This window comes from Myotis nattereri (genome assembly GCF_964212035.1).
Source record: "Myotis nattereri genome assembly, chromosome: 5".
In the NCBI taxonomy this organism is placed as follows: domain Eukaryota; kingdom Metazoa; phylum Chordata; class Mammalia; order Chiroptera; family Vespertilionidae; genus Myotis; species Myotis nattereri.
Genome location: NC_138080.1, coordinates 65,632,225 through 65,776,403, shown reverse-complemented (window position 1 = coordinate 65,776,403; position 144,179 = coordinate 65,632,225). Strand labels below are relative to the sequence as shown.

The window sequence follows — 144,179 nt, the reverse complement described above, 5'->3', positions numbered from 1 at the left end:
AACTTTTGCAAACTTTTAAATTAGTTTTTAAATCTATGAAGTCTTGAAAATATTTTTCTCATTTTTATTCAAAAATTATTTGTTATCAAGTTCCAAAAAGTATCATCTAGCAAAAACATCTACTTCCTAATTATTGCTTTGAAATAAGTAACATCTCCACCATCTCTGAAAAAAAAATCAACACTGAGATTTTATTGAAGGCATTTTTTACCATATGAGAAATGTCACATAATATCTTTGAAGCTATTTTTAAATTTTTGTGTGTGAACTCATTACTTCAAATAAAATCATTCTCTATTCTTTATAGGATCCAGAGAGACCTGGATTTATGCTTTGTTAAAAAGGAAAATACAGGTATTCACATCATGTTAATATCACAAGTAAGAAATACAGACTCAGAGAAGAAAGATGCAATGTCTTTGAGTTTTCAACCTACCCCTCCAGCAGCCATGCCAAATTGATTTGCTACCAACTACAATGTGAGCGTGTGTCTGTGTGTGCATATGATAGTGTGTGTGTGTGTGTGTGTGTTATGTATATATGCAAAGCCGAGACCTAGAAACTGTTCTAGTGCTATTAAAACAATGATTGCAATTATTTAAACATTTTAAAAATCAATTTACATGACTAAAGTGGTTTTGCCCAATGATTAGTAAAAGGGCCTGTGTTAAAACAGGAACACAGGAATTTTAGATGAGCTCATTTAAATCACTTTATTCCAAAATGTTAATGCCAGAACAATGTCTAAAATTATTTCTCCCACTTTTTCAGCTAAAAAACAGTATTTTGAGCTTAGTTATGAACATTTGGACAGGCCTTCAAAAGTTTACATCAACTATTTTTTTAAAATATTTCTTAATATAGGTGATAATTACTCAAATTTCTGCTTAAGTTCTATGCTAAATCGTTAATAATGTAAATTGTTAATAATGTGGCTATGCCAATATGTTTCTGAGTGATATGTAATTGTTTTCCAAATGTATTTGCGAGGTATTTAACTTCATTATAATGTCTCACAAGTATTAAAATAAAAACAAACTTTAAACAAAAGAGTGAAAGGTACATCCATGTCTAGGTTTAGATGAGAAGTGTTTGCATCACTTTTGAAAGCATAACGAAACACTTATTATTGGTAAGTGTCTTGCCCTGATCTTTACACACCACGGTTAATTACAAATGTATTGATCTGGCTAAGTGTGTTCAATTGGTTGGCATATGGTGATAAAAGAGAGTCATCTTTTTAACTCCATAAGCATATTATTTTGTTCTTCATTATTCTTTATACATATGATGAAAACAACAACAAAATAACACTAAATATTACTTGTATGAATAATAATGCTGTGATTAATAAATAATAATATAAGCATAAACTCTTTTGCATATTTATGACAATAAATTTATTTTGTCCAACTCTGTAAGTGTGCAAAAAATGAAGTAAGACAATCTCCTAATCTTGTGATCATGAGCAATTTTTCAAACTTACTTGGACAGTCAGTATAATTATAACACTTGAAGAGGTCTTTCTAATAGCATCACAGTACAATCAAAAGTATGTTCCAGTGAAGGTCATTAGAAATGTATTTTCCCAAGATGGAGATCTAAAATATTATACTTAACACTAGTACAGTTGCTTTACACACCACTAATTGTTTCCATTAAGCCTCTGGCCTTTTTAGAATCATTGATTAAACACCCATGGTGCGTTAAACAATTATGAGATATACAACTCTGATAAGGATATATTTTGTTGCCTTTGACAAGTCTTCGTTAAACATAAGTATACATTTTAAAATACAACACCAGCAAAATAAATGAATATATTCTAGAACCAGAATTAATAGAGAATAATTGATACTGAAAATTCAACAGAAACAGGAAAAGAAAGTCGCACATCTTTCTGGAATCTTTGTCACTGCCTGTCAAAAACAAAAGTGTGAAAGCTTTGATGGGGTCCAGTTAGTCCAATGGATGGATCAAAGTGTCAGACGGATAGGATTAAAGGCTAGGAAATGAAGTGGTCCTGTTGTGCAACAGATTTGAAACCGCAGCACTGATGAGAGGTTCCGCAGGATGGAACGGGGAAGCTTTGATTAGGGCACCTTGTTTGTACTGTGCAGGCATCAAAGTGGCAAATGCTCGTGGATCAAATGGGGCAGAATGCAATGGGTAATGGAGCACTCGGAGCTCACGAGGATTTCAGCAGAGAGGTTGGTGAGGTGCGGGAGGCCACTGTGCACATCCCCTCTGGCCGCTGGGCAGAGAGAAGCAAAGCAAGAAGAGAAACAGGAATACTTGTGATCATTTGAAAGCTAGCTGATTATGGCACAACCGAAGGATCAGATACCATTTTCAATCATTTCGTGGGATTTGAAAACTAAATAATTTTAAAAACAGCAATATTGCTAATTGTGTGCTGCAAGTTTTGCTTTGTGTTTTCCTATTCATCCTTAATTCATCCTATCATGGTTTTTCTTAATATATATTTTTATTTATTTCAGAGAGGAAGGGAGAAAGCGAGAAAGATAGAAACATCAACAATGAGAGCGGCTGCCTCCAGCATGCTCCATACTGGGGACTGACCCGGGCATGTGCCCTTGACCGGAATCTAACCCGGGACCCTTCAGTCCTCAGGCCAACGCTCTTTCCACCGAGCAAAACTGGCTAGAGCCTATCATGGTTTTTAATACAAGTATATTACATTGGAACTTACATGCCAACCTGTATTTGCTAGGGATGTTTTTGTGTTGTGTTATCTGTTTTTTGGAGGACATTACATGAATAAGATTCATTTTGACTTAAATTTCACTTACTGTTTCCAGGGATTTCACACTCCCTGGAAACCAATTGCACTTGAAAGTTAAGTCTGAAGGCATCTGTCTAACTCACTCGACTCAATTCTCTGTTTTTCCCTATTCAGGAGCTACTGTGCTTGTATATAACAAATAAGGATATTACTATATTATCAAATCATTTCAGTAACACAGTCCCTAATAGAGCATAGTGATAATGTTTCAGATAAAAACAGAAAGTTGTTTAACTGTATTACATTACAATTACATTGACTATCCTGTTTATCATTATTGTGACTCATGTTAGTAGAACTAGAACACAATTCCTATTTCCAAGGACCTATGTTAGTTGCTTTATATTTATTCTCTTGCATCCTTTTTACAGTTTTGTGAGTATTACCAAGATGGGGGAAGATTTTCCGGTGATTTGGGTGAAAATAAATGGATTTTGCCAATAGAAGGGAAGTTAAGAATTGTCAACAAGAGGGAAGCTTTGTATCTCTTGCTGACAATTCCTCCTTTGTTCACCTTCGCTCTGGCCACCTGTCTGTCAGACACATAAACTCCCTTGCTCCTCTGAGTGGGCACATGGCCCTGTGATTTGTTCAGCCAATGGAGTATGAACAGACATGACCAAAGTAGAGATGCAGAGTGTGCTCATGTTGTTTGGCTTTCATGTTAACCTTTTTGCCCATCACTTTGAAAAGAACATGCTTCAAAGAGCTACTGCTCCAAGAGACTCAGCAGAGAGGTAGATCAGAGAGAAATCAAACGCAAAGCTCTCGGTCAAGTCCAGCAGAGCTGTAAACTGAGCCCCACAGAGCCATGACCTACCCACTAAGTAATGAGCAACACAAATTTGGTATAGATTACTATGCACAATTATTTGGTCAGCAGCTTTCCAAACCAGTATTACACTTATCTGTAGGTAGACATAGAGAGGCCAATGATCAAATATTCACAATTTTTTGAGTGAATACATTCCTCCTTTTAAGCAGAGATGATAGTGATTGCCCAACTACTATTACTTCCTGTGTTATTTTTCTGCTCTCCTATTTTTTCCCCCAAAAGGGCTTTGCATGGGTTACTAACTTGTCAAATCTCTGTGGAATGCATTTATAGATTTGTTCTCACAAGAGCAACAGGGGGTGAAGAAACCTACTGCCTGTATCTCTGGAGTATTGATACTCACAGAGTGATGCTGATTGAACATCTGTTCTCTCAGGTCTTTGGGAAATCTGTGTCTTTTTAAAAATCTGATATTTGTTTGGGGGTTTTTTGACACTATTATTTTAGACCACTCTTGAAGGCAAGTTTGCATTTTATTATGTTTTAAATATATATATATATATATATATATATATATATTATCTCAGAGAGAAAGGGAGAGGGAGAGGAAGAAACATCAATGATGAGAGAGAATCATTCATTGGTTGCCTCCTGCATGCCCCTTACTAGAGATCGAGCCTAGAACCTGGGCATGTGCCCTTGATCAGAATTGAACCTAGGATCCTTCAGTCCACAGGCCAACACTCTATCCACTGACCCAAACTGACTAGGGCATCAGGCAAGTTTGTATTTTAGAACAAAGTGAAATAATTGAGTCTCAGAAACTATTTTTTCACGACATTTTTCATCATTGACGGTGTAGAGCTCAAACATGGACAGATAAATTAAGAGGCAGATTTATGTTTTAAATATGATATTGGTTTGCTTCTGGAAGTGAGAGAAATCTCTGGTTAAGGTGAAGTTACCAGATTATAAAACCTTACCCAAAGACGAGTTAAACCCATTGCAACAAAACTCTTCATTCAGTAATTAAAATGGGTATTTTGGGAATATGGAGGGAATTAGAAAAAACAAACAACAACTCTAAGTTCTTTTTTTTTTCCAACAATGGGCTGATTAGAAAATTTTATAAAAATTAGAAATCTTAGGCATATAAACATTATAGCATAAAACCAAATCACAGTAAATATTGAGGTCAAGAAAGAACAAATTATATTCATTTGTCCGGATATTGTTTTAACTTAATTTATTATGACCATAAATTATATTCATTCATTCGGACATTGTTTTAAACTTTATTATGACCATAAATTATAAGATAACTAAATTGATTTTTTAAATTATGAAATTCAAATGCCTCTGGTAAAATTTGCACTATATTTGAATTTATTGTTAATGAAGATGAGGAGATATATTTTAACAAAAAGTGACACCAGAAGCACAAATAACAATTTTCTTGCTGTATTTTGAATACAAATTAATAATCTTCTACAAAGAGGTTTTCTGATATTCTGACTCACACACACAACAATGCCAGAAGGTGCTCATAAGACATAACCACACAATGAATTTCAACAGTTAGCTAAGATTCTTTCAAGTAAAGAAATTTATAGCCCATAATATTAGATTATAACATTGATTAATTTAGTCTCTAAATTTGGTACTAATTGTCCTGAAAATCATCAGGCCTTTTGCTAATAAAAAGACAGCTCATTTTACAAAAATTTAGACATAGCATTATATTTTATTTATATATATATATATATATATATATATATATATATATGTATATATATACTGATTTCAGAGAGGAAGGAAGAGGGAGGGAGAGAGAGAGAGAAACATCAATGATGAGAGGGAATCATTGATCAGCTGCCTCCTGCACACTCCACACTGGGAATGGACCCTGTAACACAGGTATGTGCCCTGACCAGGAGTCCAACCCTGACTTCCTGGTTCATAGGTTGATGCTTAGCCACTGAGCCATGCCGGTCAGGCAGACATAGCATTATATTTTAGGCCTAGAAATTACATTTTTCATATCAAATATATGCAACTCACCTTCAACATTAGAAGGCTAAGTCATGATTAAAATTGATAAAAATTATCAGAAAAATTAAATAACAAATTATCAGATTCTAATACATTATATTTATCCTCAAATATAAAATAAACTTTTAGATTGTATTTTTTAAGTTTTATTTTTTTCTTGCCTGTACCAGGGTATTTAAACAAGTGTCTTAATTCACATATTTCATGACATGAAATGACACAAATTTTACACACTTTAGCTTTGGTGCTTTAAATATAACTTCAAATGAAAATATTTCCAATCAAATATACTTTATGTCTTTGTTAGAAAAGATTAATAAGAAGTTAAGGCATTAATACAGTAAAAATACTTTTATTTTCTTATTTATATCATTATTCCTTATAAACAGGGAATGTTAAAACTACTATATTTAACTTGAGAAGGCTGATATGCTATCTAAAATTATTAGAATAAAGTTGTTTTCTAAAAATGTTACAGTTGGTTTAGTTAAAACTACTGAAATGAATGTTATAACTTATAAAGTTGATATATATTATTTGATACAAATTATTTTAACAGCAGTCTAAGATATTTTTTAAACTTCAAGAAATATGTAAAAATTAATTAATATACACCCTAGTGAATTTCTACACCCATTCCTTCATTAATTTACTCATTTCCGTCTCATTAGTTTCTTACTGAGTGCCTATAATGAGAAGGACTGTTGTGAAATGAAGAGCATCTATACAAAGCAGATTCTTTCTACTTGCCCCCAGTTTGATCATCTGTAAACACGGGAAAGATGAGAGCTGACCCTTCCCATTAAAGATGAAATGCGATATATCAAAGGATTGAGCATTGTGCAAGGCATGTGGTAGGCATCTGAGGAAAGTTAGTAACTACTAACGATTATCATTTGTCTGTGCAAAGCCCCATTATTTGTTCTGGCCTAGTGGGCTTGCTTTTCCAGGCCTACAATGTGTAGAAAATGGCTTAAAGTTGGGAGCCTAAATTACTGTGGGAATAGAGTTAAAAAGTGATAGGCATTGGGCTTGATTCAACTCACTATATGAACCCAAATCAAAGCAACTACTAATCAGTTCAGAAAAGCCTATGTTTGCCACAGAATCTATTAAAACCCTTAGATATTCTAAGGCAGCTTGTTCAAACTATTCAGATTAATGTGGGGATTTGTGATTTTCTGCTCAGAGACTGAGCATCCACATCTACATCACTGCCAATGCCTTCAACTAACACGATGTCATATGCCAATTCTGTCTCCATAAAACCTGGCAGGGGAGAAAAGTAAAAAGTAAAAATCTTTTTAAAGAAGAAGGAAAAAAGCAACCCTTTTAACTTCGGATGTGATATGGGATAATAAAACTTGCACCATACATTCAGCTGGCTGTCTTGATGGTGCTTCAATTCAAATGATATTTACACAGCAAGAAATTATACATTGCTGGTGGGAATGCAGACTGGTGCAGCCACTGTGGAGAACAGTATGGAGTTTCCTCAAAAAACTAAAAATGGAACTCCTGACCCAGTGATCCCACTTCTAGGAATAGATCCCAATAAACTAGAAACACCAGTTAGAAAGGATATATGCATCCCTATGTTCATAGCAGCACAATTCACCGTAGCTAAGATTTGGAAACAGCCTAAGTGCCCATCAGTAGATGAGTGGATTAAAAAACGGTGGTACATCTACACAATGGAAGACTACATTTCAGTAAAAAAGAAGGACTTCTTGCCATTTGCAACAGCATGGATGGACCTGGAGAGCATTATGCTAAGCGAAATAAGTCAGTCAGAGAAAGATAAATATCACATTATCTCACTCATTTATGGAATATAATGAGCAATATAAACTGATAAACAAAAACAGATCCAGAGACAGAGAAGCTTCGATCAGACCATCAAACCTCAGAGGGAAGGTAGGGGAGGGTGGGGTAAAGGGGAGAGATCAACCAAAGGACTTATATGCAAGCATATAGGCCTAACCAATGAACACAGACAACAGGGGGGTGAGGGCATGAGTGTGTGGGGGGAAGTAATGTGGGGATAAAGACACATATGTAAAAACTTAATCAATAAAGAAATTTAATAAATAAATAAATAAATAATACTTTTGTCTGTTATCTACTACTTGAATCATAGTACTTAGAAGTTTGAAATTAGCTTATTTTACATTTGTGTGTGACTATGAATATAAACCAGGCAGGCCTGGACAGTGTTGCTCAGTGATTGAGCATTGACCTAGGAACCAAGAGGTCACTGGTGGGATTTCTGGTCAGGGCACATGCCTGGGTTGTGGGCTAGATCCCCAGTGGAGGGCTTGCAGGAGGCACCTGATCGATGATATTGCTCTCTCATTGATGTTTCTATCTCTCTATCCCTCTCCCTTCTTTTCTCTCTAAAATCAATAAAAACATATTTAAAAGTAGTTCTATATAATAAAAGGCTAATATGCAAATTGTTCCCTTGGGAGTTTGATTGCTCACTATGACCAGCACTTACCACCAGAGGGCAGCACGGAACATTGCTGGAGACCAGCGGCAGTGGCTGACTGGGCTCTAAGGGAGCGAGGGAAGGAGGAGGCGGGGAGGTCAGGAGGCAGGGAACCTGAACGGCCCTGATGGCTGGCCAGGTCTAGGGACCCTACCTGTGCACAAATTTTGTGCACCAGGCCTCTAGTAAAGAAACATAAACCAGGCAGCCATGACACTAAAATCAAATCTTGTCTTCATCTGCTTTGAAATTTATTAATCCTTCAAATGAGCAGTATCTATGTCCATTAAATAATTTTCATTGTATATCTTTAAAATATCACACCTGCACGTTATAATTTTGAGTGTTCAATCACCTGGCCAAAGCAATCCTTCTGTTTTATGTCCACTGCAGCTTCTCAGTGTGGAAAGGTTCTGGTATTTGTGGAAGAAGCCATTTATTGGAATGATATCAAACTGTTGTTTTTACAGGATCAATCTTCTTTATAATTGCTAGTGGCATTAATAGTCATCTCTGAAACTGCACCTAGAAAACTGGCTGATGGATTGATATGCAGAATAATCAAAAGAGTTACTGGAGATAATGACATTTCTGTAGAGGAAACTGTGTGGAGGATTTTCCCTTTCAGCGAGATGACTACCACATATGGTTAGAAAGTTTCGAAAGGGTCTTCCTTTCCTTTTTCAGCCTAAGGCAAAATTATGAGCTCAAATACGCTTTGTCCCTTGCACGATGTTTGCTTTCTTCAGCAATTCTTAGTTTAATGGGCATAACAAGAACTGGATCCTATTGTGTGAAACAGCAGGTCAGCATTTACTCATGTTCTGATTACTCTTGAAAAAAAATCAGACTTCCTTGCACACAACAGTTAAAGAATTTTCTTTTACTAAGTATGTTAGTTGGTGTTTTACAACGCTGATGAAAAGTAGCAGGATTAGAATTTTTTTTTGCATGTACCATCCTCAATTCATTTTCACACATCAGTGTGAGTGTAATATGGCAGTAAAATTAAATCCACGTTCTTACTACTATACGGTGTGAACTTAAATGACTCCTGGCTTTATCTTTTTCTTACACTGTTGGCATTGGTTTTGTAGGCATTTTATTTATTTTTTAGGTCTAATTTGATGAAGAAATATTTCAAGAAAATATTTGAATTAGTCAAATGGCAAACACCCGTATTCATTAGCATTTCTTCTTACCGCTTACAAATAGAAGATTGTTCCCTTAATTTCTTCTTTCTTATACCTTTCAGTGACCTGTTACCTGAGTTATCTCCAATGTCCATGCTATTTTATCCCTCTATTTACCTTCCCACAGTAGAATCAGTGTTTAGAATGGTAAAACTGATGTTGATTAGAGGGAAAAGATAATAATCTAATGCTGTAACCTAATGCTTTTGTCATTTTTCCCAAAATTCCTGTTGTTTCTTTTCTACACACACACACACACACACACCACACACACACACACACACACGAGAGAGAGAGAGAGAGAGAGAGAGAGAGAGAGAGAGAGAGAGAGACACACACACAAGACTCCAGCTAGCCTTCTAGATGGTGCTGCCCAATAGACGTATAAAACAAGCCACATATCTCACTTTAACATTGCTAGCAATCACATTAAAAACAGTAAAGCCCTAGCTGGTTTTGCTCAGTGGATAGAGCATCGGCCTATGGACTGAAGGGTCCCGGGTTTGATTCTGGCCAAGGGCACATGCCCAGGTTGTGGGCTCCATCCCCAGTGTGGGGCATGCAGTAGGCAGCTGGTTGATGATTCTCTCTCATCATTGATGTTTCTATCTTTCTTTCCCTCTCCCTTCCTCTCTGAAATAAATAGAAATACATTTTTTTTAAAAAAACTGCCCTAGCTGGTTTTGCTCAGTGGATAGAGCATCAGCCTGCGGACTTAAGGGTCCTGGGTCAAGGGCACATGCCCGGGTTGCGGGCTCAATCCTCAGTAGGGGGTGTGCAAGAGGCAGCCAATCAATGATTCTCTCTCATCATTGATGTTTCTATTTTTCTTTCCCTCTCCCTTCCTCCCTGAAATCAATAAAAACATATTTTAAAAAATAAAAAAGGTAAAATTAATTTTAAATATATATTATTTAAAGGAATAAATTCAAAATATTGTCATTTCAACATGTAATCGAGACAAACTATTAGTGTGATATTTTGACATTCTTTTTTTTCTGTTCCGAGTCCCCAAATCCCAGATGTATTTTATACTTGAGGTATTACAGAGCACGTGTGAGGGAAAGGTGGGCAGCACTGACTTTGCTGGGATGTCTGGAGGCGAGCGATCCTGTGCTCTGCCCATTTTCAGAGTTCAATTGTCCAGCACACTTATAAATTCTATGAACTAACCTGCTACCTAGTCAATAAATTTTTTTTGTTTTATTTACTGTTATTTTGCAACTAGGAATGCTGATTGATAGGAAATTGTGTATCTTTCAACTCCTTTTCTTCTGCATACATTTAAAGCATCCTTAATAAACAAAACTATTATTAGTTTGTTCTAAATAAATTGCAGTCAGCCACGCTTATCAAATTAGCCCAATTAGCTAGATACACGGCTATATGTATAATATACAATTAAGTTGAAATGCAATGGTAAGACTCTATCTTTAACCTTACTCTTGATTTCCCTCCTTAGCAGATTTCTTGACACTACATAAATTTTGCTCTTTTCCTGGCTCTTCTCTCTTTTATACTTACTTCAACTTAATTTTCATGTGCATAATGGCAAACAGGCACTCTTAATCTCCCTTTCCTAAGACATTCTTTAAGCAATGTTGGGGACTTGTCTTCAAAATAAAAAGCTGTTTATGGATATACCTGTCTAGAATTCTTTCAAAGCCAATATCCCCCTAGAATTTAAAAAGTTTAGGGTAGCATCAAACTCCTCAGATCAAGTTCTAAGACTTTTCAACATTGGACCTCTTATCTTCATATTCAGAATGGTGTCTAGGTGCCCCTCATTTCAAAAATGACAATCATATGATTTTTTAGTGACACATTCTTGTCACAGAGCAAGAAAAGTCTCACACTTTTACAGCTGAGGTAAGCACTTCATTTAAAAACTTCCACAATACCATTACCACAGCATTTCAGCATTTTTAAAATTATATAGCACTATAATTCTTTTATTCATTTGTATGTCTTTTCTTATAGATGCTAAAATTTCTGGAAAATAAACTCAGTTAAATATTTTTTGAATAAATTGAAAGATAAGTAGGCAAATCAGCAAGACAACAGGTTTATAAAGATATACATATTTGTTTTAAACTTTATTATAATTAATAATTGCTCCACTCCATGGTATTTGTTGGAGAAAAAACACTTGCACTTTGAAATTGGACCTGAATCAGAATAATTGCTCTACCACTTAGGAGTCCTGTGACTTATTGGAAGTTACACGACCTATCGAAGGCCAAATGCCTCCAACTCCGTAACGGAGATATAACACAATAAGTGGATAGAATGCTCAATGTAGTGCTTAACTTTTAGTCAACTTCGCTTTTTAATTTATTTTAATATTTGTTGACAATATTTATACTCTTTTGGTTATTTAGTAAATCTTTCTATGTGAAATATGCACAAAAATATTGTTAACACTTATCTATAAGTACTAGCATCACCCTTAAAATTTTCAGAAATACAAATTTTAAAAATCACAAGAAGTTAGATATCCCTTACTGATAAGTGCCTTGACTTGTGAATGTGGTGTGTGTGTGTGTGTGTGTGTGTGTGTGTAGCTGGAAAGCAAAAACTAGCTCTATTTTCCAAATTTAATGAAGTTATATAAACATGATTCTAAATAACAATAACCTTTTGTTCATCATCTCAAGTTTTTCTAAACAAAGTGCCAACCCCTAGATTTGTATTTCTTTATATCCTCTTTGACTAGAAATAACAGGACAGGTTTTCTCACTTGTACTAAATTTGGCATTTTGGCCATGTCAGTAACTCTTTTCACTTGCACATACTATCCTTGTTCAATTATTTTCTGTTCAATTTTTGTCTGATGTAAATGAATTCACATATTCTTTTCTCTACTGAGTGCTGCTACCTTTCATTTACTCAAGTGGATAAGTGTTGAGAATGCACTCTAGAAGCACTTATTTGAATAAGGGATAAAATGCATTGACCTTTGGTCTTAATGACATGTTCTGGAACAATGAGAATCAGACACTATCTCCTAGAGTTAAATGGATTTTTAAAACTTTGTAAGAACATATATGTTCATTTAGATGCTAATTGGTGATGAGCAAGAGAGCCTAATCACTTATTTCCATTCTTAATTTCCATATTTTTTGATAAATCTCTCTAAATTCTTTTCTTTAAAGCAAACAGATAAGATGCTGTTTGATATTCGAAGAAGATGCTTTTCTGGTGGTTCAAAAAGGTATTGTCCTGGTTGAATTCCCTTAATTTGCTAAGATTTTAGTCATTTTAAGTATATGTTTTCTATTACTCATGCATGAATTAATTTGAAATATTTTTTCAATTATGAATTTAGTATTAAGATCATACTGAATTATTATTATTCATTATCTTAGCTTTCCCATGACAATTGCTTTAGCAAGTAGACATAAGTATAACCATGATCCTACATTCAATTTATTAAAAGCTATTATGAAACACATAGCATCAAAAAGGATAATTTTTGGTTATTCTTTCTCTTATGTTTGTTGTATAAAATCATATATTTGAGGGGATTAAACATGTTTGATTTTTAAAATACAGAACATGTTGGCAATTGAATAATAAACTATGCCTGATTATAAAGAGTAAATGGTGTCAAAATACCCATTCCTTATAGTTGCTATGTTTATTTCAACATTATCATGTATTACAGCTTTAATTCTTATTAAATTTTATAAAATATGTTGACTTTAATGTAATTTCAAGAACTAGTTTCTATGAGGTGACATTGATGGGAAGTAATGTCATAGAACTGACCAAATGCAGTTCCAAGTATTGACATTGGACTAGAAGTGGCACCTTTTATGACAATACTAATGGAACTCACAAAAAAAGAGGTACCTGACTTAATTTAGCAGTGTAATATTCTGTAGTGCAATGGAAGAGCAAAATAAATCCCATTACATTCATTGACTTCTGAACGTGTTATGACATAAGATAATTGCATTTCTTGAAACAGTCATTTCAGTTTTATCCATTACCTATAAAACCGAAGTCTATTGCTTCTTAGCATTTTGTCATATAGTTAACTTATAGAGGTGACCTTGAAATTGTAGAAATATAAGAACTATAGGTATAAAAACTCAGTTTTTCAGCATTTTTTTTAAAAAAAATTGAAGACTCATTTTGATAATATTGTTCTGAATATTACTATTGTACATTTTTTTAAAAAGTCCATGAGTAGCACCACATGATTTAGAATCATATTTTCATTCAAAAATATGCAAAAAAATATTATTTGGGTTAGTTTTAAAAAACAAACATTGATCTATTATCTCCCAGAATAAGACACAAAGGCCTAAATCACACCTTTCTGAGGCAATATTTCTTTCTCCTGTGTTTTCAAATTAGACACTGCTAAAGCCCAATCCTTTCTTTTCTTCCAGTAATTATTACTCCTAGTGCTGAAACTCATATTAAATAAGTGATCACTAAAATAATAACATGTTCACAAATAGAATTCATACTAGGATATAAATAAAGTGTTTGAAATGTGTAAAGCAGAGGAGCGTGACCCAAGCTTACCCTGAGACATCACCCCTCTGCTGAAATATAAAAAACATGTACACATATTAACTAAGTGAATGAGGTGAGGAAGAAAACATAACAAACACGGAAAACATCTGTCTTTACACAGGCCAGTTGAGTGGCAAACCACAGATGAAGTTAAGAATGATGGGAGATATAGCTGGAAAGAAAGCCAGCGACTAGAGCCAGCCGTGGGCAAACTACGGCCCGCAGGCCGGATCCGGCCGGTTTGAAATGAATAAAACTAAAAAAAAAAAAAAAAAAGACCGTACCCTTTTATGTAATGATGCTTACTTTGAATTTATATTAGTTCACACAAACACTCCATCCATGCTTTTGTTCCGGCCCTCCAGTCCAGTTTAAGAACCCATTGTGGCCCTCGAGTCAAAAAGTTTGCCCACCCCTGGGACCCTGCCATGGTGTGTCAACCATGTTTAAGACTATATATTTTATCCAAAGAGAAATGGGAGCTAATGAAAGTTTTGACTTTTCTTTTTAAAGCAATGGGGGTTTCACGGGGTATATTTGAATTTTTAATATATTTTTATTGATTTCAGAGAGGAAGGGAGAGATAGAAACATCCATGATGAGAGAGAATCAATGATCAGCTGCCTCCTGCACACCCCGTACTGGGGATCAAGCCTGCAACCTGGGCATGTGCCCTGACCAGGAATCTAACAGTGACCTCCTGGTTCATAGGTCAATGCTCAACCACTGAGCCACACTGGCTGGGCTGAATTTTGAAAACATCACTTTGGCAGCAGAATAAGGAAGAATGGGAGAGGAGCTTAAGAGGAAACTCACCATTTTCCTATCTTTCACAGATTTATCTACTTGTCATCTGTAGATACATTCCTATTTCCTAGACCATCTTCATTCTAAAGACTCCAGGAATAAAATGTAGCATTGATATAATATTTATTTTTGTATGATCTTTTTGATGCTAGACATGGGGAGAGCACATATGAATCTGACTAATATCTTATTTACAGTATGTATAAGGTGAATATATTCATCTGGGTACATTTTCTGGAGTTCATAGGTGGATGTTATTGATCCCAAGTTGCCAAAGCCTAAAGAAACCATTTAAAGTTACCAGATGCCCAAAGTATACAATTATTTCAGAGCTGAGAGTTAAGGTCACATCTTAACTCTCTTGTCTAAAATATGAACTTACTTCAATATGGCTTGTCATAAGAGATGGATTATTACGTTGAGAAATTGCAAGCATTGAACTTTTTATTTTATTTTATTTATTTTTTGTTTGTTTATTTATTTATTTGGTTTCTGAGAGAGGAATAGAGAGGGAAGAGAGAAATAGAAACATCAATGATGAGAAAGAATCATCAGTCAGCTGCCTCCTGAAGGTCCCCTACTGGGGATTGAGTCTGTAACCCAAGCATGTGTCCTGGTGTCCTGACTGGGAATGGAACAGTGACTTCCTGGTTCATAGGTCAATGCCCAACCACTGAGCAACACAGCCAAGCAGTATTGACCTTTTTAAATGTTTATTAAAATATATTCATCAAACTATGCTTGTGTCACTACATTGCCTGTCACCTTGCTCCAATACCCAAGTTTCCAGTCAAACCAGATTGTCTTTGCCAGATTTCATTGGTGTTGACCATTATAGAGTACACTGACACAATCCTAGATGGCATAATCTACTACACACCTAGGGTATATGGCAGTGATGGCGAGCCTTTTGAGCTCGGCGTGTCAGCATTTTGAAAAACCCTAACTTAACTCTGGTGCCGTGTCACATATAGAAATTTTTTGATATTTGCAACCATAGTAAAACAAAGACCTATATTTTTGATATTTATTTTATATATTTAAGTGCCATTTAACAAAGAAAAATCAACCAAAAAAATGAGTTCACGTGTCACTTCTGACACGCGTGTCATAGGTTCGCCATCACTGGTATATGGTGTAGCCTATAGCTCCTAGGCTACAAACTTGTACAGCACGTTACTGTACTGAATGCTGTAGACTATTGTAACCCAATGGCAAGTATTTGTGTGTCTAAACATAGCAAAGGTCCAGTGAAAGTGCAGTATAAAAAATCAAAGCAGTGAATCTGTATAGGACCCTTACTATGAATGGAGCTTGCAGGAATGGGAGTTGCTCTAGGTGAGTCAGAGAGTGAATGGTGAGCGAATGTGAAGGCCTGGGATACTACTGTACACTACTGTAGACTTTAAAAATACTGTTCACTTAGGCTACAATAAATTCACAAAACAATATGAAGTTAATTCAATCACAAGAGAAAATTATGCAATCAAGAGACACGTTAAACACAAGATACTTGAGGCCGCAGCTGGCATAACACGGCATACTATTTTACAGCAAATATTTTTTTTATATAAGTAGAACAAGTGTACTCTAAAATAAGGAAAAAAGTACAGTATAGTAAATACATATACCAGTAATATAGTCATTTATTGTCATTACTAAGTTTTATGTCCTGTACATAATTGCATGTTCTATACTTTTATATGGCTGTTATTGCAGTAGGCCTGTTTACACCAGCATCACCACAAACATGTGAGTAATGTGTTGCATTGCGCCCTTAGGATGGCTATGATATCACTAGGCTTCAGGAACTGTTCAGCTCCATAATGATCTTATGGGACCACAGTTGTATATGCAGTCTATTGTTGACCAAAACATTATGTATGACTGTAGTTAAAATGATTGTGAAATGAGATTTGGCTAAGAGGAGGTTTGGAAGGAGAAACAATTTCATAAAACCTTTTGAAAGTTTTGTCTTTCTTATTATGTAATCAGGTTCTAAGATAGGAATGAATTAAATGGAAATCTCTTGAATGAGGAAATAGGTAGGGGACTGCACCAGGGAAGAAGGAGGAAGGGTACAGGAAAAGGCCTTATAACTGAGGTCGAGCTATTGGACCTCAAATTTAGAAGTTCTTGCTAGAGAGTGCCAGGGCCAGTGGTTAAGAAGAAAGACCCGTTAGGAACACAATTTCAAGTGACCAGCCTACAACTCACCAACAGAACTAGGCACAGCCGCCCTTATACAACTTACTACAGCAATTTCTCTATGGAGGAAAAAACACACACAAAAACTCATACTAATAAAAAATAACACAGCTTTGCCTCCAGACTTTGCAACCAAATTTCCAGTTAATTTGTGTTATGATTAACATACTGGATTTTCATGTCCTAACATTCCATATCACTTGATCACCTTTTGAGGAAACATTCCCTTCTACACCCAAGTTACTCATGAGCATTAACATAGGATGAGGAAACGCTCTTATAGCTCGAATTTGAGGCTAAATTAAAGCACATTAGAACAACCAAATTAGGGAGAGTAGGGAGTAACAATTCTATTAAGATAATATTAGCTACTGCTTATTTAATGTGTATTTGACTTACACACTGTGATAAACCTTGTACATACCCGAATTTTATTCTCACAGTAGCCGTATTTAAATACCACTACTATATCTCAAAAGTTAGAGGTTATAGAATTTGATCAAGATCATTTAGCTACATTATGTGCATTTCTGAAATTCATATCTTTCTTAATACCTGTCAACAGGATTGAGCACATAACCTCTGAAAGGATGTCATGGAATTTGACATGTGGGTGCCTTGTAAGCCCAGTATTCATACAGTGGTGGGAGAGGAAGTCAGGTGCCCAGGGAGAACTGAAAGAAAGGTGAGAAAGTAAAAAGTAAACACTTGTTTTATTCATAAGAAAGTTCATTGCAAGGAAAATGGTGGAGATTGAGGTCAAGCAAGGGAGATTATTTTATCCTGAAGAGATTGGATAATGCATTTGAAGGTAAAGAAGTAATGATAAGAAGTAGATTGAAGAATCCAAAGATAGAAGATATAAGTAATGTCAGAATTTTTTAGAGGTGACAGGCAGCGATGTGATTGATAATGTGCTGGTGAATGAGTTGCTCTTCTTTGGATGCAGAGGGAGTACAGTCAGACCAGCTGAAACCAAACATACCAATAAACATCTGCCAAAGCTATTGTTTTCCTTCATAACAATCGAAACATTCCTTATTCTGGAACCCAAGCTCTCCATTAATTGGTGCTACATTGCACTTCCCTCTCATCATGCCACAAAATAATCCTTTACACAGGCTAAATCACTATGTCCACTGTCACTGAGATCTGAATACACCTCCTGTTTTCTCGTTTCAATGTTTCTTTCTTGCATAAAAAATTTGAACAGCATCAGCATTAATTATAAAATTATTCTTAATGAAATTTGTAAGTTTCTGTATCAATCAATTGAATGTGAAATCAAAGCACAAAAATATCTGAACAAGTTTGTGAAGTGTATCTTTTGGAAAGCAGAATTGGGCTTTTAGAGAAAAAAACTCATGCGTAGATAGGTGATTGTTTTAATAATCAATAGAAATGTAGCTTTGTTCAACTATGTCCAATTAAGCAAACATTTGAATACAAAACATGTGTGAAGCACTGAGCATATAGAATAAATAAGGTGCAGGAAATTTTTCTTCAGGAACTGTCTTGATTGGTATTGAATACTTAGGTTAACACATTCATTTTTGTTCTCTTTACTATATTAAAAATATAAACTCATTTTATAGATGAATAAGTGGCAGGAGAACATATGACAATAGTCATCAGGATAACAACACTTGGAAATATGTAATGTGCCAGGGACTGTGAACACTGAAATCAATTATCTCAATTCTCACAACCACACTACAAGGCTTTATATACTTTGAATACCCATCCTTTAATTATCAGCAAAGGGAAAATTAGAAATATAAATTATTTGTACAGCGCCACATAACTAGAAAGTAAATTGCAATCCAACTTGTCCTAATATAAGAGACCAAAAGCATGTCTTAAAAATCTTCCCAAGTACTCGCTTCAGCAGCACATACACCTGGTACTAAAATTGGAACGATATAGAGAAGATTAGCATGGTCCCTGCACAAGGATGACACGCAAATTCATGAAGCATTCTATATTTTTTTTTATCTATGTATCAAGTGACTGATTGTCAGTTTACTGTACCAAAAGTTGGCATTTGAGAAGTAGTGACAAGTCCTTACTGAACAACTACTATGTGCTAGATCCTAGCCGAACCCTGCCCTGCTAATCCTTGTCTGCTCTTTTCTCTGTGTTTGGTCTGCAGTAAATACAATATTAACATATGTGATAAATAAAACTCTGCATGTCTCACCAAAACAAAACAACAACAAAAATCCTCCCCCCCAAAAGCCCATATAAATAAACAGTATCTCTATATAAGTCCTGACCTGGACCTGGAATTATTAAAAGTTTGTGGATACAAAAGAAATGGTGTTTAAAAAATAGTAAGAAACCTACCTGGCCGGCCTGGCTCAATGGTTGAACATCATCCTATGAACCAGGAGGTCACGGTTCGATTCCCGGTCAGGACACATGCCCGGGTTGCAAGGCTTGACCCCCAGTGTGGAACGTGAAGGAGGCAGCTATTCAATGACTGTCTCTCATCATCGATGTTTCTATCTCTCTCTCCCTCTCCCTTCCTCTCTGAAATCAACAAAAACATATATAAATAAATAAATAGTAAAAAAAAAAACCCCACCTTATTTCCACTACATTTAAAAGAAATAGTTGAACCTCAATACTAGATAAGACTTTATGTGTTACTGTATATAAATTTAAGAATGAAAATATATAATGATATAAACTGGGATGGGATTTGAAAGAATTTTTGACATGGAATTCAAGTTCTTCTTTAAGAAACTGATTCTGAAATGTCTTTGAAGTAGAAATGTCTCTGAATTTCCCTATCATCCTACATTGCCCGTGTTGTACAAACTTTGTTTTCCATGATGTTCTTTATTCACAACACATGAACTGAGTTTGACCCCATCCTCTCCTCATTTTCCTTTTATTTTTTGCACAAAGTGTTTTAGTCTTGCTTATACCTGAAATGCTGAAATTTCAATCTTAATCATTCTTCCTCTGCAAAGCTGTTATCATCAAACACATAAAGGTACTACTTGACTGTTTTAGGTGTTTCCCACAGTAATTTCCTTCTAATTGCTTTGCCCTGAATTATTGTTTTCTTTGTACATCTATCAACATCTGCTGCTCTGTTAGATACTCAACAGTCAGACTGAGTTCAGGATATCAGGAGAGGGAGAGACCATGACCTCTCTCTCTCTCTCTCTCTCTCTCTCTCTCTCTCTCTCTCTCTCCCCACACACACACACACACACACAATCATATACATAAACATTTTCTAAGTAAATTATAAGTAAGGTGCCCATAGCATCTCTAAATACAGACAGCATTTTAACATTTTACTGTTTGACTGTCATTTCTGATGATATTATGTGTAATAGCCTATATTTTCAGACTTATGCACACAGACATTCACACCCATACACACAAATACACCTTGGGATAAATCAGAACCTTCCTAAACTTACTGATGATTGATTTTATTTTTAATTATATAGGAAAATGACGTTTCATCACTTGTAGTGTAAAAGAAATCATTCTGTTCCATACTAAACATGAAAGCAATTCCACTTTGGTCAATACCATGAGAGCCATGCTATGTGCTACATGACTTCTCTAGACATATGTTCCATTTAAACATTGCACACCCAGTAAAATGGAAAAAGCGGGAGCACGGGGAGCCCAGGGAAGGATGGGCCTTCTAGAAAAAAAAAAGGGCTGTAGAAGTGCTATTTATATGTTAAGAGATAACATATAAATTGGATTGTGAAAGATGAGGAAGACAGGAAAACCCTAGAACAGGAACATTTTAGGTAGAATTAATATTGTAAGAAAAGTACCCTGATGTCAAAATCTAAGGAAAGAGCCCATTTCGCAGCCTCTCCTTTCCTTGGACAGTATCTATAAACTATTTTCACAAAGCTGACTCCTCCTTGTCACTCAGCGCTCAGCTTTAATGTCACCCCGCTTCCCAACCAAGCTGTATCTCCTCACAGACTGCGTGAATCTTTATCTCAGCACCCGGTTTTACTATTTCTTCTTACATAAATCACTCCCTGATGAGAGAGGGTGGCTAGAAAATCCCTCCAAAGAAGTGTCATTTGAGCAGAGACCTAAGTGAGGAGAAGTGAAAAACCACATAAAGCAATGGAGAGAAAGGTTCCCTCAGAGGAAACAAAGGAACATAAAAGCTTGATATGCTCCTGAACCACAAAAAAAGATAATTTGGCTCAAGTGGCCGCATAAATGAGGCAGAAAGTGGTAGGACATGTGGACAGAGCTTGTATAATGAAGGGTTTATAAATCATGGAAAGTAGTTAGGATTATAATCTGAATATAATAAAAGGCCATAGAGAGAATGTTAATACAAGGAATAACATATCAATTATGTACATTTTTTAAAATGTGATTTATGGAAAACTGGCCTTAAGGTTGGTAAGATAGTTTTAGCTAAGCATACAAAAGAATTCCATCTATTATACAATCACAAGTTGTTGGGCATGGTAAGGAGACTATTCATGAATTTATTTCCAAAGATGTCCCAGTCATTCCTGTTTACCCATCTAATAGATTGGTGTCCGGGATGCTTCAGGATGCAAGATGCCCAGAGCGTAGGGTATCAGTAATCTAAGTGAGCAATAATGAAACTGCTGTCATGTTGGCTCAGGGTGAGAGAAGGAACTCTCCGTGGTGCTAAGGAAGACATTACTGGAAGCTTTTCCAGGGAAATAAATATATTGTACTTTCAACTGTATTTTTAGTTCAAAAGCCCTAGTCTCCTAATTTGCTGATATGGATTGGGTGAATCTTCAGAGTCTTGCTACATTAGAATAAACCAGATCAAAACAAAGTGATAGTTGCTTGAATCTCTGTTTATCTAACACTGGGTGTGTATATATGGCTTCACCTTAGAATTCTATGAGAACTTCCATCTTATTGAACCAATAAGAGAGCATCAGAAAAATCCCTATATTAGGCCAAAGGTACCTTCCCACTCACAGATAGCATATATTGAAAATTCCACTAATGTTTCCTTAGAAGCAGTTGGAATTAGCAGATTATAAAGGGGAGAAATGGTGATGGAAAAAATAAAGTAGAAATGAAAACCATACCAATACTTTAAAAATGGTTCTAGATGCAACGTCAGTATATAGAATATAATTCTACTATTTTATTGCTAAATAACTCCATTGGTTTATAAATTTGTGTGGCTGATTTTCTGTTATCATGAAAGAGGACTGAGAATTGTATCTTGGTGTCCCAATAAATGAGATGTAACCAGATGTGATCAAGAACCCACGGTTTATTCCACATAATATAAATGAAATGTTCTCTAGCAAGACAGGTGTCCAATCACTCCTATTCAGATTTACTTAACGGAAACTTTTCCATGCCCAACCCTCACCGCCAAGTGAGCCACATCAACATGAACTCATTGAAAAGTACCAATTTTACCAGAGCTCATGACGTACATGGATTTCACAGTCTCTGTATACTGCTTAGTACTGAGAAAATTAAGGACTAAAAGGACAGCATACATCTTTGGTATCTAAAGTCTTTTGGTATCCTGAGACTTCACATCATTATAAGAAATCAAAGTAAGGACTGGAAGGCAGAACTTTTGGAATGGTTGGAGTGCAAAGCTCTGAAATTTCAGTCCTCCATACAAGCAACCGTACACTGGCAAAACTGTCAAAATTACTATTGCATTCAGGTGACTGAACGGCATAACCCAAAATACAGCAAACACTAAAGAACTAAAAGAAGAAATAGGTCATCCCATACAAATAGTTCATCAGTTTAAGACACCTGTGCTAGTAACTGACAGAACAAGTGGACAAAAGAATCAGCAGAGTAAACTATTTGAATGACATGTGCAACAAGGTTGACCTAATGGACACATAGATAGAACAAGTGCCCAACAAACGATGAAACTCATTCTTTCCAAGCACACATGAAACATTTAGCAAACGGACCATATACTGGACCAATCGAGCAATCTCGAGTAGTTTCAAATGATGAAATAGTAGAGAGCATAATTTGTGATCACAGAAGAACGAGCAGAAAAATCAATCACCTAAAGATAACCAGTGTATTCTAAAAACAAAAACAAAACAAAGCAACAAGGAACTAAAAGAGAAACCACAATTAAAATCGGGTTTGAGCTAAATGGTTATGCAAATACAACATATCAAAACGTATAAGATGCAGCTAAAATTGTGCTTAGGGAAAAAAGATGTCACAACTTCAGATCCTGCGTAATTTAAAGAGAGTTTAAATCAGTGTCCTCCAAAATTACATTGAAATCCTCACCCTCAGTAACTGTGAATTTGCTTTTATTTGGGAATAAGGTCTTTGCAAATGTAATTATTTAAGATGAGGTCATACTTGATTAAGGTGAGCCCTCATCTGATATAACTGGTGGCCTTCTAAGAAAAAAGAAATTTAAAAACACAGAGGAGAGACACAGGAAAGAAAGCCATGAGACCGTGGAAACAGAGCTGGCAGCTATGAACCAAGGAACTCTAAGGATTGACAGAAACTACCAGAAGGTAGAAAGAAGCCAGGAAGTAGGCCCTGCTGACACTTTTTTTTTTAGACTTCTAGTCTTCAGAACAGTGAGAGTATACATTTCTGTTGTTTTAAGCCAAAAATTCTCAAAATTAAATGTTTTTCAGGCATCTGGAATTTAACCAAAGATTTGCAACCATCTAATGAGCATTTGTTCATAAAAATGTCTGAAACTTGGTAAGATCAGTGAACCTGGTGGCATTTTAATTTGCCCTATCGCCATCCCCAACTTCTCAGCTCTGTGGTATCCTCAGAAATCAGCTACCTTACATCACAGTAACTTAGTGATAGCCAAGGAAGAGGGCAGAATGGAGTGAAATCGCTCCAAAGAGCCCTATCATCAGTGAACTTCCACTCTTTGACATATCTGTCAGCTCCATGGAAACACTCCCTGCGCCAAACTTATCATTGCCTGACCTGCCTCCGATCTCATTCAGTTGGAAAAGCTTTATTTAACCACAGGGCCTTTGTCAAAAACAATGAGAAGCAATTGTTCAAGTCACATCTGCCTGAAGTGGCACAACTATTTGTAACAAAAAAGGTTGCCTAAAACCATCAATGAAAATCTGGTGAATTAGGTGTCCCTAATGGGATTTTACAAGTTCCAACATATTCCTGGGGGAACTAGGAGGCCACATGTACAAGCCGGCAGTGAGCATGGAAGATCTGAATCTCTCCATTCTGGCTGACGCTGAGGTCAGTGTAAGAACTAAAGGCTAAGACACAGTTGTAAACTACAGAGGATGACAGCCCCACAGTAAAAGAAAATGGTAGAAGACTATTGGATCAGAGCTGAGCAGTGATTTGAGTGGCCATAGATGAAGGGAATGCACTTGAGAGAATTAATTCAGGAAGGTCACTAGTCAGACTAATATAGATGATTACTGTGTAACTTATTTTGTTTAATCCTTTCCAAAGGAATGATTATAATTTTTTTTTAATTAGTAGATTTAAAAAGAGACAGAGAGTCCAGCTGGTGTGGTTCAGTGGTTGAGCGTTTACCTATTAACCAGGAGGTCACAGTTCGATTCCTGGTCAAGTCATATGCCTGGGTTGCAGGCTTGATCCCGGTGTGTGGGAGGGGTGAGGTGGGGAGGGGCGAGTGCAGGAGGCAGCCAATCAATGATTCTTTCTCAGCATTGATGTTTCTATCTCTCTTTCCCCCTTCCTCTCTGAAATCAATAAAAATATATTTAAAAAGAGAGGGGGGGGGAGGGGGAAACATAGAAGCTAGGTAGATGAGAGAAAAATCAGAAAAGAGGCAGTCAGGGAGGTAAGAGTAAATCTCCATGTGAACTATTTTGGATGCCAATACAAGAAAGAACAAGGAGAAAGGAGTTATCAAATAGGGCAAATACAGCTGACAAGTCGAAAAGGGAGATGAGGTTGGAAAAGGAAAAATGGATGGCCTGGAAATCTTGAGCTTCTTAAAATGACTAGAGTCATAAAAGGAACATATCATTAATGTCAAGACTTCCTTGGGAAGTCTTTAAATAAATTAACATTGCCGACTTCTTAATAAATAGTGTACATAATTAATTTTACTTTAATCTTGAAAATAGATTGTTTTCTAGAGTTTCATGCATCATAAAAAATATTTAATGCTAATTCTAATATAGAATATAAAACAAATTGAATTTTGAAGAGGACTTTTAAAAAGTTGTATAGAAGCATGTGCATCAGTTCTACATATCACGACAAGTCAGGACAAAAAAAATCACATAAGGAATTTCAACAGGGACAAATTAATAGGGGGAATTAGTTACATAAATGTTGGAGAGCTTAGACAACAGATATATAAACGGAATCATCAATACAGATAACAGCTGGAGGAAACTTGCCCAGAGGACTGTAGGAGCACAGGGGTTAGGCTCAGATAATCGGCCCTCGGAGGAGGCCTACGGAGTTGGTGCTGAGGACACAGAGAGGAGCTTTGACAAGCTAGTCCAGAAACACGGCGTGACTCAGCTGGTTCTGGTGAGGATGAAAGAAGCTATGGGCTTCTGTGGAAATAAAGGGTGGTTGCAAAACTAAATTGACAAAAACCATAAATAAAATAGGATGGAGGAAATCCTTTTTCCCATTTTTTCTGAAAAATAATAGTTTAATAACCTGGATAATGTGCAGCTAATGATTTATATTTAATATTTATACATGTTTATGTATAAATATTAATTTATAAATAACAAAACAAATAATTTTCATTAGGCAAGGGGAAATAAACAACGAAAGTTACATTTATGATAATTATTATAAAAATTAGTATCGAAATTTTAGTAAGTATCCATTTATCCAAAAAAATCAGAAAATTGGGTCTGCTGTTTGTTTAATTGAACATGCTTGTTAATTGACATTTGTCAAACATACATGGATTAACAGCATTCAAAGAACTGGAATAAAATCACATGCAGTCGACATCAGAATCATAACTCTAAGGCTCTTCCTAGGTGTATATTTCTGACTCTCTTCAGAATATAGAGTATTCAGACATTACTTAAAGTATGTCATTGATACAAATTAATCAACAACTAATTACAGTTGTATAACATTTAGGTATATTATGTGAAGCTAATAAAATGGAATTGTTATTGACTCTTGGACACAGCATGGAGTTTGATTATATATTTCTGAAGTAAAATTAAACTGAGCTACAAAATGTTATGGGATGAAAAAATAATTCAATATTTTTAGCGGTTGGTTTTCTGGGTTAATGGATGCATACACTATCATATTTTAATATAATGATAGGGCTCTCAGCAAGATGCATTTGTGAATACAATTATTACTTTTCTCTACATCTACATGCTGCAGCATTCTATTTTTATTTCTCTTTTGAATTTATCTGCTAGTAATCCTGTAGAATGCAATGAAAGTAAACAAGTAAGGGTTTCATATCTGTGCCATGAGAACTACCTTACAGTAAACTGATTAAAGAGAGAACATGTCATTCTTTGTTTTCTGTCAATTATCACTCACTACCAACTAGTTCGGAGGACTTACACCAATGAAGCAGCTAATTAACGTTTGTTTTGGGCGTTTAACCAAGACACTCCTGTTCCAGAGCTTTCACTAGGTGCCAGCTGCTGTGTGCGCACAATCTCATTTAATAATTGGCAAACCTAAACATTAGTATTTTTACAAATGAGGAAACTGAGCTCCTTTGTCAACAGTTAATAAGTTGTAAGCTGGTATCTCTAACCAATTTTATCCAGATAAAAAATTATATCTTTCTGCCCTGGCAGGTTGCTCAGTGGTTCCACCAAAGGGTCACAGGTCCAATTCCTGGTCAAGGACATATACTTCAATTGCAGATTCGAGCTCTCTCTCTCTCTCCCTCCTGCCTCCCTCCCTTCCATTCTCTCTAGAAATCAATGGGAAACATATCCTCAGGTGAGGATTAAAAATTAAAAAATTATATCTTTCTGGTGGATTCCACCTCTACCACCAAAATATGTGAGCACATTGGTTCAGAGTGATTCTATGTATGCCATGGAGAAGGATAGGTCTCATTTCAAGGACAGTTAATGAAAATCCTCCTTCTTAAAAACAAGACCAATACTCCTCATTTTTCACTCAGTAGAGTAGGAATATCTATTTGTGTAGAAACTTGGAATAAGTATGGGTTGACTTTTCTCTGCCCAGTTTGGTTGTAACAGATTCTCACAATATTAGGGTTTTAACCAAAATGGTTTAACTGCTGTCCCACAAAGATATTTGAAGGAAGGAAATTCACATCTGTAATGGAGGCTTTGCTCTGTGAAGTCCTCAGGGACTCAGGCTACTTCCACTGTGTTGCTCAGCCCTGTGCACACTCCATTCTTGGGTGAACCTCCTAGTCCCAGACGGCTGATCCAGCTCCAGCCACATTCTCTGCATTCCATACGGCGGGAAGGAGGAAGATATAAATAAGAAGAGACGGGTGCCTTTCATCTTTAGAGAAGGTTTCTGGGAGTGACCACAGGACATTATCTAATTACAATCCATTGGCCACACGTAGGTATGAGAAGGGATAAGAAGTGTGAGCTATTTTGGGGGGTAGCCATGGGTACACTCATTTATTCTATTACCAGGAAGGACGTTAAAACTGAAAAACTCAGTAGTTTGTTCAAATTGTTCCAAAATTATACAAACTAAAATTATATTACTAAGGCTGTTTGGTGAAATGAAAGTGTTATAATAATCATTAATTAGTCAAGCAAATTTTGAAATGATACATAATTATTTTATCATATACACAGAAAACAAAGAGGAGAATTTAACAGTTTACATGATAGTAAAATAAATTATTTAAAAGCAATATAATTCTTGAAATAAAAGGAACATTAAAAACTCTGGTTTCTGAGGCAAATTTTCTATCTTTGGAATCTGACTCTAATACTCACTGGCTGTATACCTCTGTACAGCTTATTTAACTTCTTTGTGCCTCAGTCCTCTCATGTGTAAAAAGGACATAGAAATATTATTTATCTAATAGGTTGTTATGAGGATTAAATAAGTTAATATATGTACACATTTTAAAATTATACATGGCATATAATAATCCAATCTTGGTTATCTTTATATATAAGTAGTTTTATTAATTATTATTTTTACTAACCAGAATTTTTTTTTAATTTATTTATTTTAGAGACAGAGAGGAAATGAGAAAGAGAGAGATCAATTTGTCATTCCACTTATTTATGCATTCATTGCTTGATTCTTTTTTAAATCATATTTTTATTGATCTTGGAGAGGAAGGGAGAAGGAGAGAGAGATAGAAACATCAATGATGAAAGAGAATCATTGATCAGCTGCCTCCTGCATGCCCCACACTGGGGATCGAGCCTCAAGCCGGCATGTACCCTGCGAGGAATTGAACCGTGACATCCTGGTTCATAGGTCAATGCAGCCACTGAGTCAAGCCGGCTGGGCCACTGCTTGTTTTTTATATTTTCTCTGACCGGGGATGGACCTAACCAACATTGTAAATATGTTATATTTAATGTTTTATTTTTAATAAAACTTATGTATAAATTATGTATATATAACATATATTTTGAAGTACAGAGAGCATTTTGAGAAATAAAGCAAGAAATCTTCACTTCAATATTCTTCCAGAATAGAAAGTACTAATAATCTTCTAAGGCTAATATTTAGAGTGGAAATTTATTGCCATTTCTAGAACTTCCCTGGTGTTAAAGAACATGGGCACATGTGCTTGCTCAAATCAGGATACAAGGGTGCAAATATAATCTTATTCACTTATGTTGCATTTGCCATGTAGAATTGGTCTATAAGTCCAAGATTTAGCAAATAGTGTTGTAATTTACCTCATATACATTTACCTCTATTATAGTCACTGAGTAATTTACTTCAGTGACTATAATAGAAATCCAGAATTTGACGTAGTATTTAGGAGGAAGTAAAATTAAGAAACAATGCCACAAATTATGAGGAGTAAAAGGATTAAAAACTCCAGGACAAATACAGGTTTATGATCCTATAATTTCACATCACTTCAGTTTACATTTTTCCACAAGACAGAAAAAAAATATATACATAATAGTAACCCATGATCCACCTGCATTTTATAACAATCATTTAATATTTTTTATAAATTCAAATAATGATATCAATTTTATCTCTGTTAAAGTTATAATTTCATGTAGAGGATTTCTTCTCCCTCCCTGCTTGGCTAATTTAAAACAAAATTATACTTTCACAACCAAGATTTAACATAAAGCATTTTAACTGGCAAAATGAATGGGGACATCTGTAATAGTGTCAACAATAAAAATAAAGTTAAAAAAAAAGCTATTCATTTGAATCCTCTCATCTCATGGATGAGAAAAATCAACTCAGAGAAGTTTAAAGACTTACCAAAGGTACACAACTGGTCAGGAGAACAGCTGGGAGAAGAATTGGGTCTCCCAGTCTTTCTTTTTATTAGACTGGGAGACTGATTATTATTTATTTTATTTATTATTATTATTTTTATTATTAATATTATTATTATTATTTTTAATCCTCACTGGAGGGTTTTTTCCCCCCATTGCTTTTTAGAGACAGGAGAAGGGAAAGGGAAGAGAGACAGAAGAGAGAGAGAGAGAGAAACATCAATGTGAGGGAGACAAATTGATTGGTTCCCTCCCGCACGTATAGCAATTGGGGCCAGGGATTAAACCTGTAACCCAGGTGTGTGCCCTTGACTGGGAATTAAATCCGAGACGCTCTGGTGCATGGGCCAACAGTCTAACCACTGAGCAATGCCGGCCAGGGAAGGGTCTTCTAGTCTTGAAGGCTCTTTCCACTATCCCGTATTGTTGGCCATCCTTTCCCCTTCATTTTGCTGTTATCCAAGTGTGGGGTTTCAGTTGAGTACCTACATGATGTGAAAAGCAGTTAGGAATAGTTTCAGCACCCCCCTAAACATAAAACCCTGTTATATGAAATGTCAAAAAAACAGTAATCTATGCAGACAGAAAAATTAGAATGGGGATTGATTGCAGATTGGCACAAGAAATCTTTTTGAGGCGACTGGAGTGTTCTAAAATTAGGTGATTGCACAACCCCATAAATTTACTAAAACTGTACACTTAAATGGGTGAATTTTGTGATGTCTGAATTAAATTATCTATACTAATAAAGGGGTAATATGCTAATTAGACTGGATGTCTTCCAGATGTCTGTCCTGACAAAGCTGGGGGCTTGGCTGGCCTGCAACCTGTCCCCAAATCCTCGTCCAGGCCGGTCCCGCCTCCAGCAGGGTCCCCCACCCTGGTCGGGGGTGAGGCCGGCCTGCAAACACCAGGTGGCCCCTCGCCCAGGCCAGCCCCATCCCCCTGCAGGATCCCCCTTTCCCAACCCAGGACCCTCTTCAGGGCAGGCCAGCCGGCCCCCACCAGTGCACCTGGTCTCTATCCTATATAATAAAAGGGTAATATGCAAATTGACCCTGACAGCAGAATGATCAGAATGACCACTGGACCAGTCACTATGAGGTGCACTGACCACCTCTCAGTCCCTTCCCCTGGCCATCAAGCACCGATCACCTGATGGTGAACGGGGAACCGGGGGTGGGTGGTAGCAGGGGGCGGGGCAGGCTGCAGGCAGCTGGGGAAGATGGCCCTGATCACAGGCCAGGCCTAAGGAGCATACCCATGCATGAATTTCATTCGCTGGGCCTCTAGTATCTCAGTAAGATTGTTTTAAAAGATTTAAAAAAATTAACTGTATAGATTTGTAAACAGGTGTGCTATTGACTGTAGGGGTGTAAATGAAGGATAAATTAAGGCAAAGAAATATCAGCTCTCCTCAGTGATCAGAGAAATTTAACCTGAAATAATTTTTTGTCCTGAACTATTCAGAGAACTTCAGCTCTCTAAAGCGGTACAGATGTGCTTGCAAAATAATTCCTTCAATACACAACACTTTCAGTATGGCTGATGTGGCTCAGTTGATGAGTGTTGACCTGTGAACCAGGAGATCATGGTTTGATTCCCAGTCAGGGCACATACCTGGGTGCAGGCTAGATCCCCAGTGTGGGGTGTACAGGAGTCAGCCAATCAATGACTCTCTGATCATAGATGTTTCTCTCTCTCTCTCTCTCTCTCTCTCTCTCTCTCTCTCTCTCTCTCTCTTTCTCTCTGAAATCAATAAAAATATATTTATTAAAAAACACAATTTGAGAATTACCCCCACACAAATAGAGTTCTGCAACTTTCATTAATTCAGAATGTGAAGTCAACCAATTTAAATAATCTCTCTCTCTCTCTCTCTCTCTCTCTCTCTCTCTCTCTCTCTCTCTCTCTCATTTTTTGTTGAGTGGATATTTTCTTCTTATCTCCTAAATGAGCTGAAATCTATAATGTCTAGTCATTTAATATAGTCTTTTAAGGAGTAAGTTGACTCAAGCTGGTAGGGCATGGATGTTGAAGAGTTGACATGTTGATACTGCCTTCTCAGTTACTCACCAGTGCTATATTTTGAGAAAGTAATTGGATAACACTTTTCTTTCCTCCAAAAAGTCTCAGGATTTTACAGTGACGTTCCCTGTGTCAGCAGTGGCTTTATCAACAGTTACGTAAAATGTGAAGATGCCACCAGGAAGTACTTCACACTTCAGAAAACTAATGTTGGTGGGTGTGTAGGCGTGGAAAACTAAGTTGTGTACTGTAGCAAAATTTGTAAAGAAATGTTTTTTCTAAGGAAAGCAAAAAATAGGATTCCCAGAATATCATCTGTAGGCAGTGAACAATCTAGTGATTCTGTGAAAATAATGAACACTTCTGAGAAAGGTTCGTTTTTGCATGTTTCAGGCAAAAATTTATTCTGTTACTAATGTGTAATATTTACAATGGAGAATACGCATCATTTTGCACATGGTAGATGACGTCATGTCAATTCCAGTCTTCCTATGCCTCACAGGTAGAGCTTTCAGTGGGGCCATATAAAGCTAAAAGTACTATCTGTGTATAAAACACTATACCAGGATTCTTTGAGTAATCATTTAAAGCCAGAGGCAAAGTAAATGGCCTAAAGTTCACTAAAGTGTTAGACGTAAAACACTGTATATAAAATTTTCCAAGCACTTTGGACAAATGAGCAAAGAAAACATGAGTATCCTTAACTTAAAATTTTTTTTATTAAAAATAATGAGCATGACAATACTATATTTGTATTATAAGCAAACACAACAGTGATATTTGATGTAGACTGTCAAGTAAGACACAGTCTTACTATTGTTTTACTGACTGAAACATAACTTTTCCACTGACTGGGGAAAACCAATATACATATTAAAATTATGTAAAGTTCTAAAATCACAGGATTTGAGAGAAATACAGAGGTGGCAAAGTAGATTTACTGTTGTGGGTACACAAAACAGTTAATTATTGTATTATTAATTATTGTATTATTTATTTTTTATTAAAACTGTAAACCTACTTTTGCCCACCCACGTATAGTCTAACATCCCTGTGGCTTGTATTATCTTAGAATGACTCAATTATCTCTAAACCCCCATTTCCTCATCTCTCCAAAAGAGGGCGCTGGCTAAAAACTTTTCTAGTTCTGTCACTACCAGTCCAGAATACTAGTATTAAGATGAAATTAGTTATGACAAAGACTAACATTCCACATTTTAAACATTGTTGGTGTGGTGACTCTAACAGAATGTATCTTTTGTTTTGACGTAAATTCCTTTCTCTTCTAAAGTTAATTTTTTTAGTAAAATATAAAATATGATGGACACCTCTTTCTAGCCATACCTAATTCTTTGTACTTCTCACGCATCAGATGACTTCTGATTTCATACCTTTACATTGGCAGCAAACATCTAAGTTGACCTTTCAAGATAAGAAATTATTAATCAAAATTCCATTTTAATTTGTACTTTAATCTGCTACACCCTAGAAAGCTTAACACTCTATTAGATTTGGTCACACTCCAAATATAAGGCCCTATCACTTGTTTCTTGTGTCTGCTATAACAAATTACCACAAATTTGGTGACTTAAAACAATACACATGTATTCTCTTGCACTTCTATAGGTCCGAAGTCTGAAACAGGTTTTATTGGGCTGAAATCAAAGTGTTGGCAGGGTTGCACTGTCTCTTGAAGCTCTAGGTTGAACGTGGATTCTTGCCTTTTCTAGCTTCTAGAGCCAGCAGAGTAGTCTCATACTGCAGTGATCACAACGTCTTATCTGTCCTCTATTGTCATATCTCCGTCTGCCTCCTTCAACAAAAACTAGCAGGATATGTTCATAATCCCTGTGTCAGTGGGATTTTCTTAGGACAAAATTGAACATATCTAAAAGCAAAAACAATTAATTAGACATTATTAACATCAAAAATACCCAGCTCAAAAAGATAATCCATTAAGAAAATGGAAGAGTACCCCGGCCGGCAAGGCTCAGTGGTTGAACATCAACATTTGAACCAGGAGGTCTTGGTTCAACTCCCGATCAGGACACATGCCCAAGTTGCAGGCTTGATCCCCAGTGTGGGGAATGCAGAGGGCATCCAATCAATGATTTTCTCTCATCATTGATGTTTCTATCTCTCTCTCCCTCTCCCTTTCTCTTTGAAATCAGTAAAAATATATATTTTTTAAAAAAAGAAAATGAAAGAGTAATCCAATAACTACAAAAGACATATTCCCAAACAAAACACTTTTATAGAAAAATATAAAGAACTCTTAGTAATAAATGTTAAAGGGCAAACTTTGCAATTTTAAAATGAGCAAACAATTTTAAAATGAGCAAACACCTGACAGAGACTTTAAATAAAATGTGTGACTCTCCCATAAAGAAATGAATAGGTGTTCAAAGCATTTTCTCATCAAGAAAGTGCAAATTAAAACCACAATGAAGCACTATGTCGCATTCACTTTGATAGCTAAAAAAAGCCATCAATAATAGGATGTGTAGCAACTGGAACTCTAATATACTACTAGTGGCTGTGCAAAATGATTCAAGCACTTTGAAATACTACGTATTACAAAATAAAAATATACCTAACTGTGATCCAGCAATTCCCCTTTTATGAACTACCCCAAAATGTAAAAATGTTTATCTACAAAAACATGTATACAGCTACTGTTAATTTTATCCTTATTCATCTAACAAAAAGAGACTGGGGGGCGGGGGGGGTGGAAACAGTGCCCATAAACTATTAAGTGAATATATGGATTGTGATAAATCCATTTACTGAAAAATAGTCAACAATAAAAGGAATTATTTACCTGTTCATAAGACAAATTAATCAGCATCAAAAACATCATTTTGAATTAAAAGAAGCCTAACACAAAAGAGTACATACTGTATGTTTTAATTTGTTGATATTATAGATGTATTAACATAGTCTATGAAAATAAAAATCAGAAGAATGCTTGTCTCTGTGTGGTGAGGGGAGTTAGACTGGAAAACATGAAAAACCTTTCTGAGAAGATCAAAATATTTTAAATCTTGATTTGGCTATTAGTTATACGAAGATACAGATTTTTAGGACTTATTGAACTCCATGCAATATGCAATGTGTACTGTTTTATGTAGAATTTAGCCTAATTTTAAAAAGTTTAGAGGTAAAAAGGAACTGGCAAATAATGAATTGAATATTTATCATATGACTCAGAAATCCCATTTTTAGTAATTCCCATGTGAATTGGGAACTTATGTTGACACAAAATCTGTACACAATAATTTATACCAGTTTTATTTAAGATCACTAAAACCTGGAGACAACCCAAATATACTTCAACAGATGAATGGATAAACACACTGGATAACATCCACTTAATTGAATGCTACTCAGCAGTAAAAAAGAATAAACTATTGATTCATGCAACAAAATGAATAAATCTTAAATACATTTTGTTAAGTAAAAGAAGCTAGCTCCCCATGGCTGCATATTGTACTTTTTTTATTTATATGACATTCTGAAATAAGCAAAAAAAATAGGGATAGAAAATAGATCAATGGTTTTGAAGGGGAAGGAGTGGAGGGAAAGATTGTCTACAAAGGGTCAGCAGGTAGAAACATTTGGGAATGATAGAATTATTTGGTATAATAATGTGTGGTGAATAATTGACTACGCATTTGTCAAAATCCATAGCACTGAATCCACAGAGCGAATTTTCCAACATTCACATTTAAAAACAAAAACGTGATATCAGGAGGTCCAAAATAGAATGCAGACTATATAATAGTTTAATTATATTACAAATAAATGATATCACCACCTTGAAGGGAGAGTAAAGGAGCTGACATAAATACATTAGAAAACAGTCTCTTGACTGAATATTGCAAATGTAACAGTGGGGAATTGTAACCCACCCCACCATTCTTTTGACATTGTTTCTGTAAATGCTGACTCTGACTAATATGTAGCTTGTACACAAACCATATGTTTGTATAAGAATTCTAGTACCTAACTTCAGAAGATACAGTCTCCAACCTCCAGCTATCCCAGCTCTAGGAGAATTGCTTACCTTCAATCATAGAACCAGAATGAGGCACACCAAAGCAATACTTGACCAGTGTTGTGGTCCTTATTGGAATTGTGCTGGTCTTCAGGTGGAGAACTTTTCAACCCCCTCTCCTTGATCTCTTTCCCTTCCCTCCTTATAAAAACTTCTGCCTGCATTGAAATGTTGAGATGGGCTAGGCCAGTGGTCGGCAAACTCATTAGTCAACAGAGCCAAATATCAACAGTACAACGATTGAAATTTCTTTTGAGAGCCAAATTTTTTAAACTTAAACTATATAGGTAGGTACATTGTTATTAACTTAATTAGGGTACTCCTAAGCTGGCCTTTGCTAAAAATGTCCTCAATCTAATTGAGGTATGTTCGCTGAGGTCGACCCCTTCCAACTCTCCCATCCACACTCTTCTTGTATACTTGTTTCGTCTATCTCCTTTCGTACATCCTCTCTATATGTCCAATCCTCTCAACATACCTTTCTCAATCCTCGACACTACATCTTCTTTCACTCCACAACATTCCCTAAAATTAACTTAATAAACTTAAAGTTTTAAGTCTACTTCGCACTGTACGTGGGCGCCCACACGTGGTATTTTGTGGAAGAGCCACACTCAAGGCGCCAAAAAGCCGCATGTGGCTCGCGAGCCGCGGTTTGCTGACCACCGAGCTAGGCGACAAGAGTCCCCCATCTTCTCAGGTGGCCGATGCTTGAATAAACCTTTCATTTTCACTAGCACCTGTCTCCGGAGTTTGGCTTTCATGGCAAAAAGCAGCTGAACCTTGGCTTTTGTTACACAAATATAAGAACAAAGAATTGTACACTAGTTAGTAAATTTCATCCACTTAGAGATATGGGTAAACAATTCTGAAACTATGTGTGTACTAACTGTGGTTGAACAAGTAAGTAAATACATTGTAGATAATAAGAGCAAATGTTTATACTGTTGGGGAAAGAAATTTCAAAGAGGCACAGAGGAATGATAGAATGCTGATGGTAGTCCGATATATCAGTATGAATTCACATTTGGTTTCATTCTGGGTGTGTAAATGTGCATATGTATTTATTACATACTAGGGGCCCAGGGCATGAAATTTGTGCATGGAGCGGTGTGTGTCCCTCAGCTCAGCTCCCAACCATTCACCTGCCTGCCTGCCTGATTGCCCCTAACCACTTCTGCCTGCCAGCCTGATCACCCCCTAACCACTCCCCTGCCAGCCTGATTGATACCTAACTGCTCCCCCGCCGGCCCAATTGCCCCTAACTGCCCTCCCCTGCTGGCCTGGTCACTCTAATTGCCCTCCCCTGCAGGCCTAGTTGCCCCCAACTGCCCTCTCCTGCAGGCCTGGTTGACCCTAACTGCCCTTCCCTGCAGGCTGGTCCCCTGCAACTGCCCTCTCCTGCTGGCCATCTTTGACCACATGGGGGTGGCCATCTTGTTTGTTGTAGGCCTGCAGTGGAGTAATATGGTCAATTTGCATATTACTCTTTATTATATAGGATTTTTCATATGTATGGTTCTGACTGTCTGGACCCTAGATTTTTGAAGTTTTGGCTTATAGTTCCCTCATTCAAAATGCCTTCCTTAATTAGCCTTACACCACATCCTGAAATCCATACATCCTACTTTCACTTAACTTACTATGTTACATTATGAGTATGTATTTATGGCAATTCTCCCCAGATTAGAGGGTTATATTAATGGTGGAAAGAATTTTGTTTCATCATTGTATCCATAAGCTTTAATACAGATTAGATGGTAAAATATACATATTGGTCAAATTACATAATTCTATGTTTTTGTACCCTTTACAGAGACACATACTAAAATTCTAAGTGTAAATATTTTATTTTATTTTAGGCAGTATTATTGGGAAAATAAAACTATCATGCTTGTTATGATTCAAAAGGTCTATGAAATAATATGATTGTCATTTTAATTAAAAGCTAATGGTGTGTGTATTTAATTATTTAGGCTAATCAAAAATAACATTCTTAAAAATGTGAGTTCCAAAACTTTCATCATTTAATTAAAGTACTGACTTCCAAATATAGTTGGTATGGAGTTTTTTGTTGTTGTTCACAGTATTGCTTTATAGAATAATTATGTGTTTTCTATCAGTGATTTAACACTTTATATATGAAATCATGTCAGAACAGATATTATATTTTGGTACATCTCATTATAATTATCATAAATGGAAAATTATAGCTATTAAAGCTACTATTTAGTAACATATATCCTAGGCACTCTGCGAAGTACTTTATATATAGTATTTCAACTATTTTTTACCAGAAACCTATAAATTAGGCTTTTTTAGTAACACTGATTATTAGTATCCTGAGACTCAGAAAAGACAGTTGAGAGGAGTAGAAATGGCTAAATGCTTAAAATGTCTTTTAAACTATGGAATATGTTAAGTCATTTGAACTTCTACCCTCTTTACCACGTAAACATCTCTGTTTATTGTGACATTTATCAGGCACAGGGGTTCACACCATTTGAGTTATATCATAGACTAAAATAGCTCTCAAACAATAGCTTACCTTTTTGGTAGCCATTTACAATTTCCATTACGCTTTGACAAACATTGCCACCTCACAACCTTGAGGGAATTGAGGCACATTTGTGCCTCCGCTGACTTGAAATGACTAGTCAAGGCCATGAGACTTGCAGTAGCTGGTAGGCAGGGGGCGTTCTCCCTCGGCCTCCCTGTTTGTTTAGAAAATAATAACCTTGTCCTGTCTTCATGGTACTGACACTTGGTTTCTCTGTGAGGCATGATTCTGTATGTTTTCATGGCACACTCCCCTTCCTCTTGGCAATCAGGTCTTCGTGAATCAACCCCGTTCCAGTATACGGCATATTCTCATATTTATCACCCCCCGTAATCTCACTCTTCACAGAAGTTTTCTTCATAGAAGTTGTGTGGGAGAAACAAAATTTCTTTTACCCCCAGCATTCTTCTGGCTGATCTAATAATCACATATGCATGAAATAGATTACCAGGAGAAAATAACCAAATTTAGTCTATATATATATATATATATATATATATGAACCTCACATACATGAGAGAGTCAGAGACTGCACATGCAGAAGAGAGGGTGGTTCAGAGACAGAAAGTGAACATGATTATATAAGACATCCTGACCTAAGGATGAGATAAGATGTCTTGAGGGCTTCAAAAGGTCATTGCAGGATTTTAAGAAGAGCAGAACTTTAGTACACAGAAGTTTTCCCTGCCCTATAGATCAGTCAAAAGAAGTTATCTCTGATAATCTTTTATGGACAAGTCCTCTAATTCAAACTCTCCCATGTAGTTGTAGTAGGGGGTGGGAGGGGAAGAAGTTTATCTTGAACTCTGGGTAAAGTTGCGCTTAACTCAAAACAATCTGCATACTATAAGGCTACATCTTAGAGTGACTCAATCTGGACATCCACAGTTTTCACCTCTGAATTATAATTCATAATAGAATATGAATTCTAGAGCCCAGAACTGTACCTAGCAAAATTTATCAGTTCATGAAAATTTGGTAATTATAACAAATAAATTATATTCCTTCTAATTTGTTGACCATTATTTGCAGATTTTTTTTTAGTTGGAGGAACAATTTAAGAATATCCTGAATGTTTTCTGTATTTTACATTATTGTGGTAATTTGATTAGCCATATCAAGCCTTTGTAATTACAAATATATTACAGTAAACTAATAATTAATAAGTTCATAATTTCAATATAATGGCAAAGTATTGGCTGCTTATTTACTTTTACCTATTAATAACATCTATTAATATTTAAATTCCATGAAGTTCTCTAAGTGTGTAATTTTTTAAATGTTAGAAAATTAATTTATCAACCTTTAAAAGTTAGATCATAATACTAACATCAACATCAGCATAATGTATAATTTCATTATTTTTCTATATATTAATTAGTTGATGGACTTTGACCTATACATTGTTTATAGAGTGCCTAAGTGACAATTAAATATTAGATACTTCTCTCCAGTATTATGTGCCTCAATAATATTTACTAATTTGGATAAACCATTTCTTTAGGTATTTTATATTGTATCATTTTTAAATTAAAAACTTCATTAGGGTGTCTTTCTGTTATTTTGACCAGAAGAAAATTATATACAGCTTACTGAAAAATAACTATATTGCTTTTTTATGTCAATTGAATGTGACAAATTAATACCACCATTAAATTTTATAATGCAAAAGGAATTTGGGTTGAACTGAAAATATTTAAGAGTATTATATGGTACTAGAAGCCCAGTGCATGAAATTCATGCACTGGTAGGGTCCCTGGCAGCTGGCAGCTGCCAGCCAGGGCCTCCTTCCCTTCCCCTGGCTGGCCCCACCCCCTGATCAAACTCCCAGACAACCTCCTGGTTGAGGGGACAATTTGCATACTACACTTTTATTATATAGGCTACATTTTAATAATTCTTAATTTTTGTTACATTTTATAGTTTCAAAAAACCCAATATAATAATCTATAGTAGTATTTCTAATTAGAAGTAAAATATTTTTAATTATGAAAAACTGTAGCTTGTAGTATTTCTGATAACACAATAGATGTACAAATTATTTTTATAGTTTTCATGATTATTTGTATTTTTATACTTTTATACTAAATGGCAAAGCTTAAATATGGAAATTAATTCACAGTTTACTAGTTTTATACAAAAATGATTGCTTTAGAAGAAAGCAGAGGTAATTAAAATTTAGTTAGTTGGAAATCAAGAGAAAATAAGTTCTAATTTTATTTCGTTGACTTCCTTTAACCTGCATTTAAACAACGTCAGCATCTATTGTATTGTTTACACATGGAGGGGGATTCTAGGTTCGGGCTTGCACAGGATATTGACACTTTATGATTGCGGCCTTAGTGTGTTTCTCATGCTCCCACTCACTTTCAAAATTGTCCCAGTGATGATAACAGATTTCACAGTCAGCCTATACTGAGAGAAATATGCTATTGCATAAAATGTTAGTTGATGGAGTTTTGAAAAATCAAAAAGATAATGTACAAGTCATACATAACATATTTTGATTGAAAAGTTGTTATAGTGCTTATTTGAAAAGACCTTTGCCAGAAACTATACTTGCTTGGAGGTTGCAGCCCAGGTTCTATATCATAGAAAATACAAGGAACACATAGTAATGCAAGCTAGTGTGTTGAGAATTACAAAAGTCAGTAGACTACAAAGAATAGAATTTCTTCAGACAAAAGAATGGGTATCTCCTGGACCTAAAGTAATTCCAGCATATAGTTGGTATTCACATGTGTTTTAAACAATAAAAGGACAAATCTTTTAAAAAATAGCCTGGTAATTATTTTGTTTGTTCTTTCGTCTTAGAAAAAAATAAAATAGCAAAGGAAAAAATCATAAAGTCCATTTCAATACATTCCTAGTAACCATTTCCTGGACTACTTTATATTTGTCTGTATCTTCACAGATTAAGTAATATATATATCTAAATTACATTGAGATAATCAAGTGCCTTTTAAAATTCTTTATTAGTCAGTGAAATTTACTAGTAAACTTAACTTTATTTATGAATTTTGAATTCTATGCCAGCTGACTTCCTCATTGTGAGTTATGTGATATCTCACTTATACTAATAAGACACCGTCAATGATTTATTATAGACAGTATCTTCCAAGAAAATAAAAAGAACAATAGAATAGATTGGTTATACTGTGCCACCATCAACACCATCACTCACAAATGCATGTGTTCTGGGCTTATTTGCACATGCTCTCTTCGAGGGCACCTCCTCAAACACCTTAGTCAGCGAGTAAATCATCAGCTAGATGACAGAGTCTTCCTGAAAACAATCAACTTTTAAACAAATATTGAAATATACGGTGATACCAGAAAAATGCTTGCCTTAAAAATTGAGGATATTATGGGAAGTCATTATAGATATTCAAGATTGAGTTCAACATAAAAGCATGCACTATATTTTGAGAGTGATACTTATCAGAGAGCTCTTACTCTTCTAAAATGCTTTTGCATTTACTTGAAACAAATTAGAGCAGAGTGGTAACATTGTTCAAAGTATTTCATTCTTTGAACTCATTTATACAGAGCCATATATTTGGCAAGAGTTCAACACAAATCTTTCAAGTTACATGCACATTTTTGATGCTCTAGGGTTTACTTACAATGTTTTTCTCAAACCAGTTCCTTTTTTTTTTTTTTTTTTTTTTTTGCTATCTTAATGTAGCAAATAGCGAGACCTAAAAGAGAATAGAGATATCATGGATTTGTCCTGGCTCTAAATACCAGCCCTAATTCCATTTTCCATAATCTTGGCGTGGGGGCGGGGGGGGGGGAGAATCATCTGAGTGGACAATACTTTTTCCCCTTCTTAAAGTACAATATTCTTATCTAGTTAGCCATAAATCAGTGCCAGAGTTAAACATTGTTTCTAAAAATTGCACAAAACTAAATATTATAGAATTGAAAAGCAAGTCATATCAACTGTTTACTACTGATGACATTCTTACTCCACAAATTCAAAATTATGGCACACATTTTGTAAGCAGGCATCAAACTGACGTTTTGTTATCAAGGTAATCAAATGTAACACAACTATTCAACATCAAGCTGACTTATTTTTTTGCTGTGGTTTTAAATGGTTCACTAGCTACACAAGTTTGAAAGCTGATGTTCCTGCATCTCTAGTTTCCAGGATTGCCAGCATGCACGCAGTGCAAAATGAGTGGCTCTCATGCTCCCTTATTTCTGTAAGGACTCAGAGAGATGGCCTTGTGGTGATGGAGGGTGACAGCCACTGTTTGTCCTTATCCGGCAAACACTTTTCCCCCTCTTTCTTCATCATCAGGAAATTCCTCCTCAGTGTCTGTTCCAGCTGGATGTGTATAAAGAGGAATAGAACAGAAAGGGGAATGATTTTCTTTCTGATAAAAAAAAAAGGAGAGATGTGAGAAGACCTCCCTCGCTGTTTTGAGTGCTCATTCAGTGAAGACAAGCAATAATTGAAGGCTGTACCATCTTGTGACCACTTGAGATGTGAAGCCATCTAACAAATGAAATAAATGCCCTAGCCGGTTTGGCTCAGTGGATAGAGCCTCGACTTGCGGACTTAAGCGTCCTGGGTTTGATTCCGGTCAAGGGCACATGCTGGCTTGCAGGCTCCATCCCCAGGTGGGAGCATGCAGGAGGCAGCCAACCAATGAGTCTCTCTCATCATCGATGTTTCTATGCCTCTCTCTCTCTCCCTCCTTTCCTCTCTGAAATAAATAAAAATCTATTTAAAAAAAAAGAATGAAAGAAATGAAATAAATCAATAAATAATATATACATATCATTTATGACCTAATACAGACTGATAAGCTAATGGATTTTCAAATAAAATACAAAGATAAGTAAGGTAAATGCTAAATTGTGTCTTAACTCCCTGGTGTTAGTTGTGTGTGAACTTTGTGTAAATTATTATTTCTACAACTTCAAGTAAGAGAGAAGTGTGTGATCCAAGTTACGACATTAGTCCATTTCCCTCAATATTATGTAGAAATAAATGTAAAATCATGCTTCCCACAACCTAAGCAATAATTTACTTTATAATTTCATGGATGTGGTTTTCCTTTTGTGTCATGATGTAAACATAGCTATATAACTTAGAATAAAACAATTCGTCCAAAAGAATGGGCCAGCATTAATTACTTTTGACAAAAGAACAATATAGCATCTCATGATAAGAAATGAATTAAGGGTCAGCTCAAAATAAACTGTGAGATTAATTTCATTAATTTCATATTGCTGAACATTTATTTCAGGTCACATTATGAAACATTCTCTTGCTTTCTATGTGTTTCTGGTGATATTTTAATAAATAGATAGCTTCAAATTAATCAATTAACATAATAGATTGCATTCTGCCCAAATCCTTAAATTGAAATGAGATAATACAAGTATTAATACTTACATTAAACTATTATTTCCAAATATTCTTGATTATTGAAGAACATTTTGAAAGGAAGAAACTTATGATCAAGCTTATTGTTATTATTATTTTAGAAAATAATTTCAGTGTAAAGAACAATTAAATTGTTTGTTTCCTTTCCCCATTTTTCTTAAGCCTATTTTCAAATGGCATAAAAATTGCCATTGTGACTGGGGTGAACCGGTTGAAATACACCAAAAGGTATCACATGGCTTTGAAAAGGAAAGTCAATCTGCAGTGTTGAGAGATCAGGCTGATGTTCTCACTAAGACATTTGGACAGATGATTATAGCTGTTCAGTCAATGCATGAGTCGCATCACTGCCAAGACTTCCTCCCTCCAGTCACGGATTAGTGACCTCTGGGCAGCTGCCTATGCAAGAAGGAGAAGATGCGTGTGTCTCTGTCTGAAACCCTCTGTAGTGATCCTAATTGACTGCAGTGATATCTACTGGTGACAGCGGAGGAAGCTGACAGCTGCAGGCCCTGTTGTTGCAGCCAAAAAGCCACTCTTGTGGAGATCTTAGATGAGTATATTAAGTACTTTTACTAGCTCAGCTGGTGAAGTTACTTTAGCTCATTTGGCATGAGCACCGGCCCGAGAATAGTAAATCAGCTCTTAAAAGTACTTCATGTCATCTGAATTGTAAATGTTCAGTGAGCTAATACTAATCCTCCTTTATAAATAGCGCTGACCCTTTAGTGCTGTCATGTCATCAAGAAACTTTTCCTTTCATTTTGCTAACTTTTCTTTTCCTTTGCTTAACCCCATTTGCCCTTCTACGTATGGCAAGTGGAGGTCTTAGGAGAGCTCAAGATTACATGTCAGAAAAGGAGACCACACGTGAGCAATCCAATACGTTAATGTGCTGGGCTTACGCAGGAAACTGCAGTCAGGAGCTAACACTTTAAATTTTGTGTAGAGAAGAGGAGAGAAAAATGAATGCCAGAAAGCAGAGCAAATGAAACATACTGTTTGTTAGGTAACCCACAACATGCTACTGTTTTGAAGTAACATAGGTTGTCAAAGTTTTCTCCAAATTATCTGATTGTTCATGAGGCTCTATCTTAGATGCCTTAAGGAAATAACAAAAGTTCACCATTTTTTTATATACTACTAGAGGCCTGGTGCACGAATTTGTGCATGGGTGGGGGTCTGGTGGCCCACCCTGATGGGAGCCATCAGCCCTGTGGTGGGGGGTGGGGCCTCGGGAGTTTGCTGCTGGCCCTGCCCTGTATCGGGGTGGGGGACCGGTTAGAGATGGGGCTGCCCAGGAGGAGGGGCCGCAGGAGGTTGCAGGGGGGTCGATCCAGGGCCCGGATCAGGCCTGGTTGGCCACTGCAGTGCGCCATAGTGAATGGTTGTTCCGCCATTCCAGTCACTGGGCTTTTATATATATAGATAATTCATCACTGGTACAAACTGATCCACTAGATTATAATGATTTTGTTCTGCTTTAGTTTGACTGAATCTATGTTTATATATTTCCTTTATCTAACAATCCAAACACAATCACAGCCATCCACAAAGAGATCTGAAGATTCTATCTAAAGTCCAGCGTTTTTCATAGACAGATAATTGGTGGAGGCCTAAGACTTCAAGTTCTCCAGCAAAGAAAGCATGTGATTAATAGTGAAGCTAACTGACTTTTTCTTACCTGAAATATATGACAGAGTGGGCTATGTTTTATTGCCTTCTATATACCCAGTGCCTTGAACAAAGGACAGCAGAAACAGCAGATGCTTAATAATTCATTGCCGCATTAAAAAAATGAACAAACAACATCTATAAGCAACAACACATTCTTGCCATGTCTTAACTTAATTGGAAAGTAAAATTGGCAAAATCAAATTTAGACCGTGCGATAAAATCTATAAAAATAAAATAATTTATCTATCCTCCCAAGGATATCCTTATAAGTGAATTTAATTGCTTGTTTTATTTAATTAGAAAACCTCTAAATATCCCAAAGATTATTAAGTTTCCCTCGTTCATCACATTTTAATATTATCAAAGTGTTATAAGTTACATAGTTTAAGCATTTTTACTAACATCATTTTGTTTGGGATAAGTATTATTTTCTCATTAAAACTTTCTTTGTAATATTTCCCCAAAACTATGAATCCCATTTTTCAGGTACAGATCTTGTTATTTGTCTTACTTTAAACTGAATATGCTTATAATACTCTCTCTTTATAGGAAAGGCAGAGCCAGTCTCCGTCTACACTGATGGAGGCTTACAAAAGAATAAATCAACTCCCTGAGAGCATGTAATTATATACAGCAACACCCTAAGGAAGTAACCTCATCCTTAAACTGGGTTTCAGTTTTGTGTTTCCAAAACAGTGCCACAGAGGTTTTCGTTATTGCTCATTTTTAAATATGCTCATTTAAAATATCTTAAATATTTCTCACTTTAAAATGCTCAGTTAATTTGGCAAGCACAAGGTCCTCAGGAACACCACCCCCTGCCCACACTGGAGATCACAGAAAGTATGAGTGGGATACAAATAAGCAACAGTAACTACAAGTTCTGCTCTTGAGCACAGACTCCCTCACATACCCCAAATGGCATCTATGCCCCAGACCATTCACAATAAAAAAGTAAACAAACAAGAAATGTCTATAGATCACAACATGACATGTTTTAAAACGATTTGATTTGGACTCAGGATCTGCTCAATTGCTTAATTACTCATTTTTTACGCTCTTGAATGATTTCTTATTCTCTTGACACTAAAATAGAAGTTAAATGCCGGTAAATAGTCAGGTAAATAAACTGAATAGAAATGAAATAATATGTATGGATAATTTATGTGCTCTTTAGAATCATGGCTACAGCTTGGATGTCATCTATCCTATTGCGTGCTTACTGTCATCATTAAAAATAAAAGCTCACAATTGAAAGGTTATGTGAAAATTATGTTAACAATATAGTACCTGCCAATTATTTTTTAATTTTCTGACATCATAATTATCTGTAGTTCATCCAACCATGTGCATTATTTTCTCATAAAGGCGATACAGGGTGTAGTGTTTAGCGTTTCCATTTTCTTAGCAGAGACGTAGCTTGAGTCTAGAGTTCTATTAGTTAATTTTTTCACTTGCTAAAGTTCTGAGTTTGTTACCCACCTAAAGATAAAGAAAATACCTTTAACTGAGCATTTGTATGGTTCACATTAATAATAAGCATTTAAATAATAACAATAACAAATGCATGCCTACTTTATGTAAAGACCTGTTTGGGATTTGATAAGGAAATTCGTTGCTAATGTTGAAGTCTATGGAGTCTTTCATCAATCTTTTATTCAATCATTTCAGAAAGTAATAGATAAAAGTATTGTAAAAAAATTTAGGTTGTCGAATTTGCACGACCTAAGAAATTCATCTTCCACCAATCCACAATAACATACAGAACTCTGGAACAGAAATCTTTTGCAATAATACTCTTTCAACATGAATCACCAATGAGGAGGATTACACCATTCTTTTGGAGCAATTTTTGCAGGGTGTCACTATTTTTCTGCTGGGCGATATGTTTCATGGTAAACCAAGAATGTACAGTATTTTTCATTTAAAAATCTACCATGAATTTAGTAACAGAAAGATTTTAAGAAGTCCTTCAGTAAAATCTTACCTGATTGTAAATATTTTTGAGTGACACATCAATACACCTATAGAAATGCTGCTTTATAGACATGGAAGAATCAGAAATAAGATTGAAAAGAACAGTGGAAACAAAGGTTATAAAACCAACTGCTATCTGAAGAAACGAAATTTATTTTAAGAAAAAGCATGTATATGCTTATTTGATTGAGTTGTAGCTTCAAAAGGTACATTAGAATGATTACATTGGATGAAATGAATGAAAATCAGAGTAATCGTATCAATGACTATACTGAAAAGATATTTAAGTACTTCATGGAACAGGGTTTCACATTATGAAAAAACAAAAATTGTTTAAAATAAAGACACCTTTAAACACATCAGCCCATATGTCATAAACCCAATTTTAAAAGGCTCTGCAAATTAGCAGCTGCAAACAAACTAAAGTGTATTTCATTTGTTAAATTGTAAGAGAAAATAGTATACATTGAGACTATGGTCATCTTTAAACATAACAAACAATTAACTGGAAAGAGAGGAAAATTTGCAAAGCAAAAACCCAACCTGAGAAGAGCACAGGAAGTAATAAAAGGCGCAGAAGTCAGCAGGCAGCCTACCACAAGGCCGTAGCGCTAAAACTCAAGGGATCCAGCAAAACAGATTCTTACCCACAACACAACAAACATCCGGAGCATCAGTGTGGTGCTCACCGCAGGTTTTTCTGAGCTGAGTCCCAAAGAGAGACAAAATGTGCCCAGAGGGAGACTGCATAAGGTGGGTTGTGCCACTTCGCAGGAACCTGGGTTCCGGGGCTCAGCACTTTCTGTGGAAAGCAGCAAATAAGCTAGTGCTTTGCCCTGTAAGGACGGAGCTGCCTGGTAGTCACATGTCCTTTTCTTGACCTTCTTGAGTGTGGATGTGACCAGCTACTGAGACTGCTTATTATCAGGTGAGAGTTAGGCCTTATTGCTTCATATATGTCACAGCGATGTACTAGGGCCCTCAGGAATCGTGGCAGCCTGCTTTCCCCACAAAAGCAAACGATGTCTGCATCGAGTTAAGATAGAGGAATTAGACTCTAACATATCTACAGGGATTTAGAAAACTGGTTATTATGATAATTGGTAATCATATGAGACTAATTGTTAGCTAATTGTTAGCTAACTTTTTTTTTCACCCTTCAAAGTAGCATACTCAATATATTTTTCAATTTTTGGATTTTAGGGAGATGGTTTCAGCTGTTATACCTAATCTAACTTATAGACTAAATTATAAAATATAAACATTCTCTCATTAAATTCTTTATTTGAAATTTGCATAATTTCATGCATCACTACAATAATTCTGGTGAAGGAACCTCTACCTGGTTCTAATTCAGGTAAGTTTATTTGAAAGTTTAGTTACAGCCCAACTACTTCCCAGATGATAAGAAGGGTTAGGCCATTATAAACTGAAATTTCATTATCTTTTGGTAAAGTTTTATAAACATCATAGTATGAGAAGGTCATATATTATTAAAATGCTAATAGTGGTATCCAAAATAAAATCGTGCAGCCTTTCCACAAAAAACAAGCAAATTTGAGAGTTTTTATTTTGTTTTATTATGAAATTGTTCCTTTACTCTTCAGAGTCTGGTGAGGGACACATACATCAGCATGCATTTGGGATAAAGTGCAAAAACTACATGTATGTATATACAGAGTGCTAAGAGACCACAGAGGAGAACGTGTAAAACACAGCTTGGGGTTGTGATGGATGGTGGCCTTGAAATTATTCCTGGGTACGATGTAGTATGGGCACTTGGTAGGAGAAAGCATTAACTGACTTGACAAAAGAAACAAGAGCACTTCAAAGCAAAAGTACAATCTGAGGAACAATGTTAAACTAGCCGAAATGTAGTGTGAAATCTTGGACTGAGAATTAGGCTAGGTCCACGTCTTAAAAGGCCCAGTAGGTCATTATTTTCTGGCTTAAAGATTTTATCCATAAAGGCATAGGGACCACACACACACACACACACACACACACACACACACACACACACAATATAAATTGAGAATGATATCCCATAATACATTTCTTGAAATTACATTTTTTTTTCAGTGGGAAAGGGATTTAAAGAACATCTGTCAGTTAGGAAGGAAACAGTGGTAATTAATTACTCAAATGATAAATGATATGATGGCTAGAACGTCAAAGCCAAGGTGTAGCAATCAGGTAAAGAGATAGCAGAGGACTTTTGAAAAGATGGCACTATGGAAATTCTTGATGGTCAAGTAATTGTGTTTGGTGAGGAATAAACAGGAATTCAGGAGAATTGCCAACTTCAGTGTAAGGTAGTCAAAAGCATGATCAACAAGATGGGCAATTTAGGGAAAAAATCAATTTGAAAACATTGTAGTTGATTTTTCACTCCTTTTTCTCTGTAATAGGTCATGCGTCCTAACTCATTGTTATAATCCCTGGGGGAGGAATGTAACACCAGTTTTATTGACTTTGAGCAACTAAGATGACAAGTTTTGCTCAAGGAAATGTGAGAGGCCTTGATGTTTACCATGACCTCGTCCAGGCAAGTTTTAAATGTTTCTGTAATATATGGCTTGGGTCATGCATAAATAACCTCTATAATGAGAACGCCCAGGTAGTGGTCCCAAAATTAGAAAACATTCAGAATCCAATCAAGCAGAGACACAATTGACCTATAGCCCTCATGTAATATAAGCAAGAAGTTTCTGTTATCATAATCCAATGTGAAAGTGGGGTTGTTTGCTATTACAATAAAACTTAACTAATTAGCAAATGTTTGCTTCATTTTAACATGTCAGGTTTGAGTTACTTATACAATTGGACTATGAAAAATCATCAGGTACAGAAGGTACAAAAACAACAGACAGAGAATGAAGATAAAAAGAGAAAAGTGTACCTCCCAAACTGTTCTGTCAGCAGGAAAGATGATTGTTAAATGAGTGCTTTCTTCTTGGCAGTATTGGCAATAAATAAGAAGTCATCTGCAACACCTCTGTCTGAAGAGCTGTCATAGAACAGCTCTGAACTTCAGTTCCCACAAGTGAAAAACCTTAGCTCCAAGAAAAGAAAGAGCAAGGATCCAAGTAGGTGAGATGATGAGTAGGCTTGTGTTCAGTGAATTAGCTTTGTACAATACGACTTCGGGAAATCCCACTTTTCATCATTATACTTACTGTCTCTCTAGAAATATCAGCACATTGAAATATTTTTAACTTTGAAGATCCAGTGGACTCAGTTTTATTAATGACATAAACTATTAAGATGTTTGATTTTCATTTTATTTTAATCTATTGTGGCCTTAAGCATTAGGTAGATGATAACCTTCTGAAATTTTCCTGTGTGAGTTCACAACATTGAAGTGTTCCAGTGTCTAGTTATTAAGGGAGCTAAGCTCTTATTTTATCAGTAATGTGAATTAGTTTTATCTTTTCCCAACCCTCTGACCTCCTAGGATTAATTCAGCTTTGAGAGAATGAACCATTTATGGAATGATAACCTTAACAAAAGTAAAGTTCATCTGGGTTCCTGGGTTTTTCATGTGAATAATTTCCTTCTATTGTAAACATCCAATTTAATAGGCAATTTCTAGAGGTCACAGGCCTGTCTTTCTTATGTAAGTCATAAGTATATCTCAAAATAGATTTACACCCAAACACTTAAGCAATCAAAAAATAAAAATAAAAAAACTTCAGTTTATTTGTTAGTATTTTCAGTAAAGAACAATGTCTTCTGTGTTTCTGTGTCTCCAATGCCTTTCTCAGCCAAGATAGTTCAATAATCTGCAAAGATGTACATGCACTACATAAGAACTGCTTGAAGAAAAATGACAGATATTAGATTTACCATTAATGAGTTGATTGATTAAAATAATTTAATTAGTACATAATTTTGAGACGTAGACAACTTTGAGTCTGGCACCAAACCAGGGATATGTGGAAGGATGTATTCAAGCTACTCAGCCTAAAGAATGCTGTTCAGAAAACCAAGTTACCTTAGAGAGATGAAGGGAAATTCTTCTTTCACAATGTGAACTGGAGATCATCATTCAGAAACCCAAACTAGAAAGAAAATCAAGAAGAAATTTCAGTTGTTCAGCAGAGATCAGGCTTTTAAAATCTTTTTAAAATATATTTTTATTGATTTCAGAAATAAAGGGAGAGGGAGAGAGAGATAGAAATATCAATGATGAGAAAGAATGATTGATCATTTGCTTCCTGCACGCCCCCTACTTGGGATCAAGGCTGCAACCTGGGCATGTACCCTGACCAGGAATCAAACTGTGACCTCCTGGTTCATAGGTCAATGCTCAACTACTGAGCCACACTGGCCAGGTAGATTTTTATATTCAGTCTGTGTTTTAGTATACAGGCAAAAAATAATTATGTAGGGATGATTCAAAGTTAAGAATGATGGTCATTTGTTTGTCTTCTTGGAAGAAGTGTGTGCAGGTCCTCTGCCAATTCTACAATGGAGCTGTTTGCTGGATCGGTGTTGAGTTGTATGAGTTCTTTATATATTTTAATCCCTTGTCAGAGCTATTTTTTGCAAATGTCTTCTCCCAAGTGGTTGGTTACCTTTTTGGTTTATTTAACTTTACTTGTATAGTTGACACTATTACAGATGCCCCCATTCTTCCTCTTCCTTTCAGTTCACTCACATAACAGACGCCATGTGGTCTGCAGGTTTATGTGATTAAAATTACAGAAAATAAAATACATGGAATTATGCATGTTGAAATCCAAAATGGAAACATACAATAAAAACAAATTTAATTAGAATTCATTCATATTTCTTCAATGCAATATAATACAGCTGTAGTTAAGAATCAATGATAGATTTCTAATAGTAAAAGCATTTAATTATGCTCTTTATAGTATAAATAAAAATTGTAGTTCATATGTTTTTCACAACACTGCTACAAAAATATTTTCATTTATCAGTATTTAAATATTCAATATGATCTCCTATAGAGCAAGTAGATAAAAAAACAAATTACAATTAAAAATTTACTATGCATTGTTATTGATGGCTAATATTGCAGAAATTTTTATATAAAAGTAAATTATTAAATCATTTAAAAAGAATAAATCACCTTATTTAAAATACTTGGCATATTAAAGATGCTTAATAAATTAATATAGGAACAGGTATGTATACTCACTCATCTTTCAAGTATAATATGAATCCCATGTTTCAATTTGAAAACTACTTTTTCTAAATAGATAAAAAATATATTGAGGGGTTAATGTAATAACTTAAAAAGCCATCATTGCATAACATGTTTAAAATATGTTCTGCAATAAAAAAATGTTAACCAAAACAAACACAAACCACACACATGCACACACACACACACACACACACTTGATATAAAAAAGTAGTCGAACTTTTAGCTTTTTTATAATTTCAAAGTTTGATATTCTTTTATAACAATAATCAGTACCACAACAAAAACAGCATCATTTAATGGCACTATTAACTCAAGAACCTAAAACAGCAACTACATTAATTATATTCATTATACTTAATTGAACATAATCATCTAACCTAACAATTCCTTGTGCACTAATTAATAAAACAGCATGTCTTCTAGATCAGAAATGTATAAAAATAATATTTCTTTAGATCATTTTTTGGTAAAAATATGTAAACTACAATTTAGTGTATTCAGAAGATATTGAATTATATTTAATTTTAATATTATAATTTTAATGTACCTTAATGCTATATTCTTACTGAAAATGATGTTAAGTGCCATTTTTAAACATTGAAAGAAAATGTCTAATAACTATATGAAGATTTTTACTGCTCTTGTTAGCATGTGATTTGGGGAGAAGACTTTACCATAGGCAGTTATTCCAACTGTCATCTCTTTCATCAAATGCCCTAACCTAACCCTTTCACTTTTTACATGATTTTCTGTCCCACCTGAGAAAATATTTATTTCAACTTTGTCTCTATAAGTAAGCTAGACTAAATGTACTCATATTATATTTTTACATCTCTCTGAATGATAAACATGTCCTTCCTCCTTCAATATTTTGTCCCAGTGAAACAATTCTTGACAAAGTTAATGACTGCCATTATTATGATATCCCACTGATAATTTGCTATTTCTTTTTTATCTTTGCAACAACTGACTGTAGGACTCTCAAAGTACTTCTGCTACTTACGGAATCTAAAGTAGAAATTAAAACATGTGCAGAGCCATCTATTTCCAGGAAAATGGCTGAGAGGTTGCTTTGCTAATATGGTGAATAGAATAGAATAGAATTAGAATAGAATGGACTAGAATAGAATAGAATAGAATAGAATAGAATAGAATAGAATAGGTATCAGAGCTGCTTCTGCCATTGAAAACCATTAAAATAATTGAGACGATAAAATAAAATTGTCTTGCCCAAATCCAAGTGAAAGTAAAACCCGAAGAATTAAATTGCATTTTAACATGAGAACATTTCCTAACCCCAGGAACTTGCTGTGTGAGCTTAGGCAGTTACAACCCAAGAAGCCATATGCTATTTAACCACTGAATTATACCATATTAATTATAACCTATACTCAAGGCATGAAGACTTTCTAATGAAAAAAACAACACTATAAATATTGTTGTTTTGTTTTCCAAATCAAAATCTATGCTAACTACTATATAATAATGTGTGACAAAGTCAGTTTCTATGGAAAAGTACTATACATTATAAAATATATGGTTATCACGAATATTAAAAAATGTTAATTATTTTAGCTTAAATTGGGGTCTTTGGGATATTACAAAGTAAAATTCCCAATAAATTTCATAACTACCCTATGAATAGCACAAATTGCATAACATTTTATTTTACAAGTATAAATTTTCAAATAAATACTTTAAAATAAATCAAAATTTTTGTAAACTTATTTGATTTTTTAAATAAAAATAAAGTCACTGAAAGCAGCCTTACATCTATCAATTTCTTAACCTATCATTTAGACAAGTATAAAATTGACTCCTAATTATAGCTGGAATCTACTCACCTAAAAAACAAACCACAAAAGAGTCAACCAATCAGACACCGCACAACTGGCTTGCCTGATTGCTATCAGGGAATTGAAGAGCCTCTTGTATGTACTTCAATTGACACTTCCAAAAATACTGAATATGAAAACTTCCTAAGCAAATACTCTCAAGGTTTTATTATTATTATTATTTGCATAACCAATTCACTTCATTGTACTGGTGGGGTGGTCATAAAAACCTGGATGGTCATAATAATCTGGCTACTCAGTATATATCCGTGGTATAACTGTATTCAATTCAGGAAAGTAAGTGTAAATTAGAAATTAATTGAAGTGAATGGCATGCCATTACTTAAAAGCAAATACATAATTTCAGAAGTATAGATATATATGTTAACTGCTTTTATACATTAGTGTCCAGAGAAAAATCTTTTGAGTTTTAATTTCAAAAGCTCAAAAATTGAGAAAAATATTTTACAACTTTACCAAATAAATCAGCTACACGGAATGCATGGTGACATGATTCATCCATCCTGGCACATCATATTTTATTTCTATCGGATACATTTATCCAACATAAATAGATCATGCAGAGAGAATAAATGACAAATACTTCTTCAGACACCATTTGACCCAGCAAGTGTTAGATTCTGCTGGCAAATCACAGTGGCTGTCAATAATGGGGTTAATTACAGGCCTTTTTCTGCTTCAAAACCTCAGTTGTGCTCATCAAGAGAAAAAATTTCAACAGTGATATTATATTAATAAGTAATCTCAATGTTGTTCATCATTACTGTTGCTTATGAAAACTAAAGCCTGCTGCTAGGGGCAGGACAAAACCTTTAGTTTTGAGCTGAGGACCACAGGAATCAATCCAACAGGACATATTCATTACATATGATTAGAAACCTCTGGTTTCTAATACTGGCCAAATATAAGAATAATTTTTAAAATTCAAGTTGGTAGGTCACATCAATATCTTAATTAAATGAGATTCTCTAGAAGTAGAACCCTGGATTCAGTATTTTTTAAAAAAAAAATAGCTTCAGGTGATTCTTATGTGTATCAGGTTGACAACCAATAGTCTCTTATACCCTCTTCTTTCCTAAAATAACCTAATAGAGATCCATGAAGCTGTGTGGTCAGCAAAATAGGATCAATACTTTCTTTATTACAAATCACTCAGCTAGATCTATTAGTCAAAACAGCCTACTAGTCTGTTGAAGATGCACACCACCCCATGATGGAACCCAGAATGCCATGAAAGGTAAGGGCTTCCGGTATGCATAGGTTTGTTATTTCAAGCTGTCATTATCTTGAAAGCTCATCTTTCAAAATATGAAAAGATAGCAGTGTGCCCTCTTCCCATAGAGCAGTGGTTCTCAACCTGTGGGTCGCAACCCCTTTGGGGGTCGAATGACCATTTCGCAGGGGTCGCCTAAGACCATCGGAAAACACATATATAATTAGATATTGTTTTTGTGATTAATCATTATGCTTTAATTATGTTCAATTTGTAACAATGAAAACACATCCTGCATATCAGATATTTACATTATGATTCATAACAGTAGCAAAATTATAGTTATGAAGTAGCAACGAAAATAATTTTATGGTTGGGGGGTCACCACAACATGAGGAACTGTATTAAAGGTCGCGGCATTAGGAAGGTTGAGAACCACTGCCATAGAGCATTATTGAGGAACTCCTAATTATTTTATTACAGGCGTGATCACAAAAGGTATCCTTCTCAAAGGATGACAACACAACACTGAAGCAAAATGTGTTACCAACCAGCAATGATGAAGAACATTAGAATTCACCTCCTAACCAGTGTACATACTGGTCATGAATAACTGCTCACAGGAGACAAAAGCCCACCTACAAGAGTCTGAATCTCTGGTCCAGACTTTTACTATGACCCTCACTTTAGGGACTTGCCTGCTAGCAGACTTGTAAAACTAGAAACGAGGTTGACACCTACAGAGAAAGTAGGCAATAAAGATATCCAATTAAGGAGAAGGAAGACATAAAAAGTAGAAACTTCCAAGCCCTACAAAAAGAGCATAAAGATTCCGTGGCATGAAGAACACTGCTAAGAATAGGAACTCTTATTAAAATAACACAGGAATTAATCAAAAAGCCATTTCCAATCTAGGCTGCCCTGATGCGCACATGCCTGACACCATTTGATACCTTCTGCTTTTCCTATTAAGTACTTTGAGACATCCTACAAAAAGGTATAAACCACCCGTTTTGTAATCTGAGTGTCTCTAGTACGCAAAAACACCAGAGTGAATGTGGCTCATATTTTGATGGCTAAATATTTTAAATTTTACTTCCAGTAGAAAATATTAAGATTTTTGTCACATTTTCCAAAGTAAGATGTGGATAAAAAGCAAGGTCACTGTGTGCAATAAGAGAAAAAGGGCTAAATGAAAAAAAACAACACAATTAATTTTGTTGTTTATGCAAGGAGTTCCAATATTGGTTTTGACATATCCTAAAACAATGTCGCTTCATTGCAGCTATTTTTTTTTTAATAATCCAAAGCAGTTCTCTTCTATGGAACTCTGTAAATAAACTGAAGTGAATTTGATAGTATGTTTTGTGAATTAGAACAGCAAAACCTAAACAGTATTAGCAAACACTTTGTATACAGACAATTTTCACAGTGTTTAAATCTCTTTACATATCAATCAAACTCTTATAAAGACCACAGAGTAACATATTATCTTACTTTTTAAATGACACAGGATGATTGAGTGCCCCAAATCACATAAGTAAGTAACAGGATTCAAACCCGGGCATCTCCAATCATGGATATTGCAGAGCAAGTTTGCAAGTAGTGTGCAAAATCCCGTTTCTGTTATTGTTTTTCTGTAAAAGTCAAATTCAGAAAAGAAACAGTGAAGACAAACTTCTTGACATCTTTGAAGCCCACTCCCACATTCACAGGATATATTGGGAATGCAGAGGCAGACACTGTCATTTTGCTTGCCGGCTTGCCTCTTCCGGTTCCCAAACCCGATCATTAGAACATAGTCACTTTGCTCTAGACAGATCTCTAATTTTCACAAGGAGTTTCATAGAATTCTAAAATAACAGTAATTATAATTTTAAACACTTAAAATAATTATATGTCACATAGCATTTGAGGACAGAAAGGGATTTCCAGGCTACTAACTGTAACGTTGGAAGGGTTCAGCCATCCAAAATGCCAGAAATAATCATTACAGATTTCAAGCTGAAATTAACCAAGAACAACACATTTCCTCTTAGAATTGATAGAATACTCTGAGAGAGTCATATCTAGGCTTCTGTTTAGTGTATGAATTTCTATTTAACGTATGAATCTTGTATTAAATTTTTTTTAATACAAGTGATTATAACTGAATCAACGTCCTTCGGCAAGATGCTGACATGGAGTGCACAGGGTGATGGGAGCTTTATTTGAAATGCACTTTGCCAATCTTGTTGAAATTCCAAATCTGGAAATAGAGAATTTGCCATGCATGACAATATTCAACCAAACAACATTTATTACTTTCTGCTAATAGCAACAGATCTAAAAAAGATAGAAACTAACTTCCCTCAAATGCCTTATAAGATGTAGTATTAATCTAGTGTTAACTTTCATGTGGCTAGAGCAGGGGTGTGCAAACTTTTTGACTTGAGGGCCACAATGGATTCTTAAACTGGACCGGAGGGCCGGAACAAAAGCATGGATGGAGTGTTTGTGTGAACTAATATAAATTCAAAGTAAACATCATTACATAAAAGGGTACTGTCTTTTTTTGTTTGTTTGTTTTATTCATTTCAAACGGGCCGGATCCGGCCCGTGGGCCGTAGTTTGCCCACGGCTGGGCTAGAGTATATGGTGTAGGTTCAAAATATTCTAATTTATAATTATCTCTAGCTTTTTCTGCACCTACAAAGGAAAGTGTATACTTGCAGACCGAAATACAGGTTTTCCCCACTCTCCGAAAGTAGGGCATTCCTGTGACACCTTTCATTAGCTACCATAGTAAAAAACAAAGAAACAATTTTCATTAATTTATACAGAAATTTATTTTTAGCATTCTTAGACTCAAAACATAATCTACCAAATCATACCAAATAACACATAAAACCTAAAATAACACTAACATACAACAACACTAGTGCTACTCTCCCTGCAAAACAAACACTAAAGGTTAATTTGCTTTTTGCCTTTTTTCCTAAGACTGAAAAACTCTTCGAATCTCCTTTGCTTAGTGAAAACAGATACTAATGTAGGTCTTTCATAAAAACAAAGTGGCATGATGTGACCTTTCAAAAACCAGGGGATGTTTTTTAAAGTAAACTAAAAGACTGAAATAACCATATCAGAGGACTTCAGACTTCAGTGCTGACATGTGAACAGCTGGAAGTTGTCACTCTGCCCTCACCTGCCCACCACCACCAGCAGATGGAGACACTGGGAAAAAATGCATTTTGTTGGACACATCAGAGAACTGAGGAAGCAGTCAGAGGGAGAGGGGCAAGGGGAATGGCTGAAAGAAGGTGAAGAGATTAACCAAAGGACATATATGCATAAGCTATAGACACAGACTACAGTGTGGGAAAGGCCAGAGGGAGGAGGATGGGGGCTTGGGTGAAGGTGGGCAAAGGGAGGAAAAAGAGGGGACATTTGTAAAAAATACAAAACAAACCAACAGCCCTGCAGGCATGGTTCAGTGGTTGAACATGGACCTTAGAACCAGGAGGTCACAGTTTGATACCTGGTCAGGGCACATGCCCGGGTTAGGGTTGTGGGCTTGATCTCCAGTAGGGGACAAGCAGGAGGCAGCTGATCAATGATTCTCTCTCATCACTGATGTTTCTATCTCTCTCTCTCTCCCTTCCTCTCTTAAATCAATAAAAATATAGGTTGTTTAAAAAAAACCTACTAACATGTAATGAATAACTATGATGTCAGATGTAATAAAAAAACACACTATTATTTTAAAAGATTTCTTAAAAAGCAATAGTAAAAAGCCATTCCTGGTTTTCAAGCTGGGCAATAGCATAATAATAGGATAATTTTAAGAACATTATTCTAACAGCGGCATGTGGGATGGATGTTTGTCAATAATCTAATTGAGAGCTGATATTCCCATTAAGCCACTGCTAAAAGCTACTGGAGATAATGTGTTGTGACATAATAATGCATAACTTGTTTTCAACCAATCTGATCATATTTTCTAATGCCTTAAATTATTGCCAACAATAATTCTTTTTTTAAAAAAAATTTTAGTGTTTCTTTGCTTGTATATTGGCTTTTGTTTCTGTTTTTTTAAACCAAATTTTTCTAAACACTATACTATTTAATGTGGTGATTGGTTAAATTATTTGCATTTTTCTCATGTTTTATATAGCCAAATGGGTTAAATTTAACTCAATTTACAGTTCATTCATTCGTATGAGACACATCTTTGCAAACAAAATGAATGTACTTTCCAATTAGTCAATAGATTTTTATATTTGGCCTAATACACAGGCCTTTCATTCTATGCACCACAGTTTTGTCCACAAATGATATGTACTATTTTCTTATCATGTTGGAGTATGCTTTTATTTTCTTATAAAGGGGGTGAATATTAGAACTTTGTGGTAGATGTGGAGTATGTTTGAGATAGAGTAACATTAAAATCCCCAAATGCATTGAGAAGTGATTGTGATTTTTAAGAATAGGTGAGAAAACTATATATAAAAAATGAATATATATATATATATATATATATACATATATAATATATATATATACATGTATTATATATATATATATATATATATATATATATATATATATATACATGAAATGGTGACTTTGGGTGAGTGAGAAATTCATGATGAATATTAGAAGGAAATGAAATAGCAAAAAATTCAATGAAAATGTCAAAGTACATTTAAAAAATCACAAGTTGAATAGAAGATAAAATGATGCTCCAATTATGCCATTAAGTTTCAAGTAGTTTCAAGTATTTTTTTATCGCATTTACATTGGGAGGGTAGGTGTTTTGAAGAATGAGAGTAAAAAGGGCCCATTAAATACACACTAAGTGCCAATTAGAAACAGGTCTAATAAATACTTAAACCAAAGTTGCTGTTCTTCATCACAGGTGGGATGAACTAAGAGTTTTCTTTCTAATTTACTTTTTTTTTTTAACTTTACTCTCCAGAGAGAGAGAGGCATGAAATCATTTGTGTATGCTGGTAATTGGCTAAACTTGAATAAAAAAAAAGTAGTTTTTAAAAAAATAGAGTTAATATAATTGATTTGAGTTTAATATTTAATTGAATACAAAACTTTGCTTGACATTGTTTTCTAAATCAAAATAGTTTTAGACATCCAGTTAAAAGTCAATGGCTGCAACAATTCAAAACACAAGCCATGAAAAGCATCAATCAAATATATTTTCTTTCTTCTTTACAGTGAGACAGGGTACTTAACATCATATATTATAGACTGAAATCTCTTCTACAAAAAGGACAAAGATATGCTAATTCCAGCCAAAGTGAAGTGACACTAGATATACCCTGTGCCTGAGGCAACTACGCAAACTTAGTAAAGACGAAGAAGAAGAGGAAGAAGAAGAGGAAGAAGAAGAAGAAGAAGAAGAAGAAGAAGAAGAAGAAGAAGAAGAAGAAGAAGAAGAAGGAGAAGAAGAAGAAAATTTTAGACATTGAATCTCGAGCAGTGGGTGGCAGGGGTTTGGGGGGGGGGGCGGGAAGGGGAGATAGTGATCCCTGAAAGTAAAACAAAAAAACAAAACAAAACAATACCAACAAAAAAAGCAAGGTAGCCTTATGATCTTCTGTTTTCTGGTTGGAAAGTTTCCAGGCTACACTTTGTAAGAATGCGGGCAGAGCCCAGCAGCCTCCTAGAATCAAAGAAGTAGAGCTAGGGAGCCACAGAGTCTGTCCGTTTTTAGGACAGAGTAGCAGGGGTATAAAAAGGTGCACTAAGTGAGAGCTTGGAAGGTCTGTCAAGAATCCCCCTGGGACTTATAACTGAGTCCTAATCAGCAAATTTGAGTGATGAAACTACCCAAGCTGGATAGTGAACCACACAAAAGAAGCAGAGAAGACCAGCAACAACTTCATAGAACTCTGGATACCATTTTGTACCACTTAGCAGCTTTTGTTTTAATTTTATGATTCTTGGTATTTCTGTGATATCACAGTGTGGGGAAGCATGGGACTTGGTTGGAAAGTCTGTAAGGAGGATTCTTCAAAAGGTCAGGGGCCTCTTAGGGGGACCTTGCTGAAGGTGGCAGCCCCTGCCTTGACTTTTCCAAACAAGTCTGAGCCCCTGGGTGTTTACTGTAATCTCTATGTGTAGTCTTCAAACCAGACCTTGTAGAAGCATGTGCTTTCTCAAGGATACTTATCCTGCTGATTGTATCTAGAGGTTAATTTTAGTTCCTAGCTATTGTTACTATAAAAGTCTAACGAGGCAGGCAATTGAGGCTGTTTTGGTTTCTAAAGCCAAACAGCCCCTTAGCCTTCTCTTTCACAGAAACGTGTGTCCTAGTACTCTATCCTTTTTTGCTCAGGGTCTGCTGATCAATCCAAGCATCACAGTAACCAATGAAATATTCTGTGTAACTTAAAAAAGAAGAAGCAGCAAAGAGAACAATTCTGAGAGCTTACACAGGGTCAAGAACACTCATGTTTGCCAGTCTGAGTTGACATCAGGTAGACTCAGTATGGGTGCCAATAATCCCCAGACAATGACCTTTTTTTTTTTTTTTCATTTAACAAAGCTTAAAAGAAAGTTACAGACAAATTGAAATATTTCTAAAAAGCCTGCACTGCAAAAGACTACAATATAACAATTCAAAAGTACACAGCTCCCAAAAAGGTGAAATGTTCAATCTGGGACCCAATCAAAAATTATCAGACACCTAAGAGGCAGGCAAATATGAATTAGTAATCAGTAGAAACAAATGCAGAAGTGACACAGATGATGGAATTAGTAATGAAGTATATTAAAATTGTTTTCCATAAGCTCAGAAAAAGAGGGAAGATGAATCACATTAAGTGAAGATTATAAAAGTATACCCACTTTAAATATATGACATGAAAAAGATTATGTCTGCCATAAAAAAATGCAACATATAGAATCAACAGCAGAATACAAGATTAATAAACTTGAATATGTATTTATAGAAACTATCCAAAATGAAATTCAGAAAGATAAGAAACTGAAAAGGAAAAAAGATGTATAAAGTATCATTGAACTAAGAAACAGTTTCAAGCAGCATAGAGTACATCTAATTAGAGACTTTGAAGAAGGGGAGCACAAAGCTTTGCAGAATGTCCAAGTAGTTTTTAACTTTAGTGAAAGCTATAAATTCATAGTTTCAAAATGTTCAAGGAACCTTAAGCACAGCAAGCCTGAAGAAATCTATATCAAGGCACATGAATATGAAGTTGCTAATGACCATGATAATTAGAATATCTGAAATGCAGCCAGAGAAAAGGACACATTAGGTACAGGAAAGTAAATATTAAAAATGATAGTGAATATCTCATTTGACTCAATGCAAGCCATAAGACAATGAAGTTATATATTTTCAAGTACAGAAAGGAAAACAAAATATAAAACTATCACTAGAAAATTTATCCTTATCAAAAGTAAGTTTCAAAAATCATGAGGCATCTCATTAAGAAACACATTTCTGCCCAGCCAGTGTGGCTCAGCAGTTGAGCATTGACCTAATGAGCCTGGAAGTCACAGTTCGATTTCAAGTCAGGGCACATGCTGGGGTTGAGGGCTCGATCCCCAGTATAAAGCATGCAGGAGGCAGCTGATCAATGATTCTCTCTCACCATTGATGTTTCTATTTCTCTCTCCCTCTCCCTTCATCTCTGTGAAATAAAAATTATATATTAAAAAAATAAATAAATAAGTGCATTTCCAATAAATCTTAATGTTTTATGTTTAGTAATTATTTTCAAAAACAATCCTGGTGAAATAAAGATCTTTTAGACATATAAAAGTTGAAAGAGCCCTAGCCATTTTGGATCAGTAGATAGAACGTCAGCCTGTGAACTGAAGGGTACCGGGTACGATTCCAGTCAAGGGCACATACCTTGCTTGCAGGTTCATAGGCCCTGGTTGGGGTACGTGCAGGAGGCAACCAATAGATGTGTTTCTCCCTTTCCCTTCCACTCTCTGTAAAAATCAATGGAAAAATATCCTCCAGTGAGGATTAATCAAAAAAATAAAAAAAGTTGAAAGAATTATTTACCCACAGAACTTCACAATAAGAAACGTGAAAGGAAATATTCCATGCAGTAGAAAAATAATAGCAAATAGAAATATGGATCTTAAAAAGTAAGAGCACTTGCCGAAACCGGTTTGGCTCAGTGGATAGAGCGTCGGCCTGCGGACTGAAGGGTCCCAGGTTCGATTCCGGTCAAGGGCATGTACCTGGGTTGCGGGCACATCCCCAGTGGGGAGTGTGCAGGAGGTGGCTGGTCGATGTTTCTCTCTCATCGATGTTTCTAACTCTCTATCCCTCTACCTTCCTCTCTGTAAAAAATCAATAAAAAATATTTAAAAAAAAAAAAAGTAAGAGCACTGGAAATAGTGACTATGTGAATAAATATTATTCTGCCCTAAATTTTCATCTATAATAATAAAAGCATAATATGCTAATTAGACCAGACAGCCAAATGACCTTCCAAATGACCTCCTGAACGTCCTTCCAGATGACCTTCCAGATAAAGCCGGGACTGCAAGGGCCAAGCCCCTTGCACGAATTTCATGCATTGGGCCTCTAGTTAACATATAATTTAACTTTTTAAAGCAGAAATAATATATTGATGATGGGGCTTACAATACATATAGATATAATTTGTATGATAATGATACAAAAATATGGGGTGCAGAAATCACACACAAAATATAGAAGTTCACATGGAATATTTACTGAGAATGAACATATTACATATTTTGGGCCATAAAACAAGTCTCAATAAATATTTAAATCATACATAGCATTCCTTCTCACTATAGTGAAATTAGATTGCAAATCAACAACAGAAATATCTCTGCAAATTTTTCAAATAGTTAAATGGAAGATATTTCTAAGAAGTCAGGAGGGAAGTTGGGAAGTGCTTTATTGACTAGAAATGAAAACGGAGCATATCAGAATTGGTAGAATGCCACTAGAGCAGTACCTGGGAAAGAATTAAATTTAAGTGCCCATAGATAAAAGAAAGGTTTCAAATCAATGTTCTCAGTCTCCACCTTAAAAAACTACAAATAGAAGAACTAATTAAGTCCATGAAAAGCAAAAGAAAATAAATCATAAAGATCAATAAATTAATGGAGAAGAAAACAGAAAAACACTGGAGAAAGTAAATGTAATCAATATCTGATTCATTGAGAAGATGAATAAAATTACTAAATCTCTAGCCAAAATTTAACAGGAAAAATGAGAGGAGACACAAATTATTGTTATCCTATACAATAAAAGCCTAATATGCAAATTGTCCCCTTGACTGGGAGTACTGCCAGGAGTTTGACCACTTGCTATGACATGCGCTGACCACCAGGGGGAAACACAAAACATGGTGGGTGTTGGCGACGCAGTGCTGGCAGTAGGTGCTGCGGGGACTGAGGTGGCCGCCACAGCGGTGGTGGGGGCGAGCCCCTTGCAGAATTTCACGCATTGGGCCTTCAGTACTCATATAATGGGATACTACTCAGAAATATATTTAACAAACTTCTGATACATACAAAAACACAACTTACAAAATAATTACGTAAAATTTAATAGGTCAAATAAATAATATTAACATACTATATGTTTTCATTTATATAAAATGTTAGAATATGAAAAACTAAGTATTATTGGCAGAAAGCTGGTAAGTAGTTGTCTTGAGATGGGTGAAGGGTTGAGGTGCAGGATAAAGATACTACAAAGACAGCATAAGGAAATTTGAGGGCTGATGGCTTTACTTATTATATCAAGAGTGATGATTTCACAAAAGTACACATATTTCAAAACTTGTCAGATAATACACTTTAAATATGTGCAGTTTACTGTGAGTCAGTTAACCTCTATAGAGCTTTAAAAAATACTTTGACAATGCATATTTTTTAACCATAAATTTAATTTTCTTATTGTCTTCATAAGATTTATATCTTGGAAGAGTTGGTCTTTTCTGCCTGTATTTCTCTCCTCACCTTGTGTTCACCCTACTGTCCATGCCAATCTGGCTTTGGCCCCAAGCTACTGTCAAAATTGTTCCAAAGTCACCAATGCCTCCTATTCAATCCATATTACTCTTTCGCTTTCTGTCTCGGTTGCCTCCTTAACAGAATTCAACATTGTTAACCACTTCCTTTTTTCTTCAAGCACTCTTTCTGTTTTGCTACTAAAAAATCATTTTCATCAGGTTTTCATTCCACATTTTTGCCCATCTTATTCTCCACTGTTGGCCCAGTCATCTTAACCTCTCTATTAAATATTATGATTCTTCTGAATTAGACGTAGCCCCCCACGTTTCTGTTCCTAACCTCTAATTTCCTTCAGTCCAATAAGCATCTCTATACTACAAATTATTTCAAAACACTTGTTCATAGCTTAGCACTCTCCTCTGATCAAGTCCTGTACCTTCATATGTCTACTTCAGACTTTAAAATCATGTTTTTATTCCCTTCATTCTCTGAAATGGAGGCAGTACTGAGTTTTAAAAATGCAAATCTCAATTGCCACCCACTCCTGAAAATACATCAATGGCTTCCCAGTGACTTCAGGTTGAAATTTAAACGTTTAACATACCATAACTGTGCCCTGACATTCTTGTGGAATGTCTTACCCACCCTGCTCCTTATTCCTTGAATTCCAGGTATGCTGACCTTATTTAAATGACTGGAACATAACTCTCGCTCAGACAAGGCTTTGCTATGCTTTCTCACTGGCTGGAACTCACCCCAAACCCATTCTGCTTTTCATCTTTTTTAATTTTCTTCCTCAGATCTCAGCCCAAGTGAACTTTCATTAGGAACGGCTTTGATCTCCTGTTGTCTGGTCTGGAAGTGGTCTGTTCCTTTCTTTTAGCAAATTCTGATTATTGAAAGATATGTTTGCTTAGTGGCCATACACACCTCTAAACTGAAAACCCCATGAGGCCACAACCATAACCATATTTATTTTGCTCATAACTGTTCCTCATTGCCATGAACAGTGCCTGACACATAGAAAGTTTGCAAAGAAATAAATTAATTGTTTGTGTGCTGTAGGAATATTTGTCACAGTTAATTCTCTTAATAACTCATATAGGACATGACAGTATAGTCTAAAAAGCATAGGCTTAGGGTCAAGAAGTTAGAGGATCAAATTTAGCTTCCATTGCTTCTTAGATGTGTGACTACATGATTTATTTAACTTTCTAAGCCTAGATGACCTCATCTTTATAATGGGTATAACTAATAACAGCTCTCCCTTGAGGTTTTTATGTATAATAAGTTCAATGATCAATACAAGACTCCCCATAGAGGTCCTGTAAAACTATATGATCAATATGTTTTAAATACTGTTACACATATTTAAAAAAATGTAAAGGGAAGTTGCAGGGAATTAGTTTTTGCATAAATTTCAAAGAAGTTAAATAAACAAATGTTGGTTATGTCTCAAATTGGTAGAATTTCAAAGATAATGTGTAGCTTAAGAATTTGAATGCAGTAAGCTCAGCTTAGGAAATCACCAGCCCATGTTATAACAGCATGCTGACATAACACCCATTTGATTACTTTAAACTCTACTTACCAGCCTTTTTATTCTCCTACCATTATTTTCTGTAATACTTAGATCAAAGGTGTAATTTTTTCCATATTGTTTATGTAATTATATATAACTCTAAATCTTTATATCACATTTTTCATCATCTAAAAATTACATTAGTGCCCAGCCAGCATGGCTCAGTGGTTGAGCATCAACCTATGAACCAGAAGGTCATAGATTTAATTCCTGGTCAGGGCACATGCCTGGGTTGCTGGTTCCAGGCTCGATCCCCAGTGTGGGGCATACAGGAGGCAGCCAATCAATGATTCTCTCTCATCATTGATGTTTCTATCTCTCTCTCCCTTCCTCTCTAAAATCAATAAAAATATATTTTAAATAAATGATAAATAAATAAAAGTTATATTAGCTCCCAGTTTTATTGGCATGATTTCAGTGACATAAGGGCAATATTAGGAAATAGTAGTCATAAATAATATAAAATAATTAAATAATAATTAAAGCCATAAAGAAATATGTGGATTAAAGTCTTATCTTGGTTTCACAGTTACTAAATAACTAGTCATGTACATTTTCAGCCATTATTCATGGTGTTTTTGATGGATATAATAAGACAACCGTGTGAAATAAAATGTGGTCAATTTTGGAAACTTTAATTGCAAAGACTCTCAAAATATAACATAAAAATTGTTAGTAAGAAAAAAGTAAAAAAGAAATGGCTTAATGTAAATAACATAGTCAATTAGAAAAATAATACTAACAATTAAGAACATGACAAAATATTTTTAAATATCTCCATTTTTTCCCAATAACAGATGTTTCAGTCAATAAGCCAACAAAGATTCCATTAAATATAGTTCATGAAAAGTTTATCCTATCTGATAATAAACAAAGATTGAAATCGACTGTACCTTCACTACACCTCCCATTGGCTAATTAGTGAGATATGCAAATTAACCGCCAACAAAGATGGCAGTTAATTTGCATACGTAGACGCAGCACAAAGCGGCGGAGCGAAGACTGAAGGCAGCTCCGGCCACCGGAGAGGCGCCTCCGGCCGCTGGAGCCGCGAGAGGCTAGGAGGCGCCTCCAGCAGGAGTGAAGGCCTGGGTCCCGGGTGCCGGAGGAAAACCGGTGCTGGCAGCCAGGGGAAGGGAAGGCCGATTGCACGAATCTTTTCATGCAACAGGCCTCTAGTTTAATATAATGGTATTATGTATCTTTACTGTTTGTGATTCAAATAATATACAAAGACCAGAAGTTAATATTTTAAAATATATCTATAAGGGAATTTTAACTTAATTATACTATAACTACTGAATTTGTTTCTTATTGATATCAACATGACCTGCAGTACAATAATTTAGTAGCATATTACATTAAGCTGTTCACATATTTTTGGCCATGGAGTGTACTTCTCTTCCCCTTGATTCTGGGCTGGACTCATAACTTTCCCTGGCCATTAGAACACAACAGAAGTGATACTGTATAACTTATGAGTCTGGTCCTAAAGAGATCTGCAGCTCTTGCTTTCATATGCTTAAAAGTTTCCTCTTAGGCAGCCCAAGTGTCCACCAGGAGGTGAGTGGATAAAAAGGTGTGGTACATTTACACAATGGAAACTACTCTCTTGTAAAAAGGAAGAAAAAATTATCTTTTGAAACAGCATGGGTGGACCTGGAGAGCATTATGCTAAGTGAAATAAGCCAGTCAGAGAAAGACAAGTGTCATATGATTTGTCGCATACTAGTATGTGAAATCTAATGAACAAAATGAACTAACAAGAAAAATAGAGACATGCTCATGGATACAGAACAGTCAGACAGCTCTGGTGTGGGTGTATGTGGGAGATGTTGGGGCAGGGGGTGGAAGGATTGAGCCAAGAAGAAGAAAAAAAAAAGGAGAGAGAGAGAGAGAGAGAGAGAGAGAGAGAGAGAGAGAGAGAGAGAGAGAACTCATGGACATGGACAACAGTTGTGGTGATGGTGGAGCAGGAAGTGGGGTGGATGGAGGGGAAAGAAGGCATAGAGGGGATAAATTATGGAAAAAATAACAGAAGTTATAAAAATAAAATAAATTAATTTTAAAATGTTTCCTCTTGGAATCCACCCATTATGCCGAGAGAATTCCAAAGCAGGCAGATTATCCTGTGTGGAGGATGACCAAGGTGCTCCTATGGGCAATCTTGGCTGAATGTCCAGCCAACAGCAGCACCACCAGGCGTGTGGAGCACGCCATTTCAGATGCCTCAGTCCAGTGGAGCTTCCTGTAGACTATAGTCCTAGCTGGCACTATCTGATATAGAAGATCTATCCAACTGAGCCCAGACGTCTCAGTCTGTTCAGGCTGCTAGAGCAGAATAACAGACTGAGTGGCTTATAAACAACAAAAATCTCTTTCTTACAGCTTGGAGACCAGGAAGTCCAAGATCAAGGCAAGACATTTTGGGGGTCTGGTGAGGGCCTGCTCCCTGCTTCACAGAAGGCCATTCCCTGTGTCCTCACAAGATAAAGGGACAAGGCAGCTCACTGAGGGCTCTTATAAAAGAGCACTGTTCCATTCATGAGAACTCCATCCTCATGACCTAAACACCTCCCTAAAGCCCACATCCTAATACCATCACATTTTGGATTAGTTCTCAACATATGAATTTTAGGGGAACACAAACATTCAGTCCATGGCACCAGTCAATCCACAACATCAAAAGTAATCAATTGTATTGTTCTTTAGAACCACTAAGTTTAGTAATAGTTTGCTATGCAGTAGTAGAAACTGAAATACAGTATAAAAGTTCAACTGTGATATAAATTGAACTGTGATTCTGGAGTCAGACTGCCTGCTTTTTAGACCTCGGTCTGACAGCAGTTGTACGACCTTGATCAACTCACAATTCACTCCATTTCTCAAAAGAAGTCACTTTATGAAAGTGATGTTAAACAGTGTGCCACAAGAATTTTTAGAATATGCAATGCCTGACTATTTAGTCAGGGGTACTAACTTCTTTTCCCTTAGATTGTCAAATTAAAAACAAAAACAAAAACAAAAAACACACAAAAACAGCCAACACAGCAATAACAATCTGGTGTTAATGAAGCAAAATTATGCCTACTTTTTGTCAGATTGGCAAAAACGTATTTTTTGGTGTCCCACAGAATTTTAGTAATTAGTTTATGTGTGCCATGATATAAAAAAGATTGAAAATTGCTGCTTTATGACATTGTTGTAAGAAGTGAAGAGTTACTGTAAAGCTTTTGTATTGTGACTGAAAATTAGTAAAAAGATCAGTAAGTGTTGGCTGTTGCTGTTTTGTTGCTATTGGTGGTGATGGTAACCTGAACTCTATGAAATATTATGTAAGATGCTTCACTCTGCTCAAGACTGATGATGCTGATCAGGGAATGGGGAAATAAAACAGCATAAAATCAGAGAGCTATGTTCAATATACCTTTTGTAAAGGATTTATATTTTAATAAGCTTTCATTTTAAATAACAGCAACCTTGTTGAATGAAAAGGTAATTTTGACATTGAGTAAATACTTTATTTTTTATATAACAAATACATTACCCTTTGCCTCTTTTTCTAGAAATATATAAATGGATGCATTTATTATGATGTTATAATGAAGCTTAAATACCTAAAGTTAGTTGACAGTCTATAGTTTGATGTGATAATGGAATTGGTGTTACTGCTTATCTAATAATTGATGCATTTTTAATAGAAAACTGGTTATCACATCCCAGAAATATGCCATACAATGTCTCAATAAGATTTCATTATGTGTACCATTTTATTCTTCATTTATCTATTTAGATGCTAGTTTATGACAAGAACCCTAATTTATAGTGGGTATTCAGAAATTATATACATATATATATATATATAAATTTCCCAACGGTATTCTCTAATTAGCACTCAATTTTGATTTTAGATTTAGAAAGGCTTTTCTTTGTCTTTAAAAGAAAATTAACATTAGATTGATGCTAATAACTAGTATCTATTTGTCACCCAAATAACAAGTATTTTTATCTTTATGTTTGACCAAGTGCACATTGTAAACCACTGATTTCACTTGCAAAGAGTCAAACTCATAATTTCCTCTGCACTTATCCTTTCCAGCTCAGCAGGATGCATCTCTTCTCTGAGGCCTCCACTGCAGACTTGATTTATTCAATAGAGAAGGGCAGTCATTCTGATACATGGTTATGAAAAACTCTGCTACTGCCCCCTACTGATCTGTCCACCCCATGCAACTCGCCTGTAAACGTGTTCCTTAAAATTAGTGTTTTTACACTTGACTAGCTTCTACAGGTTCATAAAATTAACATCCATCTAGAGAGGTTCTAACAGATCATAGAAGAAATGCAAAAGGCAAGTAAATTAATGAAAAATTATATTTCTGAAGAGAATACAATTCTATTTACAAAGTTGACTAAAGAAAATACATATATATTAAAATTAACCAGCAGGTCCTAATGCCTCCATTTTCTTTAGTGAAGATTTGAGGTAGCCCAGTTTGTTTAGTGGTTTATTTAGTTTTTCTATTACTCAGAGTTTATCTTAGAAATGTCTTGATCAATATGAAAGCTGAATTCAAATTGCTATTTTTTCTAATTATCTGAATCAACAGAAAAAAAGAAAATGACAGTTAAAATCACAGAACATGCCCAACATTTTTTCAGTGGTTAAACAGAAAATCCTGACAGAGCCAGAAGTATGAGAAAACTTACTTTAATGATAAAGATATAGGGAAACGTTACTTGGCCAATGTCCATTAGCAAATTAATAACTAAAGCAGAACTCACACCCAGTGCTTGCTGCCTAGTGCTAACTCTACAGTGAGTAGCTCTACCAAAATACAATACTATACATACAAGAAAGAATCATGACAAATGTAACTTTAATGTCAGGTCAAAGCCATATCCTTATGAAAAATAGTTTTAATTTAATTATCAGTTCATGGTGTCCTTGTTCAGGAGAGACACAGCGAAGGACTATGTGAGCTAAGTTGTCCATATCAATTAGGTACCATTAGATTCACCTACTATACAGATAGGCATATGCTCCCACAGCAAGTAGAAGTGTTATGTGTATTTAACAGAGCCCAAGCAGTCTCTGTGGGTACCGCTAAGTTGCAGGAGGAGCTGGCTTAACACTCCCAGGTCCATCTACACTTGCTGCATTACCATATCGTCTTCAAGTCACAACTCGACCCCATAAGTCTCCCAATTCAAACTCGGTTTAGAGATGGGCCACATACAAACTGGGGCAGCAGTACCACCATGTGCCAGTGGCTCTAAAGGACAGAGGAGAAGGAAAATCCTCCCTGAGGGGGACTTTCAAGCAATACAGAGTTGAATTAGAGATTGTGTCAACTGTGGTGGAGTCAAGTGTCCAGGACAACCTCAGCAATAATAAGAGTCCGTTAAATTGGAACCAGTGTGTGCTGCTCGAACCAGGCAACGTCACTGGCTTGCCCTACTGACACTGATTTTGTCCAAGCTTAGTTCTATAGCACTCTGTGAAATTCCATGATCTAACAAACTAAAATACACTCTTCTAAAAATTCCTATTTTATTCACCAGAATTACTTTGTTTTTGAAATTGAAAAATCTGACAAATACAATGTCATCTGCTTCTACATATAAAGATAATTTAAAATATTTTATTCACCAAGAAATATGCTATATGAGTTTAATGCTGGGTCTATTTGACAAAGAAAACTACTTTCATTTTTTAACATATGAACATTTGTCTATAGAGATTTCTGTTTCAGAGCTACATTGACATTCTGGGACTATGTTTCACAGATAAGAAAGCCACAATTAATAACACATCTTATAAACCACACTAAAATATTATTTGAATGATTTTCCTAATACAATGTGAAAAAACTATGTGATTAGAAAATTTCTAAAGTGCTGAAAGCATTATACTAATTAGTATTTTGTAGCTGAGATTTATGTTTTATTTTAAGGGAAATATGAAGATTGTTCAGAACAATATTACAGCTGAAATAGAATGGAAATTCAAATTTTAATCCATATGTTTTAATTGGTTTTAATGTAAGAACTAGTCTAAATATACTAATATGACAAGACTGTGAAGTAATCATCAAGCAATAAGATAAGTTTTAAAATATGCATAACTGGAAAGCAATAGTAGATAATGTTTACTTTGTTTTGTATTATCTATAAACTATAATTACTGCTTCTCTTTATTTGAGTCTGGTTCAAAACATAAATCAACTTAAGGCCAGCTTTGCTGTTTTCTTATTTTGATCTTTTGTTTCTTTGAAACATATTTGCAAGGGCCAGGATTTCCACTTCTTAAGCTGGAAGAAGATCCTGCTGAACTCATGAACAAAAACCTAATTTAAAATTTATCAGCATCATTTACTATGTGAATTATTATAATGTAGCATGTTAAGTGGGCCATGGCTCCAATGTCCGTGTTCAGAATACTGGAATATGAATACTGAAGATATTTTCCCTCTGGAGCCAATAAAGAAAGTATCATCAAAGGGAGTAAGTGACTGAAGGAATCGTGGTCACTACAAATGTTCATGATGCCAGAAATAGTCCTTCAAAAATCAGCTGTGCCACCAGTGAATTCAGAAATGGCAAAGTTTGAGTCATTGACATAATCAAATTAACAGTTGAATGGGCTACTAATCAATTAATAATACAAACTAGAATATTCCAACATTTAGTTCCTTTGGACATATTCAATTTGGAAGACCACATTCCATGCATAAAGAGCTATAACATTTATATTATCCAGGCTGTTTTCTTTTCTACCTTTTTAAAAGAGAAAATAAAAGTGATCTAGAGCCATAGTCTGGACCTCACTATCTACTTAAAGCATTAGAAATAATAAAGAACGTTTTTCTTTTCCAATCCCAGGCACACATTTAATCGGAATAATGTAACTGATGGATGTCCTCCACAAAAACATGTAGAGGTGATGGACCATGCCCAAGCTGCTCGTAAGGCACTTAATAAATGAGAGCAAGTGAGAGACAGAGAAGGCATAATCAAGTATTTCAGAGGCGTAAGCTGTAGGTTTTTCCAGATTGAGAGACATAAAAATGTCAAAATTATTTTAACTGTTTGATATATAAATATGTAATAATGTCTTGGTATCTTGAAAGAAAGAATGCACCTTGCAAACCCTCTTAGGTCAGACTTTATGTACTAATTTTATCTCATTTAGAATCTGAATGAAAACAAGTCTTGACTCTGATTGCACACTGATGCAAATTACTTTGCCAGAGTTATAATAAAAGGTACACTTTGCTAAAGTTAATTCCTACAGGAAGACACACAAAATGGAGGATGCTCCAGTTTGCCCCGCCCACTTCGCAAGTCTAAATCTAAGTCAGCCTGTGCTTGCTGGAAGTACCTGCCAAGGAAACTTGACCTACACCAGTCACAGTCCTCCAACACCATTAGCTAGCTTCCTTCAGGGGCCTCCAAGAAACGGGTCTCAAGGCACACTTCACACCTAGGGAAATCCCTGGCTAGCCACACCCAAGGAGAATGGGTGAACAAAGACAAAGAAACCTTCACAAAAACTCCAACCTGACCTCCAGCCAGTTCAGTCCCTGATTAGCTCAAGACAATCTTCTTAAAGTGTATACTACATAGGTGAAAAATCTTATCAAAATAATACTCTTTCATTTTGTCAGCATTTTCACCAATGGTGCAGAAGCAATGGTAGTGAAAAGTGTGGGTACCTTAGCACAAAATAAGGCAGTAGAATCAAGTTGTACTAGAACTGATTCCGTTGTAGTCATTGTTTTCATCTCAGCTTGCACTTAACAATTAAAATGCATTTACACTTCTCAATTGACATTTTTATGATGAAGTAGTAAAAAGTCATAGTTTTATTGACTCTTAAAACCACATTTCTTTACGATAATAATGTAACTTCATAAAGCAATTCTGCTCTCTTCTAAAATATGTTAACTTGAGGAGGGGGAAACAGCTTTTTTTTTTTTAATTTTGAGCTAACTAGCTACTGTTTTCATAGAAATCATTTTTAAGGGAATCAAAAAAAGGAAGATCAGAAAAAGTGAAGTGGAAGCAACATATGAAGGAATGATGACCAAATTTTTTCCCAAACTAGTGTAAAAAAGACTAGTATGAAAACTGTGATACACAAAAAATGAAATTTTTAAAAATGCAATTAATCCCAAGAGAGAAATGGAAAAATGGCAAAATAAAAAAAATTAAAGTAAACAGCATTCAGTAAAATGATAAAATACACTTAACTATATTCTTCTTATATTTAATACAATGAAATTGTAGTCTAAATATTATTTTCAAAGTGGAGTAAAAAATCCCATATAGGTGCAGCTTGAAAAAGGCATGATTTATAAGGACACAGAAAGATAGAAGGTAAAATGATCCATTTTGTGTAATATGGTAAAAGAGTATAGTTTTGAGTTTTTACTTTTGGGTCTCCTAATCAATATCTTCCTTCTGTATCTGATGTGTTCCTTAACTCAGTCACCACATTTATTATTCTTCATGAAAATTTTCATAATTTCTAAGTATTTTCTCTGTGTGTGTATCTCTCTTTCCCTTTCTCTCCTCCCCTCCCTCCCTCTTCCTATCAGTTTATTCAAAAACAACAACTTCCTGCACCCAGGCTATCCTATCTAATAAAAGAGAAACATGGTAATTAGTGTACGACCGCTACCCTTCCCATTGGCTAATCAGGGTGATATGCAAATTAACTGCCAGCCAAGATGGCGGCTGGCAGCCAAGCAGCTGGAAGCAAACATGAGGCTTGCTTGCTTCAGTGACAGAGGACTCCATCGTTCACCGCCTGTCGCTGCCAGCCTCTGAGCTGAAACTCTAAGGAACTATGTTACAAATATAGAAGCTAAACAAAACCCCAGAAACCTGCTTTAGTCGCCCAGCTTCAGCCAGCAGGATCGCAACATTGTTTCAAATACAGAAGGTAAACAAAGGCCAGAAACCTGCTTTCAGCAGCGGAGGCCTAAGAGCTGGGGCCTCAGAGCTAAAGCTGGCCCAGAATAAAAAAGAAAAAGAAAAAAAGGAGCAGTTGGGAGCTTCAGGTACGCGCCAGCCTTAAAACAGCCCTCAGCCCCTTACCCAGGCTGGCCAGGCACCCCAATGGGGACCCCCACCCTGATCCAGGACAACCTTCAGGGCAAACCAGCCAGCCCACACCCGTGCACCAGGCCTCTATCCTATATAGTAAAAGGGTAATATGCCTCCCAGCACCGGGATCAGCGGAGGTGAGAGGCCTCCCAGCACCAGGATCAGTGTGACAGGGGGCAGCGCCCAAACCCCCTGATCGCCCTGCGGCTCTGTGTGTGACTGGGGGCGGGGCCACAACCTCCCTATGGGCCCTGCTCTGTTCGTGACAGGGGAAGGCGCCCCAACCCTCTGATCAGCCCTGCTCTGTGCCTGATAGGGGGGAGCTCCCCAAACCCCTGATCGCCCTGCGGCTCTGTGTGTGACAGGAGGCAACGCCCCAACCCCCTGATCGGCCCTGCTCTGTGTGTGACGGAGTAGAGCCATAACCTCCCCATCGGCCCTCCCCTGAGTGTAACAGTGGCGGTGCCCCAACCCCCTTATCGGCCCTGCTCTGTGGGTGATAGAGGGCGGCGCCCCAACCCCCTGATGGGCCCTGCTCTGTGCATGACAGGGGGTGGCATCGCAACCTCCCCATCGACCCTGCCTTGAGTGTGACAGGGGGCGGTGCCCCAACCCCAATATCGGCCCTACCCTGAGAGTGACTGAGGGTGGCATCGCAACCTCCCGATCCGCCCTGCTCTGTGCATGACAGGGGGCGGCGCCCCAACTCCCCAATTGGCCCTGCTCTGAGCCTGACCAGGGGCTGCACCTAGGGATTGGGCCTGCCCTCTGCCACCTGGGAGCAGGCCTAAGCCAGCAGGTCGTTATCTCCCAAGGGGTCCCAGACTGAGAGAGGGCACAGGCCGGGCTGAGGCACTCCCCCTCCCCCCACCGAGTGCACAGACTTTTGTGCGCCGGGCCTCTAGTCTACACTAATAAAAGGAAAACATGCAAATTGGTGTCACTACGCTACACCCACCAGCCAATCAGGATGAGTATGCAAATTAACCCAACAAAGATGGCAGTTACTTTGCATATACAGGCACAGAGCAAAGACTGAAGACTGAAGAAGCTTGCCTTCTCTGTTATGGTCAGAGCAGAGAAACATCCAGTCTTGGCTTCTCTGCTGCGGCAGGAGCAAAGGCCTAGGTACCGGGTGCTGGAGGAAACAGGTGCAGGCAGCCAGGGAACGAAGGCCTACTGCATGAATCTCTTTTAGTAATATATAATCTTCCTAAGAATAGGATCCTGTCTTTCTTGTTTCTGTAAACCCAGTTTGGCACATCTTATCAATTAATAATGTCATGTATGTATATAATGAACTTTTTTTTTATGTGCTTACTATGCATGCCAGGAACAATTTTTAATGTTTTAAGAATAAGACAAAGCCCTAACCGGTGTGGCACAGTGGACAGAGCATCGGCCTGTGGACTCAAGGGTCCCAGGTTCGATTCCAGTCAAGGGCATGTACCTTGGTTGCGGGCACATCCCCAGTGGGAGGTGTGCAGGCGGCAGCTGTTCAATGTTTCTTTCTCATCGATGTTTCTAAGTCTGTCCCTCTCCCTTCCTCTCTGTAAACAATCAATAAAATATATTTTTTTTAAAAAAAAAGAATAAGACAAAAAAAAATAACTTGTCTCTCATAACAACCTAATGAGGTAGTATCATTTTTTCCGCATTTTACAATTGAGGAAACTGAAGCCAACAGAAGTAACTTCATCTAGGTCACAGGTCATAGCCTTAAACCCAGGCTATCTGAGTGTAAGGAACCTGTTCTTATCCACTATGATTTCATTTTCTTTCTTTCTTTTCTTTTTTTTTTTGTTTGTTTTTTGTTTTTTTGTTTTATGTTAATCCTCACCTGAGGTTATTTTTCCATTGATTTTTAGGGCAAGTGGAAGAGAGAGGGAAAGACAGAGAGAAACACTGATGTAAGAGAAACATATCGATTGGTTGCCTCCTGCATGAGCCCCCCCACCCCCCGAACTACTTTGACAGAATCTTTCATTTCACTAGAGGTTTCTACTTCATTTAAAGACTCACTCAAAAGATTCCAAAGAGAGAGAGAGAGATGAGAAGAGAGGTTGAATTGTCTCCCATGGTGCTTTTGCATTGCTACCTTTAGAAAAACTATTTGCTGATTATAAACAGAATCACATAGACTTGAGGTCTTAAAGGATTAATGCTGTTTTCATAGAGCTGAAGACAGTGTAACTGCTCAAATTACATGAATTAATTAAAGGAATTTTAATGACCAGCTCACCACATTTTCTGAATATAGCATTTATATCTTGAAAATTCTCACTAGCAAGTGAAATATTTCTCACCCAGAGTAGTTGAGAGATCTGTCTCTTGAATAATAGTAAACACAGCTCACATTTATTTTAGAATGTCAGAAACCAGTCCAGTTGACAATATTAATAGAGTGGAAAACCCATGATCATCAAAGCTTACCTGTCAAATATGACAACCTTTTAAATTACTTGTCAAAGTTGACCTGCATACAAGCTGAGATTAACTAAATTAGGCAAGTTAACAATGAGTGTGAAAATGAGATAGCTCTCAGAATTTCAGTTTCAGTGATAATCACTGTACAAATCTTGAAATTGAGTAGAGAAAATAGGGGGAAAGCTTACCTCCTTCCTACAGCCATCTAAGAATAAAAAGCACATTTATACCAATGTGAGAAGTCCTTTGTTCGCCTTTTCCTTAAGTCTTCAAGGTCACAATTACTAGTATACCAGAAGACACAGAAGCAGGGCCAGGTGTGTGGTGTTCCACTCATAGAAGAAAGTCATGTCCCTTTATTCTCTTTGCCCCAGGTCAAGGCCCACTGATTTAGTCTGGGAATCTTCACATCAATCCTTCTTTCTTTATCTTCATCTTTATCATTCATTGTCTGCAAGGGTAACAGTTTGCTTACTTCACCAGTGGGAAGTTTATGTTTAGTGACCTATGGACTGACTTCTGATTTTGAAGCTCAAAAACTGTACTCTTCAAAAATAAAAGAAAAATTACCCTGGAAATAATTACGTAAATGCACTTCAAATCTTTCTTTGAATTGAAAAACAAAAAACAAAACAGAAAGTATTTTTCTTTCTTTCTATGAACCAGTCAGACCATAGAAAAAATAAATATAGCAAGGAAAGAAAAGCTTCTAAACATGATACTTTTCGTTTTTGTCAGCTAACAAAATCAGAAGTCTTACCAAGGCCTCAACTGCCTTCCCCAAAACCTTCCACAGCCCCTCCCCCTGGCCAGCCCCATCCCCAATCACTCCCCCCCTGATCAGGGGCAGGGCTGGCTGGCCAACCTCCTACATCTCCTTCCCCCCCCCCACCCCCCCACCCCCCCACCCCGCAGTGGCCTGGCTTGATCGGCCCCCATTGGGGCAGGCTGGCCAGACACCACTGTGCATGAATTTGTGCACCGGGCCTCTAGTGTTTTATAATAAAATATATCACAAAGGTGGGAAAAAACCCATACACTCTGTTTCTTCTGATTTTTGAAATAAGAAATAACTAATTTAATGTAATGTTCCAAGAATTACTTAGCACATATAATTCCTTTTGGGATTTAAAGAAAACAAATATAGTACAAGATTACTCTGAATTAGAGATGGTTCATAATTGCAGAGATTTTGACTTTAGATTTTGTTCAAGGGTGCTTACTAACCAAAAGAATTCTACCAATCATTAGGAATAAAGCCTTTGATCCCAAAACAAAAGGCTCAAAGGCTGCTTTGCATCTTCTCTTTGCTACTCAATATAATTAGATTGGCTGTTTGGACGCCTATATTTACACAAGATCTTCCTACTTTGTGCTCCTTTGAAAAGGTTTTTTCATTTCCGTCCGCCTTCATTTCTCATAGGGAGCATTTGTGAAAAAGATTCTGAGAAAACGAAGATTAGGGCTCAAAAAATATTCAAGCATTTGTCCTTTCTTATTTTTTTAATAAGAAAACAAAAGTATTTCTTTAAAAGCATTACTTTGATTTATAATTGATTTTTCTCTCCTTATAATAATACTAGAGGCCCAGTGCACAATTAGCCTGTGGTAAAATTAGGACAATCCAAACACATGTCACTTGTGGGAAGAATAGTTCTGGAATATTTTCCCTGATAGAAATGCTATACACATTTTTAGTGGAATGCTGTTTTATGTGGCCATGTATATTCATTCAAATTGTGTACATTTCCTTAAAAAATCTTGAAAGAGTGACTTATTATTCTGTTCAGTTGTAATAGTCTACAAATATTCCATTTGCTTAAAGATACACTATAGGTAAAGCATAAAAACTAAACTAATCAGACACCATTCACATCCAAAAGGGAACCATAAAGGACACATTTTGGAACCACAAAATGCATTTTAAATACTTTGACAGATTGTTTTATATATTTCTAAAAGAATGATTGTATTCACTTAGGACATTTAATCAATAGCATAGTAAAGAAGAATGATTGTCTATTATATGGAAAAGATACCTATAAAGGAAAGTTTTATTGAACAGAACAAAAAAATAACCTCTGTCCCCCAAAAATATAGAGCAAAACATATAATTTAATGTATATTCTCAGTAGCTATAGTTACATGTTCAAATTCACTGTCTTTAAAATTATTAAAGATGTACCTGATAAACTTTCTGTACATTGACAATATAGTAAATGTAGCAAAATTATACTACTAAGCTACTGACCTTGAGGAATGTCATGTAACTTGCATTCTTCATAGGTGAGGATTCTTAGCCCTTACCTACCAAAGACGAGTGTAAGACTTCTACTCCCTTAGAGATGATCTGGAACAGTGATTCTCAACCTTCTGGCCCTTTAAATGCAGTTCCTCGTGTTGTAACCCAACCATAAAATTATTTTCGTTGCTACTTCATAACTGTACTGTTGCTACTGTTATGAATTATAATGTAAATATCTGATATGCAGAATGGTCTTAGGCGACCCTGTGAAAGGGTTGTTCGACTGCCAAAGGGGTCGCAACCCACAGGTTGAGAACCGCTGATCTAGAAAATCTATTATTTAGCCACCCTCTATGTAAATTGTTAGAGGCAGTCTTCAGCATATCATTGAGATAATAAAGCCATAATGCAATTAAATCCATGACTTCATGCTATTTGGGGCTACACACAAGGACATTTTTGGCTTTTATGTATATGTGTAAGTGTCATCTTTGCAATAGTTAACAAAACATGTTTTACAGTATTGGGAAACTAAAATTTAAAGGCTATCTATATGTAGAAATTATTGCAAATATGTTTCTGAATAATCAGATAGATTCTGCAATGTAAAGAGAAAATCAAATGGCTCATTTCAAACATGAATATCATGAGATTCTAAAGAAAGACAGAATAAATTAAATATGTTTTATAAATTCTTTAGAGTTTCAAGAAGACTTCCTCATTTGGATCTCATTATACTAAGTCCTCACTTAATGTCGTCTATAGGTTCTGCGACTTCACGTGAATCAACATATAGGAAGCCAATTTTACCACAGGCTAATTAATATAAACAAGAGTTAAGTTCCCATGGCATCTCATGAACATTATAGCAAAACAGTGTTGATGAAACAACATTACGAGAGTACCTGCTGTACTGAGAAATCTCAGTCCTACGCAGGACAACAGTAAGAGCCAGGAAACCAGGGTTCTAGTGGCCATTTCACTATTAATTCACTTTGTCACTCAAAACAAATCAATTAACCTATCTAAATCTTACCTAACTCCTCCTTAAAATTGGCAAATAGATGAGATGATTTCTATACTAGCCTCTAGCTCTCGTATTCTGATTACACCTTGGCTTGAGACCAAAAATCTTTAGAGTAAGATAAGAGACTACCACTTAAAGACGTTGTGAACTTTATAAATGATATTCCTACAAATATAAGAGGGGCAAAAGCTTGAAGGCAGGGAAATGAAAGGCTTGCACTTCCCCACAGAGTTGCATGGTTCATTTCCTCCCTTCAGTCAGGGCTCTGTGAAATATCCCCTCGTCAAAAAGACCTTTCCTGAAACAACCCCTGTAACCACTCACTCATCATTCTCAGCACATTACCATTTTAAATTTTTCTTCCTAGTATTCCTTGCCACCAGACATTTTACATTTTTAAATATTTTGGTTGCTTTAATCCCCTAATGAATATAAACTCCATAAGAGCTGTTTTGCCTTGTTTTAATTCATGGAAGTGCTTCTATCAGAGTGGAGCCTGGCATAAAGAAAGAGCTCAGTGAAAGTTTGTTGCCTGAATGATTGATGCTTTGGACAAGTCCATCCATATGACTGGACCACAGAGGTGCCTTGACGCTGTGTCGAAGAAAATGAGGTTGGAAAAGTAAGCAGGAATATGGTCATGGAAGGTCTGGTGTAACATCCTAGGTAGGGCTGCCCAATAGGACTTTCTGTGATGATGGAAATATTCTGGATTGGTGCTGACCAATTCTGTAGGGAGTCACTAGCCTTGGAATGAGGCTGGGATTGAGGAACTTTATTTCTTTTATTTACTTTTAATTCTTTTTCTCTTTAAATGTAAAGAGCCTCATATGGCTAGTGGCTACCATATTAAGCTGTGCAGTGTTTAAGGGATTTGAAACATTTTGAAAACAAGAAGCCATGGAAGTTTTTGTAGCAAAAATAAATAAATAAATAAATAAATAAATAAATAAATAAATAAATAAGGCATAAGAAATATATTTTTGAAAATGATACAGAAAGTAATTTTTAGAATGAATTGGAGTAGAGAAAAACTGGAAAGAAAGTGGCTAGATAGAAACTTACAAAAATTTGGACATTAGGAATTGAGGACCTGACTTAGGGCAGTGACAGTATGAACAGAAAGAGAAGAAATGATTGGGAAACATCAAAGAGGCAAAATCTATAGGATCTGGATGTTTTTAACTATGAATGACCCCATGTTTGCTGCTGTAGATGATTACATAGATATCAATATCACTAACAAAAGGCCCCGGATGGTGGAGAAAAAACACACTAGTGTTAAGGACATTCACTGATAAAAATTCAGCTCATTTTGAATACTTTTTAAATCTAGATACCTAAATCTCAATATCCAAAATCCAAATGCATATATTTGGAAAAATATTTTTGCTTGCTTTCCTAGTTGCTCTATAAACAATTACAAAAAAGGTTTGTGTCCAATTTAAAGTTGACATTAAATACTTTTAAGATTAAATATATATATGTGTGTGTGTGTGTGTGTGTGTGTGTGTGTGTAAATGTGTGTGTGTTTACAAAAGCATATACAAAATAAACTCAAAATGGATAAAAGACTTAAACTTATGTCATGAAACCATAAAAATCCTAGAAGAAAACATAGGCAGCAAAACCTCAGACATCTCTCCTAGAAGAATGTTTACTAATACATTGCCTAGGGCAAGAGAAACATGGGACAAATAAACAAATGGGATTACATCAAACTAAGAAGGTCTGCACAGAAAAAGAAATCATGCTCAAAATGCAAAGAGGACCCACTATATGGGAGAACAAAGTTGCCAATGATACATATATAGTTTGAAAAATAATTTAAGACTTAAGATGCTATTAAATGAATCCACTCTGTTCCTCATTCTCATACAAAGCCACCTGGGACAAGCAGGCGCACATTTTTTTTTTTAAATGGAAGAATACATTTTTATTTTAAGTTCACCTCTAAACAGTGAAACCCTTTCTATCACAACACAAAGAAGACTTCTCCCATATTGGCAACTGTTTTTATGTGGTTGGCAGGTTTCAATGGTTCTGAACATGAATAAAATCTAACTACTCTGCTGGATGAAAAGCTCACAAACTTCCTCTTTTAAAGATGAAGTAGAAAATAAGTGTCAACTGTAAGAAAGCCAAAGAATGATTTAATATTTCATCAACAAAGAAGCCTTGACCCTTATTTGCACCATTGAAATCTTAATGTAACAAAGTCATATAATGGGACAGTCAGAATTTAGAAGCAAATAAAATTCCTTGGCAGACTGAGGACTTTTGCCATCTGTATCTCAAAGCAGAAGAAAACGTTCTCTGCGTTCTGACTTAGGAATTAGCACATTGAAGTCAAAGGTGTATTTATATATCCCAAGCTAAGTAGAAATGAAAAGAAATGTTTGCAAGGCTCATGATTTGAATAAAACTGCCTATATTTTGAGAAACCACTCCCTATGGACTTCTAGTGATTACAACAGCAGGAAATGGAGCCAAAGAAACTCAAAATTAATTGAAAAGCATGATTTTAAGGAAATTTCCCAACACCCAATAGAATGATAATATAGATTTCAATGTATATCAACTGGTAGGGCATATATTTAGACCACAGCAACCTGATAGAATATAATTCATCTGAGAGACTGCATCTAATAACCACTTTTTATATTCTTCTTCTGAAAGAGATAAGATTATAATTACAAAATATGTGAAGTTATTTTTATTTTTTTTAAAATGTTTTTGTTCATTTTAGCGAGAGAGGAAAGGAGAGGGAGAGAGAGATAGAAACTTCCATGATGAGAGAGAATCATCGATTGGCTGCATCTTGCACCCCCTATTGGGGATGAAGCCCTCAACCCAGGCATGTGCCCTGACAGGAAATTGAATCGTGACCTTCTGGTTCATGGGTTGACGCTCAACCACGGAACCACACCGGCTGAGCACCTGAAGTTACTTCAAAGAAGTAGGTGTATGTTAGGATTTCAAACTTACAAACTACTGAAAGTTTTCAAAATAAGAAACAGTACAAAGAAGCAACCATATGTAGGAGTATGTGCAGAACATAATTTACTTAGTGGTTAATACTCGTCTGATAGGTTCAGTCGTATTTTGAATAACTAAATTTTCATTAAAATTCAGTGTTCTATGGATAATATCATAATTTCTAAGAATCAATTAAACAATAAACTAATTGTTCATAGCCTGTGCTAGGAGGCAAAAGGGGACTGGAAAATCTCACAACTGTGAGCATAGGTATTGGATGGTACTTTATTAGTCCAGACATTGAAGTTTTAAAATTTTCTCAAAAATTTATCAGTTCATTAACACATGTTCATCTCTTTGTGTAAATAGGATCAAAAGATCCATACTGCCACTTTTCCCCCACTTCCTTGCCCATGCCACGCCCTCAGAGATGTGGCATTCATCATTGGTTTGGATTTAGTTCAAGTGTTTGGAATGACTAGTCTATTTTTAAAGAATTCCTGAGATACAAGTTGGAAGTTATCCCATTACAAAAATATAAATCTGATTTTCAAGGTTTTAAAGCAATAAAAAATGTATTCTAAAACTGTATTAGCTTAACTGAAAAATAAATATCTTGTTAGGAATGAATTTTCAAAAAGGCAACCATAGTCTAATCTACTGCAGACAAATGGTAAATAAATTTCCTCAACCAGATCTTCTTTTCTTGTCTTGCTCCTATTGGCCTTATTGTCCTTATTTCACTTCTCAAAATTACGCAGTTAAAAACAAACAAGGAAGAAGTCTACCTGTCTAAGGAAGTTGTCTTCCAAAGATTCCTATTACTCATCTAGGAAGTCCACAAAGGGAAATAAAATACATTACATTCAACTAATGTGTAAAACAACAGGAATAACTTTGGAAAGGGTAACAAATGTAAGCATTTTATTTGAATATGGATAAGGCAACAATGCTCATAGGAAGAAATTTGGAAGTAGTTTAAATTAGAGCAGGGCTATTGCACTTATTTTTAAATTGGCAGTATTATTTAAAATAAGTGAGTTTGTAACTTTAAAGTTTGAAATTGCATATAAGGAAAGACATCAAAGGAATGTAAAAAAGATCATACTTGAGTATGTATTTTAACTCTTAACTTCCTAGCTTGCCCTGGAGTATGTTATTTAATGTTCCTGAATCTCATAATCTTAATCAATAAAATGACCATAGTTATATCTGTATTTATAGCTTTCATGAGATAACCGCAATGCCATATGCAAAAAGATCTGGTTAAGAGTAAATTGTTCATGTAGTCTCATACCTAACTAATAGGAAGTGTGACTAACATTGAATAATTGGGGAGATTCTTCATCTGAAGCACTCACAGTAAAACCAATTTCAAACTAACCCTCTTTTGTCTATATTTATTTGATAGCTAAGACCCATCATAAAAAAAAAGTCTCCAAGAAGACAAAAACAAGAAAATTAAGACTGGTCTGCAAGTTTGCCTGAAAAAAAGTAGGGATACTTAAGTGAAAACTATCATGGAATTTGACTGCACGCCTATGAAATTATCAGATAACTAAAATTTAAGCCAACACCATGTGCTATACCAGTAAAATATGGGAGAGCAATGGGAACTCATAAACTTCTGATGAGAGGTACATTGCTACAGTCACTTTGAAAAACTGTCATCAGCTAGCAGGCATATATCTCACATAAAATTGCAGAGTTATACTAGTATAAACATAAAAAAATGCTCATAACAACAGTGTTTGTAATAGCCAATAAAAAAGAACATAACAAGCACATGCCATAAAAGTAAAATTTATGACTAAGTTGTAAAGGAAACAAATTAACTACAGCCACCTTCAATGAAATATAAGAATCTTATAAACATAATATTAATTTTAAAAAGCATAACAAAATAAACTATGTAATCATGATTAATGTCTATGAAATTAAAAAAACATGTAGATTTGTATTATTTTGCTACATGAGTAACAACAGTTTAAAGAAAAGTAATTCCTGTAAAATCAGGATAATTCTAGTGAATAGGGATAAGGAGAGGATCATTAAAGAAAGCCATGCATTTTCAGAGTGCTGGGATGTTCTATGACATATCAATGGGTGGTGTTTACTTAGATGATCACTTTATAATTATTAACACCAGTGTACATTTAATATTATGTATTTTCTGTACTTTTGTTATATTTCACAATTTTTAACATTTTTAAAAATTTGGTCATGCTTATTGTAGTAGGCTGAGTCCTCCCAAAAGGTATGTCCACCCAGAACCTCAGGATGTGATATTATTTGGGATAAGGATTTTTGCAAATGTAATTAAGATAAGAATCTCTAGAGACCATCCTGGATTAAAGTGGGTCTTTTTTTTCAATATATATATATTTTTTTATCTATTTCAGGGAGGAAGGGAGAGGGAGAGAGAGAGAAACATCAATGATGAGAGAGAATCGTTGATCAGCTGCCTCCTGCACGCCCCACACTGGGGATGGAGCTCCCAACCCTGGAATGTGCCCTAACCAGAATTTGAATCATGATCTGCTGTGTCATAGGTCAATGTTCAACCACTGAGCCATGCCAGCCAGGCTTGAGTTTCAATGGTATATTCTTTTTTCACCTACCTTAATTACAGAAATGTATGTTGCACACCAATATGATTAATTTGTTCTGAGACATTAATATATATATATTGCAAAATTGAGAGATCAAGTAATAGAAATATGAATGAGCTATTTAGATATATAGGTACAACTAAAAGAAAGAGCTTACAAAGTTCAAATACTGTATTTGGCTTTGGTGATTCGGTATTTTGGACGGGGTGGCTAAGAGCAGAGATCTCTATATTTTACACATTGTGCTACTTGGTGAGAATGTACGCTAATTTTATTACATTGAGAACATTAAAATAGTTATTTAAGAAACTACAACAACCTGAAAGACATTAAGATCTAAAACAACCAAATATGTCTTAGTAAGATAAATGCTATAATCAATAAATGAGTTGAAACTGTCATAACAAGGTGATTGAAAAATAATGCTTCAAACATTTTCAACTATTTAAAAAACTTGGAAAACTGCTTGACCTCTAAATATGTATACTTTTCCATCAATTTTTTTTATTATATAGTTTATTGATTTTTTATAGACAGGAAGGGAGAGGGATAGAGAGTTAGAAACATCGATGAGAGAGAAACATCGATCAGCTGCCTCCTGCACACTCCCTACTGGGGATGTGCCTGCAACCAAGGTACATGCCTTTGACCGGAATCGAACCTGGGACCTTTGAGTCCGCAGGCCGACGCTCTATCCACTGAGCCAAACCGGTCAGGGCTCCATCAATTTTTTAAAATATTTATTTGTTTAGTATATTCTCTTTTTCACTATGTCAAAAAAGTTTAATATGAGACTCAAATTTTCAGAAATTCTAAATTAATCAACTCTGAATTGATGTATGATAGACATTATAATACATTATGCTATATAGCAAAATTCCAAATGCTGGCATAAATGATGCCTTTGAATCAACCTCAATTCAAAAGCAGCAAAACTGAAAACAATCTCCATAAAAATCGAATATCTTACATCATAAAAATATCAATATTAGGAGAAAAACAAGAAAAATTGTCTCTCTTATCTATCTAAGGGTGAGGTAGTAAATATAAACAGACTGTTCCCCTACTCCATTGCTTGTACATGATCAGGAGACTTCAGTTCTGCAATTTATATCCCCTTGTCGCGTGTTAATTTAAAGAAAAGTTACTCTGCTTTGTTACTAAAGGGAGAGGGAAATGAAAACATGCCTGGCCTGGCCTGGTATCATGCATATGCACCTGGTGTAAAGGTGAAACCTTAAAGTGAAATCAAACAGGGTCCAGGAAATCGAATGAGCTTAAGGATTTAACTATAACCAGGGAATAAAAGGTTATTCAATTTTGCAAAGTCACAACCGTCTCTGAAGAGTCTAATTAAGGAATGAAATTCTTATTTCTTTTACAATAGACCTTTAAACTATTTCTACTCAGCAGTCTCAAAATGATTTCACTAGGAGGGGCCAGAGTTATTGAGCTGAAATGGCAGCTGCTGTTTTTCTTCGTTTCCTTTCTTCCATGACAGGAATGGTAGCTAACATTTGTGTGCAGAATACTTCTCCACTGACAACTCCCCTCTGCTTTGTTTCTCCCCGAAACGTTTAATCTAATTTAGAGCACTCAAAGGGGAAAGAATGGGGTTCTTTATTAAAAGTAATTAAAGGCACGATGCCTTTTATTCAGTAGCTTCCAAATTAGGACTGCCCTTTCAGAGAAATATTAAGCTGAAACAGATAAAGTTCATCTTAGTAAATACTACAATTACCTGGGGAAGGAAGGATCTATATGTAAGTCAAGCTCTCCGTGCCTGTGGCTTAGCAATACCCACAGGAAAGGGAGATGAACCAGCTCTCAATCTGCACTTTGAACTCGTCAATCGATGTCAACATAATAAATCCCTTACTCTTAAAGATCAATGAGGTATTTTCATATTTGAATAGTTTTTTATCATAAAATATATTCAGTGCCTTCCTGGTAACAAGACAGGATTGATATCGACCCTAGATTTAACCATAGATTAACAAGCTTCAACAAAATATTACCTAGACAGATGTATAGAGTTTGAAATTTTTTAGTGAGTCATTTTAGAGTGAACACAACTAAACCAAATGGGTGAGTGGGAAGAAATATAAAAAGGTGAAAAATCTTCTTATTCAATTAACTAAGGACAAGCTTCCTCAGACTTTTTACAACTAATGATTCTTCTGAGGGTACAAGTAGGCTAATTGAATAGGTACTTTTGTGCTTCTTAATTACTCTAATTTCTTCCAGAAAGATATTATATGAAATTTAGCAGTTGTACCATAGAAGCTAAGATATAAAACTAAAAACAAAATAAAACACTAAAACATAGTTCCAACATTATGTGATGAAATTAAGTCAGAAACAAGACATCCACAAGTAAATATGTATAAGATAATTCTATATATGTTGTACTAAAGTAGAGCTTATTAAATATAGGTGGGAAAATAATTTAAATGTGATTCCTTAAATATTTAGAAGGACTATCCATATTAATTGCATTGCAAATCTATAAAGTATAGGAAATTCTTTATGGAAAAAAAAACACACATATATTTTCATGGCAAACCAGTAGGCTAAATATATATGGAGCAATTAAAAAAATAGATTAAGCCAGCACCGGTTTGGCTCAGTGGATAGAGCGTCGGCCTTCGGACTGAGGGGTCCCAGGTTCGATTCTGGTCAAGGGCATGTACTTTGGTTGCGGGCACATTCCCAGTAGGGGTCGTGCAGGAGGCAGCTGATGGATGTTTCTCTCTCATCGATGTTTCTAACTCTCTATCCCTGTCCCTTCCTCTCTATAAAAAAAATAAATAAATAGATTAAGTCCAATCTGCAGTGGTGTCATTTACCCATCAAATACTAAAAATAAAATAAGCCATACAAAATAATTTTATAAAAAAAACTTTAAAAATAACTAATCAAGAACTTCACAAACTGTGCAGCTATAAATGTACAATTATCATCATTAATGTAATTTATTAACTTTATGTAAATGTGAACTACTCTGTTGAAATGATTCTGAAATGTATTAAAAATATCTCTACCTCATTGGGAAAAATATAGGCAACAACATATCACCTTTTCTCTTTGTCATCATTATAAATATCAAATACATAGCACTTAACTAAAGTCATCCAGATTTCTGTCTCTCTACCTGCAAACCTAGTAATACTTCTACCTATATCCTCACTATCATCAATCTCCTCTTTCTAATCTATGTGCAGCCATAACCTGGATTGTGGTCCTCAAACTGGGTACTGAACTGGCCACATCACCTTCTAACCTTTCATATGAAAACTTTTCATCCAGAAAAAGTGTCGGTAAGTACTTAGCACAATGTCCCAGACATATAGAAGTTCATGTCATAATTTTAATAAATGAATAAATACATGTGTGAAACTAGTAAGCAAATAAATAAATAAGCTTGGGAGATGGGCATGCTGGTAAAATAAAACAAGGCCATTTTAGCAGGAGGAAGTGTTCCAGCATGAGCATTTGTGATTACAGGTTTTATAAGCAGCCTGAAAGGCGTGACTGAAAGACCACCGCTTGTCTAATTATATAACTTAATAAGAAAAAACACATAAAGTCTGTGTGGGCTACATGTCTATACCCCTGGCTGATAGCACATTCCAGAAGTGTCCATTATATTGGCATTTAGCATGTGTAGGCATCATCGTTATAACTTGAATATGAATTAAATTTTTGCAAAGGCCAATGGAAGCAGGCTCTTGGGGCAGCCACATTTGACAAACTTCTTTGTCATCAATTCCCATGGGAAACTTATTTGTTTAAATGACAACAAGTACATTTTTCTTTGCTTTTAATTTCTTTTTTTAAATTATCATTAAGTTCTTCCCCGTGAAAGGTAAGGGTTCTGTTAATGCAACCAACAGAGTCCTCTGAACTCTGATGGGAACTCAATATCCTAAACCAAAGTTTTGCCTCCACTGACAGATTCTTAAACACTACCTTATGTTTTTCCCCCCGAAAAGGGCAACTACCCAAAAAAAAAAAAAAAAAAAAAAAAAAAAAAGGAAAGCTACTCCATACCCAGACATCCCTTTACTTTAAAAACCTTGCCACTAGAATGACAGAGTTATTTTAGTGGTTCTCCCACTAATTTAGTGTTTGGGGCAAATGGCCTAGTGGGAAAACATTCGATTTAGTGGCTAATGAGAAAATCTACTTTAAAGCAATTCCTAAAGGGAAAGTTAAAAAAGAACAGCTAAACTTGTGTTTGTTTTCTCTTCCCATGGCAAAACAACCACAGTCACGAATAACCCACCCTGCTTCATGCCTGGGTCCCATAACCCTCACAAATTTCAAAGGGGGAAAAGTTCTTCATTTTCTATTAAGCAAGCCTCTTAACCTGTTCTTCCTTTCCTATTCCCCACAGCACCTTCACCTTCTGACATATTAGATTATTTGCTTATTTAAGACACTCATTTGCTGCCTGTACACACATAAAAACACCAACGCAAAGGTGAGGACATTTGTCAAGTTTATTCGTTAGCAAACCCTAAGCCCCTTGGCACATGGTAGGTGCTCAATTGGTGTTTCTTGAATTAATCAACCAAAACTTCTTGCCATTTTTTATTTAAAATTAAAGTTGTAGAGAACATCAACCAGTTCATAGTTTCTGGGGGCCCTATATTTAATAAATGTGAGTTCATACAAGTAAAGGGTCTGAAATCTAGATTATCATATAGGTCCATTCATGCACGCACAACCTAAATAAATGATTTTTTCCCTTAGGCCTAGCCAAATATGCAAAATAAGTCAAATGTTCAGGTGAAAACATACTCATTCTTAACTTGCTATTTGACTTAGAAGCTATGTAGGAGAGTAAATTATTCAAAAACTAGGGAGGATATAACCTGGGGTCCATTGCATTATTCCAACCCAGAAAGGAGATTTGGGGTTAGTCTCCTATATTAACAGATTTTCATGTCTTCACTTTATTTTTAAAAGGAACTTGGCCCAATACTTTTAGCTAATGACTCCTTCAGTTTCTACAGGTTTATGCCTGTTTTAAACTCCCACTGCTTAAGAGTGTTCAGACTTCTGAATGCTGGAGAAATACATCATATCAAAAAACATTTTGTTGTTTTTTGATATGATGTACTTCTCCAGCATTCAGAAAAATGTATTGGAAAGTACTTAAGAAACATTCAAGTTTAGAGAACTAATCTTACTGACCTTGAAAAAGAGCAGAAAAAAAATCTAAAGAAATAGTTTCTATCTGAATTTCTTTGTCTGCTTATTTGCTTTTAGAATTAATAATGTTTATATATCAGCTTGAGTGAATCAAATGATCCCAAAACAATTGGCCAGCATTAATGTGAGCATTTGCAAGCGAGCATATCTATTTGAAAATTATAAGCTACATATGGGCCAAGAATTGCAAAGTAATTGAGTGCATTAAAATGAATAAACAAATTATGGTGGCGAACAGGACAAGGAAAGCAGACAAACAAAAAACCCACTCTGAAGAAAACAGAAGTACAGAGTAAGCACTGCTTACTTAACAGTGATTGTATTCTGTAACGTCAGCCCCACCCTGATAATTACCTACTTGACCCTGGGAGAGTGTCAGTATCTACTCAGTTCTCAATTTCTGCTCTACAGATGAAGAATTTGAATCAGATAAAAGGATTTCCATTTAAAAGTTCAATATATAAAAGAAAACAACAGGAAAACTGCAGGGCATCAGAGTTGGACCTGCTTGCCTCTTTGACTCTCACTTCCGCTCTCCCTGCACCACCTACCTCTGCTCCCCCATATGTCTCTGAGTAACCTTCAGAAAACCTTTGGATGCACTTTGTAAAAGTCTCTGGAAGGAATGGCGTCATTGGACCACCATGATGCCTAATGCTCTTATTCTCCATGAGATGTCACAGTACAGTTATTGATCATCAACTTAAGGCTTATTCAGTTCTCTACATCATTTATAATCTATTATCATGCATTCACGGTGGATATCAGGCCTAAAGAATAGCAGTTTTGTACTTAGCATTCTTTAGGATAGATATCACCCCTCAGGATAGTAAATCAAGAAAGCATTGCATTTTTACCACCAGGCAACCAAAGCACATTTGCTTGTAACTTTTAAAACAGAAAATCTAAACAGACAGAATAAAAAATTCTCTGTCACTGGCTTGAGATGTAATTCTAAATTCCTTTCAGCTTTAAAATTCTGATTTTTATCAGCTGTTTAGTCAATATTATACTCTTTCCAATACATCTTTATTTAATAACATTAAAAAAAAACCACTTTCAGAATATACATGATATTCAAAATACTTCCCAAGAGCAAGCTATTACCTGAGGGAGTTTATTTGATGTTTTTAAATTAAAAAAAAAAAGGAGGGGTAATTTAGAATGGGGGCTAGAATGACAAAATGCTTAAATATGAAACTGTTAACCAACTGAAATATCTTCTTTATACCTGCAATAAAACTTGGAATTTAGCTGTGTACACTGCCACCTATAATTCTCTGAAATATAACACATTCTTCTCAGATATAAGAAAACAATTCACAAATATCCCCAAACACAGTAAAAATTCAGCAGAAACTGCATGAGCATCAACAATTTAAAATTGTCGTGCTATATTAAAAAAAAATGATCTTAAATTCCATAACCTTATTTTTTTCTTTATCCATTTTATCCATAATTATTAGAGTTAAAATAAAACTAGAACATCAATAACGTTTCTTCCTGTATATAGAAAACTGCTTCATGTGTAGGTAAAATTTAAGAACACCAAAATAAAGAGGGGCTCATGTTACTGTCTCTGTTCTATGAATCAGATCTCATGCTCCCATGCATGTCCTTATTTTAAACATATAAATATTACATAAATTATGAGAGTACTAAGCTACACCCAAACTACTAACTTTAAGGAGGAGGAAGAGAAGCATTTGTTTTAAAGGGACACTCATTTTAAAATTGCAAACAAATTTTTCCTTTCAGCCTAGCTTAATTCTGATGTTCTATTAAAAAGAATCATGATAAAGATCAAGAGATTTTTTAAGTAAATAAATTATGTGCTCTAGGCTGATACCTATTCATTCTTTGCCATTCAGAGGTAAACAAATCCTTCTACATTTTAATTGTAAAAAAGATGTAGTTAATCGGATAAGGAGCAATATGCTAAAACATAAATAAGTGATGAAGCAAAAAACTTAAAAAAATTATACTCTATATTTTTGTAAGACGTAACCATGAAACAACCAGTAAGAGCGTTTTCCAACTATCTGTGCATGTTTGAAACAAATCTCACTGTTCCCAAAATCCCTCTCCAATTGGAATCTGAAAAATGGGTTACTATTTAAGGACTCTCCAACTAAAAGAAGCCTCTTCCTTAGGTTTCTGGGACCTCAACACCAAGAAAATGGATTTTAAAAAAATACTGTTAGTCAGGAATATGTTGAAAGGCTACCGGTCTTAATTGCACCTCTTTCCACACCAGTGTCAGAGGGGACTCACATTGCAAAAACAGGCAGGTGGGAAACTTTCAGGCCTGCTTTCCCCTTCCAGAGTCTCCATCCATTCCCATGACCAGAGATTTCAGTTGCCATGGGCTACCCAAGGAGCAGTCTCAGGAGCGGGTACTTGTGTCATGGGAAGAGCTTCCCATTTCTGCTGTCCCTCAAATATTTGTTTGGGAGCTATTGTGGGGGTGAGCTTTTCCCCTTTGCTTTCGGAGTTGTGGTGGTGGTTGTCTTTATCAGCCTTTACGAATTGACCTGAACAGCGTGATGTTAAGCCCTTTTAAGAAATATATCTGGAGTGACAACATATTGGATACATGAAAGGATCTCAATCTAAAATGGAACTGGAGAATAGGAAATGAAGAATTGCGTGCATTTGCCCTCAAACAACTGAGAGACCAATTTCCCTCAATTGCCTAATTTAGGGAAAACTGGAAGTTTTCTCCTGTCCAATAAACATCAGCCAAGTATCTCCCTATCCTCAAGCCAATGAGCTTACTGCTAATTCTCTGGCTGGACTCCCCCCTCTTTGCACTCCTTGCCTATAGATATGGCCCACCCCAAGCCCTCAACAGACTCACCTGAGCTTGCTACAGTTTGTATTTCCAAATTTCAATTCCTCTGCTATTCCCAAATAAACTCAGTTTCTGGTCATCTGAGCTTGCCTCAGTTTATCTCTTTATTTAAGTTGCCAGATACTATTATAGGTGTAGTTATCGTATAGTTTTATGTTTTTAAATAATGCTCAAGTCAGACATCCCTCTTGTAATCCAGGACGACTGGCTCCTAACCACTCACCTGCCTACCTGCCTAATGTCCCCAACTGCCTTCCCCTGCTGGCCTGGTCACCCCCAACTGCCCTCCCCTGCCAGCCTGATCACCCCTAACCCCCTGCCAGCCTGATTTCACCCCTAACTGACTCTGCCTCGGCCCCCACCACCATGGCTTCATCTGGAAGGAAGTCGGACTTCTGGAAGATGGCTGGTTGACCCGGTCTAATTAGCATATTATCCTTTTATTAGTATAGAAGGGAGAGGGAGAGAGAGATAGAAACATCAATGATGAAAGAGAATCTGATCAGCTGCCTCCTGTCCACCCCACACTGGGGACTGAGCCCTCAACTGAGACATGTGCCCTGACCAGAATTGACCATGACCTCCTGGTTCATAGGTTGACATTCAACCACTGAGCCAGACCCTCAAACATGCTTCCAAGTTACATCTTCTGATTCTAAGACAGCAGATGTCCTACCATTCGAGCCATATTTACTCATATCATCTAATTTTCTAATCACAGAGGAATTCTTAGCTTGTCACTGTGACCTAATCAATGGAAAAACACAATTCAGAATACCTGTCAAGGTACAGTTGACCCTTGAACAACGTGGGTTTGAACTACGAGGATCCACTTATATTCTTCAATAAATATACAGTCTGCTTTCCGTCTCCCTGGGTTCATACCCATGGATTAAACCAACCTGGCACGTTGGGAATCCTCAGATGTGAAGGGACAGCTGTTTGCATTATTCTACACTATTTTATATAAGGAACTTGAGCATTGTGGATTTTGGTATCTGTGGGGGTCCTGGAACCATTCCCCCATGGATCCCGAGAGACTACTGTAAGCACATATTCATATTTATCCAGTCAACATGGTACATATGATATAAAATAAAAGTTAGAAAAAATCCTGAGATGATAGATCACTTTGGAGTACTTGTAGAGAGAAGGAATGCATTTCATTAGTTGTGAGAGATAAAGTGTTTTTAACACACTTGTAATATACAATGGATTTTCTATCTTAGGTAAGATTTCTTTGAAATAAGCAACTTAAAAAAAACCTTTGTCAAATACAGATTACTAAAAACACATCTTCTGGAATTGAGTATAATAGAAATATATTTTAAGATGAATAATAATACCTATAGATATTGGGGGGGCGATATTATAACTTATGTAAAAATGCTTGGCACACATTGGCTGTTTAAAAGACGTTAATCACTTTTACCTAAAAAACAAACTAGAAATTTCAATAAAACAAATATTTTACAGTATAGCATTTTCAAGATATTTAAGTAAGGGATCATAAAAATCAAGCTTCTTATATAAAGAGTTATATTAACCAGGCAGTTGAACTTAAATAAAAACTTTTTTTTATTGATGCATCTATTTATCTATTCTGTTTACTATTTAATTCTCAAGCTATGTTCGATATTCTTTTCATGATCTGCCTCCAATAACATTGTCAAACTCTTCATAAAATAACACGATGATTTGTAACCCTAATTACAATTTGGGTAATCTCATTCTGTATTTAGAAAGTCAAGGGGCTTCTACGCTGATACTAATAAGAAATATACCCACTATCAATAAAAAAACAAACCCACTGAGGATGGAAAAAGAGAGTTCTAGACTCATTTTCTCTTACTCATATAAACTTATTGGGGCTTACAATTAATTTGTGAAATTGTTCTACACCAACCTTAGTGTTTAAAGCTTCATTTCTACCTCATCAGTAAACCTCACACATCACCTCTGTTAACAAAGCAGCTGGCTTTTTAAAGGTGATGTCTCGTAGTTCTTATTTACAATCCTAATCACATCATTGATTTCAGTACACTTTCAGTAAGAGTGATTATTAATGCTGTCAAAAGCAGAAGCTGGAATTCAATATTTTTTTAATAAACCTGAATAATTAAGAGTAAGCCTAATAATGTGACTCCAGAGGCCTCTGGGTAATTAGAACTTTCCTGTGGTTGAGTATTAATATAGTAAAGACACTGTCTTCACTTAAAATTCTACACACACTCCAAAATGCTTAGTTATACAAGCCACAAATGGTTAAATAAAAATGATAGAAGTATTCACTCATCATAACTCATCATAACTAGATTTTTAAAAGTTTTTCAGGCTGCAAAACAACCATATAAAAATTTATCTGATTGATTTTTCTTCTATAGTTTAACAGCCATAAGATGTATTTTGTCTATAAAGGGAAAAACAAACAGCTAAGGCTATCACCTTTTCACTAACTCAAGTGTGTCTTTAATACACTATGGGATTGAACAATGTTCTGAAAAACAAAACAAAACAGGATAAAACAAATATGAAAAGGATAAAGACATTTTGGAGAAATGAGATTTTTCAATATCCAAAGCAATGAAAGAAAGGGTAAGATGAGGTAATGCATTTTGATTTACAGAAAAAGGAGCCATGATGTAATAAAGATTGTCATTCTTAATAAGACCAATTTATTTGATTCTGAAGGAAGATGTGGGACAAAATATAAATCCAAAGGACTATTTATTTATCACTAAGAGAGATAACAGGAATGTTAGTATGTTCAATGTTCATCACTACCACCTACCCATACTCAAGAAAAAAAATATATCTATTTGCAAGCAGTATCAAACACCATTGCCTAATTTAAAAATATTCTGGGACCTCTTATTGATCAATATCTCTTATAGAAAGGGTGAAAGTATAGCATCTGAACTGAAACAGTACTATTAGAAAATGATACCGTGAGCATTAGGATGTATAATTCATGTTGCTTTCATTTGCTCAGACCATTGTAAAAATCCATAAATCATTTTCTTGTTCATGTATTGCTTAAGTGCAATTTGTCATTTTGCATTAGAGGGCTGCTTCAGCTCATCAGTGCTTTTAATTCACTGTCTAGAGTTTAACAAAATGCTGGCCCTGTCTGCTCACTTGGAAAGACACTGAAGCGTGAAGCCACACCAATGTTAACTAGGTTAAACAAAACAGAGAACATTTCTACTTTGAATATCAAATAAAGCTTCACGGAATAGCTAGTACTCTCAGTCCCCCAAAACATGGATTGGCTTATTCTCTGTTGGGTTCAAAGCCTTAGAACACAGCCACTAAAGAATTACCTGAAAGCTTACATAGCATAGGCTGTATTTTCTCCCCCAAGAATCTCTGGCCCACATTCACTCTTTAGAATAAAAGCGAACACAGTCTGCGAACACAGTCTGTGGTATTGGCTCCAGAGCTTTGCCTTCCCACCTCTTGTTAGGTTACCCTGCTACAAACACTCCTATTGCATGGCTACCCTGAAAGGATGCAATGCAGCCCAGGCAGGTCCTTTGCTTTTGCTCTCTGCACCCTCCTTGCTGGAAATGACAAGTGCCCAGAACCATCTGGCTCAATCCTGGGAGAGCCTGGAGTCTGAAATACTCTTTATTGACAATTTTAATTTTTTGTCTTCCATTTCTTTAAAAAAAAAAAGTCTTCTCTCAAGGCTCTGGGCACACTGCAATAACAAGAGGATTTAGAAACAAATTGCTTTCAAGTCAAGTTAAGTCACTGCAAACACTCATTTATCCAAACGCTGGTTAACAAACGTGTCTCCCTCCCACCTATTCTAGAAAGGGTAGGGAAGACAGCAACCCGGTTACCTAGTTTCAGAATTTGTAACTAGGCATGTAAAATGCATGTGTGGGATCCTTAGTGCCCCCCTATTTCTGCTGCACTTAGAGCCCAATGAAAGAGAGGAAGGTGCCTTATCACTCTCATACACCAAGACTTTTATGAAAATTGATTTTGATATCCTCCCTCCAAATAATCACCACTTTCCCCTTCTGCTTTAGAACGCAATTTGTTTTGACCCCGATGGTTGGCCCTCCTGGAGGGGCCACGGAGGTGGGGGGCAAGATTATGTTCGCTAGAGATTGCCTCTCCCTTTGCTGCCCAGGGATGGGGTGTCCAGGGACACAGTACGGTATGAGATCCTGCACTTCAAAGGTCCCCAACCCACCACGGAGGCTATTTCTATGCTCATGGCCTCACTAAATTCTGGGTCCACCAAAGAGAGTGAAAAAGAAAAAGGGAGGGGGGAGGTCTGCTTGATTGACACAGCAAGGGAGAGAAGAAACCAGTTATACTTAAGAGGCAAATTTAAAGTGTTGTTTTGTTTGGTGGGTGGCAGGGCGGGGCTGTTCAATGGTTTCAGGTTTCGGAGGTAAAGAAGGCTATCTGTGCCCACTCTGTGAATCTTGGTCCCCAGCAAAATGCTCTTGCATTACCCAGAGGGAGGCGGGCGACTCTGGCAGAAGACCCCGTCGTCACCCCGCCGGTTCCGAGGGTGCCTCAGAGACTACAGGTCAGAGAGGCGAGGCCTCTGCAGGCCCCGGACCGGCGTGGCCCTTGCGGTCTCAGGCCTTTGTGACCCAAGAAATCCTGCAGAGCCCCCCACAGGCGAGCCCTTCCCAGAGAGAGAGAAGAGCTCCAAGCAAATTTCTCGGGCTTGCCCTATGCTACTTTTGCCGCTAGGAGGCGCTTGTAACCCACGTTTGCGGAGAGAGTCCCGGTTCAAACACATCTGCTACCAGAAAATAAAAAAAATAAAAAGCGGTTCAAGCGTTGCAGTGGATGTAGTGGTTATTTACAGGCAAATCTGACCATCTCTCCACATCCTCCTCTCCACCTCAGGAAGCCCTTCGGCTCTCAGCGAACGCCCCAAGTCTGCTCAAACTTCACCTGCATTTTGAAAACAAAAACCTCTTCCCCAAATTCTGGATCTGCATTGTCATTCAGCCGCAGGGCTCTCACACGCAAACACGCACGCACACGCGCGCACACATACAAGCGTGTCCACACGTACATAGGAAAACATGAGAAAATTACCGTCATTTTAAAAAAAAAATGCTCCAGGGTTCTGATGAGTCAGCTTGAAGAGCTCAAAACCTGTCCTTTCAATCCTGCAGTTCTAAAGAAAGCGAGGGGGGCGGGGGGGGGGGGGAGTAAAAGTACAGACGCAATGCCATATTCGTATTCAGATAAACTATAATCCCCTTTTCATTGATCCACAGGTCCTTTTGTAAAGCGCCGCTCCGTTCTCAGTAGCAAGACGTGACGCTAAAATCATTTTAACTGCAGCGGTTTCCACTTGGCTTTGGCCAGTCATCAATTTACTGCAGCTGAAAAAGGATTAGCCATTTTTGCTGGCATCCTTTCCTTTTAAACGCTCAAAGGCAGGACCCAACACCACCAAAGAGCCGGGGGGGGGGGGGGGAGGGCAGTAGGCACGCACTCGCGGGACTGGTCGGGGCCTGGCTCCATCTGCAAGCAAGTCCGTGGACAATCGCCGTCCTTAATTCCCTGCCTGGCGGGAACGGCCACGTAGCTTGAGGTCGGGGAAACGGATCTCCTTTTCTCGCAGGTAGTGGCGGTGTTACTCTAGGGTCATTCATTACGAGGAAGCCACCAGGGACCCTCCTATCTCGTGGCTTATGAAGGAAACGGAACAGGTGCTGCTTTGGTGAATCAACACGCCCCCCCCCCCCCGCCCTCCCCGCCGTCCATTACTTCACATAGAACTATGTTTTTAAAATATATTTGTTGGAGAATTGGCATGCAGTCCTCTCTCCAGCATGGATGAGTTCGTGCTGTATTCTAACTTCACAGGAGCTGGGCGTGTGGACGCGCCGCTCTGCCCCCGCTCCTGGCGAGCGGGCACTCGGAGCTCGCCAAGCGCATCCTTTGGGACCCGAGAGTGGGGGGTGGGGTTCCTCTGGGACTCACACAGAGCTGTTATGTGCGCCGCGGCTGGGAAGGATGGATTAGAGCACCCAGAATGTGCCAGCGCATCGCCCGATCCCCGCAGAAACACACACACGGCCCCGCGTTTCGCCCGGTCTACCCGCCGCCCCCACCCACTCCCAAGTTCTCAGCCGCCCCGCTGTCCTCATGCAGCGAGCGTGCAAGGATCGCTGGGCAAGCATTGGCGCCCCTGTCTTGCACGGGGGCGGGGGCGGGGGGCGAGGGAAGGGGGCGGGGGCATCTTCGGTTGTCAGAAATAAAGCCGAAAAGAAATAGCCTGTGCGCGCCGCCGCCGCGCAGCACTCGGCGGGGAGAGGCGCAGGGCTACCGCAGGCTCCTTGCAGCGCCTGGCGGTGCTCGGTGCCCGAAGCCGGGAGGCGAGCGTTCGGCGGGCTGGAGGCAGAGCTCAAATGAAACAAGCCCCTCAGTCTTTGCTCAAAGCGCTCGCAGCTCAAACTAGGTCCCCAGACGAGTTAACCTATTCAGTAAGGACATGTGGGTCTGCCATGAAGACGGCAGGAGGCGAGTCTATAGCGTCTGCAGGTCCATAGTATCGGCCAGCCCTGACCTCCTGGGCTGAGTCCCACCTCCGACCCACACGCCTGTTCCCGGCGGCGCCTGCAGACCCTCACGCTCAGCCTGACACAGGCCGTGTTATATCCGGCTTTTAAATGCCCTGCCCGCCTCTGCCAGAGCTCCTTAACTTAGGTAACCCCTGCCGACTAATAGCCACGCTGCAACTTTTTTCCCGTTCTCGGTCATTTATTTCCACGATCAGTAGCAAGGAAAATACCTTAAAGGAATAAGAATGTTAGCGTCATCGGAAACCCCGCTCCTGAGAGAGGAGACCGCTCCTGTGGTTGCTATTATGATCTCGCAGTTGCTGATGCAAACGGGGGAACCTCTCTATTCCCTCTCGGTTCCCTGCGGCTGGGGACTGGGAACTTTCCGCGCCAGAGTCCCCAGCCGGCGCCGCGGGACCGGCAGGGCGGTCCTCGCTCTCACACTCACACTCACTGCGACCGCCGGGGCGCGGGTTCTCTCTCGCCCCGCCCGGCTGCCAGGTGACGCGCCTACTTGACGGCCAGTTCCGCCAATTAGCAGTGGCTCGGGGGGTGGTGCTCCTCGGGGATTGGTTGGCAGAATGAGGGCGCTGCGCAAAAACAGAGAAGCGTTGCGCTCGGAGCTCAGAAACTGCCAGCAGAGATCGCAGGCTCCAGGGCTGAGCCGGAGGAGGGAAAGGCTGGAAGGAAGAGAGACAGCTTAGAGGGAAAGAGGCTTGGGAAGGAAACAGCAGGGAAGAAACTGCTCATCACACCTGCAGAGAGTCAAAGGACTGTGGGAATGAGGACGGAGAGAGACAAGACTGTGGAAGCCAAAAAATACAAATAGAGCGAAAGAGGAAGAAGAAGAAGAAAAAAATGCCCAGAACATTCATCCGGAGAAATGAAGAGAATGAAAGTTTTATGCTGCAGAGCCGTTATATGCTTTTCCGGCACAACATTCTCTCCCTGCTTTTAAGCCCTTTGGCATTTGCCCGCCGTTGACATTAAGAGGCATGTTCAGCGGTGCCGGCAGCATCTCCTCTTCCTTCTCCTCTTCCTCTTCATCCTCCACCTCCTCCTCCTCCTCCTCCTTTCCCTCCTCCTTCGCCTCCCATCAGCAGGAAGACAAACCGAGGACAGTCTTGAAATATCGAAATTTCCTCCTTGGGATTTGCCAGCGTCGCGTTGCGCCAAGACTGTCGGAATAAAGGACGCTGACTATTGTATTATTATTTTATTAATTGGTCAGTGGGAAGATTACAGATGAGGAAAGGGGACGCCTGCCACTCTTCCTGCGCTAAGATTGAAAAATGAGGCTGACCTGGGGGAAGCCCTAAAATGAAGCAAAAAGAATAAGATTTTTAAGGACAGAAAGCCACAGGATCCCCCCCCCCCCCCACGTAGAACACTTTTATTTGCATTTAATTTTTTTTTCTCGTGCCGGTGGGGGAGGTGACCGGCGGGCTGCGGGAAGCTGCTTCCTTCCCCGTTGGAGATGATTGTGCTATTATTTTTTGCCTTGCTCTGGATGGTGGAAGGGGTGTTTTCCCAGCTTCACTACACGGTGCAGGAGGAGCAGGAGCATGGCACTTTCGTGGGTAACATCGCGGAAGATCTGGGCCTGGACATTACAAAACTTTCGGCTCGCAGGTTTCAGACGGTGCCCAACTCTCGGACCCCATACTTGGACCTCAACCTGGAGACCGGGGTGCTGTACGTGAACGAGAAGATCGACCGGGAGCAAATCTGCAAGCAGAGCCCCTCCTGCGTCCTGCACCTGGAGGTGTTCCTGGAGAACCCCTTGGAGCTGTTCCGGGTGGAGATCGAAGTGCTGGACATCAATGACAACCCCCCCTCCTTCCCGGAGCCGGACCTGACCGTGGAGATCTCCGAGAGCGCCACGCCGGGCACCCGCTTCCCCTTGGAGAGCGCCTTCGACCCAGACGTCGGCACCAACTCCCTGCGGGACTACGAGATCACCCCCAACAGCTACTTCTCCCTGGACGTGCAGACCCAGGGGGATGGCAACCGGTTCGCCGAGCTGGTGCTGGAGAAGCCGCTGGACCGGGAGCAGCAGGCGGTGCACCGCTACGTGCTGACCGCGGTGGACGGGGGAGGCGGGGGAGGAGGAGGAGGCGGCGGCGGCGGCGAAGGAGGGGGAGGCGGCGGGGGAGGGGGCCTGCCCCCCCAGCAGCAGCGCACCGGCACGGCCCTACTCACCATCCGAGTACTAGACTCCAACGACAACGTGCCCGCCTTCGACCAGCCCGTCTACACGGTGTCCCTGCCCGAGAACTCGCCGCCGGGCACGCTGGTGCTCCAGCTCAACGCCACCGACCCGGACGAGGGCCAGAACGGCGAGGTCGTGTACTCCTTCAGCAGCCACATCTCCCCCCGGGCGCGGGAGCTCTTCGGGCTGTCCCCGCGCACCGGCCGGCTGGAGGTGAGCGGGGAGCTGGACTACGAGGAGAGCCCGGTGTACCAGGTGTACGTGCAAGCCAAGGACCTGGGCCCCAACGCCGTGCCCGCGCACTGCAAGGTGCTGGTGCGGGTGCTGGACGCGAACGACAACGCGCCGGAGATCAGCTTCAGCACCGTGAAGGAGGCGGTGAGCGAGGGCGCGGCGCCCGGCACGGTGGTGGCTCTGTTCAGCGTGACCGACCGCGACTCGGAGGAGAACGGGCAGGTGCAGTGCGAGCTGCTGGGGGACGTGCCGTTCCGCCTCAAGTCTTCCTTCAAGAATTACTACACCATCGTGACCGAGGCCCCCCTGGACCGCGAGGCGGGGGACTCCTACACCCTGACCGTGGTGGCCCGGGACCGGGGCGAGCCGTCGCTCTCCACCAGCAAGTCGATCCAGGTGCAGGTGTCCGATGTGAACGACAACGCGCCGCGGTTCCACCAGCCGGTCTACGACGTGTATGTGACCGAGAACAACGTGCCGGGCGCCTACATCTACGCCGTGAGCGCCACGGATCGCGACGAGGGCGCCAACGCCCAGCTCGCCTACTCGATCCTCGAGTGCCAGATCCAGGGCATGAGCGTCTTCACCTACGTGTCCATCAACTCCGAGAACGGCTACCTGTACGCCCTGCGCTCCTTCGACTACGAGCAGCTCAAGGACTTCAGCTTCCAGGTGGAAGCGCGGGACGCCGGCAGCCCCCAGGCGCTGGCGGGCAACGCCACCGTCAACATCCTCATCGTGGACCAGAACGACAACGCCCCGGCCATCGTGGCGCCCCTGCCCGGGCGCAACGGGACGCCCGCGCGCGAGGTGCTGCCCCGCTCGGCCGAGCCGGGCTACCTGCTGACTCGAGTGGCCGCGGTGGACGCTGACGACGGGGAGAACGCCCGGCTCACCTACAGCATCGTGCGGGGCAACGAAATGAACCTCTTCCGCATGGACTGGCGCACCGGGGAGCTCCGCACGGCTCGCCGGGTGCCGGCCAAGCGCGACCCCCAGCGGCCTTACGAGCTGGTGATCGAGGTGCGCGACCACGGGCAGCCACCGCTGTCCTCCACCGCCACCCTGGTGGTGCAGCTGGTGGACGGCGCTGTGGAGCCCCAGGGCGGGGGCGGGGGCGGGGGCGGGGGGGCGGGGGAGCACCAGCGCCCCAACCGCTCCGGCGGCGGGGAGACCTCGCTGGACCTCACCCTCATCCTCATCATTGCGCTGGGCTCGGTGTCCTTCATCTTCCTGCTGGCCATGATCGTGCTGGCCGTGCGCTGCCAAAAAGAGAAGAAGCTCAACATCTACACGTGTCTGGCCAGCGATTGCTGCCTCTGCTGCTGCTGTGGCAGCGGGGGCTCGACCTGCTGCGGCCGCCAAGCCCGGGCTCGCAAGAAGAAACTCAGCAAGTCGGACATCATGCTGGTGCAGAGCTCCAACGTAACCAGCAACCCGGCCCAGGTGCCCGTGGAGGAGTCCGGGGGCTTTGGCTCCCATCACCACAACCAGAATTACTGCTACCAGGTCTGCCTGACCCCTGAGTCCGCCAAGACCGACCTGATGTTCCTTAAGCCCTGCAGCCCTTCTAGGAGTACGGACACGGAGCACAACCCCTGCGGGGCCATCGTCACTGGCTACACTGACCAGCAGCCCGACATCATCTCCAACGGAAGCATTTTGTCCAACGAGGTAAGGCTGAAGCGCAAGGACCACCATCTCTCATCTCCTCCATCTGAAAGCCTCCTCTAGCCTGGCCCCTGTTATTCCTGGTGCACTGTGTATTTATTTTTAGGGTATTAGCTTATTTGTATCTCTGTGGGGGGGTGAGGGGGGGGTCACCTCTTCCACCCCTTTGTGTGTAATCTAAACTACGTGTTGTCCCTTATTTTCTGCGCTCCACCCCTCCACGTTTATTTTCATTTCCTACCCTCGGTGCATTGCCACCTTGGACTTGCTTTCTTCCCTCTGGCATCTTGGCTTTAAAATTCCAACCCCCTCTCAGTCCTTCCCCTTCTTAGAAATCTGGGAGCGAAGGGGCAAGTGGGCGGGGACAGGGGGAAATGGGGTGGAGGAACTTACTGGCACTGGCAAAGGTCTTTTCTCTTTGCGTCTGTCTCAGGCCTTAATAAAGTTCATTGTTTTGCCCTGTTTATCGACGATGCTTTCAGTCGCGTGTAAAAGTAAGCTGTAGATTGTCTAACTTTGCACAGTTGTCTAAACTCGAACGCATGTTGTAGTGAACGAGTTATCAGGTTCCTGTCCTCTGAACTCGGGTTGCAGAAAAGCCTTCAGTTCTGTCTGGACAGCATTTACAGACGCTCTTGAAGCCGAAGGCCCACACAGTGTGAATTTGAATGAAGTTGCTTTGGCACAAGCCCCTGTAAGCATAAACTAAACGGAAGGCTTAAACAATTGTTGTCTTAAATATATCTCTTAGCTAATAATCACTTTCTTGCCACTTTTTTTTTTTTTTTGATAAATCACTGCTGTTGGCTTTCTTCATCAAAGGATTTGGCTTGTCAATTCTGATTTATTCTTGAAAGATGGAGAAGTGGCAAAGTTGGAGGGAAGGAAGGAAGGAGGGAGGGAGGGAGGGAGGGAGGGAGGGAGAGGGAGAACAGAGTTGATTCATATAAAAGAAAGTTTGGACCAGAAGAGGTGTATGGGTGGTGGAGGTGGGAGGAGGATGCAGAGGGCCTTTGGAGGGGGAAAGATTTTGGTGGGAGGGAAAGTTATGAACTCCTTTCTTGGCAGGTTATTTTATTTATTTGAGTCTTAGATATTATTAATTGACTTTCATGAATATTTGTACAGCTCATTTGTATCTTAAGCACATTTTGAAAATAAACAACAAAATAATTCCATAAAACATCCAAACTTTTGCTTATTGAGCGTGCTGTTTTTCTTGTGTCAACCAGTATACACCTAAACACTTTTTTAGGCCATTGAAAGAAAGACTACAAAGTATAACTAGGTTGACTCTATTGGAGACAATCGTTTATGAGCCCCAGCTGTGAGGTCATTTGCATTCTCTCCTTAAAAAACGCCCACACATTTAACATTGGCCTTTTACACCTGCATTTTTTTTAACCTTTACTGAAAATCTAGACTGAGGTGTCTTTTCATATCTCCGTGCCCTTTCCCAGCAATTGGGCTGAAATCTTAGGACAACATAGAAATCCATAAAAATGTCCACAATTAAGTTAGAATTAGTTTTCAACCTCAAAAGCAGACTATTAGTTAACCCTTAGCATTCAAAGGCTCTTGATTTATTTATTTTTTTTCTAGACTAAACATCAGAGAGCAGAGCTCAGCTATCTAGTTGACAGACCTCGCCGAGTTAACAGGTATGGACTCATTTTTTACTTCCTAGCTTGGTGTATGGACAATCTACTACCCATTGCAAGTAAGAATTAGGTATAGTATTCAATAATATAATATACAACATACAAAGTATTTCCAATTAAGGCAGGGCATAAATACTAATTAAGTTGGGTTTCCTACTTAACATTAAAATGTGGGTATCTTATATACAAGTGTCTAAATATTTTTGAATATTTTGTCAGTTTTCACCCCTACACTGTTTCTGATAGTCTTCCTAACTGTTCCAGGTATATATACACACCTGCTGTGTAAAATGATATACACATATGCGTAGCCCCAATGGTAGAATTCCTATTGCCTAAGCTTTACATGCCTTAAAGGGCTCAAACTGACTGCTAATGCTCAATTTTAAAGAGTTAGGCTTCAGCTTATGAAAACAAGCTTTATGCAGAAATAAAGCCAACTCAGAGGTCTATGAATCTGCAGCGCCACTGGCGACCATGTGGTGGCAGAAGAATGTTTTGTGTGTAACTTCACCTTTTTTATTCTAATGTTCACATTTTTGTACTTCTAGTTCTGCATTCCAGGAAGCCGACATAGTAAGCTCTAAGGACAGTGGTCATGGAGACAGTGAGCAGGGAGATAGTGATCATGATGCCACCAACCGTGGCCAGTCAGCTGGTAAGTGTGATCAAAGAGCAATCTAAATGCTGGCTTTTATAGTTTAAAAAAAAAATCTAGAAAAGATGATGTCCTAAGTAATTTTTTTTTTTTTTTGGTAAATTTAATGTTGCTACCTCTACAGGAAAGGACTGCGTCATCCTATGTTGATAACTGTATATTCAAAGAGGATTCTAAAAATGCAATGTTCCTTTGGAGAGTTAAAGTTAGAAATTCATTGTGGAATATATTAGAATTTGAAATATTTCCTCCTTATGTAATGTGCTTTAATGAAATTATAATGCATGCAAAAAGCCATAGATCTCTCACCTGGGCCAGTCCCCAGTCTTCAGTCAATTAAGATATTATTAGACTTGTTTGTGGATGAGGTAAGTGAAGATGAATGAAATTGATTGACCTGTACAAGGTCACAGGAGGCTAAGTGGATAACTGGGACTCGAATCCACATTTCTTTCCATACAGTGCATTTTGCACGCCACCAAGTAGTGAATTTGAGAACAGATGGTGATTGAAAGTCATAAATAGGTTGAAAGCAGGATTTCCAACCCTGGGTTCTTAGAGGCTTCAGGACATTAGCAAACATTTGATAGTGTGTATTTCCTGACGTGTGTTAGGTTTCCTTGTATTTTCAACAGGGTCCATGACCTGTCAGAAAGTTGGACGCCATGTATATTTATATGTGGGCTTAATGGTAGTCACTGATTGGGCCGCAATGGAATACATTTATTTTATTTTATTTTATTTTATTTTATATTGCTTTAGTTTTTCCATATGAATTTATTCTTGACATTTTATAGGACCCTGATAACTCTAATTACTAACTCATAAAGGGAACACTTAAGAGAAATAGCATGTGTACTTTAACATAATGAAAATAGTCTCATAAAGTTTGGATTTTCTTTCCCTTTCATTTGCACTTCATCTAAAAGGGTGCTTGTGAATTTTGTTTTCTTTTACTTTTTATTTTCTGATCAAGTTTTGTGTTTATCTGATACATAAGAAAATGGAAAGGCAAGTCAACTTTTGTAACTTCTAAAAACGTCCACCATTGGACCGTCTCTGGGTCAACTTCTTTGGCTTGCGATTTGAGCTTTATTTTGATTAATGATGTAATAAGCATAGAGTGATAGGGTCCTTTCTTCAAGGCAGCGTTGGTCCTCGAGAGCACCCATTCCTCAACACACTTGGTGGACCTCTGAATGGGGCTGAGGCAGTGTGTCAAAGGGCAGTACACGCCCCGCCGTCGCCTGGCAGCAGTGGCCGCTGCCAGCCTAAGACTGGGCTAATGTGTGCTGTGTCTGAGGCTGCCTTAAGCTTGGGAAACACAGGCAGGAGGAGGGGGAAAGGCTGCTCAAGGGCCTCTTTATTTTGCTGCAAGTCATTAATATGCAGACCTAATGAGACCTGAGAACTGCCAAGAATCCCCGGAGGTCCCTGCCCCTTGCAGGCCTTCACGCTAAGTGAACAGAGCATCTATTTAGTGTCTGGGAACCTGACAACAAACCAGATCTTGCCAGAAGTTTATATTGGAGTACAAAGTCCCTTTCATTTTTGGCCTATATATGGCATATGATTTATTGTTATCTTAAGAAGCTATACATTTAGAATCATGCATTCCTATTCTTTTCTCGGAGTGTCTAACTTAACAGTCAGCCTTTTAAAACTTTTAAAACAAAATCTTTAATATGAAAAACTGAGGATCTGCTGAATGCTCCCTGGGATGCATTTTATTCCTTTCCAACTCTACCACTTTGCTTGGTGTGTGTGTGTGTGTGTGTGTGTGTGTGTGTGTGTGTGTGTGTGTGTTTGCTTTTTTTTCCTGTGGCACTCCAACCTCAATAAACATTTCAATTAGTTTAGTCCCTCAGACATAATGAGCTATAATCACCTAACCAAAGAAAGAGAAATGAATAAACATCTGCAAAAAGCACTAAATTTGGAAGGTGGATGGGAATATATTCCTGCCCATGCACCTTCCAGTAGTTGTTTTATTTCATAGGCACTCAGTGTTGCCATTGTGGGGATGTTTCTTTCCATGGTTTGAGATGTCAAAGCATTAAAAGGAAAATGAAAATACTAAACTATGTTCTGAAAAACATTTTTGAAAAGTAAGACAGTTTTTCTTTTTCTTTATCAAAATGGCCAGTTCTCCCCTATCCTTATGTTTTTAAACATGTAAAAGTAGTACAGAATCTACAATCTGTGTATTTCATTAACAGTTTATAGGGCAGCCACTACATACTGGGCACAAGAATAGCTGTTTCAGGATTGGAACTGCACACTTTTATTAAGAAGTAATCGCACCTTTGTGTGCTGAATTGCAGTCCGTTTTAATATGTCTAATTTCATTGTAAGAATGATTTTGAATGTTTTCTTTTTTAAGCATACAATCCTAAATGCAGAGAATTAAAATGCATTTACTTAATGCTTTTTTCCAGTCAAACTGATGTTGTGTATTATAAACCCACATGAAAAAGCTAAAACATTTTCTAAAAGTTAAGCCCATTTCAGGATAACCATTTCATTTCATTGAAAAGCCAGGTATTATCGATCTTCCAATGTTGCAATATTTAGGAAATATTCAAAGCACATGCATTTTCAGGTTTAGGATATGAAAACATTTCATACTAATAAGCAAATCTCTCTTAGCTGGATTTTAAGGGGAAGAGGTCAGATTATCAAGGGGAAATAACTCTGGAAAGATATAGAAATCTGAATTTTCTCCTTTAGCTTGCACTGCATTCCATACTGCATTTCATATACTGTTTGGCTTAGTGCTTCGCCTGTTTAAACTTCCTAACTTCTTCTGTATTCCCACATCCTTTTTCTATGTTAACATTATGTTATAGGCACTTATTTAGATATGCCTTCTATTTATTCTTCTATGAATAGTTTTCCTTTTTTGTTCTCCCCTCCCCCCACTTGTCCTCTTTCTAAGCCATTTGAAGTCACCAATTTTGTTCATAGAAGGGCTTTAAATACGGAGGCAGCTGCACAGAGAATCACATAAGCTTTTTCAGTTTCCCACTGCACCTGGATCCTGTGTAAAATTCGTCAGATTGACCACTGCTCTGTGGAACTTTTTTTCCTATAGCCTTGTCAAGGTGCTTTCCATGTCATTTTTGGTGCACTATTGATGTATTGGTCAGATATGGCAAAAGTCCAAGGAGATGTGGTAAATGCATGCATAAATCATCACAAGAAGCAAAACTGATTAATCACAGCTGAAGTAGCCAAAGAAAGTCAAGGTGGATTTTAAAAGATATATATTTTCAATGTTGTTTATTTTATCATTAGATTAAAAGATAGGCTTTTTTTTTTTCTCATTTAGAATACTGGTACAACATTTTTTGTTGCATATCCTTAGACATTTTCATATTATTGGGAGTACAACTAAGGAGATCTATTAAGTTGTAAGAAGTTGCTTTTTAATTTAAAATACAATGTGCATAATACTAGAATTAAGTATGAATTTATTTTTCATAATTGTGGCTTCTGAAAATATATATTGAAGAGGAGAACCCTAATAAGTGATTCTGTTAATGTTACCTTAAAATGTCAAATTGCTCTTAATTTTTTTCAGTTACAAGGGAACTTAGCATCTAAATGTATTTATTTCTTAACTAATTATTATGAGATTGATACATAATACATGGTCAAATTTTGACTATACATTTTTAAAAAATGATTTGAATTATCAATATAAACTAGTAGGTAAATTATATCATAAACTGTATTAATATCAATAAGAGAATCCTTGAATTACCATAAATGTAAATTTCCCTTTCCAAAAACTCTAAGAATTTAGAGACTGGCAAAGTTTTTGGCTTTATAAATAAATTGAATTACGCCATTGTTTGCAAAAACTCACTAAGGTTTGTGGTGAATGTCTGAGCTACAAAGATTTGTAATTAGAAAAATACATGACAAAATATTGAGAGAAAGTGGAAAAAAATATAAACATTTAAAAAAAATAGGTAGAGAAAAACTATGATAGCCATGTTTTGAACTTTATGTTTGAACTATGTTGATAAATATCTGCCTCCGAACCACATTATCCTAATAATTATAGCAATTTCTATGGTTATAATTAATATCTCTCAGTTTCCAGTGTTATGTGGTCAAAGCAAGACTAGAAATTTCCTCAAAAAATTTAAGTGTTGATTTTCTTTAAAATTAACTTATCATGTTTGAAAATAATAAACATCTTTTATGAAGGTTTGGTGCATGAGAAATGCACACATAGTTTTATATTGTTACATTCATCAGGAAACAGTACAAGTTAAATACAAATATATCATCTTTGAAATTATAATTTGTTCTCAGTGGTACTATCACAGTCTCCAACAATAAGGGACAAATTATTTGCCAGTCATAAAAGACATATTTTAAAATTTGTCTAAATATATCTGTGCATAACAGGCAGTCTATCACATCAGCTGTTATGCCTTGTAGAACAGATTATTCCTGAGAAGTGAAAATAAATAAGTAGGAGAAGATTTGCAAGTAAATATATATAGAAAGAGATTTCTTAGAAACTACCATACCTTCAAAACTGAGGCTTGTTCTGCACTTTTCTGCTATACAAATCCTATAGGTACTACAGTAAGAGCATTTGAATGAGGACAAAAACAAAAAAAATCAAGTTAAATTTACTTTCCCTTGGGACTTCAATTAGAGCCATTAAAAAATTCCCCAAGCAATGTGAATGTTAATATGTCATTTTACTATGTCACATGGTAAAATACCAGGCATTCCTGTGCATCATGTAGTCATTTATCCCAATAAACTTAAATATACCTCTGCCTACTTGGTCATTAAAATAATATTTAATAGAGCTAGTGATAAATGAAAAAAGACAAAATAATGTTAGGCTTTCAATGGCTCCCTAAGATGAGGACTGGTTATGAAAAAATGTTGCTTTCAAACTATATATAAAAAAGAAAGAAAAAATTCATTTTCAATAAATATTTTTATTCGTTATTTTAAATTTATTGATGTACTATTTGTGTTATTAAAATTATGGCATTTTCCTTATAAGAAATGTGTACACTTGCTTTACCAGTAAAACTGGTAAAACATATTCGTGTATAATTTGTGACACCTTATCTTTCAGTCTAGTTATAGAAAGCTGTGTGTTATTAGTATGGTAATTCTATTTGAAAGGATTAGTTCACAAATTTCTCAAGAACATTATCCACAGGTGTGTTTGTTTTTTTTTCTTCAGTCAAGTAAGATTCTTTCAACAAAAAACTTTATCTTATTCCACCACTGTTCTTTTTATTCATATGTTGTATTATCTGTACAGGTTCTCAACTCATGAAAACTTTATTAGATCATCTTAGGGACTTTTAACTAGCCTTTAATATTTACAAGAGGCAGAACAGCATACACTTCAAGAGAACAAAATGGGCACAGTTGAGTATTAACTACCCATAAAAACAAGTTCTACTAAAAGTACCTCCTAATATAATCATCTGCATAATGATGTTGAGAAACCAGTTTATTCAAATTTCTCTGTGTAAGATTATTACTAGTATATGCATAATTATAGGAAAACTTGGCTCCAGGCCCTCAAAATATGTGAAAGATTATTAATAGTCTTGTCATATATTTAAAATGGTATTTTCAGTCACGTGATGAAAAATTGTATTAATTCTAAATTTTGCAATAGGTATCCATCTTGATCAGGATCCAATAGTACAATTCTATCTTAATATTTGAATAATTCCATCAGCTTCGAATTCCATATAACCTGAATTTATTTTTAAAAATAAATAATTGCTGATAATAATTTTAGTCTTAATGTTAGTTCCATCTATTACAAATAAAGCCCCCCTCACCATGCACATTATTAATAGGGAGCATTTATATAAGTATAGTATGTCAAAATACAAATCTCTCTGCTTCTCTAGCTTCCACCTACCTGGTATATCAATGCATCAGAGACATCCTTTTCCCTCATCTCTTTTTCTTTCTATGTAGCTGCTTGCAAAATAGGATTAAAAAACTGACCTCTGATGTCTAGGGAAACACTGACGTGTCTTACATGTGGACCTTATCCTGGCTTCAGCTCACGTTTCTGTTCCTCAACAGTTCACTGATCAGTAATTTATTTGCAGGCTTATGCACAATAACTGTCAATGGAATGTTATAATCGAAGCTAGACTTTGCATTATGTTTAATTTAAATTTAAAAGGTCATTGTAAAGTGAGAATCATATGTGATAAGAAGCTTGGTGTTATTTCCTTCAACATAGTTTATGTAATCAATTAATTTTAATTCATGGATAACCTATAGGGTTAGTAATTTTGCAAAATTAATTCTCTTTATTTTATATATACAGATGTTAACATATACATGCAAACAAATAAATAAGTTTGTGACAGAATCCCATCAGGAATTTAAAACTTAAACTTGCTCAAAAACTCAAATCACTTATGATGTTTATGAAAGAAACAATCAAGTATGTTCATTAAATAAATATTACTCTGTTGGTTAAACAAACAAGAAAAATCCCATGCAGACCAGACATGCATTTGAGTTTCTTACATACAGACCAATCCTACTTTGGTTATTTCAAATTGACCGTGTTTAAAGACATATTCAATAAATGTGTTACTATGTTTAGAAAAACATTAAAATGCTATCTTGGTTTATGACTTGTTTTTCTACATTAGTGCTAAATATACAAATGAATATCAAATAGTATTCTATAGTGCTCAAAATCATTATGCTTTATTTAAGAAACTGAATGAGTTTTCTCGAGCCATAATCAGATAATGTGTAATAGTCTTGTCAACCTATGGGACACAATGAAACTTGAAATTGACATTTGAAATCTTGATACAGCAAATCCTCACTTAACATCACTGATAGTTTCTGTGAAATGACTTATAATAAACCAGTTAGAGCATAGGCCAATTGGTAAGAAAAAATAAAATGGTTAAGTTCCTATGACATCTCATTGACATTACAATGAAATGATGAGACATTATTCGAGGACCTGCTGTATTCTAGGATTAGTAAGCAAACTGTGCATTGGCAAGGACCAGATTTTTCCAATATAGACCAAGTAATAAGGTACTTGTCAATAGTATCTGCAGTTGACTCCCATTGCACTTGGTTACCTTGGTTTCACTAATTACAGTCATTTGTTCTGAATTTGTCTAAGTTGGTAAATGATAAGTGGTTTGTAGTAACATGGGCTACTGGAGTGTCATGGAGAATTACCTTTTAGGAAGTAATTTCCTGGGAACCTAGGGAAGCATGTTCTTGGCCACTTGTGAAATCTTATCTCATTCTTGTTATTTACTGCTTTATCAATATGCATGCCAGTTTTCTGTTGAATTTCACTTTTTGTTTCATGTTCAGATTTCAAAAGCTAAATATCAACTTTCGTGCTTTGCACATATTTTTTTCCAATTTTACTTCTAAGAAAAAAAAAAAGTCAGATGATTTATCATCATGAGAGATTGTGGATTATGAAAACTTAACACAATTTTTTTTTTCTGTTATGAACTTCACCAGAGATTTTTTTAAAGTACTCCTTCTCTTTCTACTCACCATTTCCAAATTATTTTTAAAAATTTAGAGCCACTGTTTTTCCCCCAATACCGTGAGCAGTTTAGAAACATCTATCCCAGACACCTCTTTGCCCAAAGCCTTATCCTTAACAAAGTAATTCAAAGAGATTGTGGGCGGCTCTTAGGTGAAGACAGGAACATTGTGAAGACCGGACGTCACTCTGGGTGCTGCCTGTGATCTTTCAGGGCTGTGCCGCGGGCCATGTGGGTGACGCCTACATCTGCAGTGTCTCTTTTTCCTGCTCCCAGGTATGGATCTGTTCTCCAACTGCACCGAGGAATGTAAAGCCCTGGGCCACTCGGATCGGTGCTGGATGCCTTCTTTCGTCCCTTCGGATGGACGCCAGGCTGCCGATTATCGCAGCAACCTGCACGTCCCTGGCATGGACTCTGTTCCAGACACCGAGGTGTTTGAAACTCCGGAGGCGCAGCCTGCGGCAGAGCGGTCCTTCTCCACCTTCGGCAAAGAGAAGGCCCTTCACAGCACGCTGGAGAGGAAGGAGCTGGACGGACTGCTGTCTAGTACACGAGCGCCTTACAAACCACCCTATTTGAGTAAGTATTCCGTAAAAGGCTGTATCAAGCTGTTCCCTTTGCGGGAAGAAAGTTCAACACGTCATGCTTCTTAGTAAACCTAGAGGCGTTCAGATGGTCTTCAGAAACAAGGAGAACAGTGACTGCTGGACGCAGGCAGCACTTTACTGTGGAAAAACGAATTCCTGAACAGGCAGGCAGGTTTCTGGGCTAGGACATGGTTGTTGACAACCATCAAAGGCAATACTTTGGATGTTGTTGGAAACATTCTTCAACTGCTCTTCGTAGTTCCTTGGAATATTCCTCTCTTGCTTGCTTGGTTTCCATGCTGTTTGAAGGGCTTAATCCAGGTAGAAAGACATCTCTTAACACTTGAGGCTCTGAGGGATCTTATTTCTATGGATGTCAGCAGTATTGCTTAATCGCCCTTTACCACAGTAGCATCGAACACATCACCCTAAATTCAGAAATCAGTGCAGCCTTTACTTTGACCATTCAGCATGGGTGAGGAAGTAATATGTTGGTGTGGATTCAAGTCTGATTCAAACCAGAGGCACTGTGTGATGAGAACATATCAATATAGCAATATTCTTCATTTATTTGAAATAATAGATTCTTCTAACATTGAAACTTAGATAATTTCACTCATCTCTTTCAATTTTGGGACCATATTCCCTAAGTGGGTTATTTTATACAACCACTGTGAAAAATAAAACTGCTTTGAGATTCTCTGTAGTTTATTTCCTTTGAGGATCTAAGAAATGAAATTATACTATTTATTGTCTACTACACAGGAATCTTTTAGTTAGTGGATAATTGCTACTGATAACTCAATATTTTGGTCAAACCATGTGAACTAATATTTCATGAGGATGCAATTCATAACAAGTCAATCAAAAGATGACGTTTATCGTGTATAGCAAATCCATCATACATGATGTTTTCTTACTTTCATTGTCTAGTACAAAAATAAATAAATAAATCCTGGAACCATAAGCTAAAAATGAAAGATGAGATAGATTGCAGATGTAGCATTACTTTTATTACTTATGAAATGGGAGGAAAAAAAGAAAAAGTACTTAAAGGTAGAAGAACACTTATGTTAGTCGTTATGAATATAAATGTGAAAGGCATGGATTGGATGCACCGAGGACCTGGCTACTATTCTGGCCGTTGATAATAAGAATACACAAGTGTCATATAAGTAAACATCTGCCATTGAATACATACATTGTGATGGCAACAAAGGTCAAATGTTGTTTAATGAAGGATCATGTTCAGCTTTTCAAATTATTTAGAAATGCAATTGCCCTAATATGATATAGCGATTTAGGATTTCAGAACCAAAGAATTGTGCCTCCCTATAAATAATTGATAACTGTTTTGATTTATTTTTAAAGTTATAAAATACAAGGAAAACACAAATACTTAAATATTGAAACAGCTAATCTAATAATGAAGATGCAATTTAAATGCTAAAGTACTAAAGTTTAACTCACATATCTACACACACTAGTGATTTAAAGTAGCCTAAAATTAAATTTTAACAAGGGAGGACTATTATGCAGTCTTTGCCCCTCAAAATGAATTCTGGATTTTAAATTTTGTTACCAAAAAACAAGCTTTTCCAAATTTTAAACAATATATTCTCAATTTAAATTAATAATACACATTATAGAGATACATTATCAATGATTTCAACATAAAAGGTCAAAGAGCATATGATTCATAGTAATTCAAATTTGTATTTCTAAACAAATGCATATATTTACTGTTGCTATATATCAATTGGTAAGTCTGCATCAAATATAGTGAAAAAATTGATTCTCCTTCTTTTGTTCTTAGTGAGTAAGGATTTTAAAGTTTTACATTCAGAAGTGAAAATTTAAGCATTTACAAATGTCTTTCTCCACTGACTAGTTTTTCTTTTTAATTTCAAGTTTCACAGTAACAATTTTATTAATGCAAATGTTAATGCTGCTTATATTTTAATGAAAATTTCTCTAATTCCTAAGAATCTAGTGTTTTCGTTTAGAAATCTAATTTTAGGGATTATGAAATATGTTAACTGTTATGCGTGTTGCTAGAAATCAATGAATGTGTCTATTATATTATCAAGAAAATTGCATTTGTTTGCATATTATCCAAATATGTATTAGAATAAACTAGTTTTCAATAACAATTTATTTTTCTGTTTAGCCAGCTCACATTATTCAAAATTTAGGGGATAGGATGAATTGTTACCTCGATGAAAAATAAGTAAAACAATAGCTATTTTGTTCTTACTTATATTGTCCTTAGTTCTTCATATAATTTTAATTGTGTCTGAATATTTTTAAAACTTCTAGTGTTTCATGTCATCTTAGACTCACACAATTATCTTTAAAATTACATCATGGCTCTGATTTAACAGGCATAATCAATTTTAACCTAATAATGCAAACTATAACCCAAAACCATTCCTGATCATTTTGCCCTCCAAATTCACATGATAATAGTTGTTAAAAGATGTATCATTTATCACTGGCAATGGAAATATCCTGATCTTCTAAATTGAAAAGCACATCCCTTATGTAATTACAGAATCTAAAAATTGACTCTAATTATTTCTTTTAATGAGAATGTTTAAATAATTATTGAGGTAGCAGTTTTTTCTTTTGCTAAACTTGCATTTAGTTTTATAATGAACATTATGTACATTTTGATGTTCAGAGCAGTAGCTGTATACTTAGTTAAAGCTCTAAAAATAGCTCAATGAGGCTACCGCTGTCATTTATGAAATGATGACAGGAAAATAGTGACATGCTTAATAATACAAATGATATCGTTGTTTATACCCAAGAACTTTCCATTTCTATACCTCTGATTGCTAAGGTTAAAATTGAAAATGGCAAGAAACCAATTTTTACACAAAAGTACGCGTTAAAAAATTGTATTTTGTGTTTATAACAGCATACCTAAATACAGTCTCATGTTTCCTTTTGTTTAAAGAAAAGATTCATGAGCGTATACACGATGCATTTAATGAAAAAGAATCTATTTAAGCAGGAGTAATTTTGAAAACACATCTCTAAATACTTGCTCCTTAGTCATGAGCACTTTATGAACATGCTCTTATTTTTGTTACAATGTCATCATTTGCTAATACTCTGATAAGGACCAAAGTGACACACTTAAAAATTAAGAAAAGAAATTTAAACATGTAGAATATATTTATCATGAAATAAAGTCTACACAGTGTTTAGATTTATCTTAAAATGTTAATGAATTTTAGCTTAACCTCACCTTAAATTTTTATTAGAGTAATAAAAATTCTTAAATCTTACTTTAACTTGTTTTCAGAAGATATCTTTTTTTTAGCTGTCTCCTGTGATACCTCATGATGTTCCTTCTACTTGACTGTATGCTTTTTTTTTTTACATCCTCAGCATTTAAAAAAAAATTATATTGTTGAAAGTATTATAGAAGTCCTTCTTTTTCCCCATTGATCCCTAACCAGCACCCATGGTTAGTCTCTGAGGTTTAAAAATAACCTATATTTATGATGATGAATTGAAGAATTAGAATTATAGGCATCTTTAAAAACTAACGTAGTCTTTCAAATGACACAATAAGTTATACATAAAACAATCTGGATTGTCACAGCAAATAAGAACAAAAATAATTTAAGAATATAATTGGTAAAAGTTATTAATATAACTTAGAAAAACCCAATAGTTAAAACATCTTTAATATTATTTTTCAATCATTCTTGCTTATAATTTTGTCTTCACATTTTGATCAGATCTGGTAAGATTTTTGTCAGTAAATAAACATGTCTTTCAGTAAATAATCATCCTAAACAATACAGAAGTAATGGTATAAGTATTAGAAAAATTGTTGATTTTTTTGTCAATAAACAGTCCCTAAGAATTGAAAAATTGAAGACAATCATAAGATAAATAATCAAAGAAATTTTATCTAAAATATATTTGTGAAAATCTTTCATTTATTAAAATCATACAACAATAGATTATAAAGAATAAAGTGAGAAAAAATACATTGACATACTAATTTTCAATATTCTAAATCCATGACATTTCCTGCCTTCAAAGCATGCCACATTTAGACTAGTCCATATGTGCTGAAATATCCTGCGAGCTGCTTCCTGACCTCACTTTAGTTTTGCCTGCTTTTGAGCCTTTTTGAAATTTCAATGCTACTCATCCATGTCATAACGTAAGAAAAGATGTCGGAACTTCAAAACATTGCCTTTAAAATATTGCTGACATTTTACCTAGACTTTGTTTTTAGTAAACCTCCCATTGGGAAATTTATTTGGGGCATCTATACTAATTCCACGGAGCACTTGAAGTTGTTATTTGATTGGAATTGTAGAGCATGTTTTGTTTAGTCACATCTCTTCCGATCCCTTCATGACTTCAGGCTGCCTTCTGTACGTTTTCATGATTTTTTGAACTCAATAGTGTGGCAAGAACATATATAGAATTGAAAATAAAATGTCTTATTGATACACATTATCGTCATATTTACATACTCTTTTGTAGTGTTTTCTCTGAGATTTGTATATTCCTCTAATGTCATAAAGATAATCCACTTTATCAAATATTAAAGTCCACAAATGCATATTTTTATATATGACCTTTTCAACATTTCTGTCTCATAGACCCATACATCACTAAATGGATGGACACCTTTTTTGAATTTTTGTCCTTTTCCAGCAGATATGTTTATTGCTGTTCACTTTTTTTTCAAGTTGTGCTACTTTTTTTATAATTACCTATTTCTGATATTTTTGTACTCTCTTCTTTATAAGTATATATCTAGATTCATAAACAACTGATTTTCTCACTTTTTTAGTGTATCTCATTGTGACAAATCTTTGGTCTTTGAATAACACCAGTCTTTATATTTTTCCATTGAATTCCTTTTCTCATGAATTAACAATCTCTCATAATCAACATCATTTGCTCTCCTCACCTCTGTGAGCAAGAATAAATGATAATTCAAGATAAAAAAAGTATCCAACCCCAATTTATATTATCTATGTATCTACTGTTTAATTTAATGATCACTGAATTTTATGATAGTTTACTTTTTTGAAATAGTTCATCTATTCACATTTCATATAATTACTCCAGTAACTGATGCAGCAGCTGACTGGAACCTCCCCATAACTTTAGATAAATGAGACATAGTGTTACTTCATTTCTTACTCATTAGGTGTTGGTTAATGATTTATCTCAACTAGTATGATTTAAAGTGAAAGCTATAAAAGTCTTTTGTAAGGTATAAATGTGAAACAGAGAACTTTGCCCTTCTGGCAATGTCTGTAGGCAACATGTTTTTTACTTATTCAGACATCAGTGCTTTTGTGACATCACTTCACTAAAAATGTGTACCTTTGGGTACATTAGAACTAGTAGTAATCAATACTTTTTTGGGGTATTGAGACTGATTACCCAGTTATATATATTATAAGTGCTAAATAATTATCGCTGAGAAATGAATGAATGGATAAATAAATGAGTGTTTTTAAAGTACCCCAAATTTCTTTAATGCTGTCCTCACACTTTCCTTGACACACACACTTTTTGATATGTCAAGGGAAACTTTCTTTTTTTCTTCAAATTACAACATGTTTTAAATTAGTTGTATTTCTCTCTAGCTAATACCTACATTATTTTGTGAGAGGAAGTAGAATTTGAATTCATTTGAAATATTAAAATGCACCTAACTAGGGTATTTGGTAAAATATGAAGTTAATATGAAGTTTTTTAATACTTTGAGATTTTAAATTTCATTTGATTGGTTCTAAGAACTTATTTTATATCCTAAGAAAGTGTTAAATTTGTTTTGTATTTATTGACATTCCTAGAATTGTAACTAATTCCTTTCTTACAGGGTCTGTGAGACAATCTTTTTTTTTTAACATATTTTATTTACTAGGAGCCTTCCTATTTTAGCTCCCATTTTTCATTAAACCAATAATTATATACTTTCCCCTGAATTAGCCACTTATTTTTTTATTTAATCCCCATGCAGGAGTTATTTATTTGCATATTCCTAGTTACATTATTGAGTTTTCATTGAGATACTTACAGTTAAACAAACTATTGTACATTTTTTAAGGGAATGTAGAGAAGACCATTGATAAAGGTAATTTATATCTGTAATCACTAGTTTACACTCCTTGGTATGTGAGTCTTCACCTATTATTTAATGTAGTTTATTTATACATACTTTGCATATTTTTGAGTTAACATTTCACATATTAATTATATACCTCATTTTATATTACAGATCATTTCCATCCTCTTTCTTATTTTGCACATTGGAAATAACTTCATTTAAGCATTTGTCCATCATGTGAGCCTAACAAAGGAAGATTAGCAATTAAAATATAAATAGAATTATTCACTGAAAAGGAATATTTACTTGGGAATTTTTCCTGCCTCATCAAACTGAAGATTTATGAGTCTAAATTCATTAAGTTATAAAGATATTGTAAATAGTCTGGAGTATAAAGATTCAATTGCTTATAAATATCATTAAACATTATTTAATACTCAATGTGCCAGACTTTTTTTGAATGAGTATGCGTCTTCTGAAATTATTTTAATAGAAATTAGATGGTGTCATTTAGACAAGATAACTTGGAAACTGCTTTGGTCTGCGAGGTTCAAGATTGAATAATACCACTGAATAAAGACTAACCTCAGCATAATGAGTCAATTAAATGTTTCCCAAAATATAATAAAAACCAGGTTAAGTTTTATATGAATGTCCAATAAGAACCTCTAATTGGTGATCCCTAATTATCTACATCAGTTTACATGGGGAGAATAGAGGGGATTTGAAAAGAAAAAATCCCCAAATGTAATTACATACACATGGATAAAGATACAAACAAATGGTAAACTAGAAATTTTGTGAATAAAAATCACAGGTTTGTTTCTGATTCTATAATTGGTACATTACATTTGACATTATATCACTTTATATTTATATATTATGCCTAGACGCATAACTGTATGTTTTGTCCTAGAAATACATTTTTAACTCCAAGAATTGAAAAGATTATATATGAACTTCATTTCAATAAAACTTCTATAATCTGTACAACAGACTTTTCTAAATTACCAATGACAGCTTTTGAGTCATTGAGTTCAACAAGTGTTTATGTTTTCTGCATTCTATTTTTATGATTCCATCACATGCACATTTGCACATATTTGCATCCTGTATACAGGCATTCTATTTTTAATTTAATTATATCTATTCATTAACAGAGAAAGACAATGATTATGTTTACCACAAGAGTGAATTTATTTAACTAGAGAAAGACAATGATTATGTTTACCACAAGAGTGAATTTATTTAACTAGAGAAAGACAATGATTATGTTTACCACAAGAGTGAGTTTATTTAACTAATAGCTATTTCATTATCTGAAGCTGTTAACATGACAATATGGTGCTTGATGATAAACAGATAAGAGATAGAATTTTTGTCTGCTCCTTTAATTTTTAAGGTACTGGTTGAATATTTGAGGACCAGTTAATAATATATAGGTAGCAAAATTAGCCATGACACTTCGGAAGAAATAGAGGTTTAGTTCCAGCGTTTATGTATTATGAGGAAGACATTATTTTTACTACTTGTAAAAATGTTGCGATCATTAGGGCTTTCTCCTTTCAATGTTGGTATTAGCCAAAATTCTGTACTAGATCCCAATATTATAGGTAATATTGTTGGCTATATCATGGTATATTATATACATACTAGAAATATGACTTCAGTTTGTTATCAAGTCTACTAATTATATTGCAGCTGAAAATTAGATAATGACTACATTATTTAATAAAAAGCATATTTGCAAATGTTTTTGTCAAAAATTTTAAGCACATGTTTTAGAAAAGAAAAGACCTAAACATAGAAGTAATACATTAATCAAATCAATATCAAACATATATTTCCTGGATTAAATTTTAAATCACCCCAATTAAAGAAATAGCCAAAGTTGAGGAGTTCTCATATCATATTAAACATATCATTGGGTTTTGACTCAAAGTGCAGCACATAGTAGAAAGAAAATATTGAGTCGACAATGGCAACAGTAGATAAAGTGAATATAATAGGTTGTTTTGATGATGTATGTCAGACAAAATATTTCACATGTAGTTTTAATCAAAATGGCGGTAGGAATAGGTAGGAGAGTAAATGTTACAGTTTGACAGTTGCTATTATTTTATTCTTAGAAAATGTATAGAAAACTTGGAGACTGACCTTTAAAATTGGTATAAAATTCTTGCCCTGGCCAGTGTGATTCGGTTAGTTGGGCATGATTCCGGGCACTGAAAGGTGAAAGGTGACCAGTTGGATTCCAGGTCAGGGCACGTGCCCTGGTTTCAGGCTACATCCCCAGTAGGGAGTGTGCATGAGGCAGCTCTCACATTGATCTTTCTCCCTGTCTTTTCCTCTCTCTCTGAAAGTGAATAAAAATATTTTTAAAAATAAAAAACAAAATAAAATTAGTATAAAATTCGTGTACCTTTTTTTCACTATTAATAAACCTAATACCAGAACTAATCCCTTTGCAAGTCACAAATAGTGCTGTTTTAAGGTTTATTTGCCCCAGAATTAATTACTCGTCAGATGATTATATTGACACCATGAAACCTAGATATGTTTTGGTAGATATATCTTGATTTATCTCAACTTTTTTTATTAGAACAATGACAATAGAGAACAACATTAGAATGATATTTAGTTCTAAATTATACTTTTTAAAGATTTTGAAAATAATTGAAAAATTTAAGTATATACAAAACACAGAGAATAAACTCTCCATTTTCTCCAGTTTAAACAATGATCCATTCTTTGCCAAATTTGTTTCATCCAAACGCTAACACAACTCCCCCTTCACTGAGATTTTTAAAGTAAATTCAGAGATCCTACTGTTTAATTATTAATATTTCAGCATATGCTTATTAAAGATAAAGTTTATTTTAGCATAACCACAATAACAATACTCTTCTTAATTTTTTCTATCCTTGTTATTCACATTACCACAGTTTTCTCATAAATATTATTTATATTTACAGTTAAGTTGTTGACTCATGATTAAAATAAGGTTCATAGATAGCAATTAACTTTTATTTTTAAACTTTTTATTAAAGAACACTACATATGTAGAAAAAGACAAAAATCATAGATGCATAACTCAATAAATTTTCACAAAATGAGAATGCCTGAATAATCACTGACCAAAATATTAACAAGGCACTATGTTCAGTAGCCTCAACAGGACTAAGTATCTCATTAAGCCCAGAATTTCATCCCCTTCTACTTGGCTACTACTACCCAAGCAATTACCACTATTCTGGCCTCTAACCAAAAATAGTTTTTTGGGGGGTTTTAAAATTTATATAATTTGACTAAATGAAATGGTGAGTATAGTTGAGTCTCATTAAATTTTATTAGCCATTTATTCTCTCTGGTAATATAAGGAAGCAGTTAGCATATATACCAGCATATAAATTAAAAAGACAATTCAGCTCAGATGAGTTCTCCTTGGATCTAATTTTTCTTATTATCTTTGGAGTTCTCAAGTCTAGTCTTTTAGAAATGTTTGCTACTCGTCTTTATATCTTACTGTTTGAAACATAATATGATATTTAGTGCTATTTTATAGAAACAAATATTTCAATATGTTAACTTGAATACCAGATTATAACAAAAGTGTAGAGAAATTCAAATGCCTGTATTTCACATTTCTTTCAGCCTAGATTAGAGGATTGTGAGAAATTGGAGACTATGATGTTTAAAAGAGATGGAATACAGTAAAGAGATTAACATTTTGGGAAAGAGCTTATCTGAAGAGAGTTTAAAAAAAATCGAGAAAGTGAAAATTGAGAGGAAAGGGGAAGGGGACATAAAACATGTTAAGTGGTTAAACAAATACTACACAAGTGAGAGAGTGATCAATCTGTCTTTATTGAGAGCAAAGAAAAGAGAAAATGGATCTATATTGCATCCTGAGAGATTGAAAGTACACATTACAGAAAATGTACTGCCCCCAGCATTGGCATTTGCTCCTGAGAGATGAGGAAACACTTCACCTAGTTTGTAACTTTACAAACTAGGAACATACACCTGTGCCCTGTGATGTGGAGGAATAGCACTTATTAGCCCTGTGATGTATTTCTCTCAGGACGCTCTTCCCAAAACTGGGGCTGCTAACGGAGTGAGGCTTAATTTTACCGGAGGACAAAGGAAAGGCAATTAAGAAAGCCTTGTGGGATTTTTAAAATTAATTAATTAATTTAATAGTTTGCAATCAAACATTTTTGTATTAGTTTCAAGATGTACATCACAGCGGACAGGCATCCATATAGGTTACAAATGATCCCTCCCATAATTTAAGAGCCCATCTGGCACCATAGATGGTTGTTACAGCATTGTTAACTATATTCCCCTATGCTGTGGGTCACATTCTGCAAGCCTATTTTGTAACTAACAATTAGTATTTCTTAATCCCACCACCAAGAAAGCCTTGGTTTTTATATATTTCCTTTCCTTCCTGTTTCTATGTGGATGACTTATCTTTCCTACTTTGGAATTTTGAAAATTAAAAAATTTGGTTTCTTAAACTCTTTTTCCCCTTCACACCTTGAATTGCTAAGGATGATAAATGTCCAGGAACACAAATGAAGAAATTGTAGTTTTAGAAGAAACTTGGGGAAATGTGTAGAGTGCAAAAGCTGGGTATGAAATTGCTTATTGCATGTATAAGTAACAGATTTTGTCTATTAAAAGCATAGATTACAACTTGAAGGTGTAAGACTTCTAATCCATGATAACATTTATAAAAGAAAGACAGATGATTATAGATTTAAAAAGTGTAATTTTATTTGTTAAGTATTGCATCGTCCTTTTACTATGTTGGTTTATTTCTCTTATAATAAGAATTTTCTCCTTCTGTTATTATATAATCCTCTGTGGAATTTTAAGGAAAATTTTTGGTTCTTCTCAGATACTGTGAAATGGCTCACAATTAAGCAAAAATGAAACGGCCATCATTAATAATTCAAGGTCAATCTGCTTACTCTCCTTAAGCCTAAAAGTAATACATGCTTTCTTAATTATTTTGGAGGATATAATAAGCAGGATATATGATTATTATGTTTTGGTTGAAAGTTTGGAGAGTAAATTAAAATGTAGTTAGTATTAACTTGGTAATGTGGAACTTTAAATTAATCGCACAGCTAAAAATATAACAAAAGGGAAAATAATTGTTAGCTAACCATTAATGCTAAATTTAATAATAATAGTATTATACTACTGAGTGCCCATTTTATAGGCATGAGAAGATGAAATAAGACATAACCAATTTCATAAAACACAACCAGTGTTACAAAGTGATAGTTATTCTTGTCATTCAAGGACCATGAAATAAGCCCTGTGAATTTCAGGCTATAGTAAATAATTTTAGAATTAGATACATTAATATTTTTATTATGTAAATATATCTAATTTCATATAGGCAAAGGGGTTGTTTAGTATTAGACAACATAGTGCATTCTAACTTTTAGAACCTGAATTAAGCTAAGGGTTTGGAAAATTTATATTTTCAAGTTATGTTTAATCTATATTATGGAATGGTGTGGAGATAATTATTTCTCAAATTATAACAGCAAAATATTGTTTCTTTTTTTATTTTTTTGATTCCTAATTTGCACTCAGGAATGAGGTAGCATATTTTAATTCCATAAAAATCTATCATTATCGTGCATTTACAGTATTAATATAGAAGTATATTTTAAAATGTTTAACTACAACTAAATTGTTTAAGTGACTCAAAAAATATGGTCTATGATTGAAATTACTAGGAAAGGTAATTTTTTAAAACTGCAGGCTTACATTAGAATTTTCTTTAGGAAATACCTGACATTGAAAAATTTACTTTTCATCTCTCACTTAAGCTTGAGCTTGAGTTCTGGAACATAATCTTTGGGAGCTTAAATTGTTTGCTTTGTAGGAATTTTTCACAGAAATTATGTTTCTATGATACCTATAAAATGTGTGCTAATATATCTATTATGAAGGAACATTATTTGGGCTTTAAATAAAAACACTTAAGGTAGTTTACAAAGGGCATATTTTATTGCTTAAAAGTTAATTTTAAGGTCTTTTTCAATCTTTAAAGGTAACATTTCAGTAACTTTCTAATTTCAGAGGGATATCAATAGGTTCTATTACTCGTAGTACTAATGTTTATTGCAAAGCATAGTAATTCAGAACTGAAAGTTTTTAACCAGCTGCCTTCGGTTGTTAAAAACTACTGACAGTGTGATCCATATTAAAGTATACTCATCGTTGAGCATGCACAGTGGTCTCAGGGTTGTTTGCCCTAGAACTTGGTTATGTAATTGTTCTCAAGGCTTACTGGATAGGGAAATGATCATGGCTCATGAACTCATCACAGGCTGACGTGAAAATAGGATCACTGTCCCTCAGGAGCATCAAAATGCTCCTGGGAGAAATCCACCGGAAAATGAGAAATACTGGTTGAGCATAAAAAGGGCATGAGATCAACTTCATTATTAGTGATCACAGGTAGCCTCACTCATCCTCATTTAATCGAAGGATATTGCACCTCCTGCACAGATCAAAATACTCTTCAGGCCATTTCAGTGTAACCTGCCCTGGTTGTCATAGAAACACGCAAAAGCATTTTAAATTCTTGACATCCCCTGCCTCAAACTTCATGCAAACCACCAGCCCTCCTTTAAGGTAATTTTGAAATATGACTAAAACAACCTCAGGCATATTACAGTACTAGTGAAAAGTTTTCAACTCCTTTTATGATGTACATGAACCTGCTTCTCAGTTGGACTGTGATGTCCTTAGTAAATGCTTGAAAAACACTCTCATAATTTTCAGGCTAAGATTTCCTAAGCATCACTAATTTTACTTATTTTGACTTTATGATATTGGAACTTTTAATTTCAGAAGAAAATGTCATGTACTTCCTTTTGGACTTGTAGCCTACTACGGAAGTACAGGAATGGGCTTTACTACCGCCCTCGTGTCAGAGAAGTGCTGTGGTGTAGTTAGGACCTCCGGTTATGGGGCCAGTCAGTCTACCAGGGTTCCAACACCGATCCATTCAGGTACCAGCTGCGTGACCTCGCTCATTTCTTTAACCTTCCTGTAACCCATTTTCCTCATCTGCGACATACATCCTCAGAAGCTCATTGTGGAGATTAAATTATTTAACGTATTTAAGTCCGTGAGTGTCTGGACCAAAGGAAGCACTCATTAAGTGTTCAAGGCAACCATATACGTATTCAGTTAAAATTGGAACAATGACATCAGCCTGATATGGAGAAAATTAAAATTCTGGGCTAAAATAGAACTAATCACGCTCTCTTTTATACTCCCAGGGGAAAAAAAAATCATACTCCAAATGCTCTTTTCAAAATATATCACTATTTTACATCTGCAGCATATAAATTCTTTCTTTCACATAGTACATATTTTAAAAGAACAGGATCCATAGTCAGCCCCCTCCTTTTTTTTTTTTTTTTTTATCAGTGAAACCAATGGAATAGATAGAATACAACCAAAGGTGTAATGCCTAGAAAGATCATTTTATTTGTTTTATGATGATGTTAGTCATAAAGCTCGGTGATATATTTTTAATTTTATATTCTCATTATTTTACTTCTGCATTTACAATGAATGATGACACTTGCTTATGTACAATAAACAGTAAATGCAAGCTGACAAAAAATACTCTTTTTTGGAACAACAGGCTTTTATTTTAGTATTGGAAGCAGCACATTGTATAATGCTTGTAGAAAACTTGAAAAAAATTATAACTCTTCAGATCAAAATTTTTAAAGTGATACAAATGGCCATATTCAATTTGACCTAATCTATATTTGTACAATTTTACCGGCCTATTAGTGGAAATTCTGTCCTATTTGAACAGAAACTCAGATATCTTCTTCTTCCTTTTTCTTCAATAAAATTATATTATCTGTTAAACCCGGTAGTCACAGTCAGCCCTATATTTATATTTTTGAACCTTTGTCTTTCAAAGTCAGATAAAACTAGCAAATGATGTCAAAAGCCCATTTAAGAAATGCCTAAAAAACTGCCCAAATTTTACTTTCTGATAATGTTTATCCACTAGACTCTCTGTGCAATTCTCATGCTGTTTTGATTCTGCGTGTCTTCTACATTCTGCCTTTCACGTCAGTTTCTTCCAACTATGGAAGAAATGAAGTTTTAAAACAAACTTGTTTTTTATTTAACATATCTGTGAATAAAGTGACAATGTCTTTTCTTCTTTTTTAGCTTTTCAAAAAGGTATTTTTATTGAGTGCTTCCCATGCCCCCGGCATATTTTTTACAGGCTCACATTTAATTTTCACAGCAATTTTTTCAGGCAGTTATTGGTGTCCCCATTTTAGAAATGAGAAACCTGATTGAGGGAAGTTAGGATAAGCAGCTAGAAAATGGTGAAACGGAGATATAAACCCATCTCTTATTCTTTGTCCCTGTCAGCCTGCCTATTGCAACAACACTATTGAAGTGGAGAGTATGTTATTTTATATTCTGCTATTTTAAATTAGCACTATGTGATAGAATTATCATTTTTAAAATTTTAATTATTATTACACTTACTGGGGTAACACTGGTTCGTAAGATTATATAGGTTTCAAGTGCACATATTGCATTGTGTGCCCACCACCCAAAGTCAAGTCAACTTCTGTCACTATATGTCAACTGTATGAAGCATTTTCTCTGTTTATCAAAATATGCTTGTTTGCAATGATTCCATGTACTTTTAAGTTTTTCTATCTCATTCAATGAGTAGAATATTTACTTTACCAGAATAAGATGTCTCTGGTTATCTTTGGGAAAGATCCATTAGAGGGCAGTCAAGGTAGAATTTACAAAAATCTACTTTGAAGCCAAAATTGGAGCACTACCGCATGGTTTTAACTGATGGAGAAGAAGGACCCCATGGGGTATAGAGTTGCCTGAACAGAAGTGTGGAATTAGAGAGAAAATTAACATGGAAAAGTGAAGATCCTAGATTGCCAAATCTATAAAACAAATTTAAGGGGAATAATAGAACTTAAAGTTTGAAAGTTATGTTTTGGATAGATTAAGACATGTTTTGAATAATAATACCAACAGTAAATAGTTGGTATTACCAACTGTTAAGAAATTGTTATGAATCTGGCAATATTTAAGAACTTTTCAGATACTAATCCATTTCAACCTTACAAGAACCAAATGAAATAGGTATTGTTACTATCTGAATTTTACACACTATAGAATTAAGAAAAAAGATAACTTGACCATGGTCTCATGGCCAGTAAGGGAGAGCCAGGCTTTCATTTGAGGCCATCGGATTCTAGAGTAAGCATTTGTAACCAATTCACTACTTAAATCCCAGGCTAAACAAATTGGACGTTATTCAGAAAGAAGTCAGTAAGGATTAGTTGTATGGGTTGTAGTTTTGTTTTTGTTTTATAGTAGAGTATTGCAGTTGGCAAACTTTGTGGTCATAAAGGCCTGGTACACAATGAAAATGAAAGGATTATCATTAAAGAAATTTTGAAAAAATATCTATAGTATTAGAAATCTAAGCGTAGCAAAAAAGGTGAAGAAAGCAGTTATCAAGAATGGTTCTCAGACTGGGTGATTGGGAGAAGAATGTATTCCCAATGCTATTACTATTACTTCTACTACCAACACTACTACTACTAACAACAATAATAAAGTTTATGTGCTGGGAGGGAATCAGTTTTGAAAGGAAAAAGTGTACTTTCTTTTATAAATTAAGAACTTTGGGAGTAAAAGGAGGCATGAAGATAACTGAAAATACTAATAGATTGAGATAGATAATAGATGATAGATAGATGATATAGATAGATAGATAGATAGATAGATAGATAGATAGATAGATGATAGATAGATAGCAGGGCTTATTTATTTTGGGATAGGAAAGTCTTGATCAAATATACCTAACCTTTAATCACTTAAAATATGTTATTTTGAATGCCATAATTAAAATCATCACTGTGTCTTAACCATTTCTGTGAGTTGCAGGCTAGATGTTTCATAGGGTGAGATTTACTTGTGTGTCTCTCTGTGAAAGAATTAAGAGGAAAGCAATATTTTATTTTTTAAGGAGTTTCAGCTTCATAGTTATAAAATGAATTTAACATTAGTTTATGATCAATATCTGTCTTATTTTTTCTTTGTTAAAATTTGTGGGGAAAATGTTCCATATTTTTCTCTAGGTTTTGTTTTTGTTTTTAATGCTGTTGTCACTACCCAGGGCTTGAGATAATGGGATAGAATCACTCACTTCCCTGAGCAGCTCATTTTACCACTTTTTTTTTTCCCTTTCACAATTATCCTTAGAATTGAATTATCAGCCACAAACACCCAGACCATCATTTTGAGTGCCAAATGTTTTGTTAAATTTGGAAGATTTAGGGTGTTGAAATGCAAACTATTTCCAGATATGTAAAGTATAAACCCTGGAACCACTTCTGGGCTCAGTGAGGAGACTCACGAATATTATCTCTTGTGTTCCTCTGCCTAGCTTATTACCAAAATTAGCAAGGATCCCAATCCTTTTGCATCGGGCTTTTCTGTCAAATAATTAGAGTATTTATTTGTATCTATAGGCACTTGACTTCATTATTGCCTTTAAAATTTTTGAGAGGCATTCTCAAAATTATGTGCCACAATAATGTTTACATTTTTACTTGTCTTAAAGGTTTTAATTTATTTTTAAATTTAAAATCTGACTACAAATTTTACTTTATGTCATTCAGTAATTGTCAGCTGCTTGAGACACCCATGTTCCAGGCCCTTGTACTTGCACACATTCTACTCTCCCTGGGGAATGCTCCTCACCATCTGCTTGGCCCTCTCTCACTCATCATTCAAGATTTTACCTTTTACCTTTGAGGATCCTCCCCACACAAAGAGAATATGCATTATCCTGGCAACTTCTTTTAGATTTTTTATACAGGATTGCTGTTTTAAAATATCTTGTAAAACAATTGTTTGTCTGGTTGACTGTTAAATCTTTTAGAGAGAATCCCTGTGTATTCATTTCAGGATCTCAAGTCCCAGAACGCTGTCTGGAACAAAATAAACACCCATAAACGCTTATAGACAACATCAATGAATCCGTAAATGAAACATCCTAAAACTAAGGAAGCAAGTGCATTTTTTTTCTCTTTAGTAATCTAGGCATCTTCCTGGCTTATATAAACTAATATAATTATAGTAATCCCTGAATGACACAACAAAACAAACAACACCCAAAACCTAACCATCTCTGCTCCTAACATACTCCACCCTGATTTCATCATCTTTCAACCTTCCATGATTTCCATGTTCTTTTTATTCCGACCTTGTCCTTATTTCTTTTATTCTTTTTTTTTTTTTATAACTGACCACTTTCTCTTTAACAACTCCTTAAGCCTCATATTTCACCATCACTGACTGCTAATTTCACTAATCGATGTCTGTTCAATTGTCACATATAATTTACAAACATATATGTAAACAGTAAGTAGGTATATGGTAATCTTAACCATGAACATAAAAGGGATCATTTGTAGATACTGATCATGGGCAGGAGGTTGTTGAAAAGGGTAAGTATGGCTAGAGGCAGTTTATCTGATTTTCCTTTAGGTTCTTGGCTTTACATGTAACAGTTTTTAAGTGTGGGGTGTTTTTACTTATCATGATTATCCAATAAGTTATTTTCAATGTTTTTTTCTTAGATATGTATTTTTTTATGGCTTCATGGTATCTAATGAGAATCTAAGATACTTTTAAAAAATAATGATACAAAATGTTGATTATTTTGATGATACCTTCATTATAATATATGTAGGTGGGTTTGTATTTTGTCATATTTTGATAATGATATAGATATTTTATATATAAAAAATACATTGCCAATACTATTTAACCAGAATCTTTTACTAGCCCCAACAAAGGTTGATTACTTAAAATTTTAACTTTTTCCTAGATTTATTATATTTTTCATAGATAATTCATATATAACATAATAAATAATCTTATTTTATTATATGATTAAATGTTTACAGTAATTAAGATGAACCCAATCAAACACAAAGTTTAAAGTTCTGGAATGTAATAGAAATATTTAAGGATCTAAATCTCGTCATTTAATTAGAACATAACTAAAGTGATTTTAAACCTTAACAAGCAGGATATAATCTTATTTCAACAATTTAGCACTTTTGTGTTGGTTTTTAAAACTGAATTTGATTCACTGCCTATCCCTGTTCAAATCTCTAATTATCAGATGTTATGTTAACTTTAAAGGTAAGAAGTTTCTAGGATATTACTAAAATTGAAATGTATATGTAGGGCTAGAGTTTAGAATAAAGGATTTAAAATTATGTTTACTATGCAAAGAAGAGTGAACATTTTATCTAGTATGTTATATTTATCTCACAAAGCAAATAGTTCACTCCACACAAGGTTAACATTTTAAAATAACGTAAGTAACAATTAAAAATGTATTCATGTATGAATTTAAGCAATAAGTCACTGAATATAAATTTACATTTTAGATAATTTTATTTCTTTATCTCCTTTCGAACTCTGACATTTTATTTTAAAATATTTTTGGTAGAAATATGCATGAAATTTATTACAGGAACTATAGTGTTACAAAATAATTAGAAAATATAGTGCAACGTTTTTCTAGAAAACAGGTAACATTTGCCCCAGTGGCAACAAGCATGTCACCTGTGGTGTTGCCTTGAGGACAGGTGGCCAGTTTTAACAAATATTGTACATAACACCAAAATATTGTATGGAGCATACATATACTAACCAATTAGTCCTTATTTACCTGAAATTCAAATGCAACCGGCCACCCTGTATTTTATCTGGCAACCTTTCTCAAGGTGTTATTGAAGCCTATATGGTCACGGTTTCTAACCTGCTTCAGTGTGGGAGTGTTTTTCTCAGTACAGAAAAACAGTGGTCAGCTTTTGCTTCTCAGTGTGTCAGCATGTCAGCATCCACTGAGCCAGCAATTCCTGTTTTAAATCTGTTTGTTTTGACATAGAAGTGACTGTAGTATGTTCGGGGAAATCAGATCAAGTATATGAAATAAATAGCCATGCTTTTGCACACAGTTTCTAAGTCGTTTATGTTGCATGTGTCTTTTTAGAAAATAAACGTATAAATTACAAGTATTTTATGTGCCAACCAAGAAGATTTTCCAAAAAATACTATCAGCTCCATAATTATCAGAGGAAAAAGTTAGGACCAATTATAAGGAACATATGGCTATCTTGTTAGAATCTTAGATACTAACTTAAATAAAAGTATCTTTGTCACTATTAAAATAACATATAACTTTATTATTCTTAGAATGAATTGTCTCCAAAAGAAATTACAAGGGTACTCCTTTGCTATGTGAAAGATATGATTTCAGAGGGTTCTGGAACAAATCAGAGCTTAGTGGATTATGGTGCAGAATCTCAGAAAATTTTTCTATGATATTATAAAATGGAGCGCAATACATATTAGAGTTTCATTTCCTAGACACATGCCAAAGTAGGAGTGGAGCATCTACAAATGAATCCAGTCTCCAATTTTGATTTTAGGGTACTATGAGGCAAGGAGGTTGTTTATCAAAGAGAACCTGGTATAGTGGCCAAAGTGTTCTAGATAAGGCTTTATCCTATTATTTATTTTTCCACTTAGGGAAAAAGAAAAGTTAAGCTTCTAAAGCACAATTTTTAACATTTCTAGAAATGTTTAGAATAGATCCCTTCAATATATAGAATTCTATACAAGTGAATTATCATAGTAAGTTTTGAAAACCAATAATTTAAGAGTTTAATATTTTTAGTGTTTAAGAAAGATATTGCCAATTCTCATGTCTCGATGGAAAAGTAATGCATGATTACTGTGTCTTTGGAAATCTTACTCAAATCAATTCAGATAATGGTAATAATCAAAATGTATTGTCTCATTAAAGGAGTTGGTACACTATCACTGGTTTTTGTGGCAGAGTTCAACGCACTCTTAATTAATATAATTATTTAGAGAGAAATAATTTTAAACTGAACAAAATTGAGTTACTATAATTACACAATCCTGTTAAAAGTATTGGTGGCAGTCGGCATGGCCACAGTAATTCAGAGTAGATATTTCCTTTTGAACCAGTTGTAAATGTAGCATTGCCTTTTTGAGAAGGTAGTTTTACATTACACACACACACACACACACACACACATACACACACACACACACACACGTACATAGGAATTTATAAAAGCCTGTGGGTCCTCTATTTAGAAGGAACCCCGTGATGTTTCTGTCTTTCAGTTATGATCTGCTTTTCACAGGGAACAGAGAGCAGGTGTTTCTGACTTCTCCAAGGGGTAATGGGCTTAAACTCGTGTATGCCAGATTCGCCTCAGATATAAAGAAGTGTCCTGATGGGAGGCTCATTAAAATTTGGATGAGCTCCGGAGTCCGTTACTGATCTCAGCCCCTGAAGTGTTTCACTGTGGTGAAGAGTCTCAGTCACCTGGGATGTTTGGAGGCCATTCTTTCTTTCAGTTGCAGAAATGGATTAGATCATCTCACAAGATTTATTTATTGCTTTAGCTTCTAGTTTATACTGTCAAAAAGTATAAAGGCTCTTTGGCTTCCTGCTATGCAAGCATAGGAATGTGAATATTCAAATTAGTAAATTGTCATCTCAGTATATTGCACAGAATTATTTTTCCAGGCTATTATGTTACTATACATGATATGAAAAGGATATCAGTACTGAAAATCGTACAATTGTTTTGCAACATACATGTTTACACTCTTTCCTCTTGTCATTCATCAGAATGTTTAAAAGTTCCATAATTTAATATCAACCTTTACAAATTATCAAAGGCAATAAGAGGATTCCACAATATAAGGCAACATATGCATCATGAAACTTTCATTAAAATTATGCATAATGTTAGATGTATATGTAATATACATATGAAATATACACACATATATATGCTACATTATAAGAAGGTATGCATTTGAATATCTCTTTTCCACAGAGTGATTTTTACCTGTGGTTCAGATAGTAAGGTAAATGTCATAAATGTAGCATTTCTATGACTCACTATGAAGAATAAATGCAGTGCATGAATAAACAGAGGTAAAACAGAATACTAGCAGTATTACTTTCTTATTACTTTGGATTTGACCAAAAAGAAAATCTTCCATCCACATCAAGTGACCAGTTCCCCACATATGTTGATGAATAGCCAGAGGAAAATGCATTTGTTAAATTCTCCCACTAGGCTTGGTTAATTCCAAAACATATAGAATATATTAGAAAGCAGAGAAACTCAAAATAGTTGACCCACTCTTTGCAGCCTGAAATGCTTCAGCAAATGCACAGTCATCATAGCTAACACTGTGGTATAACTGTCCGAGGCATGGACTCTAAAATGTAATAACATTGATTTTAAAAAAAAATAATATTTGTGTGTTACTTGTCCATTATCAACTCATACAGTCCCCAAACAATAATGGTTACTCAATATTCAAACCCACTCCTCAAAAACCTTGAAAGAAAATGTGTGTGAGTGTGGCTTTAGTAATAACATCACATTTCATTTTCTCTAGTTTATCTGTCAGTGCTTCACCTTTGGCAAATCAGCTTCCTTAATGAAGGAAATCACCTTCCCCGTTCTAGTTTGTACTGACCTGTTTACATGTACCTTCCTGAAGTAACTAAGTGGTCGGAGGAGGTAAATTTAATAAAAGGTGATTATATTTTTCAGACAACTACTGGAATAAAAGCAGCACACAGTAACCCTAAGCAGTAATTAACATATGCCAGTTAAGCTTATGTTTACTAGTATATTTAAGATATTGAGTATAACGCTAAACTCTGTCTTCTTATAATTGTGAACCACTTTAATGACATAGTTTCTTTCTGTATTCTAAGTCAAATGAACATAGGACACTGATGCTAGTAATTTTTCTCCTAAGTAATCTTTCTTTTTTAAAAAAATTTCTTTATTGGTTAAGGTATTACAAATATGTCCTCATCCCCCCCCCCCATTAAGTAATCTTTCCATCTAATTAGAAATATTTTACAGATTTAAAATTGTATTTGGTTGATTCTTTTCAGCATTTATACCAAGATGTAGCTTTTTCCTTGAACTACTAGAATGATTTTTTCCTATAAAACAGTATTTTCTCACATACTATTTAAAGAAAAAACTTCAACCTGTAAGTAATAGCTCTAACTTATTTTGAAAAGAGCAATAGTCTTTCTAGGGTGATCATATATCCTGGGCTGTCTGGGAAGTATAAGATTATATCTTGTATAATTGTTAAGGTGTTCTCTTCTACTCACACAATTGTTCAGTTTGGAGTATAAGTTAATTGGTCACTGTAATTATTGGTTTCAGTTTATTTTATAAACCTGAATTTCTATGGTGGTTCACTATTCTGATTCACCAAATTATTTTCAATTCTGATTGGCATAAACAAAATATATTTGAATCATCTTATACTCATTTATCATGAAACAGGGAATTGAATTCAAGGTCATAGAAAAAAATAGGATTTGATTCTTTTAAAAGATTCTTTTTTAAAAGTTCCCATTTGCTAGTAGAATATTCTCTGTATGTAGTGTTATGACCAGGTAAGTTATAATAGCTACCATGTGGTCCCATGTTGCAGCTAACTCACTTTATAATTCATGATATTATGTGATATAAAACAAAATATGTTGTGATTATTTTCAATACTGGTTATTACACAGGACATGCATCTATCTCTTCATTTGCACTTTAATTTCTGGCTAAGATGGTGACTGACTTCCACAATGTTAATTGCTATGATTCTGCTAGAAGGTGAACCGGTGAAGGAATGTTTGACAGTCTGTTTTGAAACTGAGTTTGTGAGCAAAAATAAATAAGAAAAGCAGGAGAAAAAAATTAGGACAAATATATAATTAGATAATCTACTTGAAATGAGTGGAAATTCCTTCACTGATTAGCATATTCTTACATTTTTTAAAAAAGATAAAAGCCAACAATTCATCATATTAAAACAATTCACTTATGCTATTTAGTTAAGTTCTTAATTTTTAATGAGATGTACACATATGTGATTTTTATCACAATTGGACAATCTTGATTTTCAGCACATTTTTATCACACATCCATGATGAGCCAGATACTGACCTAAAGGATGCAAATTACTGTTCTCATTGTGCTCGTGGTCAAATATTACAGAGTTTAAGGATAGATGGGAAAAATAGCCTTTATCATTATAAATGTATATAATACTTAATAGCATAAAATCTGGATGATTGAGTCTGAACATAACTTAATACATTTTGTAAGGCTGGATCAAATCTGATGTCTTTTCCTCTCCTTTGCCTTTTCCTCATTATGAGAAAGCTCTTTTATTTCAGGGAATAAGTTTAAGTATTTAAAAAAATTGTAGGCCATAAAAAGATTTGGTTTTCGTATATTTTTAAAATAATATTAAATAAACCAGAACATATGAATCATCCTTTACTTCTTTAACTATATAAACAGTTTCTGGTACAGTATTTTCTATTATATATTGACTTACTATATATAACTTAGAGTTTATTAAATTATACATATAACAAGTTGTTCATAGATATTCTAAAATAAGAGCCACACATTTTTAAATATTCTGATTGTGTGTGAATAGTGAAATAGGGGTTGATTTATACATGATTTTAAAAAGTTAATCTCACATAATTGGCGGCTGGTTTATAAAGTATACATTCCCCATGCAAAACCAATTTTTAAAATGTTAAAACTGTCATCTGCAGAAAGCCCAACAACAGAAGGACTGTGATCATTAGAAAACCAAGGTAACACTGAAATATTTTGATATTAGAGGGGTCTCTATGGGGATACAATTCATTTCCATTGCATTTGCGTCTGTTACAGTAATGTTCAATTTTAAACACCCAAAGTCAGGCTCATTTTCTTAGAGTATTTTTTTTTTCTTTTTCACAGCACGGAAAAGGATATGCTAGTCAATTCTACAGGACTTCCCTGAAGCAGCATGATTTGCACAAAGTCGACCAACAAAAGCATCAACTTTTCAACTTCATTATCTTGGCCATCCAGTTAGTTGTGTGTAACTGAGTATTAGATTGCCTCCGCAGTCATCCTGGCCAATCATAGGACCTCCTTGCTCTCAGCAGGCCTGAGAAATGAGTTGAAATGTGCAGAACTGTAGAAACTTTAGGCAACTGATTTTGCCTCTCCGATCAGTGTGTGCCTGTTTACAGCACTATATATCTTACTCTCTCCAAACGTCACTGAGCCCTTCGGATGTTTATATTCACCATGAGAAGCCAGTCATAAGGATAAAGGAAATTTGTGCATTATAAATGCAATACCACTGTTTTAAACTTGACTGTTTTATATTATTTTTGTGTGATCAAGTGTTCCCCAAACTATTCCAACTTTACAAGAAAGATTGTGATTATGTTCTTTTCACCTGTGGGTTACAAAAAAATGTTGTATTCTGAAGACCCACAAGTTATCAAAGACATTCTGTAGTTTATACACCGTGTTGCAAAGTGTTTACTGTACTATTTCAAAGCTTCTAAATAAATATAAAATATATATATTATATTATATAATTTTCCTAAAATGTGGTACAACTCAGTTGGTTTTTAAATGGATTCATATAGTCCACATCATACAATAAAGTAAAAAGGTAATTCAGGGTCCCAAAGATGAACTTACTAATAAAAAAATAAGCATTAGTAGTTTCCTCCCAGTTTTCATCTTATTCAACCCTGTTTTTCCTTGTTTAAAAGAAAAAGAAGCTCTAAACTAAAAAAAATTTTGTCTAGAACTTGTACTGAATTTTCAATGCCAAAGATATAGCTGTCGATGTTATCAGAGAACCACTGAACATGTGCTATCAAAATACCTAACAATCTACATTATTTCGATTCTATTTCTATGGCTTTGAATTTAGAATCATTTAAAGCTTTTATAAAGACTCTATACATTCATCCGTATTTGTTGTTAGAAGAAAAACACTGGGTGTCTGTACATTTTGTGGTGTAAAATATGTTATTGAAGATGACTATTTTAAGAGGTCCTCAATCATAGAACTCACACAGAATTTTATTTTACATAGTTTTGCATAGTTTTGTGACTTCAAATAACACATGCATATAAAATCTATTTATAACTCTATATGAACATATAGAGATATATAAATCTCTGAACTGGTAATGAATAACTATAACGTATAAAGAATCTCTAATTTAAAGCAAATTTAATAAATTTGGAGATAGAAACATGGTACATCATTGGTTCAGTATTATCCTATGTGTGAAAATTTTATAGCTTAAGTGTAGTCAGTGTTGTATTAATGAGAAAATTCTTCATGTGTCAGCCTTGAAAACTGAAACCTGTCATTTACTTTATGTCAAAAAGGTTAATTACTAAATTCAGTAGAATTCATTTTTCCACTACATATATCACTTTTTCTACTGTTTATTGCTTATTGAAACACAATTGAGAGAGAAAAAAATTAGAGGATGTGAGATAACCTTCTAAACAAAAAACAGAATTTTCACAGATTCCCATTAAACACACACACATACACAACCTTCAACATTATAGCTAAAGCTTTGCCCAATCTAAATTACAGGCACACTTTGAAACATTTTCCTTAATTTTTAACTGATCTTATTTTCAATGATAGTTTGAGCTATGCTATGTTAATGTATACATAAATGTTTTCCAACTCGTTTTATGTCATTTAAATGGGAATATTTTCCTTAGATTTAACATTAAAATGCATACATATGTTCATAGGTCCGTGATGTGAATAGTTGAGTGATATCTTAGTATCACTTATTTTTCTGTCATTGAATTAAATATTTATGTCATAATCACAATCAGCTTATATAACAAAATAATGTGTTCATTGTTCTAGTCTTTTAGGGACCCTTTAAAAATATAAAGTTATTTCATCAAATATGAAACAAAAAGCACATTTATTCACTAAGTGCAGCAGTAAAAATTTATGAAAAATTTGGCATTACTACATTAATATTTGGAATAATGGACTATTTTAGTAAGAATATGTTTCTATATAATTTAACTAAAAAGTGTGTTTGTTACAATTGCTTTTTTAAAAAGAAAATTATTTTTTGTTGAATCACCCTGTTTTAATTAAAAACTTTCATTTATCACTTTACAATTATGGGAAAAACCCACATCCATCTGTCTTATTATGTGTGTTGAAAATAAGGTTATACCCACTTTATATATAATGGCTATATTAATTCATTTGACTTATTTTTTTCTTTAATCATTTAGCCCTTTATACCATTGTATGTAATCTCCTTTGAGCCAGCTTCTTATATCATATATTTGTGCATTAGTTTTTAAATATATCGTATTAATCAGTAATACTAATTTTCATTTTATTATAAGGCTACAGAAACAAAAACAACAAAACTTACCTAATTGTAAGACAAATAGAATTACTTAAACATGGCATTCTAACTGATTAGGTTATTAATCAACTACTACATTCGGAATAAATCAGAAATTACAACAGAATAAGGTATGATTTTAGTACATTGGCTAAAATGTCACATGCTAATGAAGGGGACTATTTAATAGAAAATGCAACCAACCAATAATTGAAGGTTTCCAAATAAGCATTTATTAGATTTACATGCAAAGAATTGTACAATAGTTTTTCTATTTACTTTAGTCATCCTAATATCAAATTTTCATAATTTTATATATATCAAATAAATAACATCCAAATTATAACACAGTATTTCATCAATAATTTATTTCAGAAAAAGAATAATTATGATATTTACTCCTTGTTAACATAGTTAGTTTTAGAGTAGTAAAAAGTCAAAATATTTTCCTGTGGAAACAGTGTCTTAATGTTTCAATGGTATGTCAAGTGACAACTTCTAGAAATATTTCAGCCACATGTAAAATTCTAATTTGTAACTGTGAATATAATTATGTGAAATCATTTTAAGTCAAATATTTAAATATCACAAAGGAATTCCTTTACAGATATAGTGATGTCTGTTTCATTATAAGTGAGTCATCTCTTTTGGGGAGTATTAAGGAAATATGTATATTTTATTTTATGAAGATATTAAATGCAATGCCTTTATCAAACATTGCAAATTAAGTAATATAGAAGAGTTCAATATCTTAATTACTCATTCTCCTGTTTTATTTCTTAGTAGTGTTATAATTTACTGTCAGATCTTTTATAATGGAGATACCCTGTTGCTTCTCCCATAAGAAGATTAAAACAAAACACCTCCAAGTTTTCAACATAAACTTCAATAACTGTGCATTATATTGAATCTTTTTACCTTGCAGAAGTTACTTACTGGAGTAAAGTCCATCCTTAACACAATTACTCAGTCAAAATGTTTCAAATGTTAAGCAGGATATAAAAAAAATATTCAAGTTACTGACTACTTATAACAGATATTGGTCACTGCACATGATTTTTCTCTACCCCTCGCATTTCTATGTGTTCCTTTACTATCTGAGGAACTAAAAAAATACTTACAACATTGGTATACTTGATGATTTTTCTGAAAATCTTATATATTTCATATTGCAATTTCTTTACCTTTTTCAACTCCAATTTTGTAGTGATAAAGGCTTTGCAC

The 144,179-nt window shown here is 35.9% G+C and overlaps 1 protein-coding gene and 1 long non-coding RNA gene across 7 annotated transcripts; one reads left to right on the top strand and one right to left on the bottom strand.

Annotated features, from left to right (window-relative positions):
- Window positions 1-41,432: 41,432 nt before the first annotated feature.
- Window positions 41,433-102,276, bottom strand: LOC308520094. Of its 4 annotated transcripts, none has more exons than XR_013996073.1 (8): window positions 102,052-102,276; window positions 78,519-78,781; window positions 56,727-56,866; window positions 50,982-51,048; window positions 49,887-50,044; window positions 46,298-46,489; window positions 45,015-45,099; window positions 41,600-42,311 (listed from the first exon to the last, which is right to left on the bottom strand). It is a non-coding gene; the product is annotated as an uncharacterized lncRNA (long non-coding RNA). The 4 variants fall into 4 exon arrangements; XR_013996074.1 differs by having other exon boundaries at window positions 41,600-42,262; window positions 45,015-45,068; window positions 49,887-50,039; XR_013996071.1 differs by lacking the exon at window positions 45,015-45,099 and having other exon boundaries at window positions 41,433-42,262.
- Window positions 102,277-103,298: 1,022 nt separating this feature from the next.
- On the top strand, window positions 103,299-141,099 carry PCDH10 (protocadherin 10; the record flags this gene model as incomplete). Of its 3 annotated transcripts, none has more annotated exons than XM_081092580.1 (5): window positions 103,299-105,941; window positions 107,541-107,599; window positions 108,151-108,257; window positions 116,093-116,398; window positions 140,500-141,099. In XM_081092580.1, 5 exons carry the CDS (start codon window positions 103,299-103,301, stop codon window positions 140,517-140,519), a joined length of 3,135 nt encoding a protein of 1,044 aa, XP_080948706.1. In that variant the 3' UTR covers window positions 140,520-141,099. The 3 variants fall into 3 exon arrangements, with proteins under 3 accessions (XP_080948706.1, XP_080948705.1, XP_080948704.1); XM_081092579.1 differs by lacking the exon at window positions 140,500-141,099 and adding an exon at window positions 122,681-122,948; XM_081092578.1 differs by lacking the exon at window positions 140,500-141,099 and having other exon boundaries at window positions 116,093-118,562.
- Window positions 141,100-144,179: the final 3,080 nt, after the last annotated feature.